Source organism: Cryptomeria japonica, chromosome 8 (genome assembly GCF_030272615.1).
Source record: "Cryptomeria japonica chromosome 8, Sugi_1.0, whole genome shotgun sequence".
NCBI lineage: Eukaryota > Viridiplantae > Streptophyta > Pinopsida > Cupressales > Cupressaceae > Cryptomeria > Cryptomeria japonica.
Window position 1 is genome coordinate 139,453,378 of NC_081412.1, and position 144,179 is coordinate 139,597,556.

At 37.0% G+C, this 144,179-nt stretch overlaps 2 protein-coding genes across 3 annotated transcripts; both read right to left on the reverse strand.

The window, feature by feature from the left end:
* Positions 1 to 2,979: 2,979 nt before the first annotated feature.
* LOC131032306 (thioredoxin-like 4, chloroplastic) lies at positions 2,980 to 114,514 on the reverse strand. Of its 2 annotated transcripts, none has more exons than XM_059209959.1 (4): positions 114,140 to 114,514; positions 108,090 to 108,701; positions 82,167 to 82,220; positions 2,980 to 3,260 (listed from the first exon to the last, which is right to left on the reverse strand). In XM_059209959.1, exons 2-4 carry the CDS (start codon positions 108,621 to 108,623, stop codon positions 3,132 to 3,134), a joined length of 717 nt encoding a protein of 238 aa, XP_059065942.1. In that variant the 5' UTR covers positions 108,624 to 108,701; positions 114,140 to 114,514; the 3' UTR covers positions 2,980 to 3,131. The 2 variants fall into 2 exon arrangements, with proteins under 2 accessions (XP_059065942.1, XP_059065941.1); XM_059209958.1 differs by having other exon boundaries at positions 108,090 to 108,709; positions 114,140 to 114,511.
* LOC131857418 (uncharacterized) lies at positions 36,392 to 37,018 on the reverse strand. The gene is made up of 2 exons (XM_059209960.1): positions 36,919 to 37,018; positions 36,392 to 36,803 (listed from the first exon to the last, which is right to left on the reverse strand). Exons 1-2 carry the CDS (start codon positions 36,997 to 36,999, stop codon positions 36,420 to 36,422), a joined length of 465 nt encoding a protein of 154 aa, XP_059065943.1. The 5' UTR covers positions 37,000 to 37,018; the 3' UTR covers positions 36,392 to 36,419.
* Positions 114,515 to 144,179: the final 29,665 nt, after the last annotated feature.

The following is a 144,179-nucleotide window of genomic DNA, read 5'->3' on the forward strand; positions in this document are numbered from 1 at the left end:
GTTCCCTTTGTATAACTGACTTTGGGGCATAAATACAACATACAAAAATTACTTGGAGCTTAGAACTTCAATTTGTGTTCCCCCTTTTTCTTGCTAACACTACTAAAGGGAGGTGAAGCAAGGTGGAATGAGGTGAGAGCAAGTGCTCTCATAGGGAAAAGGAGAGGGAGCATGTATCTCTTGTCTTATGTGTGATAAATTTGAGGGCACGGATTCAAATTTGTTTTGAAATAGGATGGTAGAGATCAAAAAGTCTAAACTTTTATTCACTGGTGAAGACTTTTAAATGATAAATGTTAAAAAGGAATTAGTTAGCCTAACTAGTTAATTAAGCAAATATAATTAATGGATAAGTTGGGGGAATTAAGAATTTTGTCCTCTAATTCAAGGATTTCAATATATTAAATTGGAGGATTATGTTTAGAGGAAATTAATTAGCCTAATCAATTAATTAAGGAAGTATTAATTAATTGATTAGTTGGGGGAAATGGGAGCCAATGTTAATTAACTCTAGGAGGGTATCGAATACATATTTATCAATTAATTAGTAAATGAAGAATGGCTAATTGTTTTAAATTAGGAAGCAAATTTGGGTGTCTACATCAAATCATCACTCTACCCCAAAAAGAAATAAAAGCATATTAAAAGAAACATTAGAATATTTTTTTTCCCTATCTCACAATATTTTGAAATACTTCACAATTGAGTCTAACACTATGCATATCTAATTAAGCATCAAATTAATTTACCAACGGCATCTCATTAAACAATACTATTACCATGATACAATTTTTCCATACTGACATGAATATTTATACTTGTCAATACACCAACCCAAATGTTGTCCCCTTAGGAAAGCAAGGTGGCAAGGAGCTTCAAGATCAAAAGGACTTGTCTCTTTCTTAGGCTCTAGGCTCGGTTCCATTAGGATGTCGAGAGGAGGTGGTAAACAAGACAAATATAGATGGTGTTATACTTGGGAGAAAATCTTTTTTTGTTGAGGAAAGCTTGGAGATGACATCTAGTCAAGGCTGGCTAGGCATGGTTTCTCCCACATCCCTACTCTTGGGTCCCAAAGTTTGTCCACCAAGTTGACCTTTATTAAAGAAAATTGGAGGATAATTGAGGGTGACAAGCACTCTAGGGACACATTCCTCTCTTATAATTCATGCTTGTATCCTCAAAAAGGGAATTCTACCAAAGAAATTGAATTGAAGGATAAGCACATTGGTTGGACTCAAAATTCCCTTAAAAGATTTGGTTTTTAGCCACCTTGAGGTGTTGGATATGCTATTTTTTGGGGTTCTCTAACTAGCTGGACCTCCTTTGATGATGGGATGTTTCATATTGTTTGCTTCTTGTTGTTCCATGTGGTTGTATCGATCCTAGTGATTTTTCTTTCTCTATCTTTGTAAAAGATGGGTGGGGCCTCCAAAACCCCTCTTTCAAGTTCTAAACTCTAATCAAAAGCGCTTACCCAGTAATCCAAAAACAATAAATCAACACTTTATTTTATTAATGCCACTATAGACATATCAAGGTTCCACACATACTTGAAATCAATGAATATCATGTTTTCTACACTATAGTTTCACTACAAAATATGTTTCCAAAGGATGTCATGTAATACCACTACAACCTTCAAGAATAAACAGTGACTAGAATGTGCAAACCCATAAATGATTTGCACATTGACCAAGAAAATTATAATTTCAAATATTCTTGCGAAACCCACACATTCTTGTGTAAATAGTTTTAGATATTTTTGCCTTGCCCATAAATTTATTATGTAAATAGTTTCAGATATTCTTGCCAAACTATGCAGCCAACATGTCATCTAAGCTAGGTATGAGAAAATTGATTTATAATATAGGGGGCTCCCCTAACACAAAGCAACTCACAAAAACAACAATGAAATTACAAGAAACATGCAAGAATGTGATTCTTGCTTTCAATTATTTTTCTTGAAAAAGGAGTTATAAAGTTGTTTTTGAAGTTACAAGAGATCCATTTTCAAAGTTGTTTTTGAAGTTACAAGAGATTTCAGCCTTATTGGCTTCATACAAAAATCAGCAACATATGATGAAAATCAGCAACCTGCAAGCAAAAAATATCATGGAATTCTTCAAGTCTTACAAGAAAAATGCTCTTCAACCCTCCCACCTACTGAATCTCCATTTGCAAAACTACCACCTCTTCCTGGAAAACTTTGGAAAGAAGGTTAACACTTAAAGTTTCCAAAACCATGGGTGGTTTCAACTCCCAAATTCTCACACCAAGATAAGGAGACTACAAATGAATTTAGAAAATTTCCTCAATTCCTCTCCCTCAACTGCAAATGGCCTCCTCCTCCATAACCAATCAAAGTAGCAATTTTCAGGATTTTCCCAAACCCAAAATAGGCATGCTTGGGCACCCAAATTTGAAAAATGTATTAAATGGCAAATCTCAACATGAGTGATTATGGAAGAAAGGTTTCTTTCCACTCCCATATTGGACGCAAAAATAGAAGATTCCCAAGATAAGCCTTCAATATGCTTTGGACAAGTGTCCATCTCCCTTGCAATTAGAAACTTTAGACTATAGCCAGAATATTTATTAAATATTAGGTCCTTATTACATAATTTATTCTTCAAAACATTTATTCCTAATCATTTACATAAAATAAAATTAAAAAAAATTTAGTGATGCAAGATTGCCCTTACACCATGGATGCTCCTGCATCAATTTATGTATTCCAACTGCACATGCTTCATTTCAATTTCAATGGAATTCAATTTGATCATAGTGAGTTTCATAATAATCATTCAGAAACACATTATATGGACGAACACAATTTAATTAAGGACATAATTAATGGGATAAATAAAAAACGAAAACATCAACTACATTACAGCCATGAGAACATTGAGAAGCATAGAAACTGAGATTATGTTAACATTTGCACCTGAACACAATAGATCAATGAGGCAGGAAGCATAAAGTAAAAGGATGAAACCATAGAACCTTAAATATTAATATTTGTGAATGAACAAAATAGGTCAAAGAGACAAGAAGCACAAAGTCAAGGAGGAAACCAAGAAGCACCCAAAGTATAAAAAATACAAGATATAAAATAGAATAAAATATCTTCATTCTTCTGTGAGTTCTATAGATCTTGAGGCATATTTACGAATGGTGTCGATGAGTTTCTTCTTATCTCTAGTAGGAAAAGCATCTACCAATATCCCATCTTTGTAAAAGTGGAAGAGCGGCACAACCTGTATAATCAAAAAACATTATGTAAGTAGCTAGCATAAACATTAGGAATGCATTCCTGAGCTAAAAATTAATACCTATTACTGTTGTGAAGATGATTGACCTCTTCAGCAAAATCAATCTCTATCAAAAAACCAGAGTATTGATGACTAAACTTTCAGAAAAAATAAGAGAGAAAGAAATCATATTGAATGTTTCCAAATTACCCAAGTAGATTAGTGAAACTCAAATCTAAAGTCACAAGAGCTAATCAAGGATGTAAAAGGAACCATAATAAGCAATAACTAAAACTAAAACTAGAATCAATGAAAACCAAATCAAAGTGTAAAAAGCCATTCATTCAAACATATCAGATGGGAAAAAGCCCTTGTCAAATAGAACCACAAACAAAAGCCAAGAGAAGATGGGTGATGAAGCATAAGGTCAAGTCCACATATGAGTCAGGAGATCCTCATGAAACAACACAAAAGGAATAATACAAAGTCTAACGATGTCTTACAGAGAATAGCCTAGGCCAAGACAACCTGATTGAAGAATCCTTAAGAGAAGCTGGGGGCTCCTAGTAGCTGTCCTCACACCTAGGACTGACAGTGCTCAAGGAATAAGAGAAAATTAGTATGCACATTAGCCCCTATAGTCTGGAAAATGAACATTGGTGGAATACTAACTCTCTATGCCTAATGTAAGAGGTTTATGGTGCATGGTGGCCAATTGCAAGAGGGTACATTATCTCAAGAATCTATATATGTCTGCATGTCTAAGATAAGGGCTTCTAGTAGTTGTCCTCACATCTAGGACTGACAGTGCTCAAGGCATAAGAGAAAATTACTATGCACATTAGCCCCTATAGTTTGGAAAATGAACATTGGTGGATTACTAACTCTCTATGCCTAATGTAAGAGCTTTATGGTGCATGGTGGCCAATTGCAAGAGGGTACATTATCTCAAAAATCTATATATGTGTGCATGTCTAAGATAACAAGCAAGCGCATGATGATGCCAATAGTTGAACGAGGCTGAAATAAGGAAATCATTGATTGGGTAGTGTTGACGTGTTTTCTAGGACAATGTCTAGCACAGAATAAAGTTCCCAATGGTCACTTCACTCTCTCTTGATCAAAGTTAAACCGTATGCTAAGATTGCAATAAGATCAAACGGCTAACTCCATGGTTCCTTCGTGCAACGGACGTGGCTCAGTCGACAAATGCTATATACTGGTAATCCAAGGGGCCTTACGTATTCTCAAAGAAGATTAGACAATTTTGCAATTTCAAGGAATTGACTCGCGAATGATTTAACTTTGAATGGCTCGTTTTTAGGATTTTTTGAGTTTAAAATGCAGAAAGTAAAGAGGAAGGGTTGAGAGATGTTATTCTAATCTAATCTAAACCTAAGAACAAGGAGACAGGGATTGCTTAGGTGAAACCCAAACCACACTCTACTTCGCTGTAAGAACCCTTACTAACTTTGCCCTTAAATCATTGATTTCTACCCTCGAGAATTTTGTCAAACACTTGTCTTGCAAAGTATGTACTTGCTGTTATGAGTTTTCTGTTTGTATTGTTTGGGTCTTGTACACTGCAATTAATGTTTTGAATGCCTCTAACCATGAAAGATTGACTAACAATGTCATCGAAATGATATGCCAATTGATTTTGATGCATATAAGTAACTAAAAATAACAACTACAGCTGCTTGACAAATCATCAAACACTTGGCATGCAAACTAGAAATTATGTGGCAGCAACATAATGAAGTTTTTATTAGTTATTCTCACACCAAATAGTTACAAAGGTATAACATGTAATTTCCAAAACTTATGACAGCAAAATTAGAGAACCTGATATGTAAAATGCTTGCTGCAAATGATGGTCTCCACTCTTCAATGGACTGCCAATTAAACACATTCCTGCTGTAGCTACGAATAATTTGCCAATTAAATGCCTGATTTCTTAGTACTGTAGCACGTCACTATTCACGCCACTGTAGCGTTTCACTATTCACGGATTACTGTAGCTCGAGTACTGTAGCGCGGTTACTGTAGCGTCTACTGTAGCGCGAGTACTGTAGCAGCAATTGTATCTTGAAATGATTGCTTCAATTCTGATTTTTAATGGCTGCCAAATGAAACTGTAGGTCTGCAATTGATATATATTCGAAAATCTACATACCCTAGATGTCTTCCCTTCTTTTTAAAGCCCAAATAGAACTCCAGAATGAAGCTCTCCTAAAATGCCAAATTCAGTGGATATTTCACCACCTCAAATGGTTGCAACACTGAAGAATTGTCGCTCTCCAATGGCTGACTGAATCAGAAACCCTTGGCTTCTTCTCCCAAGTTCATAACAAACAAATATCAATTCTCTGGATGGATGATATAAAATGAGCTCTTAAGTCCCTTTTTATTCTTTCTTATGAGAGCTCGAACACTTTCTTGGCCAATGTGGGATTAAAGACATATTCACACATTATAATATTAAAGTGACTTTATTATTATAAAGTTACTTTATAACTTTATAATAACATTAAAATATTTAAATAAATCACTTAAGTCACTTTTAATTAAATTAATTAAATATAAAGTCACCTTTTTTTTTTTTTTTTATTTAATGACTTAATAAGAAATTAATTTAATCAATTTCTCCTTATTTCTCCACTTAGCCTTCGGAGAATGTAAAGGCTAAGAACTCCACTGAGATGCTAAAAAGGTGGGGACATTACATTCGCCACTAGGAAACAACTACATAGAGGCAGTGCAATCTTCAAAGGCTATGAAATAGTTTTTCATATCACCAATGAAAGCCATCAATTTGAACAACATTCACCAAATGATCGAAGTTAAATTCACACAAAAAAAGGCTCAAACTAACCTTGCAAAGTTAGCAACAATCAGCTACTAACAAAAGGTATGAGCAGGGTTATGCACCCTAAACAATCTCATCAATCCAGTTCATCTAATCACTTGAAAGCAAATCTAATCTAATGAAGAGAGCAAGACCATGCAGATTGCTAAAATAGAACAAGAATACACCATCAAATCGAACAATGTATTAAGTTTGCTACTTCAACAATCTTGTCGCAACAATCTCAGAAAACAATCTCTCCTTCCTTTACAAATGAGGGGGGTCACCCCTTTATATAGGCTTCATGTCTTGGCTACATGCAAAACCCTAATTAGGGTTTCTCCCTAAAAAATTCCCCACACATAATGCAACAAGGTGGGAATCAACAATAAATGCCCATTATGCCCATATACAATTAATTCCATCCCATTACAATTAATTACATTCCTACCAAAAACGACATCCATTGTGCATTAAATGCACCACTTCTTTCAAATTCGCCCAATGTGCATTGGATGCACCATCACTTCCAAATCGATTACATGCAATATGATGCTCCACCACTGCATTAAGTACGACGATTGCCATGCAAAAGGAATCTGCCATAATGCCTTAAATGTGACGGCTACATGCAAAAAAGGTGCTCCATTAATTCAACATGCGCTGACCTGGCTACCACTTGGCGAGAAACCCCTGGAGAGAACATTTCATCAGGAAAGAATTTTCTTTGAAGTTTTGAATTTTCCTTGTCTTAGAGAAGATTTTAAATCAATTTTGTACATTTCCTATTTTTTAGGAGAATTTTCAAATTAGGGTTCCAGGTTCCATGAGAGAAAATTCTCTCACAAATCCAAATCTATCATCATTTTTGAAGATCGGATGATTTTTGATGCCCGAAAATGGATTTTTCAAAAAATTTCCCTCGGGGGGGGGAATTTCTTGTTCAGTTCATCCTTGGTTCCTTCCTTGCCTTAGAAATTTTATCTTCAATTCATCCTTGGGTGTGATTACTTCCTTGCTTGGAATTCCATCTTGAAGGAAGGAATTTCCAACACTTATTTCACCTTTCCTGGAATTCTGTCTTGAAGGAAAGAATTTCCAACACAGCCAAATTTTCACCTTTTCCAAGAATTTTGTCATGAAAGAAGGAATTTCCATCACTTAGCCAAATTTTCACCTTTTCCAAGAATTTTGTCGTGAAGGAAGGAATTTCCCTCACTTAGCCAAATTTTCACCTTTCCTATTTTTGAAGAATTTTTCCATTTTTATCTCTGGGATTCAAGTTAGAGAAAACTTCTCTCACTTGGCCAATTTTTATTCTTGTCTTGGAATTTCTTTATTCTTTGGTGAATTTCCATGCCTGGGAGGGGAATTTTGAATTCTTCCCTGAGGGTTTTTCTTTTTTTTAGTTAATCCTTTCCCTTCAATTTCTTCTTTGTCTTGGAAAATTTTCTTCCTTTTGACTTGGGCACCATTTCCATGATGTGGTGGAATTTAGGAATTTTTTGACTTTCCTTGACACCCCTTATTCAGCGTCCGACTCCCACCTTGGGCGCCATTTCACCTTGGGCAAGGAACTTTCATGTTTTTCACATTTTCCATGGCTCTTTGATTTTAATGCCCTTCTCCTAATTAGGGCGCCATTTTGCTCTGAGGGAGGAATTTTCCACTTTTCAACTTTTTCCACGCCTTAGTCATTTTAGCGCCAGACTCCTGACTAGGGCGTTGTTTCCACTTTGCCAAGGAATTTTCCCTTTTGAGAATTCTCCTTGCCTACCTCAATTTGGCGCTTTCCACCTAACCAAGGCATTGATTCCACTTGATGAAGGAATTTTGGAGATTTTTCACTTTTGCCTAACCTCCTTGTTTTGGCACCATAGCTCCTCCTTGGGCGCTATTTGACTAGGGTGAAGGAATTCATGGTGTGGAGGAAAATTTCTCCACCTAACCGAGGCATTGATTCCACTTGATGAAGGAATTTTGGAGATTTTTCACTTTTGCCTAACCTCCTTGTTTTGGCACCATAGCTCCTCCTTGGGCGCTATTTGACTAGGGTGAAGGAATTCATGGTGTGGACGAAAATTTCTCCACACCCTTGTTTTGGCACCCTCCATCCTCTTTGTGCATTGATTGAGCATGGTCAAGGAAAATGGGGGTGGAGGAAAATTCCTCCACCACCCCTCTTTAGCGCCCTTGCTCTTCTTTGAGCGCCAAACCCACTAAGCCAAGGAATATCATTTGCTCTTGATCATACTTGCTTACTTCCGCCTTGGCAGGGATTTGTGTCTGATTCTTCACCCATACTTAGTCAATTTTCGACCATTTTCCAAATTCAAGATGCCACATTTGGGGTTAAAGTGCTTTGTTGTCGAACTTAGAAGATTTCCAATGCCTTCCCCTTTTGGAATGGATACTCACACAGCCATTTTTTCATCCTTTTAGCCTGCTTTTTCAAACTTTCGGATTTAGAAATGATCATGAATGCTCAGTCTTCAGTGTCTGCCTGCACAAAACTTGCCACAAATAAACTTTCCAAAAATAGAAAGTTTTTCAACTTCTCAACGTCAAGGAAAAACAGGACATAGGAAGACACTAAAAATAGAAATTACTAAAAATAGTAAGTTTGATTTTTGGCAAAATTGGACCAATCCAGGAGGTAATGAAATCCCTAAAAATAGGAACTTTCTAAAAATAGAAAGTTGCTCAGAATTCACTCAAATTTCACGTGCAGGACCCTTAGATGGTCTCAATTCCAATGCAACACTCAATTTTTGTAAAACCCTAAAGGAAAGGCCTCAAATTCAAGTTTGAAGGTGAAAACCCTAAAAAAGACAAAACAAACTCCAGACTTGGATATGAGTCATCAAATGGATAAAATTTGACAAGATTTATTTTGAGGCTAGTGGCATAAAAGGATGAAGGAAATTCCATCATCCCAAACTATCTTCTTACTTTGAAATGGTGTTTTAAAAGAGAAGCAATTTTGGCTTTATTCTTTTGCTTTCCGTTTAGCTTTCCTTTCCAAATTTGCTCAAACGAGCTACAGACTTGATCAAACTGTCCCGCAAACACTTGCAAACTCAGAGAACTGACGAAACGGATGCAAAAAGACCTAAAAACCAAAAGCAAAAGACCAAGAGGGCCTAAAAAGCAGGGGGTCCCCATTTGCAATGGGGCGATGTGTGAAAACATCACAACAGGTAGTCATAAAGGATCCCTTGGAGAACCCAAAGTTTAAAAGACACCACTCTTTGAACATAAAGGACGAAACACCCTTGGTTTAGGTCACAGAAAAAGAAAGCTATAAACCACCTGTTGGTGTGTGTTTTATGACACACCAAACACAGAATAAAGATGCCCAAAAGACACTCTATCCTCTCTTGAATAAAATCACTGCGTATGCTAAGATTGCAAAAAAGATCATATGGCGATTCCAATGTTTTAACTGCGAACTAGCGACTTTAATGTTGGATATAGTTCATTTAGTAATGTATGCTGGTAATCCAAGGGGAACTTGGGAATTTCATTCACAATGAAAACTTTTTAGCTATATTTTGTTAGGATTTTTTATTTTGGACTTCTAAAAAGATAAAAAGGAAAAGGATTTAGAAATTCTATACTATTCCTAAGAATGTAAGAGATGGTAGTGATTAGGTGAATCTAAACCACGCTTTGGTTCACTAACTTAAACACTAGACAAAGTGGGTGCAATCTTCAAGGGTTGTGCTTATAATTTTCATACTATGAATAATACCATCAAAATGAAAAATATCTATTCAAAGTAGAAGTTAAACATCCACAGAATGCGCTCAAGCTAACTTTGCACAATGAACAAAAATCATTTGTTCATCAAAAGTATGAGCAAAGATTTCACCAACCAATACTATCAAATCTTGCATTCATTTAACAAATTATAAAGCAAATTCTATTTTATGTTGAAGAAAATATGAAACCATGCAACCACAAGATAACATAGAAATTCAAAGCAGTGCGAATGAACTTTATTATCTTAGTAATCCTAAGCAACAATTTCACCAATCTCTCTCATACAAATGAGAGTAGTGGGGTTTATAGAGTTTTGAAAATAGATGAAAGGCCCTAATCAAACAAAGATCGATGGTCGAGATTAAAATAAAAATATCCCAACTAGGGCTTGTAGTAGTTATCCAATAAGAGCAAATAAAGGAAAGACAAGTGACACAGAGAGCTTTCTTCTAGAAGAATGCATCCTTATACCCTTTCTGTGGCAACATATTCGATGAACATGGACACAAGAGGATTAACCTCTTCCATCATGACATGTGGCAACATGTTTATCTTGAATTCCATCACGTCCAAGTCATCAACATAGGTGGCAAAAGCATTCTCCCAATCCAATTCCTGTTTCTAAAAGGCATCCCTGATGGAAAAGAAGTTTGATGCCTTAGTCAAATTTTTCTTAAGGATTGGTCCTTTGACGCTGAAGAAAATCTCTTGAACTTTGATCTTCAGATTTTCCACGTGCATTTCAATTTCTCGAATTGTTTCCTTCGCAAGTACATCGGCAGCCACAAGGAAAATCTCATTCTGAATTTCTTGAATCAGCTCCTCAATTTTGACATTGTCAACCTTTACCTTTTCCAAAACTTCATTTCTCGCTATTAATGCCCAATACCATGTGCTGAAATCATATACATCCCCTGCTGCAATTACCTGTCCATCTATTAATTCCCGCTTGGGAATTCCTTTCAACACTTTTAGGCATTGGATTACTTTGTGCTAAATATCTTGAAGATCCTCCCACACTTCTACCATGTCCTGAATTCTAGAGAGTAGTGAAAAAGTTTGCCCATATGCTAACATCATTTTTTCCACGAATGTGACAGCTTCTTTACTATTGTTTGTCATCCTCTCCAGTTGTTACTTTCCCTTCTTCGAAGTCTCCAACTATTTCCTGTGGAAGAGTCAAGAGTGGAGGAGCTAGTGCATCTCCTTGATCAATGGGTTTGATCAAGTGTTGGATATATTTCTTCAATTGCTCGTTTTCTTTCTTGAACTCTTCTTTCTTTCTTATTTCTTTCTCCAATCTTGCCTTGATGGAAGTGATTGAATTATCAAATTCCTCAACTTCTTGCCCTTTGGTGGTCGGTCCCAAGTTGATAGTTGTTATTTCATACTCATCAAGAGTAATATCTGTTTTCGCCTTATCAAATTTTGGCACAGCTATTTGAACTGAACACCAGCCTATTCCGTCCCTTTGAATTGAGGAATACTTTTTGGCTGTTTTCTTTATTGCAGCCTTTTCCAACCTAGCCAGGAAATCTGTTGTATCATCTTCTTGTTGAACTTCCACAAGTGCTTTTAATTTCATTCTCTCATTTAACCAATCAGGAATTATGGGTTGCTCAATGCCTTCGTCTTCTTGATTGCTCTCATTACCTGGATTATCTTGAACTCCCCGAAGAGCGGAAATCATTTCCTCCTGGAATCCTCCATCTAAGATATCCATCTCACCATTTTCTAATACAATTATTTATGTATTTGAAGGAGATGGTTGTTCTTGAACTTCCTGTGGAATTGATTCCACATTTCTTTCTTCATGAATTGGGGAAGGGATTTTCATCTCGCCTAGTGGTTCATCCTCAAGAATTGATGTATTGTTCACATTTCTGGATGTTGCACTAATGGAGGAATGAGATTGTCCTAATTTTTGTTTCTCTTCAGCAGCTCCCTTATTTACAATTTTATTTCCTTTTGACTTCGCAAAACTTTCAGCCGTTTCTTTTCTTTTCCTCGAATTTGTACTTTCCAGTGGCTCAACACTTTGAGATGATTCTTCATGATTAAAAGAATATGACTCCATGGCGCCCATCAAATTGTAAGTAAGAGACATATTTCTTTGTTTCAACACTTGGACTTGTTGATCAACCCACCATTGTGTATATTTGACAACTGGCCTCATCAAGGTGGCCAAATCTGCTAGCTCGGGATCAAACCATCTCATTGTGGAGAGTGGTTTGTTCTCATCATATCTTGGTTGTGCATAGTCTCCATCATTTTCTAGCTGGTCCGACACATGGAAAAGTTCAATTGTCCTAATCAAATTCACCAGCAATCTTGACCACGACCTTTTCCTAATGTCAAATTAGTCTATTGCATTAGCCCAAAAGTCTTCAAGATCCATCAAGTGCTTGTATTTTTCTCCATTCACCAATCCAATATGATTAAGGGGATCGAAGTTTGCTCTAGATCGGTAGAAGATAAAAGAATACCATTGCATCTCCAGCCTTGCACCTTCACCTACTTGTGTTGTCGAACAAGATTCTAGCATTTTTCCAATGAAAAATGGAAAAGGAATTCCAGTCGTGTGCTTTGCTCTCTAGAAGCCTTCATATGTTTCTAACTGCCTCAAAACTCCAAGCAGTATCATTTTGTTGGTGGGATAAATTGGAAGTCTGTAAGGACATCCGATAAATCCCTGCACCCTCAAATATGTGAATCTTGGACACTGAATGAACCAGGATCCAAATATGCCTATCAAGTCTTTAGCCTCTTGAGTCAGTCTCTGGTGGGTTCCTCCCTGTAATATTCTAGAGATATACATTAAAAATGCATCATTTATTCGCTTGAAATGAGACTTTTCATGGAGTTGCCGTTGTGGGTAACAATCATATGCCTTGAATTCATTTTCACCATTTCCCATTATACCTCTACAACTTAATCCTATGTACCTGTAATTTATAGCCAGTAGATAAATAATGTAAGAACTCATGTAGAAAGATTTTGTTCTGTGCAAGTTTCTCAATTGTTCATCCATGGTATTGCTGATTATCTTTGCCCAATTGAACATCTTAACTCCTAAAGTAATTTCAGCAATAAAATAATACATCCAGGATTCAAATGGCGCACCCTGAGGGCTATGCCCATTACTCTATTAAGTAGTAAGACAATATCTCCATAATCTTCTTTGAAATCAGTGCAAAGAAGGTTCTTTGGCATCCTCTTATAGGTAGGCCCGGGCTTTTCCAGCCATAGTTTGTTGATATTTGTCGCACAAGGCCATAGTTTGTTGATATTTGTCGCACAAGGTTCAAGTTGTTCTTCATAAATCCTTGTGGTTTCTTCCTTGGTTCTGAATGTGGTTTTGTTGTAGTTTGGAATCTCAAATGCCTCTTGGATAGCAATTTCTCCAAGATATGCCAACACTATCCCATCAGGTGCAATAATCTGCCTTTTCTGGACATTGTAGTGCATAGCGATTCTACAATTAGCTCACTGCACTCTGCTGCTGGTGGAAATCCAATTGCCTGGACAATTCAATTCATCATTATCCTTCAAGCTACCGCTGTTGGTAAATATCCTTCATGTCCATACATTCTTCTTCTGAAGTCCTTGAAATCAACGTGGCCAAGGTTGGTGTCTCCAACCTTTCTCCATTTTGAAGTGATTTTAGACTCTAGCTAGGTTCCCTTGCTGGCAAACTTCATTTGAACTTTCCTTGAAAGTCCAACCTGAGTGGTCATTTATTGCCTGAAAAAGACTCTTGTGTTCCTGATGTAGTAGCCTTCCCTTTGTCATGTTTAACAAATGGATCCTTAAAGATAGTATGATTCGTGTTTGCTAAATTTTGGAATTAAATTAATATCACTTTCATTGTGTAAATTCTAAGATTTTAATCCTGATTTCGAACTCTTTTGTCTCAGAACTTCACCTTCACCCTGTCAAAAATTAAAAAATTCTGCAAAAAATCAGACTATGAATGGAGAGAATCTGCTCAACACTTAGTAAAATTTGTGAAAAATCAGTGCTTGAGACAGAAAAAAGATGAAGAAATCAGTCAACAACTCAAATTTTGAACTTAAAACTATACTTTTGACTGAATTTTGATGGGAAATCTGCCCTTTACTTCTGAAAGAAGATGAAAACTCTTGACTAATTCTTTCTTTTGCTCAGAAATTTCCTTGTTGCTCTTTGAAAATCTTCTTTCTTCTTGAAATTGGGAGAGAGAGAGCTCTTCAACTTTCGAACTTAGAAGGAATGAAAGTGAAATGACATGTTGAAATGAATATAAGGCTAAGAGGTTCGAACTCTTTTCGCATCTTTATGTTTTTTTTGTAAATTCATTGAACTTAACCTCTTTCTCATCATATCTTCCTTATTTTTCTCTCCTGGAAATGGCGATTCTATCCTTCTAGAAGATTCTCAAAAGAATGTTTCTATTTTTCTTCCTTGGTGAAACTTCATACTTAGCCAATTTCATCTTCATCTTGTCCATGTAGGTGAATGTGTTGGCAAGGAATCTTTCTTAGATTCTCTTTCACCCTAGGCAAACTTGACATGAGTTGAAGAATTCTCTAAGTGTTGGGCGAATTTCTCCATGATTTTTTATAATTGGTCAAACTTTCACCTAGGGAAGACTTCACCATGGGCTAGGACATTCTTCATTTAAGCTTGGCGGACTTCATGTGGTAACATGCCATTTCCAACCTCTTTTGGGTGGACTTTATGTGCTATTAAGTCATTTCTTGCTTTGTGTTGGCGGAGTCCATGTATTGATAAGATATTTTAATGCTTTTCCTAGGCGGACTTGGGCATGTATCAAGACATTGCTTCACAAGGCATGGGTAGAGTTTGGCATGGGTTAAGTCATTGCACTCTTGAGGCTTGGCAGACTTTCTACCTTGGTAAGACATCTTTCTATAATGTCCCCAAGTTATAAGCTATTAATTCCCAAGAGCAACATTTATACTACCTTCTAAATATATTAATTAAGCATAATTAATTATTTTTTACAATTTATGATGCCATTAACCAGCCTAAACCCAAACCTTTCTAACCTCATTCCCAGAAGAGGGCTTGGTTGCCTAGGGCGCTTGACACCGCCTCCTTAATGCAGCCCAGATTACCGGAAACTCAGTCCATTCACCCTTGGGGCCCGCAACCCAGATTACAGGATCATGAGTTTTTTCACCTTTGGGGCTCTCTACTGGAGTGGTTTTACTCTACCCTTCCCTAACAGCACCCATCTCCCTTGGGGAATAGAAGGTATAGAACTGATTGTGATTTAGGATAGTTTAAGAACATATTATTGATGTCTCCGATATTACATAATTATCAATCTGAATTGTCTACATAATTATCAATCTGAATTGTCTTATTTGTTTACCTTATTATTGACACTTCAATGTGAGCATTGTTCATATACCACAAATTTAATATATTTTATATCACGGGTAATATATATATATATGTGTGTGTAGAACAATTACCAGATAATGTTATAATTATAATTATTATATTATTATCTGTATTTATATCATTATTAAATTCTGAATAATAACATTACCGGGCTTCATATATTAGGCTCCCATATTAATCACATTCCTATTATTATTATCTTATGTCAAACCGAACCATATTATATTTGTATCATAAGTCATATCGGACTGTGCTATCAGCATTTTCTCATGTTATATCAGTAACGAAATTTCTCAGGTTCGTACCTATTGCAACTTCATATTCACTACCACCACCAATGTCTTCTTATCTTTTCTCCTCCTTATTCCATTCCTTATATTTCAGACATTATAATTTACAGCAGAATATTCTCAAGAAGAAACATTAATAGTATAACACTGTTGGCAGTGAAATACAATTTGCTGACATCCACCGAAATCAAACTTTCATTTTTCTTATCTTTCCCTCGATTTCTTTCTTATTTTCCTCTGTTTCCCTCCCCACTTCCCAATCCTCCCTCTCGATGCTTTATAGGAGTAAGGGAGGGAGTCACCACTATTCAAAGGGTGCTGACTTTTTTCCAAGGAGTTGCTGCCCTTTAGGATTACGTGGGGTCCCTTTGATATTATTAATTTATTTCATCAAATCATTTTAAGAATATCATCATTTAATAAATATTAATTAATATTTAATAAATATTAATTAATTTATAATAATATCAAACAAACATTAATAAATAAAATATTAATTAATTAATAGTAATTATTATATTTATTTCATTTGTACATAATGAATAAATTAAATATTAAATTAATAAATAAAGAATTAACAATATTTTAATATTTAGGTTATATTTCTTGATTAGAAAAAAATACGATGATCAAGGACAGGGCATGACACTTTCTTTCAATCTTGGCGAACTTGGGCATGTGTTAGGACATCTCCTTGGTGCCTTGGGTAGAACTCGTGTGGTTGAGACATTTTTCTCTTAGTAGAACTCATGTGTTACCAAGTCATTTTGGCTAAGTGTAGGGCAGACTTTATGCCTTGGCAAGTCATATCCTCATGAAACTTGGGCAGAGTTTGCATGGTGCCCTATCAATATCAACTTTTCTTGGGCGGACTTCACTTGTTGGCAAGCCATTTTGGCTATGTGCAAAGCGGAGTTTGTGTGTTGGCAAGCCATTTCTCACCTTGACCTTGGCGGACTTTCCTATGGCTCAAGTCATTTCCCTCTTAGACATAGTGGACTTCATGTGTTGTCATGCCATTGCGGCTAGATGTTGGGCAAAGTTCATGCCTTTGCAAGTCATTTTCATCCATTTCCTTGGGCGGAGTTTGGCATTGCACAAGAAAATGCTTTCTCCATTTAAAAATTCTCTTTGCCATGGACACTTAATGGATTTTCTTGCTCAACACTTCATGTTTGTTTGGAACTTTTGGATCAACGCTCTGTCTGGAGATTTTTCCTTTCTTTTCCACCTTGGAGATACAAACTTTTCATTTCGAAGACAAGAACCTTACTGCCATGACCCGAATGACCCAATCCTAGGTCAACTTTCAAAAAAGCTAAAAAAAAAGCAAGCGAAAAAGCTACTTCTCAAATTGGTCCCAAAGTGCCAAAAATGAAAAAGCAAAAATGCAAAATCCCACAAAAATAGGAAGTTGTCCAAATTGACCCTAAGCAATTCCGTTTTTTGTCCTTTGGCTTACCTTAGCACTTCTGAGATGTCAAAATGCTCATTTGATCATAACTAGTCCATTTGACCTAAGGATTCTTGGAAAACTCTTTGAAAAACCCCTAACTCTAGACTTGCGAGGATTGGCAAAAAAAACCCTAAAAAGCAAAAAATTGGGGGTCCCCATTTGCAATGGGGCGATGTGTGAAAAAGGTCACAACACCACCCTCAGTCTTTCTCGAAACAATTGTATCTCCCCAAGATCTCATAGTAGATAGGACATCCAAAAAATAAGTGATCATGTGTCTACACCTCCTAAGAGAGTAAAGACAACAGAGCCAATTAGCTTGCAGCAAGTAGAATATGGCGATCTGTCTCAATTTGTAACCGGTGGGAATATAACCTCAAATGACCAATGGGTCTCCGAAAATGATGTTGAATATAGTCAGGATGTAGGAAGGTATCATTGCAACCATAGGAAATGCTCATCATTAGAGCAGAGAGGCTACATAGAGATATTTAAGTGACCTAGATATAATTTCAATATATGTCATCACAGCAATTTGAACCCCTCACTTTGTGGGAAGAAGGTGAAAGAGGGAACCTCATTGGTATCTGAAGGAACGAAATCGGTCTATGGAGATGATGATAGATTGAAGAAACAAATTGATATTGAAGTATCACCATTTTACTTGTCTATGGAAAAAAAAAAATGGTAACCCACTCTGAAGAATATATAAGTATGTCTTCCATTATGAAGCTGTAATGTCCCCATTTTGAAATAGGATTTAATAATAAATAATGATAATAAATTAAAACATAAGATAATAAAAATATAATATGATATAATTAACATGTAATTAAGTTGATGAATGGTCAAAAGGCATGGAATGAAAAGTTTTGGCTCTCTCAAAAATGAGATATAAGAGGGAGAAGAGATCATTTGAAATGGGATAAGGAGGAGGGAAGAAATAAAGGAAGCATGTGAATCAAGGAAGGATTAATGGAAGAAGAAAGGAATGGGAAGTAGATAAGGAAGTGACTCTTCCAAAGGGAAAGAATTATGAAGGATTGTACTATTTGAAAGGGTGGAAATTGTGATACGTTGTGTCTCTTGCCAAATGGCAGGCATGATGAAGAGATGTGACCTCTACCTCATATGGGAAGATATAAAGGGAAGAAGGTTCAATTGAGGAAGAGAGGGAAGGGAGACCAATTTGAAGAATAATATATTATTCTCAAAGGCAGCAATGAAAAGTGGTGACTCAATTGTTATTAAAGGTGGTGCCTCAATTCCTATGAAAGGTGGTGACTCTTCCCCCGATAAAGTAAAAAGGAGAGATCATTCCAAGTATTCAAGGATCACTCACTCACTCATCAATCATCTAATCAACAATCACTTAGTCATCACTCACCAATACCTCAAATCATCCAATCAATGGAATTCATTGAATCAATCAATCATACAAATGCCATTGAATCAGACAGATTAGATTGAATATTAATAATTAAATGTACAGCAGTCCGATTCAATACTATAGTTTGGTATGAGATTTTTGTACATGACATAGTAAATACGGTATACAATATATGTATATATGTATGTGTGTGTGTGTGTGTATATATATGTATGTATGTATGTATGTATGTATGTATGTATGTGTATATGTATATGTATATGGAGATACTCTTTTCATTGAAGTCATGGTGAAATGTGTTATTTCAATAAGTCACATGGTTTCTACTTCTCGTATGCTTTAATGTTGATTAGATTGAATGGAGGAATTTGTTAAATGCATTTTTGTGCAATCCATTATATGATTGTAAGTGTGTCTTGCGTGGTCAACTGGAATTATATGAGCTTAACTTCAATTGTTATACATCCATTGTTTATGCATTAACTTGAATGGTAATCAATGTTTGATGATAATAATTTGAACATCTTTGAATTGCACCTTAGAAGATTGCACTGAGCTTGTGTCAAATTGTTCAATTTGATGGTGAGACCTTGCCCAGTAGGATTCCATCGAATCATTCACCCTTCTTTTTTTGCATTCCAAGTCTTAGGATAGAATTCCTCAACCCTTTCTCTTTTGCCCTGTTTTTAATTCTCCACACAAGTAGATAGAATTTAAGTTCCAGCAATTCAAGCATTCAATTATTCGACATAAGGCCCCTTGAAGAAACAGTAATCACAACGGCCCAACTGTGCTTATCCACACGCCGTGACACGACATTGAAGAACCTTGGAGTTATCTCAAGTGATCCTTATGCAAATCTTCAACATTTGAGAGACATTGATCAAGAGAGGATAAGATACTTTTGGGTATTTTATTTTGTGTTTGCATGTGCCTAAAAAACACATCAACAGAATTGGCGCTAGAAGGAGGGCCTGAACGCGATAAATTCCTAAACAGCTGAACTCCAGATCATATCAATTCATATTTGCGAGGAGTAATCTTAAAGCCTTTTTTTCACTCTCCTCCACGCTCAACAGAATTAGCAGGGCATGATAATGAATATATGCTTGAACAATCAGAGAAGGTGATTGTTGGATCTCAATTGGACTTGCAAGGAAAGGAAGCATTTCCCGCAATCAGAACTAGTTGAGCAATCAAGTCAGATTTGAGATTTTCAAGATCTCTTTATTCTAAAAATCCAGAAAAAAGTGAAAATTCAAAAAATTCAAATCAAAAAATCAGAAAATTCAAGAAAGATTTCTCAATGGAGTGGCAGCAACATCATCAAGATGAGCAACAAGTTGATATTCCTCAACTTTGGTGGAGATTCAATGCACAACTTTACCCACAGAGATTGTCTGAGTTTGCATCACCAAGGAAGTGTAGAATCCATGAGACTAATGAACATGATGAAATGCATTGCTTGACATACCTGTCAGCAGTACAAGGATAAATCTTCTTTTGGGATGTCCCCAAGCCAGAACCAGAAGAAGGCAATTTCAGTATTCCAAAAAGCAATGATCCTCTTTCAAGCTTCTTAGGGATGATTGAAAATCAACTTGTCCTAAATGGTGAAATGCATTTAGAAGGCATATTGTTACCATTGTGGTGTAGGATTCATAATGCACTCCACTCTGAATTTACTTGCTCATTGTGTGAAATGGCTATCAACCAAGTCAGCTATCAATTTGGATTGCCAGCCTTATCCGAGGAAGAGCGTATTGCGAATAAATCTTGGAGTGTACACCTTGCAGCTGAATTTAGAAGAACATATGAACAAGGCGTTGCTACATCATCTGACAGTGAAGGAAGCCAATTGCAGGTTGATGATATAAGTTCACCGGATGATCAATGCATGGCAGTGGATATCTCTCCACACCTTGCACCTAAAGAAGAATATACTGGAATACAAATCAAGGAAGAGAATGATTCAACAACCTTTCAAGAAGGAGAGTCCCTTGATGAATTTTCATTCCTCCTACAAAAGGAGATCCTTGAGAATGAATTGCAAAAGATTTCAGGCGTTCTTGGAGAGGAAGACAATCATATTGAGATGTTGAACAATGAATTGCAAGTTATCACAAGTGAGCCCAAGTATGAAGAACAATTTGAGGGGGTGCTCAAGGACATCATCACCATCGTGCTATTTGAAGGGGCGCTAAAAGATCTCATGGAAGAAGTACAAATGGAATCGCTGTCAAAAAATTTCAAGACAAACAAGTTATTGTGAGCGATGTGATTCATCATCAACTCCGGCCTCCCGAGACAATGCTTGAGGATGAAATACCCCCAAATATTGTATTTGATCGACTAGAGGAAATGTTTGAGGCTCAACCTATCAAGGAGTCCCAATTTTTGAAGATATGTTTACAAAGTTTCATAAGAATGCATGGTTTATGCAAGATAGCGAACCTATTGTCACCATGGAAGTGAAGAATGAAGAGCAATTCGAGGTTATGCTAGCTCCAATCCAAAGGATTCAAGAAGAACTTACAATTGAAAACCAACATGTTGTGGATGCTTGTGGAATGATCCACCACCAATGGCGACCTCCTGAAGCGGTTGATGATCTCTCTTCTTATGATGTGAAGGTGGAGAGCACTCAAGAACTTATATGGGAGCCCGAAACATGCCAAGTTGTCTCTTTCCTTAATCCTAGTTGTGAAAGTTATTATGATTTTGATTATGGGGATTTTGGGAAAACAACTTGCATTCGGATAGATCATGTACCTAATGAATTGCCTCAATTGATTATCTTGCGTGAGGTGTTGATTGAATATGAGAAGTGCCTTGTGAGAGCTTGCTTTGCCGTATTTAAGGATGAATTTGCTTGACTATGAACTATCACTTTTGCCATGCTCATGTTGCATACCTTGAGAAATCATGTAAAGTCATTTACATATGTCAATTATTTGAGTCGTGTCAAGTCTAGGAGTCTTGTATATAGCATAGTGTAGGTTTCTTTTCGCATTTTTTAGCTTAAAGGTTTTGTGGAGCCTTCTTGTTAATCTGCCTTGAGTCATTTGACTCATGATCTTCGGTGACTCAAGTAGTTTAGTTTGGTTTGTTGTGTGCTTGTTTTAGTGTAGTTTCCTTTTGTGTGCTTTAGTTTAGTTTGCTTTTAAGTCAGTCAGTTTGCTTAGTTAGGTGTCCTAAGTGGGAGCCTTCAATTGTGAGAAAGGTGTTTGTGTTGTTTGCTCACGCACTGGCATATTTTGGATCTTATGTTCGGTCCATTTCTTAGATATCTATTTATGAAGTGCTTTTGAATCCAAGGTTATTCCTCTCTAGCTTTATCATTTGGTTAGGACTTGTACTTGACTTGGAAGCGAATCACTTTCTGTGTCTTGATACAAACATCATTTCATTACTATATCTTTACACATTAATAAACTCTGAGTCATTATGGCTTTCCAGGTGAAGCAGTTATTAGTGAAAAATCCAAAGTCTTGCTTCAGCACCACTATAATCGTCAAACCCAAGTGAGGTTCATTGCTTACAAGCCAAAGGAATTGACGAAATATGAAAAGAAAAGAAAGCAATATCAAAAGAAAAAAAAATGAGAAGAAAAAGAGAAAAAAAAATAAAGAAAAAATGGATGAAAATGAAATATCAAAATTGGCTATGGCAAAATGCGAGTAAGTCCATCGGGGCTATGGACACCCAGCTGGCAATGGAGCAATATTTGTGAGATTACAGCAATAACCTCGTCGGGGCTATAGACGTTTGACTGGCAACGAGGCTCTATCCAGGATGCTTATGGAGTTTTGACAAACTACGTAGCTAATCACAATGGAACTTGGAAGTTATGATCGTCTTGTTGAGAAGGAATGAACGCAATTGCACACACATGGGTAATCAAAGACAAAGTGCCTTGATCCGGTTTGGGATTCTTCTTCCACCTTGAGTATGTTTCTTAGTCTCTTGATAAGTTGGGTTGAATTTTCCGGAGATTCTAAGTGTGTATTAGGTATTTATCTTTGAAATGTTGAGGAACATTTATTCGAGGTGGTGCTAGATGTTGCGACCTATTCACACATCACCTCATTGTGAATGGGGATCCCCACTTTTTCACTTTCTAGGGTAGTTGCCTTAGCTTAGCCGTTGGTAGTTGTCGAGTCTTTGCTATTAGACCTTTATTTGTAGTTGCTCAGCGATTGATCAAGTCTCTCTCTTTAGGGCGAAGTGAGGTTCAACACTTCCTTTGCCCTCCTAAGCCTTCGACTTGCTTCTCCCAGCACTGTCAGTGAGTGCCCAAACCCGATCACTCCCATTTCCATTCCTCACCATTGCCATCACCATTTTCACCCCTCCATTCTTTCCATCTCTCTCCCTTCATTCCATAGCCCTCCCTTACATCTCCCTTTCCAATTCCATTTATTTACATTCACCCTCACCTTCCCTTCCACCCTTCCATCCCTTATCCCTCCATGCTTCTTCATCTTTCACCCTAACCCTTCCACTTCCATACCATTCACTTCTTTCCTTCCAGCCTCTACATAACCTACCTTATATTTCCTAACTTCCATCCCACATTCTAACTTACCCCTACCACTACCTTACCCTTTACCCCCACTACCACTTGCATCTCCCTTACCTTCCATCCCCTCTACCTTCCTCTACCTTCACCTACTTAACCCTCTACCCATCCTAGCATAGCCATCCACTACCCTTTACCTACCACCCTACCTAACCCTCATCCCACCTTCCTACACCCCCTTTACCCTTCCACTACCCCTTATACCTCCCGTTCCACTTTACTCCCCACCATATCCTAACCATTCACTACCCCTTATACCTCCCACATCCTAAATCTACCTTCTCCCACGTATGTCCTACCCTTCCTACATCCCCCACATCCATATCCCTTATGTCTCCCTTTCCCCAACATCCTCTTCTTCCCTTCCTCGCGTGGCACTTTCCCTACCACTCTTCACTTCCACATCCCACTTCACCTCACATTTCTTCATCCATCCTTGCTACACATTTTAGGCCCCACACACTCCAAAATGAAGAATTAAATAGGTTTTTCTTAAGGACTCTTTGCTGGGACCCACTAACTTCTGGCTTCCACATCCCACTTCACCTCACATTTCTTCATCCATCCTTGCTACACAGTTTAGGCCCCACACACTCTAAAATGAAGAATTAAATAGGTTTTTCTTAAAGACTCTTTGCTGGGACCCACTAGCTTCTGGCTTGGGAATTTATAATGTTTTTTTAAGGTATTGCAATTGCCTTTGACTTTGCATGGGCCCCACCAAAATTTTGGAATGAAAGAAAAAAACATTAAGGCATTTTAAACAAAAGGGAGGGCATCCACCTCACTCTACCCCACGTCCCTTCCATCTTATCCCCTCCATGGCACCTCTTTACCACATCCACCACCTTTCTTGCCGCAATGTTCCCCTTACCATTACACCTTTCCCTTCCCTTTTACACCCGTGGCATCTTCGGGACCCTCCAAAACTCTAGGATGGAGGATATAAAGCAGTTCACTTCAATTTAGTTCAAACTTCCAAGTTCGTACCTGCTCAAAAGGATTCACAGTGGAAGAAGATTTCAATTACTGATTGGCTTCAAAGGAGAGAAGATTTTCAAGCATAAATAAGGTGAATTATAAAGGATAAGCTGTGTAAGAGAGGACTCAAGTAGACTGGTTCCTGATCAAAGAGTTCTATCAAATCTCTGGGAAGTGATCAGACCTCATTCACCCTTCATTTAAATGCAATTTCCAGTGGATTAATTTCTTTGAGTTTAGACCATAATCAGACCTAAGGATATGATTAATATGTATGAGGTTTGAATTCAAATTATGTCTCTTTGCAGGTAAATTGCAAACAAGGTGAAGATGGTACAAATGGAAAGCAAAATCCCTATCAGTCTTGGTGAAGAAGGGCAATCAACATTTGATCAGATAGAAGAGATTAATGCTCAGAATCAGACCTGGAAGATGTAAGATCAGACCTAAAGGAGATTAAAACCAGACTTAGGAAGTGAAAATTAAGTGAGGATTTCAGATCTGAGAAAACAAGTAATTAGGCCTAAGATGTTGAAGATCAAACCCAAATCAGAACATGGGGCAAAGAATGATTTTACAGTTGCAGAAGTAAATAGAAACAACAGGATGCACATTTCAGATTACATCAATGAGCCTAAAAGGACCGATTTAGTTACTTGCAATCAAAACAACCAAAGTTTGATCAAAATCTGAAGGATTCATACAAAAGAAGCTATTGAAACCGATCTGGCCTAGGATACTGTTGATGTGTCTTTTGTACACGACCAAACACAGAATAAAATACCTAAAGGTACCTTATCCTCTCTTGAATAAAGCTTCCCCGAATGCTGAAGATCTCGCAGAAGGATCAATCGGAGTAGCTCCAAGGTTCTGATTGTAGGTTCTCTACGTGTGGATAAGCTCTTGCGGTATGATGTGATTTTGCTGGAATCACAAGGGGACTTACATTCGATGACCTGAGCGTCTGATTTGCTTTGGATATCACTGGAACGTGGGTCTTTACTAATCCTTGATTTTTAAAAAAGGGAAAAGGATAAGGGTTGGAGAAGGATCTAATTCTAACACTAAGAATGTAGGAGCAATGGATGACCTTTGATGAAACTTTAGCTAAGTCTTGCTTTGACATGCTAGGATCATCTCCACAAGGTTAGTGCGATCTTCTAAGGAAAGCTTTGATGTTTAGATCACCGCTACAAGCAAAGACACCGTCAGGTTGATGCATATCAATGAAGAAGCGATAATTGAAGTTAAGCTTAAGCTGAATGATTCCAGTTGACTACGCAAGGCAAGTTTGCAATCAACAAACCGCTAGTAGCATGGATATAGAAATCTCACCATTGATCATACAAATTTCTTCCATTCATCTAATAACATGAAATTAAATTTGTTAAGTATAGAGACCATGCAAATTGTAGAATCGACACATAGAATTCACCATTCCTTCAATGAAGTTTACATGTCTTTTGCAACAATCTCTTGGCAACAATCTTTGCCTTCTCTTTCTACTCTACTCTAAACTACTATCTACTATTGAGCTACTAATTATTGACTATCTCTCTTTTGCTAACTCCTAACTATTCTCTAACTATTCTTTGACTATTCTCCTTTACAAATGAAGAGCCAGGGCTTTATATATAGAGAGCCCTTTACAAATTGATAGCTCTAATTGACTTAGAATCAATGGCTAGGATTAAAGGATAGAAACCCTAATTAGGGTTTGTTATAACAAACTTCCTTAGCCAATGAGAAAATTACATTCCAGGAGTGAGGACCAATAGGAAGCAGGGGTAGGTATACCGAAGTTTGTGCCGTCCCCGATGAGTCAGGTACATTGAATCTGGACATGCTGAGGTGGACCAATCCAACTGGAGGAAAAATAACTGGGATGCCACCTTGTCTGACGTTTGTGCCTGGGTTGATCTCTTTTTTGTCTCAATTTGATGATTGGATGAATGATGTACCTCCTTGACTCCCATGTGCTTGATGAGGCTTCCTTACTGTCAAGTCTTCCTTCTCCGGTAGCATACCTTGCCTTGAAGTGTTGGCGAAGCCTTTCTTTGTCATCTTGTGGTTCCTTAGTGTGGTGAAGTGAAGGTTTTGGGGGTAGCTGGCAACTCCTTGAACACATGTAGTCCTCCAATGCTGCAAAAAACACCTTGAGTCCACCTTTATGCCTTCGGAATGTCCTTGATGATGATGGACTAGAACAGGTTGTCCTTGTCCTAATCTTCTTCCATCTGCAAAACAAACCAAAAGGTGATTAAGGACACAATAAATTCATTCAACATAGCATTTTCTACCTTAAAACATCAACAAGAAGACATCAAAAAGAAGTTTGCTCAAGATCCTTCCCAGAGACGGGCCCTATAAAAATTTCGCTTTGGACCCTTTGGAAGGGTCAGGAGCAAAATTTGCATTTTAGCTCAAATTTCATCATCTCCTTGCCTTGAACTTCTCTTGACCTTTGAATCGCTTTCTCCTGAAGACATCATTGATTTGACCCCCAAAAAGACCAAAAAGAGGATTTCGCTCTGGACCTAGGCCAAGGACAAGACCTATAGGGAATTTTGCTCTGGACCCTTTGGAAGGGTTAGGAGTGAAATTTGCATTCTAGGACAAAATCTATCATTTCTCTACTCCAAAATGCCTTCCAAAGCAAGCATACACTAGTCTTCTCTCCACCAAGGCTTAGGAATTCATACCTTGACCTTCATCATGGGCAAACTAGGTGATTTTGGGAATTTCACTATGGACCCTTTGGAAGGGTCAAGAGCAAAATTCATTCTTTAGCTCAAAATCCTTACTTTTTGAACTCATAACCCATTCAATACATGCCTATGGCAATCTTTATGTCCAATTCACCTTCATCAACGCTTGTCTTAACACAAATTTGGAAGAAAAAGGATATTTTGAGAATTTCGCTCTGGACCCTTTGGAAGGGTCAGGAGTGAAATTCAAGTTTTAGACTTGATCCTTCATTTCCTTCACTTCAATTCATCTTACAAGGCAAAAATACATCACTCCACCTTCAACCACGCCATAGGAATCAATGTTTTGGCTTCACACAAGGAGAAAATAGGTGGTTTGAGGAATTTCGCTCTGGACCCTTTGGAAGGGTCAGGAGCGAAATTCATTCTTTGCTTGTTTTCTCTTACTTAGCCCCATTCTTCTCACTTCGTTCTACCTTGACTCTCCCTTTGGAACCTTCTCCCATGTATGCAACACTTTGTTTGACCTGAAAATGGCTTGCTAGGAGAAATTCGCTAAAAATCATGGCCAGGGACAAGACCTATTTAGGATTTTCCCCTGGACCCTTTGGAAGGATTAGGAGCGAAATCCTTGTCCTAGCTCAAAATCTTCATTTTTGGTGGCCATAATCCATTCAAGGGAATGCCTAGGGGTATCTTCCAACTTATTTCACCTTGATCAAGGTTTGTCTTGACACAAAAGTTGGAAGAAAGAATAGGTTTTGGGATTTTCGCTCTGGACCCTTTGGAAGGGTCAGGAGCGAAATCCATGTTCTTGACCTCATTTCTTCATTTTTCCACTTTAATTCACCTCAAAAGGGCAAGGACATATTACTCCATTCCTATCTAGGCCATAAAAACCAAGAATTTGACTTTCTTTGAAGGGGAAATAGGTGTTCTTAAGAATTTCGCTCTAGACCCTTTGGAAGGGTCAGGGGCGAAATTCTGCTTCTAGGCCAAAATCCTTCACATTTGGTGATCACTAGCAGCTCAAAGCCATGCTTAAGGACATCTCCAATCCTAATTCACCTTGAACCACTCTTGGCTTGGCACAAAATTGAGAGAAAAGGGAGGGTTTGGGGAATTTCGCTCTAGACCCTTTAGAAGGGTCAGGAGCGAAATCCACATTTTAGGCTTCACTCCTCATCTCTTCAACTCCAATCTTCCTTGCAAGGCGAAAATACACCACTCCACTTGCATCCATGCCATAAGAATCAAGGTATTGACCTCATCTAAGAAGAAAATAGGATTTTTCAAGAATTTTGCGCTGGACCCTTTGGAAGGGTCAGGAGCGAAATTCATGATTTAGGACAAAATCCTTCACTCCTCCACTTCTAATCACTTCCTAAGGCAAAAACATGTCAATCCACTTCCAAAAAGTCCAAGGAACAAGGCTTTTGGTCAAAACAAGGAAGAAAATAGTGCTTATGGAGAATTTCGCTCTGGACCCTTCGAAAGGGTCAATAGCAAAATTCTTGTTCTAGGTTGATTTCACACTTCTTCCCTTCAATCCACCTTCAAACTTGATCAAACTCACCTTTCCTCACCACAATCAAGTCTATTTGCCATCCACTGAGCTCAAAATCCTCACTTTTCAATGTCTTAGGCAAAATAGGGGGTCAAATTGAGGATTTCGCTCGGGACCCTTTGGAAGGGTCAGGAGCGAAATTCTCCTTCTAGGTTGATTTGTACCACTTCATCGCCTCAAACCTCCTCTCAAAGGCAAATATGCATCAAAGTCTTCCCAATACGCCTTAGAAGCTAAGGATTTGGTCTAAGCAAGGAAGCAAATGAGGCTTATGAAGAATTTCGCTCTAGACCCTTTGGAAGGGTCAAGAGCGAAATTCAAGATTTTGGACAAAATCCTCACTTTTCAATGCTTTCAATCACTTCCTAAGGCAAGAACATATCAATCTACCCCTACCATGTCCAAGGAACAAGGCTTTTAGTGCAAACAAGGAAGAAAAAAGGTGTCTTCTAAGAATTTTGCTCTGGACCCTTTGGAAGGGTCAGGAGCGAAATTCACTTTTAGGCTCAAATCTTGACTTCATCTCTCACATTTCTTCATCCAAACAAGTGAATTGCCTTCAATGATTCCTGGGAATGAGCTAGTTCCTAGTTTAGGTCAAGGTGAAATGTCCTATAGAGGAATTCACTCTAGACCCTTTGGAAAGGTCAAGAGCTAAATTTGACATTTTAGCCTCTCCGTCAGGATTCATACATGGAATATAACATTTAAGTATAAGGCACTTATACTTTAAGTTATATTCCATATATATTGTCAGAATGTTTGAGAGTGGTTTCGGACCTCCAGGAGTTATAATGCAAAATCTAGTTTTTGGAGGATTCTTCAATTTTCCAAACAGTCAAATTTCAGGATCAGGATGACATTCCAGACAGCCAAATTTCAGGACAATTGAGGATCAGGATGACATTCTAGACTTCTCAAGGTGAATTCGCTCTGCCCTTGATGCATTTCCTTCCCTATCTTTGCCAATTCTCTCAACCACTCACTAACTTAGGTCAAATTTTAGGTCCCTTATGAAATTTCGCTCTGGACCCTTTGGAAGGGTTCGGAGCGAAATTCAAGTTTTGCTCAAATTCCTTGACCTTTTCATCAAATCATCATGTCTAGATTTGTCCAAGGCGTCTGGAAAGGACAGATAGGTCAACTATTCATCAATCAACGCTCAAGACTTCATCACTCACCAATTTGACCTAACTCGGACCTTCAAAGATGATATTCACTCACCAAGCTTCATTGACCTCCTCAAACTCAAACAAGATACAATTAGCAATAAGAGCAAAACTTTGTCCTAAGGAAGACTTTCAAAGATGATCCTAACCCGGAGAATCCACTGACTCACCTTGGCTCAAGCAGAGCCTGCCATCTTAGTGATCCCCCTGGCAACACTTAGCATGCAAAGGCTAATAGACAAAACCCTAAAAGACCTAGAAACAAAACCCTAGAAATCAAAAAGGTAGGGGTCCCCATTTGCAATGGGGCGATGTGTGAATATGTCACAACAGATACACAATTTGATCCCTTAGTGGACTGATATGTTGTTTGAAGGTCAATGGATAGTGATGCTTGAATATTCTTGTAGTAAGGAGAAAAACCTAGGCGAATGGAGCATTGTGCCTTGACACAAGTGCAATCTTCCTTTGCTCATAGACATGAATAATTGACATAAGGGCTGGACTGAAGATTGAATCAAAGGTGTTGATGAAAGCAAGCTGGAGATAGCTATTTAAGGTGACTTCCACTGCCATCCAAATAGTCCAATGCACTTCCATTGCTCCCTCATTGGAGCGAACTTCTTTGATGCATTTCCTTTGCTCCAGTTTTGGAGCGAAGTTTACTTCCATTGCCCAAGCTTTGAAGCGACTTCCTTTGCTCATGCATAGGAGTGAAATTTTTTGAGCAACTTCCTTTGCTCCTTGGGAGGAGTGGTCTCACTTCCGTTGCTCCTTAGAAGGAGCGATCCTTATGCCTCACCTTGGATATTACCTTCCCTTTGCTTATTGACAGAGACATGAATTGGTGGAAGGGATCAAATTGATAGAGGAGTTGATAGAGATGACAAGTATTGATGCACTTCCATTGCTCAAAGCTAGGAGTGATTTCCATTGCTCATGCATTGAAGCGGATTTCCTTTGCTCATCTAGGAGAATACACTTCCTTTGCTCCTCAATTGGAGCGATTTCCATTGCCTCTCAACAGGAGCGAACTTTTGATGCATTTCCTTTGCCTTTCAAAAGGAGCGAAATTCCATTGGTCATGTTTAGGAGCTAACATTTGAAGTCACTTCCTTTGCTCCTCAATTGGAGCGAAATTCACTTCTTGTGCTCATGCCTTGAAGCGAACTTCGTTTGCCACTTTGGAGGAGCGAATTTCCCTTTTGGCTCATTGAAAGAATAAGTATTTTTGGGCACTAAGAATAAAAAATGTTTTAAAATCACCAAGTCGGCCCTATCAACATTTATGATTTTATGTGCAAAACCTTAAGAAGTCGGCCTATCAGGTGAAAGGACGCGCCTATTCCTCTATACGCCTATAAAGAGGCATTCAATTAGACATTTGAATCGTCAATTCAAAACAAATTTCTTCTCCAAAAAGCAGAGCAGCAAATTCAATAACAAGAGCAGCGAATTCAATCATAAGGGAGGCAAATTTGATAACAAGAGCAGCGACTTTAATCAAAGGTGCAGTGAATTGGATCAGGTTATAGAAGCAAGGTAGAAGGAACTTTATCGCTTGAAGAAGATAAAGACTCACACATCAATGCCAGCATGTTTAAATCAAAGACAAATGGGACAAGAGGTCAGCATCAATATCAGCAACATGAGACAAAGTAAATACAACATGAGTATGAAGGCACTCAAGGGAGAAAAAATTTCACAATCTTGAATTTCCTCCGGAAATCCAAGAATCATTGCTAGTACATTGGGTGATTGTTGCAGAAGAGTAAGTCAAAGTTAGAGGATTAGCTTGAACAACATGATATAGTTTGGAAACACGCCTTCGTCATCATCACTGCCAAAGTTTGAAATGTTGAGTATCAAGAGATATTGTTCAATACTCTTTCATGATAATGAATCAAGTTTACAAGTGCAAGTTGAGGTGGCATCCTAATCATCATTCCACCAATCAGAAGAGTTCCACACCAGCATGTCCAGATGCAATGCACTTGACTCACCCATGGGGGCACAAACTCCAATGTACCTACCCTCACTATCTATTGGTCAAATATTCCAGAGAGGACAAATGCCCAAATATTGTAATTATTTCATTGGCTAAGAAGAGTTTGTTCCAACAAACCCTAATTAGGGTTTCTATCATGTAATCTTGGTCGTTGATCTGGATTCGATCCAAGCCATTTATTTGTAAGAGGAGCACTATAAAAGGCTATCTCCCTCATTTGTAAAGGTTAATAGTTAATAGAAAATAGGAGGTTAATAGTAGTTAGAAGTTGGATTAGAATAGGAGGAGGAATTGTTGTTAAGACTTGTAAATGGAGATATTCTTTTCATTGAAGTCGTCGTGAAATGTGTTATTTCAACAAGTCACATGGTTTCTACTTCTCATTTGCTTTCATGTTGATTAGATTGAATGGAGGAATTTGTTGAATGCATTTGTGTGGAATCTATTTAGTCCATACCACTAGCCTCTTGTTGATTATAAGTGTGCCTTCCGTGGTCAACTGGAATTATATGAGCCTAACTTCAATTGTTATACGTCCATTTTTTATGCATTAACTTGAATGGTAATCAATGTTTGATTACCATCAATTGTTATACATCTTTGAATTGCACCTTAGAAGATTGCACTGAGCTTGTGTCAAATTGTTCGGTTTGATGGTGAGACCTTGCGCAGTAGGATTCCATCGAATCATTCACCCATTTTTTTTTGCATTCTAAGTCTTAAGATAGAATTCCTCAACCCTTTCTCTTTTGCCCTTTTTTTAATTCTCCACACAAGTAGATAGAATCTAAGTTCCAACAATTCAAGCATTCAATTATTCGACGTAAGGCCCCTTGAAGAAACAGCAATCACAATGGCCAACTGTGCTTATCCACACGTCGTGACCCAACATTGAAGAACCATGGAGTTATCTCAAGTGATCTTTATGCGAATATTTAGCATTTGAGAGACTTTGATCAAGAGAGGATAAGATACTTTTGGGTATCTTATTTTGTGTTTGCATGTGCCTAAAATACACATCAACAGGCATCAACTTCAGGTTGGACAATGCTCTGAGGGGCAATCCATTTACAACAAATGACATCTTGATGCTTGATAGTCTATGCTATCAACGTATGTCCAGTCAGTAGGCTCTAAACTGCCTTTCCTCTATCCTCATTCTTAGTTTGTGTGCTCTCACCTTGCCCATTCTGGGAACTGGGTGATCAATAAGAGTAGAATTGAGTTAACTGCCAAAAAACTATTGGGATGACCTAACATCCTACAAAGGTTATCACAGATTTAAGAAAACTCAGCTTTTCCCTATAAGCAGGCTTGCCACGAAAACTTTTCAATTAACTTTTTTCTATCCTGATTCCCACTCCATATGCTCTCACCTTGCCCATTCTGGGAACAAGGTGATCAGAAAGAGAAGAATCGAGTTAATTGCAAAAAAACATTGGGGCTTGAGCTAACATCCTACAAGGATATTATAGGTTTAAGAAAACTCAACTTTTCCCCATAAGGAGGATGCCCAAGCATCCAGGTGTGGGTGATTGGAGATGAAATAACATATTGATATAGTCCATTTTTAACTTATTTTAGCATGTTGTGTAGGCCTTTTGAAGGCAGATTTTAATAATTTAATGCAATAAGCATCATTTTTGCTTGCCTGGCATACAAATTTGTTGGTGAGTTTTTAGGTGGGTAAGACAAGGTGATTTAGTTTACCCCTCACCTAGACTCCATCATTGGAGAGATGCTAAACCGAAAGCAAGTATTCCATTCACGGCCATGAATTCTAATCTTCTAGATCAAACACCATAAGTAATTTCTCATCGCTGAACCCATCATCATGGAATAGTTTGAAGCCATGTGAGGGGGAAAACCCTTCTAAGGGAAAGGATGGCGACCAAAGCTATAGACTAAGGCTGAAAATCAGCAATGTCACATATCTATATCAATCTTGGAGAAGAACTGTCAGCACCATCCTTGACCACCATGACAAGGCCAACAACATAGGATCAAGTACCTAATGGAGGATCTCCAGGGCTAAATGGGACAGACTAGACAATCTTGGAAGAAATCACATTACACTCTTCACATTTTTTCTTTCAGTCAAGAAAGGAGAATACTTTGCAAATAGTTATGGCAATCTTTCTCGTTTGTACAAAGGGTAATATGGATTGGTACGATAAAACTGATCTTAGATTATTTTTAGATTAGAAAAAATATAGTAGTAAGCTAGATAATGGGTCAACATGATCTTGTTTTGTTTCTTCCCTATAGTTAATGAGAAATATGTGTTTTGTTCAAACCTACAGGTACTTCTCTTCTTAAAAGTAAATTAATTATGAAGATTTGCTAAGGAAAGCATGTCGCAGAAGCACTTTTAGAAAGTCAAGGTTTTCATTCAGTTTGCAAAGCATTTTATTGGGGAATGCAGATATCATAAATTAGACAAGGAATATATTGAGAGAGAAACCAGAAGTCTAATGAGAAGACTAATTGGACAGATTTTCATTTCCCTACAATTTTTGAACTCTAATATGATTGCAGTAAAAAAAATTCCACATCCAGTTTGTTCACAAACTGTATTCAATATTTATGCATTATCGTTTCCTGCATTTAACAAAGTGGTTTTTTTTTACGTCAAAGAGATATAGAGATCAAAAGAGCAAATAGGCTCTCAGTCAATGCCATTTTTTGTTGGCATGATTTAGGAAAAAAATCAGCAGAAAAAATTAACTCTAGGTAGATAGTACTATTTTTAATATAATATTTGATCATTTACCTTTCCAAACAAAATAACAGAACGGAACCGTGCGAATTTAATATGATAAAAATTTTGAATAATTATGTTTCATAGTTTCAAAGCACATTTTGGGGGATATTATATGCTGCTTTTGCTGAACTGAGTACTCTGGCTATTTTAGGGATACACTACCTATATAAAACAGACTGTTTATAAATGCAATTCGAAGTAATTCCAGGACAGTTCTTCAAGTTTATCTTGTATTAAGTATTTAATGAATCTCATATTATACATAATTGCATGTGTCAAACATTTGAGAGACCTTGACCCCATGAGGAAGGACCATGTTTCCAGATTTATTTATATTGTTTATCACTAGATATTGTTTCTTTTGCTGTAAATTGAAGCTTTTGTTATGTCAAGATTTCAAACTTCTAGGAATTTACATCAAGGTTTATGGAGGAAAAAGAATATTTACCGGAAACATATGTTCTCAAACTCTGCATAAAAATAGTCACAAAGGTAACTTTACTAAAACACTGGACAAACCTTCAAGCTGCAGAAAACAATGCCATAAGAATTGCCGATTCATGAATACAATGGAATATAAATCATCAAAGAACAGTTGAAAGGCAGAAAGAACAATAGGAATATGCAAATATGACCACTCTTTCAAGCAGAGTTTCAGAATACTTCTTCTCCCCTGCCTAGACAAGTATATCCATGTATTGTATACCAGATACTGATATGATACTTTCAGATACAACACAGATACCTTATCTAGATGTACCCTATATGAATGCATGCTTATGTTGTATACAATATGTCCAGATATGGTACCACAACATCTAAAAGATCCCCAATCCAATTTTTACCAGGTCTGGTCCAAAATTTGAGGTTATGTTCAATGTTTATCTGCTGATAAGTCTTTGGCCAGCGTATGTTTGGATGGGTTTGATTGGACTTTGTTTTTCTTTTTGGTTGGTTTTGAAGTATATGCAAGATTTTTGAATATTACATAAAAGAGATTGCTGATTTAACATAACAAATTGCATAACACATAAGGTAGATAATCAAAAAACCTTCTTTTTGCTTAAAAGAGCAATGAACACACCATTAATCTGTGCCCATTGGTCTGATGTAAATTTACAGCCAATAGAAATATAGAAATCAGATCCAAATAATGTTAAAGCCCTAAATGCATTCTAGGGTTTAAAATCCTTCAACCCAAAATGGAGCGGCTGACTAAAATAGAGCTGGAAATAGATAATAATGACCTCTAGTGTTGATATTAATTAGGGAATGGCGGATTCCAATTGCCTTGGGCAACATTGGAATCCGCCCAAAAGGGCTGGCCCCTTTCCTCAAACGTGTAGGGCAGAACCCTATACCTCACGCCAACCTTAAAACCTCGCCTCACAAACTTAAACACTCAATGTGTTGATAAATAGGGCCGACCCTATTCATAAGGCATTTAAGGAAAAATATAATTAAGGTTAATTATAAAGAAAGCCGACCTATCTAAATGGTTTCGCTCCTCATATAAGTAAAGGTAAGAACTCATTGTTATTCATTAAATTCAGTCAGCTTATTCATTCATGCGAAACCTACATGCCTGCCTAAATGTGAACTTCAGGGAGACACATGACATCTACACTTACAACAATCTACATCTGCCATTAGGAAGTGCGAAATCCATCATGAGGAGTCAGCGAATTCCTTGAAGGTCTGCAATCTAGGTTATACTCAGCAAATTCCTTGAAGATCTGCACAGCGAATTCCTTGAAGCTAAGTTACCGGTTCCGGTTCGGTTTCGGGTTCGGATTCGGGTACGGGTTCGCGGATTCGCAAAAAAAAAAAAAAAATTTGGGTACGGGTACGGGTTCATCCGTACATATATATATATATATTTTAATTTTTTTTAATATATATATATATATATATATATATATGTTCAAACTTCAAACATCAAAATTATATATGTTCACAGTTCAAACATACAAATATGAAACATCAAACATACAATGTAACTTTCCCATACAATGATACATAGATGATAACAGATAAATCATAAATCCATAATTGCCAATGCCAATAAATATTCTGATATTGATATATCATAAATCATAAATGTAATATCATATTCATAATTTGCAAAAAAGATAATATTCAAGTTTCAAGTTTCAAAACGTGAAAATGTCATGACACAATAAAGTATAAAGTTAAACATTCAAATTACAAGCCATCTATGGGATTTAAATTCCATATTCATCTTCATCTGAAGCATCCAACCCAAACTCACGGTCATCAAGTGGTTCAAATTCAGCATCAATTGAACCAATATCAAATGGAATGCCACTCCCACTAGCTATGTCTCTCTCAAATTCCATAACCGCCTCGTCTATAGAGACTTGGCAAAGTTGTGCAACTGTAGCATCTAAATCAGCACACTCAGGGGCTAGATCCCAATTCCTTGTTACACCCTCACTATATTCAGGGTCCTTATGTGACAACAAACGAAGGTTGGAGTGTACGTAGACCAAATCCTCAGCTTTCTTTGCACCCAAATGATTACGTTTGACTGAGTGGATGAAGGAGTATGTACTCCAATTCCGCTCAGCTGAAGAAGAACTTGCAACCTGTTAAAAGTTAAAACATAATTAGAAATTTACAAATTAAAATTATAAAATAAAAAAATGATAGCATCAAATGGAATTGGAAAACTATAAAAATAAAAAATAAAAAGATACATACTTGGGAGTTAAGTTTAATTGCAAGAGGCTGCAAGTAAATGGAGCCTTGACCATGTACATACCACCACTCATCAGCATCCATCCCATATCTAGCATTAAGAGCTACAACATTATGATTTTTTGCAGATACAAATTGGCCAAACTCCCTCATGACAATATTTCTTGTCTCCTCATCTTGATATATCTTTTTAAAGGCAGCCCTATAGCCAGAAGCAACCTCTGCATCTCTATATGGTGGCACCCTCCTTGGTGTTGCAAGCATCTCTGCACTATAAAATTTTGGCGTCAAAGCAAATGCTAAGAGATGCAAGGGGGTGGTCATCTTGTTCCAACGGTCAACAACAATTTTCTGCACAACTTTGAAAAATGTTTCCGTTGGGTCATTTTCTTTTCTATTTATTACTTCTTTTATTTTTTCCACCATGCAATCCATGCCATCATAAATCTCGCCCAAACATGGGCGATCAGTATCAGCATACCTGATCATGCTCATGATGGGCTCAGTGAAATTCAAAACATATTCCACATCATCCCACCATTTCTCACTAAGGATCAATGCTCTTACTTTTATAGCTCTTTCTGTGTGGGACTGCTTCCATACACTCCACAAGCTGTTGATGACCATAGAACTCAAGGCGTCTCGCACCTTCAGAAGTCGTCTTAAGACGAGCGTGTGAGATGCAAATCGTGTTTCAGCAACCTAACATGACATAACAAAATACACAACATATATCAAATGCAAGTCTATAAAAAATACAAATTTAAAACTAAAAAATTAAAAAATAAAATTTAAAATTAGTAATTATAAATTACCTTCAACAACTCCAACTTGGAGAAGGTCCTGAAAATGGCTTGTGACATATGATGATTAGTCACAAACATTTGAATCTCCTCGCCCTCCGCATATAGTTTTTTCACCCAATCAATTTGTGTGCCAAGCTTTTGCATGATTAAAAAGATGTGACCATATGTAGCCTCCACTATAGTCCCTGCTGCCCTACAATTTTTAGCATTGTCAGTTACAACTTGGACAACATTTTGAGGCCCCACCATGTCAATGCATTCTATCAAGATATTGGCAATGAAACTTGCATCTTTCACTTGCCCCTCACAATCCACTGCTTTCAAAAACATTGCCCCTTTAGGACACACTGCTATAACATTGATCAATGGCCTATTTTTACAATCTTTCCATCCATCAGAAACAATGGTCACACCTGTTTCCTGCCATGTATCTTTGATGACCTTCAACTGTAACTCTATGGATGCTTTCTCCTTTGCCAATAAGGTGGTTCTCACCTTTTCATACCCTGGACAAACATAATCAGAAGGTGTATTGCAAAGAGTATGCACCATGTCCCGAAAGTAAGGTGATCTAACAAGGTTGAAAGGAAGCCCATTGCCATAAAGGCAACGTGCAATTTTGGAATCTGCAATCTCTCTCAGTTCATTTTTGAAGGCAAAATCCAATGGGCCTCTTTTCCGTGAAGCCACAACATTCTGATTCTCTACTGCATCAACTGGTGGGTTTTGCATGAAAGGATGTGAACCAGCTGGTCTTGTGGAGCCCATGCTACTAGAAGGCCTCTTAGACATTGAGCTTTGATGGACAAGAGGATGATCAGTCTTTGCTTTGCTACTTCTCCTATCAGCTTCCTCTTGTTCTCTAATATATCCCAAAACTAGAGCTTTTGGCAGCCCCTTGCCATCTGATCCCTTACAAAATTTTATTCCACGCCCAGGGATGAAACAAAGGTGGCCTTTCACTCGATAGTATGAGCTGGTATACTCAGTGCCACAATGGTTGCATTGCCAAACAAAACCCCCACCACCAGACACTGGCTTGATCATTGTTGTATAATGCCAAAGTGGTGAATCTTGATCAATTTTAAAGGGGGTATTTTCATTTCGGACATTTGCAACTGAACTAGAGCTTGCACTTGCACTTCCAGTTCCAGCCATTATGTATGATTATATGAATAGTGCACCTAAAATGAAAAGAGAATGCACAACATTATTGAAAAAAATTATTAAAATTTTGGTATTATAACCCCATACTATGCATACAAAGTGTAAAAAAATATACAAGACTTCTTTAAAAAAAATTAAAAAAACTTTAAAAAACTTTAAAAAAAATTTTAAAAATTTGAAAAAAACTTGGAAAAATTCTTGAAAACTTGAAAAAAATTCAGATTCACTTACCTTTAATGGCTAAATCTTTCTTCTCCAGTGATTCCTATGCCTTTGATGCGTGTCTCACACCTTCGTAGTCGTCACCTTCGAAGAAAAATACAAAAACTAAGAACCCTGATTGTAGAGAAAAAATCTTCAAAAATGCAAGTAGAATAGGTTGAATGCATGTTTTGATGCATGAAATGCATTATAGAGGGGCGGATTAGGGTTTAGATGTATTTAGAAAATTAAAAATATTGTTTTTTTATTGTTTTTAAATGCTTTCTAACCCGTGGGCCCCGTTTTTGGGAACCCACGGGCTTGGGTTCACCCGGGTCCTCCTGGGTTCTCCCTGGGTCCCGCCCGGGTCCTGCCCAGGCGGCTGGGTTCCCTGTGGGTCCTGCCATGCAGGACCCACAGGGAACCCAGCCGCCTGGGCAGGACCCGGGGGGGACCCAGGGCGAACCGGACCAGGACCAGGACCGGGCACGGACCAGGACCAGGACCCAGGCAAAAAAGGGGAGAACCGGTATCATAGCCTTGAAGGTCTGCAATCTAGGTTATACTCAGCGAATTCCTTGAAGTTCTGCACAGCAAATTTCTTGAAGGTCTGCAATCTAGGTTAAGGGAGCAGCAGCATCCATCTCTCATATGACAGCAAGCGATTTTGAAGGCAGCCATCTCAATCTGCCATACCTCTTGTGACAGCAACATCTAAAACTACAAATACATGAGATAAGTGTTGTAATGATTGCATAATTATAATCCATAATCAAATCTGAGGATCTTTTCTGGCTGGGTTTTTCCTCCTAGGAAGTTTTCCCAGGGTAACTGTGCCTTGTCTTTATTTCTTTCTCTTTCTTTACTATGCTTAAATCTGAAACTATAAATCTCTAATCTAATTAATCTAATCAGTAAACAAATTCTGATTTTCTGAGTTTTAGTTAATCTGAAAGTGTTAAAATTAACATGGTATCAAAGCTATAGGCTAGATCAACTTTCAGATTTTGGAATTTAGTACTCCTTTATTTCCAGATTGTTGTCGCATTTGCAGGTCAGGTCAATGGGGTTGAAAGTTGAAGATAGGCTTGATGGGAATCTCAATTTTACAACATGGAAGGTTCGAATCAAGTTGGCTCTAGAGGAGAAGATCTTCTCCAATTCATAGAAGCGAAAAAGCTAACTGAACCTACAGTGCAGCTGAGCTAAAACAATTCAAAAAGGATGTTGTCAAGGCCAGGAAGATTCTCATTGATTTAGTCAAAGACCACCTAGTCACCTCTATTGCCTCATTTACTACTGCAAGGGAAATGTTCAGCCATCTACAAGGTACATATGAAGTTACAATCTCAGTAGGGCAATTACTTTAAGACAGCAACTACTTAATATCAAAATGGCAAAAGAAGATTCTGCCATTTCCTACTTTATGAGAATTTCAGAACTACAGAATCAGCTAGGTTTAATTGGTCATAACATGGAAGACAAAGACCTTGTCATGATTACCCTAAATGGTCTACCTCACTCATGGGAGTCATTTATCCAAACAATAAGTGGCAGAACTGAGTTACCTACCCTTGATCGCCTTAAGAATGATTGCATCCAAGAAGAGTCTCACCTCATCACAAGAGGGCAAACCAAAAGTCCCCATGTAGATGATCAACACATGCTTGCAGCCCAATGTAAGAAAGGGGGAAATTGGAAGAAGCCTTATCCAAAAAGAAATAGGGAATTCAGACCATTTAGTTCCCAACACCCTTGGAAGAAACCAAGAGATACCTCGAGTGTCCGATGTTTTAGATGTGACAAATTTGGTCACTATGCTAAAGAATGTCAGAATAACCCTACCCAAAAAGAAGCCAACCTAAATGAAGTCTCAAAACAAAATGATGACTTCTTATTCATCTCCGCTCTGTCTAGCAGTATTCCTACAGACAGTAATACATGGCTGATTGACAGTGGTGCTTCCAGGCACATCACAGGCTATTGTGATCATCTTTCAGACTTAGTAGAAAAGGATACCAGCCTTCACGTGGTAATTGGTGATGACGCTCATTATTCGGTAAGAGGTTCTGGCTCTACTTCTTTAAATTTAGACTCTGGTATTTCTCTGCACCTTAGTGATATCTTGTTTGTTCCTGGAATTAAAAGAAACCTAATTTCCATTTCTGCTCTAGAAGATAAAGGTTATCAAATTGCATTTTTTGAGGGAAAAGTTCTTGCTTGGCCTAAGAAATCCAGTTTTAAATCTGCTCGTATAATCGGTCATAGATATGATAGTCTTTATAAGCTCTCTACTAACCCTATTCAAGCCCTCATTAATGAGGCTCCTGAATCCTGTGAGCTATGGCATAGAAGATTTGGACACTTGCATTATCAAACTCTTCCCTCTCTTGAAAAGTTAGTCAGAGGTATGCCCAAACTCAGTCAAATTCATGATAATACTTGCAAAGGTTGTGCTATAGGTAAAAATGTTAAAAGTCCTTTTCATAAAAGTGAAAATAGAGCTAAAGACAAACTAGAACTTGTTCACTCTGATTTATGTCGTCCTATGTCTATAGCATCTCCTAGTGGATTTCTTTATTACGTAATCTTCATAGATGATTTCTCTAGGAAAACTTGGATCTACTTCTTAAAATCTAAAGAATCTAATGAAGTCATAAGTAAATTTAAAGAGTTTAAGGCATTAACTGAAACTCCTCTGGTAAAAGAATTAAATGTCTAAGATCTGACAATGGAGGTGAGTACACCTCCGGTAGCTTTTATGATTTTTGTGTTGAGTCGAGAATTAAAAGGGAGTTTTGTGTTCCATACAATCCTCAACAAAATGGAGTTGCTGAAAGAAAGAATAGGACTATTGTTTAGGCTGCAAAGGCTATGATTCACGATCAAGATTTGCAGACCTTCCTATGGGCTGAGGCTTCTAGAACAGCAGTGTATATCCAGAATAGATGTCCACACTGTGTCCTAAAGTTCATGACCCCTGAAGAAGCCTTCACAGGATCCAAACCAGACATCAGTCACCTCAGAATCTTTGGAAGTCCCGTTTATGTTCATGTGCCCAAGGAAAAGCGATCCAAGTTGGAACCCTCCGGAAAGAAAGGCATGCTAGTCGGCTACAATAAATCATCTGAGGCATTCAGGATACACATCCCGGGTCAAATGTATGTTGAGGTAAGTAGGGATGTTACATTTGAATAAAACATTGCTTTTAAGAAATCAAAAGGTTCCTGTGTTATTGATGAAGCTAATGACAATCAAGATATGAATGTTGATACTAACCCTGAGATTCAGAGGGAGCTGGTTGAACCTCCGCCTCAAGAAGAACATAACGATCCACCAGAGCCCATGAATCCCACTGATATTCCTAGTGACATTGTCGTTACCAAAAAGAGGCCTCTTTGGGTAAGAAAGACCATTCAAGAAGCCGAAAGATTTGCTGCTCCCAGTGGCACCTTCCATGAAACTAAGAGACCTCAAGTATTCTCCAACTACGTTGCATTGATGTGCAATCTCATTGAAACTGAACCTTGCAATGTTGAAGAAGCCTTGAATCATCATGCCTGGAAGCTTGCTATGGATGAAGAGTATCAGTCAATCATCAAGAATGATGTTTGGGATATTGTGCCCAAACCCAAAGGTAAATCTGTTGTTTCCTCTAAATGGTTATTTAAAATTAAACATAATGCTGATGGTAGTATTGAAAAATATAAGGCTAGATTTGTAGCTCGTGGTTTTTCTCAAAAGGAAGGCATAGACTATGAAGAAACTTTTGCTCCTGTTGCTAGATGTACTTCTATTAGAACGATAATAGCCATTGCTGCTGCTAGAGGTTGGAATCTACATCAGATGGATGTTAAGACTACCTTCCTTAATGGTGTCATTGAGGAAGAAGTCTATATTGAACAAACTAAGGGTTATGAGATTCAGGATAGATTAACTCATGTGTGCAGGTTGAAGAAAGCTTTGTATGGCCTTAAACAAGCTCCTCGTGCTTGGTATGAAAGAATTGATAAATACTTGTTAAGTCTAGGTTTTTGTAAAAATGATGCCGACTCTAACATATACTTTAAGTTAGCCAATGATGAAATGCTAATTCTAGTTCTATATGTGGATGACTTATTTCTTACTGGTAAAGATGAAATTATTAGATGCAAGAAAGAACTAGCTTCAGAATTTGAAATGAAAGACTTAGGTCTAATGCATTATTTTCTAGGTCTAGAAGTATGGCAAAGATCTAACAAAATCTTTCTAAGTCAAGGAAAGTATACTATTGACATTTTGAAAAGATTTAGAATGATGGATTGTAAACCTATGTCTACTCCTATGGAATCTAACTTAAAGAAGTTAAGTGTTTCTGCAGCTAACTCTGATTTTGCAGATCCATCAGAGTACCGGCAGTTGATTGGATCACTGATGTATCTAGTTAACACTAGACCAGACATATGTTTTGTTGTGAATGCTCTCAGCCAGTTTATGAGCATGCCCAAACATGTTCATCTTGTTGCAGCCAAGCACATCCTAAGGTACTTGCGAGGCACAATTGGTTTTGGGCTGAAGTATCCACTTAACACTTCAATAACCTTGGAAGGTTATTCAGATGCAGACTGGGTTGGAAGCGTCAAAGACAGGAAAAGCACCTCTAGTATTTGTTTTAGCTTGGGATCCGCAGTGATCTCTTGGGCTTGCAGAAAACAATCCTCAATGGCATTGAGTACTGCTAAAGCTGAGTATATTGCAGCAAGTGTAGCTTCTAGAGAAGCAGTGCGGCTTCGTAAGCTTCTTGCTGGGTTGTTTGGTTAGCCTTGGGATCCTACAGTTATTCACTGTGGTAATCAAAGTTGTATCAAAATGTCTATCAATCCAATTTTTCATGACAGGTCAAAACATGTGGAAACCCATTATCATTTCATTCGGCATATGGTGCAAAGAGGTGCTATTCAGCTGAAGTATGTTAGCACTGATGAGCAGGTTGTAGATATTCTTACCAAGCCTCTATCCAAAGTGAAGTTTGTGTACTTCAGGGACAGACTTGGTATTGTGGAAAATGAAAGCCTAATTGAGAGGGAGTCTCAATTTCAGTGATACATTGTGTTGTATCAAACCACCCTCTGCGGGCAATGTAAGGTGGTATTGTAATCTTCTCAAGGAGAAGTGTAATTTTTAACCATCCTCTACGAGCAATGTAAGATGGTATTGTAATCTTCTCAGGGAGAAGTGTAATTATTAACCATCCTCTGTGGGCAATGTAAGATGGTATTGTAATCTTCTCAGGGAGAAGTGTAATTGTTGACCATCCTCTGTGGGCAATGTAAGATGGTAGAAAAGATCCTCTCCACCCTCTGCGGGTAATGTAAGGTGGATCCAGTCTATGCTTGTGTGCGAGCTGGAAGATTATATTATGTAATTCCATTCTTTGCTTGTGTGCAAGATGGAAGATTATAGTTATGTTTCTCCTCCCTAATTAAGAGGGAGTGTTGATATTAATTAGGGAATGGCGGATTCCAATTGCCTTGGGCAACATTGGAATCCGCCCAAAAGGGTTGGCCCCTTTCCTCAAACGTGTAGGGCAAAGCCCTATACCTCACGGCAACCTTAAAACCTCGCCTCACAAACTTAAACACTCAACGTGTTGATAAATAGGGCCAACCCTATTCATAAGGCATTTAAGGAAAAATATAATCAAGGTTAATTATAAAGAAAGCCGACCTATCTAAAAGGTTTCGCTCCTCATATAAGTAAAGGTAAGAACTCATTGTTATTCATTCAATTCAGTCAGCTTATTCATTCATGCGAAACCTACATACCTACCTAAATGCGAACTTCAGGGAGACACATGACATCTGCACTTACAGCAATCAACATCTGCCATTAGGAGGTGCGAAATCCATCATGAGGAGTCAGCGAATTCCTTGAAGATCTGCAATCTAGGTTATACTCAGCAAATTCCTTGAAGATCTGCACAACGAATTCCTTGAAGGTCTGCACAGCGAATTTCTTGACGGTCTGCAATCTAGGTTAAGGGAGCAGCAACATCCATCTCTCATATGACAGCAAGTGAATGTTGAAGGCAGCCATCTCAATCTGCCATACCTCTTGTGACAGCAACATCTGAACCTACAAATACATGAGATAAGTGTTGTAATGATTGCATAATTATAATCCATAATCAGATCTGAGGATCTTTTCTGGCTGGGTTTTTCCTCCTAGGAGGTTTTCCCAGGGTAACTGTGCCTTGTCCTTATTTCTTTCTCTGTCTTTACTATGCTTAAATCTGAAACTATAAATCTCTAATCTAATTAATCTAATCAGTAAACAAATACTGATTTTCTGAGTTTTAGTTAATCTGAAAGTCTTAAAATCAACATCTAGAAGGTCTGCCCTGCAACCAATTGTAGAAAATCTACCCTCCAACTGATAGATCTGCTCATAAGTCCCCAAAGAAGGCTGCCATATTGTTGGTAAACGGATTTGTTGCTTTAAGAAACTTTCTTGAAAAACTCTGTTTTGCCCTGTAATTAGCAACAAAGCGTTCACAACAGTTGAAGAATCACAAAAACAAAAGAATGGTAATTCTTCTCTGCGTTTGAGAGGGGCAGCTCCCTCGTATAATGGGGGTATTTGGATTTTTTTAAAATTTAAAGAACGAACAATAAAAAAAGATTGAACGCCAAATAAGGTATGAATCTAGATTAAAATAAATTCCATATAATCAAGTTTGAGATACCACAACTTGAAATAAACTTCTTCACATTCAATGTTAAAGGGAAAGCATTAGGTAATCATCAATTAAACATAAGAACATTGATAATAACCCATGAGAATAAGTTGAACACACATCCAAATTGATCTCTATCGCTTAATTGCTTGAATAACACTATCCAAGTCTCTTATACAAAGCTTGTGAAAAAGTGGAATCCTTACATTGAATAATAATGAGGTATATATAGGTGAAGTGGTAACCACCTGAGGTAACTACCCTAACCACCTTTGTAACTACTTTATAACTTCCTCAACTTCTTGAAATAACTTCCTCAACTTTGGGAAAAATAACTACTTAGAATAACTACCCAAAATGAGAACTTAGGATAACTACCTCATATGAAAAGAGCCAAGATTATCCTTTATTACAATAAAGAAATAGAGATGAAAGAAAGGAAACTCGATCGTGAGAGTTATTTACAAAGAAAGACAAAAACATGATGCAAGTAACACAACAAAAATGAAGACTATACAAAATGCAACTCTGCACTTATTCTAAGCTAACTCCTTGCATTGCCGATGAGGTTGTTGCTTCTATAGGCACATTAGGTTGTCCAGGTCCTTTGTCTCTGAAGATTTTGAAAAGTCGAATGGCCGAAGTGACAGATTTTCCTTTGGGAATTAGGATGTTAGCTATCCTCATTTTCCATGTCTTCAAGTTTCTATGAATGCCACTTAGTTCTGTCACCATGCTGAGTGTCTGAGGCATAGAAGTTCTCAAGGAATAGTAAATATCAATCAACCTTTCGATGGTATTCTCACTGAAATTTGTCCTATTAAAAAGTTGTTGATCTACCACGTTCTGGAAGCTATTCTGTAACACCTGCAAGTCTTCCATCAATGTCACATTTGGGAGAAGAGCAGTGAGTTGTCCTTGGAGTTTGACACACACTTGATCACATGAAAGCATGAGCTTTTCTAACTCTGATGAAACTCGATCTATGATCACTAGTTTCCAGTTAATGCTTTCTATCCATATCTCTGGATAATCTTTTTCATTACTAGGCAAGATTTTCTCGATTGCAAGGGTGTCCATTCCAATTTCTATCATTTGTTCAAAATCATTCACAATTTCTTTCCAAGTTGCCTCCTCTTTCTTGACATTCTTCAAGTCTTGCTCAATAGTATTTTTCTTTATTAAGGCCTCATCATGGATAGATTTTGCTTGGACTAGGAAATCACATGCAAGAGTTTTGACCTTTTCTACCCAACCTTCAATTACCTTTCCATAGGCTTGGTACTTTTGAAGATTATCCATAACATTCCTTTCAATTTCTCCCTCTGGTGTCAATATAATTGGCTGGCAATCTACACTTAGTGGCACAGTGGAGGTATCAACTACGGATTTCAAGTAAGAAGACAAAGTGTGCACTTGTTGTTTCAATTGATCCTTGGATTGCTTATCCTTTTCACTTCTCTCCACCATTCTGGCTGCCATCACATTAAAGCTATGAATATCAGACTCATGAGAAGAAGGTCCCATATCAATCTTTGTCACAACAAAGTCCGCAGAGGTGGCCTCATTTGTATCTTTCTCAGATATGGGTTGAGCAATCTCTAAGCACATATTCTTTGAATTTGGATCAGTTTTTATCTTGAGGATACTTTGAGTTTCTTCGGTTTTTCAGCTCTTCCAAAGAGATCAGATATGCTACTAAATTCAGGTACCACTAGCTTTTCTACCTTCCTCTTCTTCAATAGACTTTGTTCTAACCATGGGAAAGAAGAATTTTCTGTAGACTCTTGGATTATTTCTTGTCTTGCTACCATTGTTGTTGTCACCTCTCTGATTTCTTCAAATTGATCGCTTGGATTGCTTGGAAATGATGAATCCATGACTAAAGTATTTTGTTGTGCTCCTTGTCGTAGGGATTCAATAGGAACTGAGGGAGATATGGAATGCATTCCATCATCAAATCTTGTGTCATCCAAAATTTCCACTGGAACATCAAATCTTGTGTCATCCAAAATTTCCACTGGAACTTGATCCTTTACTTGACTTGCAATAGAATTTTCTTCTATGTCTTTTGCTCTGGATTTCTTCCTCTTTTGTCGGGGTTAATCACCACATGTGTTTTGAAGATTGTTCCTCCTTGAAGGGTCTTCATCTCCATCACTTCCTTGAGTATTCTGGTAAGAAGGAGTATCCCTAGCTGGAGTATGGGAAGAATGCAGTGACATAGAGCTCTCAAGCTGACTTCCTTTCCTTCTTGGAGTTTCCTTTGTTGGTCTGGTAGCAATCATTTGAGTAATCTTCTTCTTAATCCAGGCTTCAAAATTCTTGATTACAAAACTTGTTCTTTCTCTGACATCTCTCATTTCTGGATCTGCCCAATTCAAATTGGGAAGTGGCTGAGACTGGACTTGCTCAAAATAGATAGGATCAATCAAATCAGATCCATCATCTTCAATGCCTTCTATGGTCCAATCCATCTTGAAATCATTCATTTGCTTCAAAGTCAACCTTGTCCAATCTCTTTTTCTAACCTCGAACTCATCTTCACAATCCTCCCAAAAGTCTTCAAGATTAGGAAAATGAAAATAGCCAAGACCTAACTTTAAGCTGTTCTTGACATAATCCTTACTATCAAAAGGAAACCTCATCTGATATGGATACAAGTTGACCTTGGATAAAGCTTTTTCTGTCTCATCTGCTCTTGAACTTGACTCACATCTATAGTGCCCGAGACAAATGGGAAAGGCTACCCCTTTATTCTTTCTATCTCTACATTTCTTTTGAACTGAAACCAATTGCCGACAAAGCTCAACTAAAATGAGCTTATCATCAACATATCTGGGTAACTTGTGTGGATAACCTTCAAATCCTCCTACTCGAAGATAGGTAAATCTCGGGAACTGGATGAAGAAACTTCCATATTTCTTTATCAATTTAGCAGCTTCCTTTGATATTCTGGTGGCAATGTCTCCTTGTAATAACCTTACTGCCCACATTGTGAAAGCATCATTCACCCGCCTGAAATACACAAAGCTTTCCTCAAGTTGCAATTGCTTGTAATAATGGTAAACTTGAGTTTCTTGATTCAAGACACCATTAGTACTTAACCCTGGCCATGACCTCAAATTAGCAATAGCATATATCAAGTAAGAGGTCATATGGAAGCGTTGACTTGTTTTGAAGTGCACTAACTGGTCATGTATGCAGTTGCTGATGAAATGGCCCCAGTCAATGAATTGCTTACCGGCAGAGATGACTGTTATGAAGAGGTACATCCACATTTCGAACTTAGTGGAATCAGGACTTCCTGTCACTCTATGGAGTAAGATAATCAAGTAACAAATTTCTTTGATGAAAAGAGAACGATGGAGTGTTTTTGGAAGCTGAGGCTGTCCTCCTCGTGGTGCGACCATCCATTCTTTAGCCAGATTGTTGAGGCATTTGCTTCTATTATCGCTGAAGTATTTGTAAGCTTTTTGCTTATCGATGTGAGTGAACTTTTCCTTATATGGCAAACGAAGAATAATAGCTATTGAAATTCCATCAAGTTTGGCCATTAAGGATCCGTTTGCAGCTCTTATCTCTCTCGCATCTGGATTATATCTTTTTGAGCATTCTAGTACCAAATCTGTACATTGAATTGATATGGGAAAACATGCTGCTTCAATCAAGCCGCTTCTTGCCACTCTACAAGACAATTTTGATTTGTCACCTTCCATGAAGAACTTTTTGATCTCCTGCAAATTTATGTGCCCAATCTTGGTATCATGAACCTCTGGAATCATGGTGGTGATCATCGGGGCATACTCATGCTCTTGAGCCTTGTATTTCATGATGATGTGTTTTGCAGATTCTTATATTGAAAACTGTTTGTAATATGTGAGTGAAATGCTTTAATAACTGGTTTGAACTTTGAATTTCAAATTTGTATTATCCTGCTTCAACCTTCTAGAGCATCCTCCTTTCAAGACTGCATAGACTCGCTTATCTTTCTACAGCTTGTCGACGTATCTTCTTTGTCAAACACATCAAGTGTTAAGTCTCTGCTCCTTATGTGTGGATATTTGAGGGACGTTGTCAAACAACTCACAGCCTCCCTTTTTTTTTATACACCTCCATATTTTGCATATAAGTTTACTAAATCATTTCGACTCATAACATCTGCTAAAAACATTTTGTGCATATCTTGCAATCACTGCGATATATGCATTTCATTCGCTGAGACGACATCTCCTCAAGGCATGTTGTGGGAGCAAGGAGATTTCTGGCAGAAAATCATGGAATTCGCTTGTAGGCTAGCGGAATACTTAGTTCATTTGCTTTTCTAACATCTTATCAACATACCCAACATCTTCAATACCTGCGAGTGGTCTTCAATACCTGAGACTGGAGTTAGAGAGCACGATAGCATGCATATCTATCGGCATGCAAAGCAAATGTTAATAGGTAGTTATAAAACGACTTCAGCCTTCCTTCCTGGCCACGTGGTAAGTTCCTTCCGCCAACTGCGGTTTCAGGCGAGCTTGGTGGTGCGATTTTCCAGTTAGAAAGGTATCGGCATGTTGATCAACTTTGCCAAGTTGCCGATAACAACCAAAACATGACTTAAAACTGTAAGTTGGTTGCTGATATTTATATTCGGCTTGTTTATCCTTTTGGTCAACTTACCGATATCTTTCATGCATAAGTGAGTTTGATGCAGTTACCGATTTGAATGGAGAGATAACTTCGGGTTTGAATGCAAATTGAATACTTCAGCATACGTATCGGCCAAGGCATTGCAACTACAAAAATTGATAAAAATCTGCAAATGTACATTCCTGAATGAATCGAAGAGGTGTTGAATCATTGGGCAGTCAAGAGTCGATACGTAACATGAATCTGCCGCCCAGTTGGGAAGAATGTTCAACGTAGCGACTCCACTGCTAGCCCGAGAGTAAGAGTCAACAAGCATTGGACTCCAAAGAAGCCGGGTGTCAATGCTCTACATTTTCGATTCGAAGTCTTCCATTTTGACATCAGTGGAAAGAATATTGGAAAAGAATTTGGTTTTACACCCACCAATTGCATCAACTTGAAAATTTCTAAAGACTTCTTAATTTTAACAAATCGATCTGTGCATATTCTACAATCTTTGCTTGTCATGAGACCACATTTCTTTGAGTTATGTCGCCAAACTGTCCAAGAACCATGTCTACATTGTCAAATGATTTCGATGCTTTATCTATGATTCCTCATTTTGCATACACGCCGACTGGAGCAATTCCAACAATAATATATGTGCGCTGCATTTGCTTGATCATTTTTGAAGCATGCACAACGAATCCATTTTGTGTATTTCCCTGCAATCTTTTCTTTTAGGGGATTATGTTTCTTTTTGGTAAGTTGAGAAATAGTTTATGCACCTTAACTGTGCTTCTTCATTACGCATGTAATCACGATGTGCGAGCTATCTTCACAACTTACGTGTGTCGGCTTGTTTATTCATTTCACCAACATGCTGATACATTTAACCAAGCGATGAGATGATTATATTTGCCAACTAGCATCTTTCATATCAAACCACCAAGAAAGTTACCAGTTAAAGTGGATAATGGGATAAATCGAGCTTGCATAGCATTCTTTATTTCATTGGTGGGTTCTTGAAAAACCATTAATGGCCGATAGATAGAACTCATCGAACCACTTACCTTATTCTTTGCGGCTTCCATCATTGGTTTGCATAAACATCTTCGGCAACTTAGAAGTTATTATCAAAATATCAAATTGTTTTGAAATGATACCGGTGACTTTTAAAAGTAGCACAAGCTACCATTAAGTTTTCTTCAAATGTTTTTCGGTGCCTTCGGAAATTAGAGAAAATTTGCTGATGGATAAATGAAACTTTGGAAACATGCCACATGCAAGTATATTGGCCTTTTTTTGAAAGTAAACCAGCTCGCCGATGATGAATTTCTCACTCGAAAGTGTTTTAACAAACCTACAACTTTGCAAACTTAGGTGAACTGTCGATGATGGTGCAAATAGAATGAAATTGCCAACCTACCGCAAATACATATCGGCCCCTTCATCCTCCACTCTAACTCGTCAGTGTATCCTTCTATTGTCGAAGTTTTCCACATAGGCAGTTTCATGTATGCTTGTTAGTTGATTGAATTGGCTTATTTTATTCTTTCTTCAGCTCAACAGTAGGCCGATTGGAGTTAACCTTCTCTTGCTATTGGCATTTGATGAACTTTCCACAACTTGTGCTAGAAACTCAAGTCAATTTGGCAATAAAGATCAATCCAACATATCTTTGTCCATACTTGGAATTGATTCCACAAGTACTTGAAAGGGAACGTTGTCTTTGAACGAGAAATGAATATCATTTATTACTTTTGTTCGCCAACATTTCCTCTACAAACCTAAATTTGGATCACTCTGAAGACTTCGACTAAAATGGAAGATAGCCCTTTTTCAACCGTTGTACCCTCAAAAATAAATTGAAATAACCATGACCATTTGAAGATGCATGAAGACAATGAAACCACATGAAATGCATGCGAGTATCTTCCATCAACTTGTGAAAATTTCAATGGTTAACAATATTTTAACTTTTGTCTCCCAAAGTTAAAAATTTTCACTATTTCACAAATGGGACAAACACATATGCACACTGAAGTTGTATTTTGATGGAAACAAATACCCGAAGAGATGGGTTTTCGTCCAAATCCCCCAAATCTTCTAGAACTTGGCGATCGTGGAAGCCCAAAGCTGCTAAAACCTTCATGCAAGCTACTGATCTGAAAATGGAGAGGTAAGAATGAGAGCAATTGTTATGAAAGTTATTTTATAACTCTCCAAGAAGTTCGATCCATTACACCATTGTTGATGTGTATTTTGTACACGACCTAACACAGAATAAAATACCCAGAGGTATCTTATCCTCTCTTGAATAAAGCCTTTGAATGCTGAAGATGTCGCGAAAAGGATCAATCGGGATGACTTCAAGGTTCTTCGTTGTAGGATCTCTACATGTGGATAAGCACCAGTGGTCGTTGTGTATGCTGTTTCTTCAAGGGGCCTTACATACTTTCAGAGAAAGCTTGTCCGTGTTACTCTCTTTCCAAATGCAAGAACAGGATTTTCCTAACACTAACAGATTTTCAAAAAATGTCAAAAGATAAGGGTTTCAAGGAAGAGATACTTAAACTATTCCTAAGAATGACTCAATGAAGACTAGACTTGATAAGATTCTACCAATTTCAGTTTCGCCAAGAAATTACAACTCTACTAGAATTGATGCGATCTTCTAAGGGGTTTCAATAGTTTTTCAAATCATCAAGGATATAGATACTATCATAGAGATACATATCAATACTTCCAGGAATGATTGAATTCTTAATCAATCTCAAGGTTTCCAGTTGACCACTCAGTAAGAAGCTAGTGGTTTGGAATGTGAATCTTACCAAAGATCAAGCACAACACTTAGTCTTTCAAACTTAAACTTAAATTCTATTTCAACTGAGAGTGATTCAAGAAGATAAACAATCATGAAGATAGCCACAAGTATTGCAATAAAACACTATAACTTCAATATTTTATTGATCTCAAAGCCAAATGGACAACAATTGTTCAAAATTCTTTCTTCACTACTCAATCTTACTACACAATAACTTTCTTCTCTCTAAGCTCTCTCTCTTCTCTAACTTTTTTCTAACTATTCCCTTGAAATGAAATGAGTGAGGGTATATATAGCATCCTCAAATACAATGAGTGGCCCAGATCAAAAGAAGATCAACGGCTGAGATTTTGACACCTAAACCCTAATTAGGGTTTGTTACAAAAAAGTCCCCATTTAGATAAACATTACTAATCCATAGCCAATAAAGAATTGGCACAAAAACCGAGGAGACATAGACCAATAGGAATTAAGCTGCCACATCATCTTATAACAACTTTTCATCTAGAATGTTGTTCCCTTTCCTATGTTGTTTCTTAGCATATTCAATGAATCTGGACACAATTCCCTCAATCTCAGCAATGGGAATCTCATGAAGATTCTTCATTCGTTCTTCTAAGTGAAGGACTTGATCAAAAGCAGTGAGAAGAGTTGTCTCCCATCCAGGTTCAAGTTCTTTGGTCTTCTCAATCAGGAACATAGTAGTGTACATCTGATCTCGTTGCTTATCTGTGATGAGGTTCTCCTCTTTGCAAAAGATGACCTTGACTCTCTCCTCCAACTCTTGGATGTCCACATCTGTCTCAATCTCGATCCGCCTGTCAAGAATGGTACACAATACCTCAAACACCTTATCTTGAATTGGATGAATGATACCTTCAACTCGGCTGCATCTGGTGTTGATGTCTTCAAAAAGGACCTCTTTCATCTGGAGCAGAGCTGACCACTGTAGGAGGTTATGGGTTCCTCCATCCATTATATTTTCTTGTGCCAGAATCCGTCTTGGTGTTTGTCTTATCACTTGCAAGACAGGAATGATAACATCTCTAGTGTGAGTGAATGCAGCTACAGTTATCATTAGATTATGGATAATCTCAAGGACCTGGATAGCTCGATGAACTGTCTTCATCATTCTTGTTGCAAATTCAATGGCTACCGTGTGGGATTTATCAATCCAAGAGCTCATAAGCTGAAAGGGCTGATTAAGATGACTAAAATAGTTCCTCCAAGCACTGACCTGCCTTTCAAGCTTCTTATTCTTTTCCATTTCTTCTTTGAGTTTATCTTTAAGTGCTTCAAATGAATCAATTGCTTCTTCCATCGCTTGTTCAGAGGTAAGTGGACCAAGCTCAAATGTTTCTAGGTCATACTCATCTGCAAGAATCTCATCCTCATATTTGTCCACCACTGGTGTAGCTACCTGTACTTTCCTGGATCCTGTCTCATCTCTAATTACCTTAGACATCTTTGTGGCCTTCTTCTTCTCCATTACCTCATGAGAATTTCCTATAAGGCTTTCCAAGTCAAACACATCTTCTCCCTCTTCAACCACAACTACCCTTGTCAGTCTCTCTTTCAGCCAATCAGGAATGGCAGATCTTGTTTCCCTCACTTGTATTTCTTTAGGTAGTGGCTTGTCTTCCCGGAAAGGAGATGTTGCTTCATCATCGTTCTTTTCTTCGTGTTGCTCATTAGCATCAACTTGGGGAGATTGACTTGATGAATGTTGAGGCGTCTATCCTTTCTCTTGCTTATCATTTTGTACCATGGATTCCATAGACTCATCAACTTCATATACTATCTGCCTCTGATCTTCCCCTTGACTCACCTCCTTTTCATGCCTGGAAGATGTGCTTCGTGGGTGATCAGGGTTTGTTTTTTGCTTCTTCTTGGAAGGTTCTTTCTTCTCAGGTCCTTCTTTCCTCTTTGAGCCTTTGGAATGAGAAGTATTCTCACTCATGCTTGCTTCTCCTTCTTCTAGTCTTGCCTCCAAAGTAAATGTCATTGATACATTCTGCTCCTTCAACTTTTGATGTTGTACATCCACCCATTTGTGAGTGCAGTGCAGGATAAAACGGGAGCCATCAAAGCTCTCAAGTCTAAAACCTCGGGTTCATTCCAATCTATCTTCACTTCTTTGTCCTCTTTCTCATAGGACGACTGGAGGTATCTACCATTATCCTGGGCTTGATCGGCTACTCTATAAACTTTGCATTTCCTAATAAGATATAAGGGTAGCCTGGAATGCATCTTTCTTTTAACCTCTAAATCACCTGGGAGATTCATCCAAAAGTCCTCCACCTGAAACTCATGCTTGTACTTTCTACCGACTGTCTCCTCCATATAACCATGAGGATCAAAATTCTCTCACGAGGCAAAGGATGTGAATGAGTATAAGGATAATTCCTTCTCTGCATCTTTCGTGGCTTGAGTATTAGGACACACCTCAACTGAATTCCCTAGTATGATGGGCACGGGAATTCCATTTCCATGCTTGTGTCTGGATGCCTTCGCATAAGCTACCAACTGTCTAGTCACCTCAAGTAGTACTATCCTGTCTGTTGGGTATCTTGGCAACATGTAAGGTGGTGAAGGACACCCGTGAACTCTAATGTATGTGAACTTTTGAAACTAGATGAACCATGCGCCAAACTTCTTCACAAGCTCTTGTGCATCCAGAGACAGTCGATTGTGGATTCCTCCTTGCAATATCCTAGTAATGTTCATCGTGAAGGTGTCATTGACTAACTTGTAGTCACTTCTAGGCGGATGATGCAGATGAACATAAGAATCACAAGCCCTTATTTCTTCGGGTCCTCTTCCAATCACTCCTCTGTGAGGTAGCCCTGCATATTCGAAACTCCTGATCAAGGCATATATAACATATGAGCTCATGTGGAACAATTTGGTGGGTCTTAGCCTTCTTAACTGTACGTCCAAACAATTGCTAATGATTTTGGCCCAATGAAGTATTCCTTTTCCTTGAACTATCACTTGTATGAAGAAGAACATCCACATTTCGAAGAAGAAGGCTTGAGAAGCACCTGTAACTCGATTGAGCAAAGTTATCAAGTCTCTATATTCCTCCTGAAAGTCGATCCTATGTGGTGTATTGGGAATCTTGTTCAGACGAGGCCGACTTTTGAGCAGCCAATTCTTATTAATGAAGTTCAAACAAGACTCGGGATCATCTTCATAAATCGACCTTGCTCCTTCTAAGCTTTTGTAAATCATGTCTTTATGGTCCGGAAGATGAAGAGCTTCGCCTATAGCTTCCTCTGAAAGGTAGGCTAGGATGTTCCCGTCTTTGGTTACAATCGTCCTTGATTGTGAGTCATAGTGGCGGGCACACTCGATCATCAACTCATGACACTTGACTGCGGGAGGGAAACCTGCCGCCTTGATGATGCCACTCTCAATCATCCTCCTTGCAACAGGTGATGGCTTGCCAATGTAGGGGACCTCTCGAAACTTCTTCACATTGAAGTTTCCTAAGTTGGTGTCTCCAATATTACTCCACTTGGACACGATCCTGGTCTCCAATTCGTCGCTTCTCTGATCTTCCTTGATGAGAGTCTGCTGGCTAGTAGATCCTCCGGCTTTGGGGGTCGTCATTTGATGCCTACACAAAAGATTAAAGTTAGTCTTTGAGCATCATACCTTAAAGCATGGAACTTAAGACCTTTCGAGGGAATAGTTCAAAACATTTATTTGAAAATGACATGATAACTCAAGAATTACGAATTTTCAAATTATGAATGAAAATCAGATTGCACAAAACTTAGATTTTCAAAGGATTGCTATGAGATCAAAACAAGTCTTGAATATAAACTTCAAAAGTTTAATTCTTCATACCTCCTTTGAAAGCTTAACTATCAACATTGGAAAAAATGAAGAAAGAAGATCAGACTTTGCTGGATAAGGATTGAATTGCTGGCCTTCTTGGATGAATTATGTCTTAATTAACCTTCAAAAAGCTTCACCCTCCACTAGCTTTTCAAAATTTGGAAATTATCCTTCAAGCAACTTCAAAATCTGGAAATTTAGCCTCCAATCTGCTGGGATTCGCTCCTTTCATCTGCTCCTCAAATTCGCATAAGAAGGAATGAATGAATGATTTTGAAAATGCTACAACACTCCTCCATTATATAGGGCGCTCACCCTAATTAAGCATAAGGCCGACATAGAAAATAAGGCAAAAATAAAATAAAAACCACTAAAAAGGAGGCCGACTTGCTTGTAAAGGCAAGTAAATATGTTTTGAGCGCTCACCTTTATATTTTAAATTTTAAAATTGATTTTGATGCCTTCAAGGTGGATTTTTCAATTATTTCAAGGCCTAAAAATTAATTAATTAAATTGCAAATGCTTTAATTCATGCGAATTTAATTCAACCTCCCAAATGTCTTGAATTTGGCAAATTTGGAGAAATTTTTAGGAATATGGAGGTTTGATTGAGGTTTAATGAAGCTTCCTAATGACTTCGCCCTGGACCCTCTGGAAGGGTTAGGAGCGATTTTTTCAATTTGGTCCTGAATCTCTCATTTCTTGACTCCAAAATCTCCTGGAAGGTGAGTTCATGCGTGCTTTGGCCTACTCCAAGTCTTGTATTCTGAATTTATATCATTTTTCATGTAGGAATTAGGTGAAAATGTGAATTTCGCCATGGACCGTCTGGAAGGGTCAGGAGCAATTTTTGCTTATTAGGTCAAAATTCACCTTAATTTGATCATTGACCTCTTCCAAGGCAATCTCCAAGGTTTATTTCTCTCCATCACTGGGTTAGCTCATCAAAATTTTGAAGGAAATATTGTATTTTTGGGAATTTCGCCCTAGACCCTTTGGAAGGGTCGGGAGCGAAATTCTCTCCTGAGCTCAAAATCCTCATTTTTGTAAGTCCAAAACCTCACCAAGGCTTTCCAAATGGCATCTTTTACTGAGGTCCAGGCTTAGTCTCACTCAAATCTTGGAGAAAAAGGTGAATTTAGGGTTTTTTGCCCTGGACCCTCTGGAAGGGTCAGGAGCGATTTTTCCTCCTTAAGCTTACTCCTTCATCAGCTTTTGTTGAATTTTTCACTCATGGCTAGGCAATGTTCTTCCTCATTCACTCCAACTAAGTTTGGCTTGTTCTTGCAAGGTAAAATAGGGGTTTTTTAGATTTTCGCCCTGGACCCTCTGGAAGGGTCAGGAGCGACTTTCCCTCTCTGACCTAGAATCGTCAACTTTTGAAACAAACAATTACTCATCAATGGTCTTAAAGGTCATTTCCACCTTGGTGTATCCTTGCCTTAGCACAAACTTAAAAGGAATAAGTTGATTTTATGATTTTCGCCCTGGACCCTCTGGAAGGGTCAGGAGCGAATTTTGAGTTTTAGGCCTATTCCTTCATGCTTTTTAACTTCAAATCACTTCTAAGGCATAGAACATCATGCCTCTCTCCCATCCAAGTCCTGAAAAGCGAAATCTTGTCTTAAATTTGCAAGAAAAAGGGAGAATTTAGAAATTTCGCCCTGGACCCTCTGGAAGGGTCAGGAGCGAATTTCTTCCTTGGCTTCAAAACTTGTATTCATGGCAATCCATTTCCACTCTAAGGCAATCCAAATGCCTTCTCATACCCATGCCTAAGCTTAGCTTTGTCCAAACTTTGGAAGAAAAGACAGGTTTTAGGATTTTCGCCCTGGACCCTCTAGAAGGGTCTGGCTCGAAAATCCTTTTCTAGGCTTGGTTGCTTCCTCTTGACTATCTCAATTATCTTCAAAGGGCAAAACATACCTTCTCACACCCATTCAAGCCATAAAATCTAAAAAGTTGCCTTGTCCTTGCAAGAAAACAGGTGTTTTTTAGGAATTTCGCTCTGGACCCTCTGGAAGGGTCAGGAGCGAAATTCACAATTGTGCTCAATTCCTTCACCTCTTGATAATTTCTTCCAACCTCAACATATTCCTAGGGACAATTCCTTCTATGTTTCACCTTATCCCTTATTTGACTTAGCAAAATTTGATAGTAAAGAGTGTTTTTGAGAAAATTCGCTTTGGACCCTTTGGAAGGGTCAGGAGCGATTTTCACCATTTTGACCAAAATCTTTCATTTTCTACCTCGAAACTTCTTTGCTAAGTGGGATTTCATCTTGCACTATGCTAGGAATAGGATTTCATGTCCAAGAAAGGTTAAAAATGAGTTTATAAGGAATTTCGCTCTGGACCCTTTGAAAGGGTCAAGAGCGAAATTGCCTTTCTTGGCTAAAATCTCCATCACTCAATGCTATCAAACACTTCTCAAAGCAAGATCATGTCCATTCCTCTTTTCAACATGCTTTGGGCACTTCAATTCAACTAAACCAAGCAAGAAATACCTCCTATAAAGTTTTTCGCCCTGGACCCTCTGGAAGGGTCAGGAGCGAATTCCTCAATTTAGGCTCAATTCAATCATCATTTCAAGTTGATTTTACCTCTCAGGAAAAAAAACACTACTCCTTCATCCATGCCAAGCTTGACTAGATTTTTGCAAAAAATAGAAGGATTTGAAAATTTTCGCCCTGGACCCTTTGGAAGGGTCAGGAGCGAATTCCCTCTTTTGGGCAAAATCCTTCATTTCTTCATGACTTCCAAACATATCTAAAGGTTTCATCCTGCTCATTCTTCCTTTCATGATGCCTTAGGCTCCTCAATTTGATCAAACAACGCAATAAATGTCTCCTATAAACATTTTCGCCTTGGACCCTCTGGAAGGGTCAGGAGCGAAAATTAGGTTTTAAGCAAAATCCTTCATTCTTCAAAGTTGAAACTCCTTCAAGAGGCAAAAGGGAGTTGTCCTTGTTTCATTCATGCCCAAAACTTGACCTTTTTCATTGCAAGATGAGAGCTATTCAAAATTTCACTCTGGACCCTCTGGAAGGGTCAGGAGCGAAAATTACCTTCCTTGTCCAAAATTCTTCATTTTGCATGCTTCCAAATCTTCAATTGTATCAAATGATGTCCAATCTTCATTCCAAGAGACCCTGCACATAAAAAAATTAGCCAAAATTAGTGACAAATAAGCTCAAATAAGATTTTCGCTATGGACCCTCTGGAAGGGTCAGGAGCGAAATTTTCATTCCAGGCTAAACTGCTCAGTCTTTAAGTTTCAAACCATTTCACAAGGGAAGGTTAGATCATTTTCAAGGCCAGGAACTGGATTGCAAGTCGACTCAAAGCAAGAAATTGTATTTAGGATGAAATTCGCTCTGGACCCTTTGGAAGGGTCAGGAGCGAAAATCCTCTTTCAGGCATCATCTTGCTCTCCAAAATCGATCAAATCCCTCTCTAGGCAAGAACACATAAATTCATCTTCAAACATGTCAAAACTTAGCCAAAACTGTGAAGGAAATCCAGTTTACAAAGATTTTCGCTCTGGACCCTTTGGAAGGGTCAGGAGCGAAAATCAAGCTTTGAGCTTAATTCTTGACCTTTTAAACTCCAAATTTCCCTAAGAGGTAAGCAAAGACCTTCCTTCATGCATCCCCATCAAAATCCTGTCTTTCATCAAGCGAAAATGAGAGCTTTTCAAAATTTCGCTCTGGACCCTCTGGAAGGGTCAGGAGCAAAAATTAGGTTTCCAGGCTAGATATTACCTTGATTCACTTCATTCTCCCTTTAACTTAACCAAATCAACTCCCTTTCTTCACTGACTATGCTTAGCTGACTCAGACTCAGAAACAAACAGGACCTTACCAAGAAAGACCTTCCTTCAATCTAGACCTGACCTGAGACCTATTCATCTTGTCTCTGACCTAACCAATTTGACTCTCCTGAAAGGCATGTTTCATTCTGGCAATCTTGAATCCTCAGGCAGATGACTAACAATTCCCCAAAATTTGGCTAGACTTAGCTTGAAAAAAAAAAACAAGCTTCCAAGGTTTAGCCCTAATCCAGCGAGCCCAGGCAGACCACTCACTCACTCAAAATCCTAAAAGCAGAGAGAAAAACAAGCAAAGAGAAAGCAAAACCAAAACAAAAGAGGGGGTCCCCATTCTAATGGGGCGATGTGTGAAATGGTCACAACAACCATCCAATGCACTATCTACTTCAAGGTTAAGAATAAATATTAAAAAAATGAAAAAATAAAATAAAAATAAAAACACACACGTCCCTAAAGAGTAAAAACACAAATATAACATAACAAAATAAATATTATAAAAAGAATATATAAAAAAGTCAATATATATAAATAAATATTTTTAGTGTTAATGCTTTATTCTTATACATGTATAAATAATGGAATATGTGTGCATTTTTGTAATTGTTGTATCCAGCACCTGATAATAGGGTTGTGTGGTTACAAACAAATGGTCTTTTCATTATGCCATGGGTTGTACAGCCTGGTGTTGGCGGGTGGTGAAGGTATGCTGAGAGAGTATGACATTGGTGACATGATTTCTCAACAATGGAAAAGAGATACATTATGATCTCTTAACAATTCAATAATTATTTGGGATGGCAATGGTATGTGTGACAGCAGGATTATCCTGATATGAGCTTGCATTCATTATAAATTTATAAAAGAGCCTAAGTAGGATGCCAGTTCTATGTGCTTGCAAAGAGTTTGTACTGGAATCCAATTCAAAGGCTGGTGAGTGTATGGGTAGTGGCGTTAAGCAGCCTCGTGAGAAAGTAGAGGATGCAATGGAAACTATCCTTGGTACATACAGGTTGAGCATTGGCAGGTTGGTTGATTGCTTTGCAAGTTATGTCTCAAGGGAACTGTCAAATCATAAGCTTCAAATATGGATGCTAAGACAGTGGGGTCTGGCCAAGAAGGTTGACAAAGATGACAATGTAGCAATTCAAGAGCCCATGATGAAGATGGTTATAGAGTCTAGACACTAGTCAGTCTATGGGTGTAAGGGAATATCTTTCACATGGCATAATCATTACCCTATGCTACCATGTCATCAGTGGCAATCAGCAACTATCTGTTGCATAAAGATTATGATGGTCAGCAACCAGGCAGAAGTCCATATCAATTGTGATGGAACACTTCCACACAATTAAGAACAACCAGGGTAGACTATTTAGTTGCCTTTCTATGATGGGTGATGCTGTAATGCCTCCTGTGTTTGCATTCTGTCATTTGATTATTTTGATCCAAGCTAGACTCTATATATGTTTTATCCCTTGACGGTGCGTATATTATTCTTTTGTATCGGCATCCATGCAGTGCATTCGATGACTTATATTCTTTTGTTCATATGATGATATCACTGCTGATTTGGATAGTAGGTTATACTTGTAGTTTCAGTGATGATCATATATGCATGATGACTCTACAATGATGTGACATGATGTTATATTATAAGAATATTCTGGTTTTGTTGGTGTTGTGTGATTACTTGATGCTTGGATGATGTAATGTTTTGATGAGATGTAATGCTACTGATCATGGTTTCTATGTGACCCCAATTGGGGAATGAGTAATGATGTTTTAGTTAAATTACATTATATGTGTATGTATGCACGGGTGTTTGTATATTTTGGTTGATGCAAGTACTAGGCATCGACTCCACCAAACTTCACAGGTCTGAGCATGCCCACATTCACCGATGGTGGTTACAAGAGATAGCACAAGGCCAAACATGTTTCCTAGCCTAAACCATCGTTCCTAATTTGGAAGATTCCTTCCCTAACTTATGTGATTACACCTTAGGGTTACCATTGAGGTAATGACCTATTACCCTACAGCATAATGTGAGAAGCTAGTAAAGATTGTATGTGCATTAGTTGTCAGTTTTATGATGTTGTCACTTAAATATTTATACGAGTGATATTTAGCATTATAGTTGCAATATAATATCATAATGTGTAAATGTTATATATGCATTTAAATTAATTTTAATGAGTGATTTTATATTTTGGGGCTTTTGGAAGTTTTGTGGTTTTAAAAGTTTAATTTGGTTTTTAAATTGTTTTATTATTCCCTCTTCCAAAAGAGAGCTTATAATTTATAAATTGAGTTCATTTTTTAGACTTAGATTATTTTTCTTATTTTTGGCTCTCAAAAACCCTCTTCATGGCCATATGGTGATCGTTGAGATTGCATGATTTTGGAAGGGAGATTTTGTGGGAATGGAATTGTTTGATTTGGATTGTGGAAGCTTTGTTGTTGTTCGAATCTCGTAAGCATTGGTGGAGTGTGGTATTGTTGACGTGTATTTTATACACCATCATACACAGAATAAAATACCTAAAGGCATCTTATCCTCTCTTGAGAAAATAGTCTCTAACTGCTGAAGATCTGCAAAAAGGATCAGTTAGATAGACTCCAAGGTTCTTTTAGTGGGGTCTCCACGTGTGGACAAGCTTTTTAGTGGTATGATGTGATTTGCTGTTTCCTCCAAGGGGTCTTACGCATTCTAAAGCTCGAAGATTTTACTAAACTAAAGGAACTTTCAAAAAAAAAAAAAAAGGATAGGGTTTAAGAGGTCTAATCTAGCCTAACCCTACGAATGACTTAGCATGGACGAGATTTGGCAAGACTCAACCAACTTCAATTTTACCATAAGATAACAACTTAATTGAAATTAGTGCGATCTTCTAAGGTAATATAATGGTATTCAATGCATCAAAGACCAAGGACACTACTACGAACGTACATATCCAAGACACAATGATAATTGAAGATTAAGGACTCAAAGTGTTCTCCAGTCGACCACGCAAGGCGTTCCTACAATCAGCAAGAAGCTAGTGGTTTGGATTGCAAATCCTACCAAATATCAAATCTCACACTTAGTCTTTCAAATTAACAAACTACTTCGATTGAGCACGATTCAAGTGTACCAAACAACCATGAAGATAACTCAAGAAATTTGCAACAAAACACCATAACTTTAATATTTTATTGATTTCCAAGTCATCATGTACAACAATTGCTTGGAGTTCTCTCTTCAAGACTCAATCTTGCTATAAAATAAAATTGCTTCTAGCTTTAATCTCTCTTCTCTATTACATCAACTATTACCCTTTTTTTTTAATGAAATGAAAAATGGGGGTATATATAGCATCCCCAGTTACAATGAAAGGTCCAGATTGAAAGTAAATCAACGGACAAGATCATGACACCTAAACCCTAATTAGGGTTTGTTACAAATGACCTCCTTTTTACTGAACAATATTAAATACATAGCCAAATATTAAATTCGGCACAAAAACCTAGGAGGTATCAACCAATGAGAAATAAGATGTCATGTCATCTGTAACAACCTTTCATCTAGAATCTTATCCCCTTTCCAATTCTCTTTCTTAGCATATGCAATGAATTTTGTCACGATTCCTTCGATTTCTGTGATTGGAATCTCGGGAAGATTCTTGATACTCTCTTCTAAGTGGATAACCTGATCGAATGCATCTAGAAGAGCTGCGTCCCAAGTAGATTCAAGTTCCTTCGTTCTATCAATCAGGAGCATGGTGGCATACATCTGATCATACTGCTCATCTGTAACATCTGCGTCCTTGCAAAAGATGATCTTGATTCTATCCTCAAATTCCTGCATATCCACATCTGTCTCAACTTCGATCCTTCTGCCAAGAATGGTACGAAGTACCTCAAATACTCTGTCCTGGATCGGATTGATCACCTCCTCAACTTGACCACATCTAACACTGATGTCCTCGAAGAGAACATTCTTTATATGGAGTAAGGTTGACCACTGAAACAAACTGTGAGAATCACCTTCTAAGATCCTCTCCTGCGCTAAAATTCTTCTGGATGTGTGTCTTATTACTTTCAAGACAGGGATGGTAACGTCCTTGGTATGGGCAAATGCAGCTACTGTTGCCATCAATCTGTGGATAATCTCAAGAACTTGGATAGCCTGATGAATGATCTTCGACATCCTTGTAACAAACCCTATGGCCACTGTATGAGATCTATCCATCCAACTACATGTACGCTGGACCAGGTTCCTGAATCTTTCTGCTTCATTGATCGATTGAAGGGGCAATGCCTGCACTGGTGATCTAACTGGATCCTGACGTCCCAGGGGCTCATTGATGTGACTGAAATATGTCCTCCATGCACCGACCTCTCTCTCAAGCTTTCTATTCTTTTCCACTTCTTCTCTAAGCTTGTCCTTCAATGCCTCAAATGTGTCGGTGGCATCCTCCATTGTCTGCTCTGCAGTGGATGGTCCCAACTCAATAGTCTGTATATGACAGTCCTCTGCTAGGATCTCACCCTCGTATTTATCTGCTGCCGGTGTAGCTATCTGCAGTTTTCTAGATCCAGTCTCATCTCGAATCATCTTGGACATCTTTGTAGCCTTCTTCTTCTCTGTTGTCATATGTGAACGTCCAACAAGGCTCTCTAAATCAATTGCACTGTCCTCGTCCTCTACTACAATCACCTTGGTCAATCTTTCCTTCAACCAATCTGGGATATTCGATCTTGTCTCTTGAACTTGAATTTCTTTATGTACTATTTCTTCTTGTCTGGAAGGAGATGTTATTTCATTATCTTCTTCTAAATCATAGTCTTGGAGAGATCCATCGGATGAAACATGTTGTGCCTGTCCTTCCTCCTGCCTGTCATTCTGTACCATAGACTCCATGGACTCTTCCACTCGAATTGTTCTATTCTCTAGTCTGGAAGAAGTACCTGGTGTTTGATCTTTGTTGGCACCTTGCTTTTTCTTGGAAGGCTCTTTCTTTTCTGATCTTTCCTTTCTCTTCGAACCTCTCGGATGGAGATTGCCCTCACTGGCACATCGAAGGTTACCTTCACCTGAATTCCTAGGATTAGGATTGCCTTCACTCACGCTTGCTCCACCTTCGGCTGGTTTTTCTACCAAAGTAAAAGACATAGCTATGCCTTGTTCTCTCAACTTCTGATGCTGAACGTCTACCCATCTGCGAGTACAAGACAAAACTGGTGCCATCAAATCATCTAAATCCACGGCCTCGGGCTCATTCCAATCCAACCTTATTGTTTTGCTTTCTCTATCATAGGAAGACTGGATGTGCCTGCCATTGTCCTGAGCTTGGTCGGCCACTCTGTAAATCCTACATTTCCTGATGAAATCCAAAGGCAATCTAGAATGTATCTTTCGTTTCACTTCAAGATCATCTAGGAGGTTCATCATAAAATCTTCAATTTGGTGCTCATGTCTAAATCTTCTACCGACCGTCTCCTCTAAATGTCCATGTGGATCAAAGCTCTCTCTCCAAGCAAAAGATGAAAAAGAATACAAGGCTAACTCCTTCTCTGCGTCATCCATGGCTAAGACATTAGGACATACCTCAACTGAATTACCCAAAATAATAGGTACCTGGACTCCATTCTGATGTCTGTGTCTGAATGCCTTCACATATGCTACCAACTGCCTTGTTACTTCAAGTAACACAATTCTGTCTGTCGGGTACCTCGGCAACATGTATGGAGGTAAAGGACATCCATGCACTCTAATGTAAGTGAACTTGGGAAACTGAATGAACCAAGCACCGTACCTCTTGATGAACTCCTGGGCATCCTGAGATAATCTGTTGTGAATTCCACCTTGCAACGTCCTTGTGATGTTCATCGTGAAAGTATCATTGACTAACTTGTAGTTCTTCCCTGGCGGATGATGCAAGTAGGTATAGGATTCACAAGCTCTGACCTCGCCGGGTCCTCTTCCAATCACTCCTCTGTGAGGTAGTCCTGCGTACTCAACGCTCCTGATCAAAGCATAGATGACGTATGAACTCATATGGAAGGACTTAGTAGCCCTGAGTCTCCTCAACTGTACGTCTAAGCAATGGCTAATTATCCTAGCCCAATGTATTGTACCCTTTCCTTGAACAATCACCTGGATGAAGTAAAACATCCACTTCTCAAAATAGAAGGCATGAGGTGCTCCTGTAACTCTGTTGAGCATGGTAATCAAATCTCTGTACTCCTCCTGGAAATCAATCCGGTGCGGTGTGTTCGGTACCTTGCTTAGACGGGGACGACTCTTAAGTAGCCAGTTCTTATTGATTATGCTTAGGCAAGCATCTGGATCATCATCGTACACTGATCTGGCTCCTTCAATGCTCTTGTATATCATGTCCCTGTGCTCTGGAAGATGGAAGGCTTCACTTATGGCTTCCTCTGAAAGGTACGCCAAAGTGTTTCCCTCATTGGACACAATTGTCCTGGACTGTGGATTGTAGTGACGGGCACACTCGATCATCAACTCGTGGCACTGAATAGCTGGAGGAAAACCGGCCGCCTTAATGATGCCACTCTCTATTATTCTCCGGGCGACAGGTGATGGCTTGCCAATGTAAGGGACCTCTCGGAACTTCTTCGTGCTAAAGTTCCCCAAGTTGGTATCTCCAATGTTGCTCCACTTTGACACGATCTTGGTCTCCACTTCTTCGGTCTTCTGATCTTCTTTCATGAGAGCTGAGCGGCTGGTGGATGCTCCCGCCTTTGGGGTCGCCATACCTACACAACATTTCATTATAAGAACTCGATTTTGCAATGAATAATGTAAATAAGAGAGAGAAGTTTTTAGGAAACGTCATGATAAGTCTCTAGAGTTATCATTTCCTAAAAAACAACGATTGAGCTAAGAGATTCAAAATTCAAAACTTCAAAATTTAAAATATGACGACGAAAGAATAAAGCAATAATAATTAAATCGCCATACCTCAAATCGAGAGCTAACTCTAGAATGCAAAATAAGGAAAAGATCGCCTAGGCAAAATTGAGGTAAAAAATAGATCTTCAATGTGGTCTCCTCAAAAAAATCAACCTCGCCACCTTTTGGATTTCAACGTGATCTTCAATTATTGCCTTTGTCAATTTGCTCAAATGGATCTTCAAGTTCGCACAAACAAATCCCCAAGTCTCGCACCTTTGACGTGGTCTTTAATCCATGGCAAATTCGCTCCAATGAAGTCTTCAAGATATCGCACCACCCTTTGATGTTAGCGCCACCTTTGGTTTTCAACTTAATTCGCACTCCACACTTCAAGCACACTTCGCACCACCTTTGCTTTCCTCAATTCGCATGAAGGATAAAAAAAATGATTGTGTGAAAATGAAATCTTTCACTCCCCTTATATAGCGCTTTCACCCTTTCATCCCCTTTGGCCGACTTGAAGATAAAAACACCTTTTTAAATGATTTTTAAATGATTTTTAATAAAATAAGAAGGCCGACTTGGATACATGAGCGCTTGAAATCGATTTTATATTAATTAATTAATTGATTAATTATTAATGCCTTGCGTTTTTTAATTTTCAAATTTCGATTTTTAAAAGCAAAAATAATTAATAAAAGATCAACGCCATATTAAATGCTAATTAAATTAGATTTTCAATTTTATCGAACTTAGCATTTAAGGAAATTTGAATTTGTTTATTTGGCGCCAAAACTATGAAAACAAAGGGGACGTACCTCATCGCTCTGGTCCCTTGGAGAGGGACAGGAGCGATCCATGATTTTGTCTTGATTTTTGCATTTTTTTACGTCCAACTCCTTCATCCCCACGTTCAACATTGATCATTTTGATGGTCCTTCGAATTTGATTGCCTTGTGTGCGTTCATGGGTCCCTTTTTGGATGTCCATCGCCCTGGTCCTTGTCCAAAGGACAGGAGCAATCTTCATTTTTCCACGTTCAATATGCATCTTCTATCTTCGATCTTCATTGTAGGGCGAAAAACACCTATGCTTGTTCCTTTTGCGTTTGTTTCATTTGTTTGCACGAAGTGTTTGGACGCTTTGAGGGATCATCGCCCTTGTCCCTTGGAGAGGGACAGGAGCGATCCATGTTTTTCTCCTTAACCTTGGCAAGTTTGCACTTCGATCTTCATTGTAATGTCTTCTAAACGTCGTCCCTTACCTCGCTTAACCTCGCCTTGCCTCGTTTTTGAAAGAATATGAGCGCTTTTGGTGATATCGCCTTGGTCCTTGTCCAAAGGACAGGAGCGATGTGAGCTTTTACCTTGATTGGCAATGTTTGGACGTTCAACACTCTTGCGAATTATCTTCAAATGATGCCTTGGACCATATGCTATCTTATGACGTCTTGACTTAGCTTGAACTTGAAGCAAAACGAGGAATCCAAAGCAAATCGCCCTGGTCCCTTGGAGAGGGACAGGAGCGATATAGTCTCCATGCTCAAAATGATGATCATTTTACGTTCAAAACCCTTGTATATCATCCTTTTATCATACCATGGACCCTCTAAAACATTGCAACATCTTGTCCTTACGTAAAAACTTGCATGAAATGGCCAATGCATCTAACATCGCCCTGGTCCCTTCCTGAGGGACAGGAGCGAACTAGGTCCTAGGGTGCAAATCTCTTCATTATAACGACCTTTGAATGTTTGTGCTTGCTAAAAACGCCTTGAAATGTCCCTCGCCACCTTGTCTTGACTTGGATCGACCTTGAACTTGCATAGGAAGTAACATCACCATTGTATCGCCCTGGTCCCTTGGAGAGGGACAGGAGCGACCCTCCTTTTGTGGCTCTTATTTCACTTTGTCAGGTTCTAAATTTATATTCAACGGACTCGTCATGCTCCACTCCATTCGTTCATGTCCTGACATCATCTGTAACTTTGCAAGAAAATCATTTATATCAAAAATCGCTCTGGTCCCTTCCTGAGGGACAGGAGCGAACTGGGTCTTAGCACTCTTGTGGACGTCTAAAAAATCTTCAATTTGTATTCAATGCGTTCATCTCATGTTTTCCTTTGCCTTTGTACGTAAACTTGCCTTGATTTTAGCTCGGATCTTGCCTAATGAAGGAAATCGCTCTGGTCCCTGGGAGAGGGACAGGAGCGATATTAGCATTCTAGGTCATTCTCCTTCATTTTTGCATCTCAAATTATATTCATTTGGCAAAGCATCTTCCTTTGGACCCTTTCAAATTGTTAAGTCATCGAAATCTCGCAAGGACAAGGCGAAATTAGATTTGTAGCTCCGGTCCTTCACTGAGGGACAGGAGCGATTTTTCTCCTGGAGACATTTCTGTGCTCATGAAAATCTTCAATTTATATTCAATGGAAAGATCTCGCCGCTCTCCATCACTTCCAATTCGAAATTTGTCCGGACTCTGCAGGAGTAGTGAGATATTTGAAAATGAGCTCCCGTCCTTCACTGAGGGACAGGAGCGATTTAGCTCCTACAGGCCAAAATAACATGATTTTTCACATTTTAACACTTCACGAGGCGAAAACAAATCAATTCCAATGCCCAGGATCAAAATCAAAAAAGGTCAAAATTTGGTCAAAAATATTCAATCGGACAAAAATTCATATTTCAGTTTCAACACTTAGACAAATTAAAGCTCTGCATCAACATTCCAATTGAAAATTAGACCATTTTGGCGAATTCATTGCATTCAAAATTTGCATTCTAGAAAAGGAAGCTCAAAAAGCTCTCAAAAGCGACTGGATTCTGGCCTGAAAGGACAAAATTTAAAAACCCTAAGGCTTGACCCTAAATCCAGACGACTAACTAACTAACAAAATCCTAAAAACGAAAGCGAAAACGAGCGAAAAAAAGCGAAAAGAGGGGGTCCCCATTTGCGATGGGGCGATGTGTGAAATGGTCACAACAGGTATTTGCAGTTTGAGTTTGAGGGATTCTTCCATTTTTGAAAGAGGTTCTCTTTTCTTTTCTCCTTGTTCTTCAATTTAATCTCTCTTTGGATGTGTATGATGCATTAGGAATTGAGTTTTGATCATATTGTGAGTGTAATTTAATTCCATATGTGTCTGATTTGTGAGTTTGTATGAGTGTTGAGATTTGTTGTTAAAATGGGTTGTTATTGGGTAAATGTTGTCCAAATTTATTTGGGAATCTGGTTTGGGTGATTGGTTTATAAATTTTGAGATGTCTTGAGGGAGTTTCCAAATGGATCATGTTCAATTTTGATGTAAACCCTGCCCATTTGGCCAATTTGGAGCTCTCGGGACCCAAACTGGATAGCAAGGCACCTCTGACATGTTGATGTGCATCTGATTAGTAGAGTGGCACATCTGATATGCAAAGTGGCGCATTTGCTATACCGTGGTGCATTTGATGCCTAGAATGGCACAATTGATGCCCAAAATGGCACATCTGATCACCAATGTGGTACCTTTGATCAGTTTTTGTCTATAGTCCCTGCTTGGACCCGTTTGGCCCTTAGGTTGACTTCCAAGGCCCAATTGACCCTGATGTGAGTGATTTATGATTGTTTTAGCATGATTCTATGATGTGGCGCAAAGAATTATACTTGTATGCTTGATTTGGGATCAATTTGGATTCATTTATGTGCTCGAGGCCCTACATTTACTCCTTGATTAGGGCAACCGAAATGCATTGTAAGGCATTGTGAAAATGATATGTGGAAATGCCATTATGATGATAAGAATATGTATCTATACTATTTTACCTCTTTTCATGCATGAGCTTGGGTGTGGATACCTAGAGTCAACAAGGGGAGTGGCTCTCAATGGGGGTCGAGGCCCAAAGTGGCTGCCAGGGTAACTCATTGGAGAGTTGTGTAATGCAAGTGTTAACATTAATAAAAATTGGGGAAAAAACACTAATAAGATAATTATGGATGCCCCTTGTGTGTCTTGAGTGCTTGTATAAGCTAAGGACGTAGTGGGAAGGCCTAGCCGTCTGTGGGGCGTTGATCTGGCATGATCAAGTTTCCTTGCCTTCACGAAAGGACTACTTGGTTCCGCATGAGCCATCTCTTTGAGCTATCCAATGACACTCCTTTTGGTCTCTAGTATCCAACCCCGTGTAGATTTGAGTAGTGACCCATGATGGATTCATAACTTGGTATCATTCCTATCCTTGTTATTGCATTGCATTCTTGTATGCTTGTTCTGTTGTGTATGCTCTTTGTTTAATGTGAGTGTAAACCATTGTAGGCTTGCTTGTTGTTTCATTGTATGGGCCATGTGACTATCTCCACTCCCACAGTGGGGTAGACTTGAGGGTACCACATGGTCGGGTGGCGTTGCACACCACTGTTGGGGACTAGTGGACCTTGTTCATAAATACTTGGAGAGCTTCATCACTTCCTTCCTCTCTTGATCTTTCTCTTTCCTTACCATTATTTATTATTGATTCAAGGATTGTAATTGAGCATTATATATTACGAACACTCCAGATGGAGAGTAATGTAATGATTACAATAATGAGATGAGTAGAATAGATGTTAGTGGATTGATGTTGGAGTCGGCCACCACTCATGAGTATGGATGCATTCTGTTGGTTTCTAAATTATGATGCTATCATAGGAAAACTTCAATTGGTGCTTTAAAACGAACTTAGACAAGTAATGTAATGAGTAGAAGAATAACTGAGTTATCTCTTAATCGGCCATGAGGTCATGAACCATGCTTAGATGCGTTATGAAGGTAATGACGTTAGAGAACCCTTAGAGGAGTTTTTTAGAGTTGTATGTTGAGTCTTCTACAATGCGTAGTTGTAGACGTGTACATAACCTATCTTGAGGTGTGAGCCTAGTTCATATGTATGTTTTCACTTAAAAGTTTTTAAAAAAAAAATATTTCCATGTCTTTTCATGTGCTTTTTCTCATATCCTCTAGGGTTCCTTGGCAGGGCATTACAAGTGTTCTGCACATAATATTCCCAAAAGTGAAAGTGGATGAGGCCATTGTTGTGAGGAGTATCTAGGGCATGTAGGTCCCTTGTTTAGTCTCTATGGAAAAGTAGCAAGTATTATGATATGTAAAGTTTGTGTTGTGCTCAGAAGTATGATTTTGTCTACTAGAGATCACTTTTTTGTCATACCCCACGTTAGTGATCAGACAGATCGCATGTCACCTTCACAGGGGACAGACGCATCATAGATGTTATGAACATTTCTCACAACAGACAACGCAACATGAAGATCGTGAGGCTTAAGTCTTCCCCACGATGATCAAGGTTAACCAACCTTAACTAAAGTGATTAGAGAGAGCAATCGGATTTCGGAAGGGGTGTACGTAATGTCCCCTTCTCAGTTCTAGACTGATGGATGGAAGTCTTAGCCTATTTTGGAAACCCATAGGCTAACCAAAGACTAAATTAGGGTTTTTGTCTTCAGGAAGGTTTTCAGAGAGGTGTTTGCAGGAGTTCTACAGTTTGCTCTCTAGATCCTTTCTAGGCTTTTTGTGAGCTTCAAGATGGAATAACATGCATTCCAATCAGAGAAGATTTCTAAATTTACTATTTTTAGTAAATTGCAACAGGTTGACGGTTGTTTGCTTTATAGGGGTTTTCTAGGTTTTTTGAGAGCTCCAACGTGGTTTGACATGCAAATTCTTCAGAGATGATTTCAGGACTTACTATTTTTAGTAAGTCATGACCGTTGCTCAGAATGTGATGAAAATGACTTTTGACACACTCACTATTTTTAGCAGTATGCTATTTATAGTAAGTACTATTTTTAGCAATGTTATTTTTGGTTGGGATTCTGCAGCTCAGCTCAGTGGCTATGTCTGGCAGTGTTATTTTTGGCAAGATCCTGTGTTCGAACTCAGATGACTATTTTTTGCAATGCAATTCAGTACCTTGGCCTCAGTTCATTTTGGTAGTATTCAGTTTTTGGAAGAAAAAAGTATTTTTTAATACTTTATTATTCCCCATGGCCTAGGCGTAATTTGTGTTTTGACTTCAAGGGGTCGCCATGGTGTTTTTAATTAAATTATAACTCAAGGCAAGTTGGACGATTTTCTAAGTAAGATTGCCTAAGTTATATTATTATTTATAAGTCATTGTTGAGCGCTCACTTTACACATTATTGGCAATTTTAATAAGGTGACTCTGCTATGATCTTGGACTACTTAGGAAGGGGAAAAATATATTTTTGTAATAAGTCACATTATTTTTCTAAGTCATGGTGGCGCCTAAAAACAAGGTTATTCATGTTTTATTATGTTGTTATTTTATTAAATGATGACCATTGAAAAAGGTACAATTTGGAGACATGTTTTGGTATGCCAAGTCTAGAAGATGACATGAAATGTAATGAAATGTAATGAAATGTAATGAAATGTAATGAAATGAAATGAAATGAGGGGAATTTGGGCGCCATGTGAATTTGAATTTGAGCCTCCAGAATCTATAAATATGAGTGTTGGGTTCCTCATTTGTCATCTATGAAGAAAATTATAACGAAGTGCTGCCAAAATTTGGAGTGAAGCTTTGGGGAATGCATACCTCCTAGCTACCGCTTGGTTTCTTGCTTGCAATACAGCAACTAATCGAGTTTGTGACTGCTCTTCATCCAAAGGAGTAGATTTGAGAAACAATGTTGCAGATTTGTGTTTCAATTTCAGATGTTTTGGAGTGTTTTCTGAGTGTTCATGCTGCTGGTTGGTGTGTGCGCTGAAGTAGAAATCTGTTTGTGAGTCTCTGTGTGTTCGCCAAGTCATTTTGGGTATTAACTCTGATTAATTCTCTCCCCTAGGCAATAGAGTCTACCAATTTGCAGATCCTCATTTGCTGATTTGAATTTTATAATGCAAATCATACTTACCAGATGGGTTGTACCATTCCTTGGTTGCCTCGGGTTGCGCGTTGTTTGGTTTTGGTGTCTATGTTGCAGGTTTGGGGTTCTAGTCTTATCGTCTTCGTCTTATCTTCCATTTGCTTCTGTTCTTGTGTCATTCAGAGGTGTTTTGGGCGAGTTATGAGCTTTTCAGTGATTTAGGTAGTGGTTGTTTTCTACGTGTTATGCGTACTGCAAATTACTTTTTCAGAATAGGAGTCAATGGTGTGTTATTTCTCTATGGGTGTGTTTGAGTTTGCTAAGTGTGTTTAGCTTGGAAATATTCATTGTAATGGACAGTATCTTCCCTCCATTCTAAGATTCATACTTCTCATTGTAAGACTGGATATTAGTACTATAAGCCGTTTTTTGGATTGTAAAGCAAATCCCGCTGAAAAAGTGGAAGAGGCTGGCTTGCTGCCTACATTTGGATTTTGTAAAACTGTCCTCCCACTGCACAAGAGATAGAGTGATTGTTGTTTTCATTCCTAGTCCTCCCACTGCATAAGTGGTAGTGATCTGTTTTCCTTGTAATTATCCTCCTCCCGTTGAAAAGTGGTCGAGTGATTGCTGCTTCAGTTTATTGGCTTGTCCTTGGCTGGTTTACCGCCAAGTGATCTTTCAATGTTCTCATTATCCCGCTAAAAAGGGAAAGGGGTTGGCTTGCCGCCCAAGTATTGTATTCAATTTCAGTTTCTTGCATCAACGATCCCCTCTACACTGCATGCTCTCACCCTCCCAGATTGGGCTTTGGGTGATCAAAAGGTGGAAAGGGTTACTTTCAGCATTATTAAGATTTCATTTTCTAACCCTAACGGGTGTTTGTGTTGGTTGTAAGCTGAAATAATTCAAAAAAAAAAAAGTGGGAATATTACAATGCATTAGCCTAAAGCAATTCCACCCCTAGTGAAGAGACGCCACCCTACCTAGAAAGGGGTATAAAGAGAGTACGTGTTAACGTCAAGGAGGGCATCAATGTGGAAAACAAAAAGAAGGCTTCAGCAATAATCATTTCAGTGGTGGGATTGCACATCCTGTTGGTATGGTGTATATATATAATCTACCTATATCTTAACTTTCCAAAATTATATACTGTATGCTAATAAATATCCAGAACATACAATGTTACTACATACATATCTGCATCTATCTCTGCATATACATACGTTGCTCATAATTCCTTCCACATGTACTTTGAGCATGGAGTGAAGATTTCAGACTTGTTACTCATGAAGTAGGGGAGAAAGAAGGACCAAAACGTGGTGATTGCATGTTTGATAACCTATTCCTTGGGTTGAACAATAATAAGGCTCATACCAATCCATTTTGGGAGTTGGATTTGAGGACAACATTTGCTCCATATTCCAATGTTGTTGAAGCTTTCATGGTTAGGCTTCAAGGGTTCACTAGAGTAGACATCAATTTCTTAAGTATGCACTTGTCCTCACTAGCACTTGGCAATGTGTTGAGTTTTCTTTTCAGTGTGTTGAAAATCACTTTCGGTTGGGTATCCAGGCTCGAGATCGTCAACATGGTCTGATGGAGCTTATTACATGTGAAAAGAAGGATCTTTGGATAGATAAGAAACAAATTTTCAGTCTTGATGGTGTTGTTCCCTTCTTTACCAGCCATTTGATGGTTCCTTTTGCTCATCAACTAGTGGATTGGGGAGATATTTTGAGCAAAGGATGTTTCTATGTGGAGTGGAGTCACTAGAGAGGATATTTCCAGCCTTGAACGTAAGCATATGTGTTGTTTTGGATGATGATTTCTTGTATTGCAGCAGCTGTTCATCTTCTTGGATGCTAATTTTCCTAAAATCAGATCTCAAGACAATCATTTCAGACTTGGCGGGCTGCTGGTATACTCTTTTCCAGACTTCACGGTCTCCTGGAAGGACAGGTTTATGGTCTCAGATGAGAGGTATGGCAAATTGGGGCAATCAGTATCTGTGTATGGAAAGTGTTCAAGCTCTAACTAGTGGTCATTCTTATGCCCTCTCTTCTACTTATGATTGGGACAGCGAACCTTTGCTTTCTATGGTTCATCATTCTGAGGTGTTTGGAGTGGGAACTATAAGAGATTTCAGAAGTCTCCATGGTTGTATCAATATAATTCAATTGAGGCCTAGTAGATTCAAGTGGAGTAATGAATATGAGTTTGTTGAGCTCCTGCAAAGCAGGGAGATTTAAAGAAGTCACATTTACAGTCATCGCTCTACTTGACACCTTGGGGAGATATGTTGTGGAGTTTGATTGTGAGTTGAGTAGACTTAATTTCCTATTGCCTAGGCTTGTAATAGACAATGGCATTGTTGATATTGATTACTCAGAGCTTTATGGGCATGAGATGCTGCATGATATTGATTTCAGTCCCTCAAGATTTTTCAGTCTAAGCATCATGCATGGTAACATTTTGGAGTTACAAGGGAGGTTAGTGCAGTTGTGGTGTGATGTTTTCACTAATGTGATCAAAGTGACGCAACATCAGCATGGTGGGTTCATCTTGAGACAGACATGGGACCCTAGGATCGTACTTGCTTTGGTGTGGATCAATCTAAAATTCTCTGGAGTTGTGGTGGCATTGCTTGAGGATAAGCAATTTTGGGAAGGGCAGATTGTAATGTCCCCTTTTTCGCTCTAGTTTGTTTTGGGGACCGTTAGCCTATTCCGGAGACCCGTAGGCTATTCGAAAGCAAAAAGTAGGGTTTCCTACCTCTGGGAGGATCTTTCTGCATTTTTTAAGGCTTGTATTTTGGAATTTGTCAGTTTGGGTTCTGGATTCCTTCTGGGTTTTCAAAAAGCTTTGCAGTGAGGGTACATGCATAAAAAGTTATGGAGTTTCTTTGACTTACTATTTTTAGTAAGTGGAGGCAGAAGCAGTTGAGTTCTTTGGTTTTCTGTGATCTCTACGATGGTATAACATGCAAACCAATCGAAGGACCTTTTCAGGACTTACTATTTTTAGTAAGTTTGGTAGCTGCTCAAAATGTGGTAAAAATCACTTTAGAAACACTTACTATTTTTAGCAGTATGCTATTTATAGTAAGTATTATTTTTGGCAGTGCTATTTTGGGCAGGGGTTCTGCAACTTACTCAGTGGCTATTTCTGGCAGTATTATTTTGGCAAGATCCTGTGTTCACTCAGATGACTATTTTTAGCAGTTCAATTCAGAGCTCCAACTCAATTCAGTTTTGGTGATTTCTAGCATTTCAGTCCCCAGCTCAATTTGGCAATAATCAGTATTTGAGAAGGTATTTTTAATATACTAATACCTTAGGCATAAGGTTTTAATATTTGATTATTTTATGGATGGATGACTTGGGAAAAGGAGAAAATAATATTTTTATCCTAAGTCTATTTGGCGAAATATTTTACCTTCATAATGGGGTGCCAAAATGCAGTTTAATTTTATAACTTATGGTTGGACGCCTTTGGAGGAAATTCTCATTAAAAAAAGGTTTATACTTAGTGTTATTTTAGCATTGGCTAAAGTTGGTGTCCACTTGAGGGAATAATGTATTTGTTGCCGAATAAAATATTACTATTCCTTGGGCGATTTATTGTTGAGGAAAAATACTTTATAAAGTAAAATATTAATAAGGCAAGATGGACGCCTTATGGAGAAATAAGTTCATTTTATAATATATTTCACTTATCTACCTTGGATGTCACATTATGATTTTATTGCCATTTTTATAAAGTATATTTACTTCTATGAGAAGGTCGACTTGGAGAAAGGAGAAATAAAATGCAAATTACAAATTTGAGAGAATTGAATGTGCATTTGGATTTGGTGTCCATTTGGGAGTGAATTTGAATTTGAATTTGGCGCTTCAAAAGCTATAAATAAGAGTGTTGGTCTCTTGTTTTGGGTATCCATGAATATTTGTAACGATGTGTTGCCAAATTGGTGCCAGAGTTGAGCTTCGAAGTTCAAAGCTTCCTAGCAACCATCAGTTTCGTACTTGAAAGACGGTGCCTAGCTGATTATTTGTGACTATCTTTCATCCAGAGAGAGATTGTGCTGATCGAAGTGATTGGGAGATTTTTAGTTTTTGGTGTGTTGGGCGTGTTTCCAGTTTGCTGGTTTTTGGAGTGGCTGAAGGTGATTTTCAGTCATATCTTCTTGCTCGAGTGTCTGTTCGTTCTCGGTATTTTCTCATTCATTTCCTATGTCATGAGCGACTCATCTTGTAAGTTTTCGTTGGTTTTCTTGGAGTATTGAATTTTATTATGCAAGTCGAAGTTTTCTGTTGTAAACGCTTTATGCTAGGAGTGCTTTGGGTTGTATGCCATGGGTTTGGGCATTGTTAGTTGATGTCTTTCATTTCCATCCTTATCGCCATCATTGTATCTCTCATTTGCTTCTGTTTGGAGGTGATTCAGATGAGTGTGGAAAGAGTTATGAGTAAATTAGTGAGTTCTTAGCTTGCTAGTCTGTGTTTTCAGCGTGTTGGGAGTATATCAGATTTAGAGATTTTCCGTTTTGGAGTGTCTTCTTGTGTGGAGTTGGTTATTGGGTGTGTGGGTTCTTTTGTGTGGAGAGAAAGTGATCTTGGTAATTGTTTGCAGCTGTTGGTTCTTCATTCTTATCTTCTATGATTCATATTGTAATGCTAGTAGTAGTACTAAGTTACTAACAGCAATTTCTTTGATCTCTCCTAGTCCCACTGCATAAGTGGAAGAGGCTGGCCTTGCCGCCTAGTTTGGACAGTGATTCTAGTAATTTTGTAACCCATGTTTGCATTGTAAAGTTGATTAGTAGTACTAACAGCTATATACTTGGATTGTTGTTCTTTGGCCCACTGCATAAGTGGAAGAGGTTGGCTTGCCGCCTTCTTATCTATTGTAACTCTGTCCTCCTGCTGAATAAGCGGTTGAGTTGATTGTAATCTCATTTTCAGTCCTCCCGCTGAATAAGTGGTGGAGTTGATTGCTATTTCATTTCTAGTCCTCCCGCTGCATAAGTGGTAGAGTGATTGTTCTTCAATTTCTTGCATCATCCTTGGCTGATTTACCGCCAAGTGATTTTTAATATTCTTCATATCCCGCTGGAAAGTGGAAGGGGCTGGCTTGCCGGCCAAGCATTGTATTATTTCCAGTTATTTGAAGCTAACAATCCCCTCAACATCATATGCTTTCACCTTCCCATATTGGGCACTTGGTGATCAGAAAGTGGAAGAGTTACGATTTCAGTATTATTGTATCTTGATTTCCTAACCTTAACGATTCTTGTTGTGATTGTAACTGGAAGTAAATTGAAAAAAATTGTGGGGATAATACAGAACTCCGTGTTACCAAAAGCTGAGTTTTAATGCTCTTTTTTTACAGTTCCTAGGTGCCTTGGAGGTTTAGTAAGTAAAAAAGTAATAATTGTCATATCCAGCCATATATGTATTAGGGGTCTCAAAAACTTGACATATCCATATCTAATACCATATCCATATTTGTATCTAATACCATATTTTGTCAGTATGCAACTCTAATTTCAAGATGTTGGTCTGTGTTTGTAATATCCCCTGTGGTGATACAAGGAATATTTATGAACACTTGTCTAATCAACCTGCTGTTACCAAGTTTAGGTCTCGCTGATATGTAGTTTCAGAATTTCAGTTTGATAGGAAATCCTTCCAACACATGTTTTGACTGATTTTGACTTCTAAAAAGGACTAGAATTGATTGAATAGTTACCAAGAATGCATAAACAACTTCCTAGTGATGCATCATGTGGAAATAAACTCTCAATCATGAACAATCAACTAACTGACATTATGTAAAACAGTTGTCCAACATCCTCAGAAAAGATTATGTTTTAGATGCAACCAATACTCCTTCAACCTTTATTCATTTGATAACACAATGTGACATTATAATGACAATAATAAAATCAGACACACTGACTGATATCAGTTGACCATTTTCAGACTTCTGAAGACAAATGGCAGTCCTATTTTCATGCACATAAACTAATAATTACAATGAAGCTTAATTAGCAATTGAACAAGGGTTAAGGCGTCTTGAAGGAGTAAACAGAATGATGAGTGTTGAGGGCTCCAATCTTCCAAATCAGCTTGTACTCAGAAATTGCCCCTGCTGCAATGGTGAAGGACTGATAATAAATAATGTGACCCCTGGTAGCCCACAATTGGAACCAAAAACTGATCGCCTAATTCCCTTGAGTGTAGCGCTGTCCTTGCTGATGTATTTGAAAGACAATTTTGAAGAGTTATTATTAAAATCAAAGGTATGCAGCTGGCTGGTGCAAATCTGATTTCAGACTGATGGAAGTCTGATCCCTTCACATTAGCTCCTTGAAATGTTATAAAATGAATCACCTAGGTCCTCCAACAATATCGCTAGATTCAGATTGGATATTTGATGCTTCAAGAATACATAATGAACAAAATTGTGGGATGGAGTTGTGAGTTCGATTTTGTTACAGACCAGGTATAGGAACAGCGAACTCACAAATAATTTCCAAATGCTTCTCCAAGAGATCGATTTGTCCTTCCCTTCCACAATCGATATGCAAAGAACACTAATTTTTGCCAAACTGAAGATTCAACAATTTATCCACCACAAAGTTGAAGTCTTCCACAAAAATCGTACTTCATGAAAATCTGATATCAACTCAATATGCTCAATATGAAGGCCTGAGTGTCCCTCAATCTCAAGGGAACCCTTCGGAGGATCTCTCACCCCCTCAGTTATGCAGATCAAAGGGAGGTTTTGTTCCCTAAGACCAAATCTGCGGACAACCCTTGGCTCCACAACCACAATACAAACAAGATAACAAACAACTGATGCCCAATCATGAATTACCCTCTTCTATTTATTATTTTCATAACCCATCATAAGATTCCTTCTAGAAGATTCAGGGAGGTACACTATTATTTAAGTGACTTTTAATTATTTTTATTTTATAATTAAGTCACTTTATTAATTTAATAAAATATAAAGTCATCTCACGTATGTTTTTTAAATGAATATAATGAGACAACTTATATAATATTAAATTAAATAATTTCCCCTTATTTCTCCAAAAATCTAACACAAACAATTCCAAGACAAAATCCAAAATCGGGGACATTACAGTGTTTATATGTTAAGCCAGTAAGGTACTGAAGAACTTTAGCAAGGATAACTAATATGTCTTTTGGTCTTGAGAAAAATAGCCTGAATAAAATTCTATGATTCAAAACAAGTTTGTAACATTAAAACTCAAATTTACTGGAAAGTCATTAATAACTGCACCTAAAAATTGCGAAGAGAACTGTTGTAAGCTCTATCAATACTAATTATGAGGAAACTTAAGGAAACAAGACATGAGAGAGGTTATAAAAAAATGGTAGATTCTAGAAGCAAGGTATCCATAAATAATATGAAAATATAAATAAAGACAATTACCTTAATTTTTAAGCGTTCAGCCACCTCTGACTGCTCCTCATATTCATCCATGACCTACATAATAAAAAAAATTTAAAAAAATTATTCAAAAAATATTAACCACAACAAATATTTGTAAAATATATTTTCAAAATTAAAAAAAGGAATCTATAAATTTTTGTAAACAAATATATTGGCATAATCTTGACTAAATAATTAAAAATTAATAATTATAAATTCATTAAACAAATTTGGATCAGTGTTACCAAACTCAATAAGTTGTGAGGCAGGCGACCCTAAACAAGTCTAGAGACTTGACAACCAGGTACACACTAGACTCACCAAACTTACTAAACTCAACAAGTCCCATGGGAAAAACCCAGCCATGGTTGGGAAGTAGAAATTAGAAAAAAAAAAGCAATTCACTTAAAAGAAAGTGCCTTATATTTGTCTCCTACACCGTAAAAGCAACTTCATTTCATTTCTCAAAGATAATACAATGATGCAATAAACAATCAGTTTTGCAATGATTCTTAGAGGAAATAAACACCCATATATTGAATATTTAAAATACCCACAAGTTGGATATCGCTTCCAGATTTATTACAGAGTATGGACAGCCGATTAAAAATGAAACTAGCAATACCCAAAAGGTTAAATAGCTCCAAAAGGGTTACAAACATACCCAGAAGCTGTAATCTAAGTTACCAGTTCGGGTTTGGGAGCGGGTTTGGCAACGCAAACCCAGTTCATGGGTTCGGAGGAAAAAAAAATTTGCCTTTTGCAAAAATTTAAAGGAATATACAAAATTACAAATCTAAATACATTTAATAGTATGCTACTTCATCATTCATCAATGCCAAATGCCAATTCAATTGATAGTTCGGAATTTCAATAATATCATATTATGTCATACACTCATATGCCATATAATATATATCAATGTATCATAGATTCATATATGTCCAAGTTCACAATTCATATGAAAATCATTACAATTACAAAATTGACAATCAAAAATAATAATTGTCTTCTATCTTCAATGTTCATCAATCATCAAAAGGATCTAGATCAAGATCATCACCATTTGCTCCAAGTTCAAATTCAAAATCATTTGAACCCAAACAAGTGCCACTCCCACTAGCTCCATCAGTTCTAGGCTAAGTCACCAGGTTCGAATTCGAATTCGAAGTTCGACAGCTTTGAAATTCGAATGAAGTTCGATGCAGAAAAAATTCGAAATGTATAAAATTCGAATTAAATTCGCCATATGTAATTTGTAAAAAAATATAATAAATATATGTAATATATCTATAAAATTGCCTAAATAGTTTAACATTGATAAATAGATTTGAAATCATTACAAAAAGATGACACATTTATAAAATATAAACCATAGGAAACGTATGCTTTCACAATTTCAAAGATGTTCTTTTGTCAAAAAGGTACAATAACAATCAAAAACTTTAGAGCTTTAAAATAACTCTAAGTCATCAAGAGCACTTGGCTGGGACGCCAAATCATCATCATCTGTATCACTACTCAGTTCATCATTTGCAAGGTTAGGCTCATCTGCATCTGGCATTCCTATGCCTTCAAGAGTTTGTTCTAAAGAAGTGTTCTTTGCTGATTTGTTCATCAGCAATTTCAAATTGCTGCGAACATAGACAAGATCTCCCAACTTTCTAGTCAGCAATTTGTTTCTCTTTTTGGAATGGATGTGGTCAAAGCAACTCCAGTTCCTCTCACAAGCTGATGAACTTGCTCCCTGACTCAAAATTCGAATAGCAAACTCTTGCAATTCAGGAGCTGATGATCCATAAGCGATCCACCATCTATATCCAGGCATACGTGGCGAGTCATATTTGGCTTCTGCCCCTCCAAACATCCCTTCTCCTCTCTTGTATTGCCAACTTTGATCTCTAATTAGTGCTGCAATTTCTAAATCTGGTACATACCTGCTAATGGCTTGGTAAAGCCCTGCCATGATTTCATTATCACCCCTTCTATCAATAGAAAACAACTTAGGCTCCAAAAAGCAAGTTGTTGCATGTAAAGGTGTGTGCATCATTTTCCATCTGCAATCACCTGTCTCCCATATCTGCATATATTCTACTTCTTCATTATTTAGTGCTTTTTGAATAGATTCCTTACACCGGTCCATACTTTCATAAAGCATGCCAAGGCAAGGAGTGTCACCATCAACCATACGAAGCAGATCAACAATTGGTTCACATAAAAGAAAAACTTTTGCTGCACTTTCCCAGAAATTGTTGTTTAAGATGATTTGCTCTATGTTCTTCCCCTTAGGGCCTTTAGAAAGCACTGAACTTTCCCACTAATTGGAACAAATAACAGATCTCAAAGCTTCTTTTTCTTCAACCACTCTTTTCAAAGTGATATAATATGAAGCAAATCTTGTTTCACAAGGCCTCAACAATTCCTTTGATGCATGTTGCCTATAAATACTCAATGTGAAACGATGATTCCGTATGAAATTTGCAATTGCTCTCCCTCTATGAATAGCTTCATTTACCCATGGGAATTTAGCCAAGTCATGAAGCAACAAATCAAGACAATGGGCTGCACATGGGCTCCAATATATCTGTGGGTACTTCTCTACAATCAGCCTCCCAGCTCCCACACAATTTGTTGCACTATCAATTACCACTTGAACCACATTTTCTACCCCTACTTCAAGAATGGCTTCCTCTAATATTTTAAAAATATACACTGAAGTTTTCTTGTGGTTCATGGTGTCAATGACTTTCAAAAACACAACACCTTCAGGACAAGACACCAAAACATTAATCAATGGCCTTTAACACATATCTGACCATCCATCACTCAATATAGTGCAACCTGTTTCCTTCCAAGTGGTTTTGACATCAGCTAATTTTTCAGTCACTCTATCTTTTGACCTCTGCAAAAGAGTTGTCCTGATAGCCTCTGAACCTAGGGGTGTGTACCCTTTGCCAAACTCTGCAATTTTTTGAATTGCAATACGGAAATGAGGATTTCTCGCGACATTGAATGGAATAGCACTTGTGTAAAACAAATCAGCAACTGCATCATCCACCTGTTGTTTCTCTACTGGTTTCCAAAAGTTGTTCAATGTTCCACTCTGTTTTGATACACTCACCGGTTTGGATTGCACAGAAGAGGAAGACATGACAAATGTGAATCTAGATATATCCCCTTCAATTCTCTGTTTCTTTTGTGCCTTCTTCATTTTGCCTACCGTTGAAGCAGCCAACTCTTTCTCTAGAATAGCTTTAAGTTCTGGAGTCGCACCTATGCATGCTTGAACACCTCCATTTGGACCCCCTGTTTTAGCAAGGAAGTGGTCCCTAAGCCTTGTTAAAGTTCCAATTATAGTTCCCTAACATAGGTTACATTTGATGTGAGTTCCATTTCGGATCACATGCTTCCATGCCTCAGAAGTTGATTTGGGAGGAGCCATTAAATGAAAATCTGCATGTTTGGAAAGAAAAATTAAAAAACACACTACATTTATTTCAACCTTTCAAAATAGAAATACTTTTATGTTTTAAGTTTTAACAATTTCACAAATGACCTCTTAAAAATATATAATATTAAACAATATAATAAAAAACTATTAATATAAAATTATAAATTATATAATAATAATATTAAACAACATTATAAATTTATAGATAAACATTATAAAGTATAAACATTATAAATTTATAAATAAACATTATAAAATAAACATTATAAAATATAAACATTATAAAATAAACATTATAAAATATAAACATTATAAATAAACATTATAAATTTATAAATAAACATTATAATTATTAAACCTAAAATTTTAAAAAAAAAAAAAAAGATGAGAAGCGGAAGCCTACCTGTGCAGGTCGGGCAATGGTGGCGGACTGGTAGCAACCGTGGGCGACGTCGACCCGCAATGGCAACTGCAACTCCCGTGGGTCGTGACTGCAACTCCCGTGGCGGTCGGCAACGTCAACTCCCGTGACTAGCAACTCCCGTGACTGCAATAGCAATGGAAACCCGTGTGGCCGCCCGTATTTATTAAAACCTCGACGAAACCCTAAAACGCAAGAGAAAAAAAACGCTTTTCGGCTACCCTAAACTTTTATTCGAATTTAATCGATTTTTTTAGGGTTTTTGTAGAATGTTTCAAGTTCGGCGAATTTCAAACTTCAAGGTTGAAATTCAACCGAACCTGGTGACTTAGGTTCTAGGTATCTCATCATCATCATTTAAAGTGACTCTAACCAAATCATCAACAGTTGCATCCAAGTCGGTACACTCAGGGGTTACATCCCAAAGCTTCATTGCCCCTTGTATTGTTGTCCCTTGTGTTAGAAGACACAAATTGGAATGAATATAAACCAAGTTTTCTGCTCTTTTTGAAGCCAACCGGTTACGCTTCACTAAGTCGATAAAGGAGTATGTACTCCAATTACGTTCAGCAATGGAAGAACTTGCAACAAGTTGAAATTGGAGAGAAAACCAACAAAACTTAAAATTAAAAAAAATGCAAAATAAATTAAAGAATGTTAAAAACATAAAAGCTAAAGTCTACAATACAAATGTTAATATTTAAAAGTAAAAAAACTTACTTGTGATAGTATCTTGATTGCAAGAGGTTGGAGGAACATAAAATCTTGACCATGGAGGTACCACCATGTAACTCCATCCATTTTGGATTGGTCATTAATGGCACAAGGACTATGACTTCTTCCTGAGATAAACAAACCAAACTCTCTCCTAACACTATCCACCACTTCAGGATTACTATAGAGTCTAGCAAATGCCCACTTGTACCCAGCAGCAACTTCAGGATATCTATATGGTTTAGTTCTCCCTGGATAAGAAAGTAATTCATTGCTATAGTACATGGGAGGTAAAGCATGTGCAAGGAGGTGCAATGGCATGGTCATCTTGTTCCCCCGATGATGAATGATTTGTTCCACCTTTTCGAAAAATGCTTCTTGGGAGTCCTTGTCTCTTTTTGCTATTATGACTTTGATTTTTTCAATCATGGTGTCCATTCCATCATAAACTTCCCCCAAACATGCTGCATCTATATCAGTATACTTGAGCATACTCATGATAGGCTCAGTGAAATTCAATACATATTCCACATTATCCCACTAATTGAGATTTAAGATCAAATCCCTAACCTTTTGGGCCCTCGCTAAATTTGATTGCTTCCAAATACTCCATTGGTTACTAATAGCCATACATGAAAAAATCGGCTATAAATCGTTTATATCGCGATTTATCAGGAGTGAAATGCCCAGCCAATTTAATCGGCAAAAATATTGCCAACGATTTTTCCCTTAAAAATCGCGTTTTTAGGGTGGCAAAAATCGCAATTAAAATGCAGAATATCGTGTGTTAAATTATGTGCGTCTTCATTCCACACAAACCCTAAAAAGCGAAAAGATTTTAACACAGCTTCATTCCATGCAACTGAGCTCCCCGACGCCCAACGCCATTCATCCACACGACTCCTTGACAGCCGACGCAATTTAATATTTAATATTAAAATATCGCGTGTTAAATTGAAACAGTTATGAATATATGCTATCGCGTGTTAAATTGAAATAGTTATGAATATAGGCTATAAATCGGAATAATATTTAATATTGAATATCGCATGTTAAATTTAATATGCTTGTTTTTTAGAAAATTTTAATGTATATGCAATTTTTAAGAAATTATATATTTAATATTATATATTAAAAATTTAATATGTTATTATGTGTGTTTTTTTAAGTTAAAAAATTTAATGTTAATGTTATAAATTATGTTAATATTATAATTTAATGCTAATGTTATTAATTATGTTAATATATTATTATGTTCTATAAATTTAATGTATATATGTGTTTTTTTAGAATATTTTAAGAAATTATATATTTTCAAATGTTTGATAATTTTGCCGATTTATTGCCCAATTTTTTCCCGATTCTCGATTTTTTTTTAAATTTCGACCAAAAGATTTATTGTCAATTAAGATATTTACATCTTTGCTAATAACCATGGCACTCAATGCCTCTTTCACCTTCAAAAGGTGTCTCAACATTATTGTATGTGATGCAAATCGGGTCTCAACAACCTAGGTTCATTTAAAAAATATGTCAATAACACATTTTAAAAAATATAAAATAAAATTAAACATGGCATAAATAAAATTAAATAGATAAATTAAATTTACCTTCAGCAATTCTAACCTCATGAAGCTCCTGAAAATGGCTTGTGACATAAGGTGGTTTGTCACAAACATTTGGATCTCCTCACCCTCTTGGTAGATATCCTTCGCCCATACTATTTGAGTGCCAATTGCTTGCATCACCAAGTTGAGGGAGTGTACGATGCATGGTGTCCAAAAAATGTGTAAATATCTTTGTTCAATCAAAGCACCTACAGCCTTACAAACCTTTACATTGTATGTGATGACTTAAACAACATTTTCATGTCCCACCATATCTATCCAATCAAAGCGGATTCTAGAAATGAATTATGCATCTTTGAGTGGCCCCTCACAATCAACTGCCCTCAAAAACATTGCCCCTTTGGGGGACACTACAATAACATTTATCAATGGACAGTTTTTGCCATCCTTCCATCCATCATAAACAATAGAAACACCCGATTCAACCCAAGAATCTTTAATCGGTTTCAATGATTGGTCTACAAAATTCTTCTCTCTTGCCAATAAGGTGGCGCGCACCTTTTCATACCCAGGACTTGTGAAACCAGTAGGTGCATTATTGATTGCCCTCACCATCTCCCACCAATATGGTGATCTTACCAAGTTGAAAGGAAGACCATTGGCATAGAGGCAACATGCAATTTTTTGCTCTGCAATATCTCTTGATTCCATTTTGAATGCTTTCTCCAATGGGCCTCTTTTGCGGGAAAGAAGGGAATTTTTTACTTCAACTTCATCTTGCATAGCGGGTATATCCAAGAAAGGGTGATGGGGGGCCTTTTCTGGTAGTGTATGATCATCAGGTAAAGTCATTGGTGTCTTGCTTGCAAATGGATTAGCTCTTAGTTTTTCTCTTGCTATAGCTTAATCCATGTCTTCTTGTTCTCTAATGAATGTTGCTATTTGTGTTGCAAACAACCCTTTCTCATCTGGCCCTACACACATTTTAATCCCTTTCCCAGTAGGGCCACAAAAGTGACATCTCACTTGATAATACGAGCATCTATAATTGGTTTTACAAAAATTACAAGTCAATTGATATCCCCCACCTCCTGGAAGTTGTTGATGCATTGTAGTATAATTCCATAAAGGAAATCCTCTATCAATTTTAAATTTTTGGTTTCGAGTCTTGTAACCCCCACCCACTGAACTCGAACTTGTTGCCATTTTGTTTTTTTGCTATTATAAGAAATTAAACATTTTTAAACTAGAAAAAAAATTTAAATGCAATATTACACAATGTAAAAGCTAATGTAAGTGTTGTCATTTTATGACACCCTTGGTCCATCAGTGAGAACCGATCAAAGATATGTTCCATGGACGAGCGCTGCCCCAGTTGATAAAAGAGAAAAGCAATGGAATTATGAAGTGTGAAGTGTTGTCTTGTCAGAAGCAAGTTCCTAAGTCTTCAACCCCGGAACTCCGGAACCCCCAAGTTCCCAAGTTCCTAGTTCTTCAACCCCGGAACTCCGGAACCCCCAGGTTCCCAAGTTCCTAAGTCTTCAACCCCTCAACTCCGGAACCCCCAGATTCCCAAGTTCCTAGTTCTTCTACCCTGGAACTCCGGAACCCCCAAGTTCCCAAGTTCCTTAGTCTTCAACCCCGGAACCCCGAAACCCCAGAACTCCGGAACCCCAAGGTTCCCAAGTTCCTTATTCCTCAACCCCAGAACTCCGGAACCCCCAGGTTCCCAAGTTCCTTATTCTTCTACCCCGGAACCCCCAGGTTCCCAAGTTCCTAAGTCTTCAACCCCAGAACTCCGGAACCCCCAAGTTCCCAAGTTCCTAGTTCTTCTTCCCCGAAACTCCGGAACCCCCACGTTCCCAAGTTCATAGTCTTCAACCTCGGAACTCCGAAACCCCAAAGTTCACAAGTTGCTAGGTCTTCCCAACTTCGGTGACCCGGGTCTCGGAACTTCCCCCAACTTCAGTGACCCAGGTCTCCAAAGTCTTCCAAACTCCTTCTGGCTTGCAACACTTCCGAATGGCGTGATCCACACTCAAAGATTTAAATGCTCTGACGACTTTTGTGATTTGTGCACCTTCTTTTGTGGAGCCACAGTATTGCAATTAATGTTTTTGGCAGGATTTCCATCAAGGAAGGTACGGGGCCATGCTTGTTGTGGTGACTTATGTCATGTCTGCATACTTTGACTTTGGAAGGTCATTCAATCCACCTTCTCAGGGTATGGCTAGGTTGCTTGCATGTACAGAAGTCAAGTGCATGCACTTCACTGCACTCTCAGACTGACATGCAGGGGTCATGATCACTCTTGTAACCATTTTTCTATATAAAGGTTGTTAAGCCTCATTGTAAAGGGTTCTCTCCTGCTGCCTTGAGCTTTCCTATGCTCTTTCTCTTCTCTTGAAGATTTGTAATTATTTTTGCATTTCTGCAACTGTAAGTTTGGCCTTTGGCCTTTGAATGAATTGAAATTACATTCTTGCCTTCCTTCAACTTATGCATGTTGTGTATGTTTCCTTACCTTCATCATAAGTGTATGTTTTGTGGCTCTTCTCTCCATATATGTTGTGTTAACTTGTTTTTCTGAGTGTGACTTGTGGGAATCCTTCTCCCCTCTTGACACTTAGCAAATTCTAACCTCCATACATGCGTTTGGGTCACTCATGCAACTGAAGTTTGTACATCTCTTGGGTATTTCAGTTGATTCCTCGTGCCATTTCGGGTGGGGAGAGGAACAATCTCTTCTTGGTGCATCACCTCCTTTTATTTCAAGCTTTATCTCTTCCCTTTACCTCTGCAATTTGTTAGGATAGGCCAAGGAGTTAGTTTTGAAGTGTTGAGTTGGTTCAACACCTGCACCTGGATTGAGAAGGAAGTCGGCCTTCTCCAGAGATTCAACCCCCTTGCGCAAGGTCCCACACTTCGGGGTTGTTTCCATGTTTCACAAGGTTGCTGAGTTGATAGCTCAGCAAGGGTGCGAGCTTTTGTGATAACGGTAAGTATGAAAAAACATTATAAAAATAATAGAACTTATTTATCTTTTTTTATAGAAAAAAAATTTTAAAAAAACTTGAAAAAAATCATTAAAAGATAAAGAATAGGAATAAATGCATACCTTAAGTGCTTGAATCTCCTTTGTGCAAGCTCTCCACCTTCGTCAAACACTACACGAACAATCTCCTTCAAAAATAATCACTTGCCCTTCAAAGTGTCAAAATGAAATCAAGAGAGAATAGATGAGCAAATGAAGTTGTTTTTTAGCAAGGGGCGGATTAGGGTTTTTTTCTTTAAAAAGGCAAAGAAAATTAATTTTTTAATGTTTAAAGTCACTTTTTTTGTGATTTAACCTAACTCCGTGTCTGGGTTCGCCCGGGTGCGCACCTGGGTTCGCCTAGGTCCGGCTAGGGTTCACCCCAGGGAACCCAGGGTCACTAGGGTGAACCCTAGCCAGACTAGGCACAGACCTAGCGCGGACCCAGACCCGCACAGACTCAAACCATGTTAGGGGCCTAAAACCCACCAACTCGGCAACTTAGGCTGCAATACATAACAAGTCTGAAAATAACTATGAACCAGTAAGATAGGGTTCTGAGGATGCCTCCAAATCTGCACTTTCTCCGCTAGCAATTGTTTCTCTTGTTTTTACACACCCAGATGCCTCATTTCCAGTAGTAAACCCACTCAAAACCTAGGTGTCTCACTCCCAAAAGCCAACATCCATCTTGCAGTTGTACAGCCTCCCTTTGGAATGGTACGACCAGCATATGGAGTAGAAAATGACTGATTTCGATCCTCTAAATCTACTCTTTCCATCTTCACAAATCTGCTTAATGATTTCTCTTTCATACTTAGAAGAAACAATCCAAAAATCTTCTTAACTGAAACTCTTATGTAGTTCCTATGAGAAACCACCTATAAATCCACTAGGACACATCTTTGTCTTTCAAAATGGATGTCCTTTATGAAGGTTTTCATCCTCACAAAGCCCTTGGAAGAACATTGTTCAACCTGCAATATCTCTTCATAAAATTCTCAAGCACAAGTTGCAATGAGCTCCCAAAAGCTCTTTTATTTCCACTTCTCCAATTCCAACGCCCCTCTTGGGAAAATAAAAACTCTTTATTAAATTTTAAATCCCCCGTATCTCTCCCCATTAGACACCCTTTTAAAATAAAGCATTAATGTACTTTTAGTACTCCTTATGTCCCTTCGATGTCCTTTTAAGTTACTTTTTAATATTTATTAACGTTAAGTTAAATATTTATTCTAACTTTATGGCTTAATGCTATTAAATAAAATAATATCCTTTGATTAAAAAATGTCTTTGACTCAATATTAAATCCATTAATGGGCCATCCCAAGATAAAACCATCGCCAAGTGACCAAGTCGGTGACCAAGTTGACACTCACTAAAAATAGTAAAAACACACCAAGTGCTTGAAAATGCTCTAGAAAGAGTCAATTGGAATCACCTAATGCACTAAAATCACTACAAGACTTAGAAATGCCAAAGAGGCTGAACAACACGGTCTCCAAGATCTGCAAGGTGAAAAAATAAATTGAATGAATGATTCAATAATCGGATAACTTTATTCAATTATAGAGCCATTTAAATAGGCGACTACAAGCAGTGATGTTTCTAAAAAGAAACAACTGCTTCTAAAAATAGAAGCCAAAAATAGAAAACTAAATAAAGCAAAAATTACACTAATGACCATTAAAATAATAATTAAATATTCTAATAACCTCCCTGAATGGTCATTCTATCTACTAACTACCCTACAAAAGACACTGCAGGTCTTTTGATCACAAACGGAAAGAACACTCTACTGTGACGGAGACCCCTCCCTGGATCTGCAACGTGTTAATGACCAAGAATACCAGAATCCATCCAACCTGATGTTGGGTAACCAGACTGAAACTTGAAACCATGATTTTGAGGAAAAATCGACAAACCCTCCAAAACAAAAGATACAAATCATCATTTTTGTGGGAAAAAAATGGTAAAAACCCTTGAAACGATTTTTGTGGAAAAAATCAAACCAAACCCTGAAACTTCGCATGGCAAGGCTCAAAACACCACATGGTAAGACACCAAACATCACGCGGTAAAACATTAAACATCATACGGGAAAACACCAGACAACATCACGTGGTAAAACCCTGATTTTTGAAAAAAACTATCAAGCAAAACCCTCCCATGATTTTTTATGGCGAAAAATCAAAAAACCCACGCAAGCTTTGCAGATGACAGATAATAATTTTTAAGGAAAAAATTCTAAACCTTGTGAACAATTTTTTAGGAAAAAAAATGTGAAAACTTGTTGATGTGTCTTTTGTATACGACCAAACACAGAATAACATACCTAAAGGTACCTTATCCTCTCTTGAATAAAGCTTCCCTGAATGCTGAAGATCTCACAGAAGGATCAATCAGAGTAGCTCCAAGGTTCTGATTGTAGGTTCTCTACGTGTGGATAAGCTCTTGCGGTATGATGTGATTTTGCTGGAATCACAAGGGGACTTACATTCGATGACCTGAGCGTCTGATTTGCTTTGGATATCACTGGAACGTGGGTCTTTACTAATCCTTGATTTTGAAAAAAAGGAAAAAGAATAAGGGTTGGAACGGGATCTATTTCTAACACTAAGAATGTAAGAGCAATGAATGACCTTTGATGAAATTCTAACTAAGTCTTGCTTTGACATCCTAGGATCATCTCCACAAGATTAGTGCGATCTTCTGAGGAAAGCTTTATGATGTTTAGATCCCCGCTACAAGCATGGACACCATCTAGTTGATGCATATCAATGAAGAAGCGATAATTGAAGTTAAGCTTAAACTGAATGATTCCAGTTGACTACGCAAGGCAAGTCTACAATCAACAAACTGCTAGTAGTATGGATATACGAATTTCACCGTTGATCATACAAATTTCTTCCATTGTAATATCCCACTAATTTTTTTTTTGTTTTTTCAGGCCAATAGCAATTCATCCACAACAGTTACCCGTTAAGGTTAGAGTAATAAGCAAAACAACTAAAGGGAACCCTTACACCTTTTGTTCACCGAGAGCCCAGACTGGGAGGGTGAGAGCATACGGTGTTTCGAGGATCGTCAGCATCAATAAACAAACTGAACATTACAACTGCATGGGCGGCAAGCCATCCCCTTCTGCTTATCCAGCAGGATAGAAACTAAACTTCTTGGCGGTAAACCGACCAAGGGAACTATTACAAGAAATAGAAGTTCAATCACTCTACCGCGTATTTCAGCGGGAGGACATTACATTAACAATCACTCTACCACATATTTCAGCGGGAGGACCAAAACATTGAACTTTATCACTCGACCACTTATTCAGCGGGAGGACATTACATTAAAACATCACTCTACCGCATATTTCAGCGGGAGGACTATTTATCAAAGAAAACTGAATTACAAAACTGAGAAGGCGGCAAGCCAGCCTCTTCCACTTATGCAATGGGAATTACAAAATAAGCAGATAGAATGGGATGCTCAGTACTACTGAAACAATCCTTACAATATGGAGATGAGATGAGAAGATTAACTGCAGATTTCTACACAATACTGTAATTTTCTGTTACACTGCTCTGCAGGCTGAAAGTACAGTTCCAGCAGCCCATGAAAGCATGAAAATACTCATAACTCACTCAATCCTTACCCGAATTGACTCAAATCAAGCCCAATCCCACCATACATCCAATACAATGACAACCAATCACAGCCACACCCCAAACAACCCTCTTTTTATTTTGCATGCATCCCAATGCAACCCAAAAAACCCACGCCTAGACTAGGAATTTCGATTTTGCATAATTAAATCAATACTCAAACAAATGTGCTAAAAACTTACAAACTTATTTGCCAGTGCTGGGAAGGAAGATAGGAATAATACCCATAACTATCAGACGCTCCAACAGAGAGATATGAGCAAAAATGTGTTTCAGCCACAGGCATACCCAGCAAGTCCAGAATCGTTGCAACACCAAGATGTCTATGGCAAAGCTCTGAAAGCGATAGGAGAATACAAGGCACAGCTAGGTACTGTATTTCAAGTACGAAACCGGGTAGCACTAGGGAGACGCACTCCGAAGCCTCAAGTTCTGTCGCCAATCCGGCAGCATAACATTACAGATTTTCAAGATGGTGCAAATGGGAACCCAAGCCTCATATTTATAACTTCATTCTTCAAATCCAAATGACATCCCTCCAAATTCCACGCTTGCATTTGAATTTCATTCCACTTTCATGTGGACCCAAGAGTAGCGCCCAACTCCCTAAGTCAAAAGTCACGCCCAAGAGAGGGGAGGACCCACGTTGGACACTTAGGCACAAAATGGCGATGTAAAGTGAAATAATATCCCTTTTTAAAAAAAACATTTCACATCCCATAAAATAATTGAATTTCGCCCAAACTTAGGATTAAACAGGCATTAATCCCAAATTTAATAAACCAGCAGCCAATAAATAGATTAATTAAATATTAACCTTAGGAAAGGAAATAATATTTAATTATGTTGCAAATATCTCCCGCACTGATTATTATCACCTCCAAGATGAAACTGAACCCAAACGACCACAAACTGCCGCAGAATTCAAACCCCTGACTACTGCCAAAAATAGAAATGTGCCACCCAGCCACTTACTAAAAATAGTAAGTCAAGAATTAATGCTCAGAAAAATATGATCATCGCGTCCAGAGGCAAAGCAAGGAGTGTTCGGTCGGACAATGGCACCAGAACGGTCATCCCCTGACTTACTAAAAATAGTAAGTCTTCGTTTCATCGATGCTAGACCCTGATTACTCATTCCACCTAGCCTACGGGTCTCAGGAATAGGCAAATGGACCTCTGAAAGAACATCAGTGAGAAGGGGACATTACATCCATTCACCTAATAACATGAAATCAAATTTGAGAAGTATAGAGACCATGCAAATTGTTGAATCGACCCATAGAATTCACCATTTCTTCAATGAAGTTTACAAGTCTTTTGCAACAATATCTTGGCAACAATCTTTTCCTTCTCTTTCTACTCTACTCTAACTATTTCCTACTCTCTGACTATTCACTATTAGCCAACTATTAACCTTTACAAATGAGGAGCCAAGGCTTTATATAGAGAACCCTTTACAAACAAACGGCTCTGATTGACTTAAAATCAATTGCTAGGATTACAAGATAGAAACCCTAATTAGGGTTTGTTACAACAAACTTCCTTAGCCAATTAGAAAATTACATTCCCGGAGCGAGGACCAATAGTGTAATGTCCCTACTAGTTAGGGATCACTATCCTGCAAAACAGATTGTTAGAATACAACAAATATGCATATATATATAAATAATCTAACTTGCAATTTAACTTTAAAGTACTTAATTAACACTAATCATAATTCTTATCTAATAAAAAGGATATGAATGCCATACGGAGATATGTCCTTAGGCGGCTGTGAAGCTCGCCTTCTTGGAACCCATCTTGGTTCCAAGCCATCCAGGAAATCGAAGGTGAATTCGATTCCTGTCTTGGATGTAATTTATTACACCCAAGCCATCCAAGAAATCAAAGGTTAATTTGATTCCTGTCTTGGATGTAACTACTTACAGCCAAGCCATCCAGGAAATCGAAGGTTAATTCGATTCATGTCTTGGGTGTAATTTCTTACACCCAAGCCATCCAAGGAAGACCATATGTCAATTCCTTGCCTTGGATGAAGCATCTCATCATCCAAGTCTACCAGAGGGGACCGACTAGATCCGTCTCTTCTTGGATGAACTTTGTCAACCAAGCCATACATATATGCATATAGATATTCAGTATATACTGCCTACCAGGGATTATCATAATCCCTCCATTAGGCTAAGGGAGTTTCCTCCCTATAGCCTCCATCATACAATCACATTTATATTACATTTTACAATTTATTACTATTTTCCACTTCATAATCTACATTTACATGTTCCTAACTTAACATGTATTCCATAACGTATATTCAGGAAACATCCATTATCATATATTCACATTTATTTATTAACATATATTCCTAACTATTCATTAATAAGTATTCATTAACATATATTTTCACATATTCATCAACATATGTTTACACATATTCCTTAATATCTAAAAACCATTCATTAATATATATATTAAAATATTCATTAACATATATATTAAATATGCATTAATTACATTCATTAACATATATATTAAATTATTCATTCATTAATATATATATTAAAATATTACTTATATTCATTAATATATACATTAAATAAGCTTTAATTATATTCATTAATGTATATAATAAAATGTTCATTATTTATATTTATTAACAAATATAATGAAGTATTCATTCATTACTTACCTGTCGTAACCTGCAGCTGTAGCTTTCAGACCTCTTCCTCTATCCATGCAGCAGACCTCCTTATCCTTTTCCCCCTTTTACTAAAATGAGTTTCTTCCTTGTATAGTCTTCAATTTGTAGTGGAGGGTTATGTCCCTTCTTATGGTTACAACCCTCTCAAGAGTGGTATCTCCTCATACGGTTCTTTGCCCTTTAACAACTTCTTGTTGTTTGGGTGTAATCGTACCCCCTCAATAATTAATGACACATCTACTAATATAAACATAAACCGTTTATGTACCCTTAATCATATCGCTGCATTGTTATCTTATATAGGGATCGTTGTATATTAGCTTGATGAAATCGGTCCTTAACAAAAACCCGGGCTTTACTTATGATAGATAAACGTTTCTTTATTATTGCTGACAGTCTAAGCCGATTAATACTTAATTCAATCTTTTGATCTAAAACTCAGAAAATTGAGAAGTCTTATAAATAAGACAATTTTCTTAGCATAGTAATATATTTTTGAATGCCTTTATTATGTTACTTCTTCCTTTCGGGAGTGAGAGTGTATGCAGATTCCACGTGGGTTACCTTTGCTGAGGCCTTTGTCCTTCAACCGATAAATCACTAATTTCATGAAGTGATAGCGCGTCATCCATATATTGGCTTTATGGCCCATAGTTAATATAACCGATCATTGTATTCTTGTTTCTAATAATAGTTTAAATTAAATAGTTTAAATCTTTAATTTAAACTAATTCAATTATTCTTCACATCACTTTTGATTCACGCCTTAGCCGAGTATGATCATATTCGTCCTTTGAAATATCGTTACCATTGACGATCCCATCTTAGTTCGGGGACGGGGCATTACACAATTTTCACAAGATAAATCGCTCCTTTAGTTTAGTGCCATTGACTCTAATTAATCCTTACTGTTATTGTGGAGACGTATTAATTTGGATGTCAATCCAATGTTCATTAATCGCTTTTGATTATCTTGGACACTATCTATGTTCAGATTCCTTCCATTTTAGTTGTCTTAATAAATATTATATCTATGGTTACTTATTTATTTATTATTATAGTTTTATTATTTATTTTTATTTGAATATTTTAGGAATATTATTAGTAATAAATATTAATAGATATTAATTAAATAATACATTTAATAAATAAATAAATTTCATTGTTATTATTATATTAATTAATAATAATATTTACTTCATTTAGGATATATATAACGATCAAGGAGGGGACATGACAAATAGGAAGCAAGGGTAGGTACACCGAAGTTTGTGCCGCCTCCGATGAGTCAGGTACAATCCGACTGGAGGAGCAGTGACTGGGATGCCACCTTGTCTGACGTCTGTGTCTTGGTTGATCTCTTTTATGTCTCAATTTGATGAATGATGTACCTCTTTTACTCCCAAGTGCTTGATGAGGCTTTCTTATCGTCAAGTCTTCCGTCTCCAGTAGCATACCTTACCTTGAAGTGTTGGCGAAGCCTTTCTTTGTCATCTTGTGGTTCCTTAGTGTGGCGAAGTGAAGGTTTTGGAGGTAGATGGCAACTCCTAGAACACATGCAGTCCACCTTTATGCCTTTGGAATGTCCTTGATGATGATGGACTAGAACAGGTCGTCCTTGTCTTGGTCTGATCCTCCTCCATCTGCAAAACAAACCAAAAGATGATTAAGGACACATGATATATTTATCTCGATCATAGCATTTCTTACCTTAAATCATCAACAAAAAGGCATTAGAATGAAATTCACTCAAGATCCTCCCCAAGGCCAGGCCCTATAAAAATTTCGCTCTGGACCCTTTGGAAGGGTCAGGAGCGAAATTTGCATTTTAGGATAAAATCTTCACATTTTGTGACCACAACTTGCTCAAATGCATGTCTAAGGATGCCTTTAATCTCAATCAACACTAGGCTTGATGCGAAATTGGAGCAAAACAGAGGTTTTAATAATTTCGCTCTGGACCCTTTGGAAGGGTCGGGAGCGAAATTCAGATTCTAGGACAAATTCTATCATTTCTCTACTCCAAAATGCCTTCCAAGGCAAGCATACACTAGTCTTCTCTCCACCAAGGCCTGGGAATCCATCTCTTGACCTTCATCATGAGCAAATTAGGTGAAATTGAGAATTTCACTCTGGACCCTTTGGAAGGGTCAGGAGCGAAATTCTTGACTTGCTTGTTTTCCTTCACCAAGGTCTATCCTTTTCACTCTCTATACTTGGACTCTCATCTTTGGATCCCTCTCCCATACATGCAACACTTGCTTGACCCTCAAAATAGCTAGAAAGGAGAATTTCGCTAAAAATCATGGCCAGGGACAGGACCTATTTAGGATTTCGCCCTGGACCCTTTGGAAGGGTCAGGAGCGAAATCCTTGTCCTAGCTCAAAATCTTGGCCATTGGTGGCCACAATCCATTCCAAGGCATGCCTAGGGGTCCTTCCAAGCTCAATCTACCTTGATCCACACTTAGCTTGACACAAAAATGAAAGGAAAAGGTGGATTTTAGGAATTTCGCTCTGGACCCTTTGGAAGGGTCAGGAGCGAAATTCACCTTCTTGAGCTTATTTCATCATTTTTCCACTTCAATTCACCTCAAAAGGGCAAGGACATATCAATCTATTCCTATCCAGGCCATAAAAACCAAGAACTTGACTTGTTTTGAAAGGGAAATAGGTGCTCTTAAGAATTTCGCTCTGACCCTTTGGAAGGGTCAGGAGCGAAATTCTCCTTCTAGGCCAAAATCCTTCACATTTGGTGATCACTAGCAACTCAAAACCATGCTTAAGAACATCTCCAATCCTAATTCACCCTAACCCACACTTGGCTTGGCACAAAATTGAGAAAAAAGGGAGGTTTTGGGGAATTTCGCTCTGGACCCTATGGAAGGGTCAGGAGCGAAATCCACATTCTAGGCTTAACTCTTCATCTTTTCAACTCCAATCTTCCTTGCAAGGCAAAAATACACCACTCTACTTGCACCTACGCCATAGGAACCACTGTCTTGACCTCATCCAAGAAGAAAATAGGAGTTTCCAAGAATTTCGCTCTGGACCCTTTGGAACTGTCAGGAACAAAATTTCTATTTTAGGCTAAAATCCTTCACATTTTCACTTTGAATCACTCCCTAAGGCAAAAACATGTCAATCCACCTTCCAACATGCCTTAGAAACGAAGAACGTGGCCAAAACAAGGAAGAAAATGAGGTCTATGGGGATTTTTGCTCTGGACCCTTTGGAAGGGTCAGGAGCGCAATCCACATTCTTGGTTGGTTTTCCACTTCCTTCATCCAATTCTCCTTCAAACTTGATCAAATTCAAGCTCCTTTCTCCACATTTAAGTGATCCATCATCAAACTAGCTCAAGACAAGGTCGTTTTCATCATTTTAGGCAAGATAGGGGGTCAAATTGAGGATTTCGCTCTGGACCTAAGCCAAGGACAGGACCTATAGGGAATTTCGCTTTGGACCCTTTGGAAGGGTCAAGAGAGAAATTCTCCTTTTGGGTTGATTTCTACCACTTCATCGCCTCAAACCTCTTCTCAAAGGCAAATATGCATCAAAGCCTCCTCAACCATGCCTCAAAAATCCAAAACTTGGCCATATCAAAGAGCAAATAGAGGAAAAGTGAATTTCGCTCTGGACCCTTTGGAAGGGTCAGGAGCGAAATTCTCATTTTAGGCTCATTTTCACCTTTTTCCTCCCTTCTTTGGCTTGGATATAACTTATTAGGCCTCTCCTGATCATCCTCCAGTCCGAGTTAGCATTCACTTCAAGGTTTTGTGAAGAAAAAAGGGTCTCATGAATTTCGCTCTGGACCCTTTGGAAGGGTCAGGAGCGAAATTCCTCCTTATGCTCAAATCCTGACTTCATTTTCATATTTCTTCACTCCAAATAAGTATTTTGCCCTCAATAATGCCTAGGAATGAGTTAGTTCTAAGTTTGGATCAAAGTAGAATGTCCTATAGAGGAATTCGCTCTGGACCCTTTGGAAGGGTCAGGAGCAAAATTGGAATTCGCTTTGGACCCTTTGGAAGGGTCAGGAGCGAATTTTGACATTTTGGTCTCTCCATCAGGATTCATATATGGAATATAACATTTAAGTATAAGAAAGAAGAAAGACTTATACTTTAAGTTATATTCCATATATACTGTCAGGATGTTTGAGAGTGGTTTCAGACCTCCAGGAGTTATAATGCAAAATCTAGTTTTTGGAGAATTCTTCAATTTTCCAGACTTAGTCAAATTTCATGATCAGGATGACATTTCAGACAGCCAAATTTCAGGACATTTGAAGATCAGGATGACATTCCAAATAGCCAAATTTCAGGACATTTGAAGATCAGGATGACATTCCAGACTTCATCACTCACCAACTTGACCTAACTCAGACCTTCAAAGAGGATATTCACTCACCAAGCTTCATCGACCTCCTCAAACTCAAACAAGACACAATTAGCAACAAGAGCAAAACTTTGTCCTAAGGAAGACTTTCAAAGATGACCCTAACTCGAAGCATCCACTGACTCACCTTTAGTTAAAACAGAGCCTGCTATCTTAGTGATCCCTCTGGCAAAACTCAGCATGCAAAGGCTAATAGACAAAACCCTAAAAGACCTAGAAACGAACCCTAGAAAGCAAAAAAAGTAGGGGTCCCCATTTGCAATGGGGCGATGTGTGAATACGTCACAACAAAACCCTTGGACCTGTAGGACGAGGTCTGGCCTAAATCAATCTGATCAAGGCAACGATATTCAGATATCGTGAACATGCACTGTTTCCAGGTGTTGTGGCAGTTGTTGAACTTTTGTCTGTGTTCCAATATGATGCTGGTCAAAGATGCCATCATGGAAACGGAATAGATGGAGGAGAACTGACACGAATTCCAAGGTGCAAATTTCGAGGTTTGGAAGAAACCCAAAAATTAAAATTTTCTGCAAACTTAAAACCCTAGGCCGGATGTACAACATAAATGGCGCCCTGAAGACACCAAAATTCCCGACGTCCACAGAATTAGCAGAAATCGCTGACTGTTTTTAAATTCCAAGGCAAATTCGCTGGCACAAAATTTGAGGCATGGAAAACGAAGCACCCAGAAAAATATAAGACCAACCCAGAAAAGTTCTCGAAAAACCCACCAAGAATCTAAAATCGAAATGCAGATCCGAAGACTCAAAAATTGAGGCACAGAAAACGATGCACCCAGAAAAATCTGACGACGACCCTATTAAGGTCTCGAAAAACCCACCAAGAATCTGCAACCAGGATAAAATTTCGATTTGAAATGAAGGGTCAAAACCCTAGTCGAAAATTGCAGAAACCCTAGGAAAATTTTCAATCTACAAAAACAACCTCCTAGTTGCAAGCCCGAAAATCTCGAGAACCCTAAAAAAAACATGAACTGCTGCCCAGAACAAAGAAATTCGCCCACAAACTAGAAACCCTCAAAACCCTCAAAAAGCCTTCAAAAAAGCAAAATCGTTTTTTAATAAAAAAACAATTAAAAAAAATCTAGAAAATATTCCAAAAAGAAGGCCATGAATTTTTATTAAAAAATTCTCCAAACTTTAAAGAATCCCATCGACCCGCTCTGATACCATGAAAAATAAATTGAATGAATGATTCAATAATCGGATAACTTTATTCAGTTATAGAGCCATTTAAATAGGCAATTACAAGCGGTGATGTTTCTAAAAAGAAACAACTACTTCTAAAAATAGAGGCCAAAAATAGAAAACTAAATAAAGAAAAAATTACACTAATGACCATTAAAATACTAATTAAATAATAACTAAATATTCTAATACAAAGTCCCCTAATCAAACCACATTAGCCTACGGGAACCCGAGGTAGGCTGTCTCCACCACTCAACTACTTAGGAAGAGGACATTACACTAATTCTGGTGCAACTAGAGGAGTCTACAAAGAATTGGGAAGATCTCACCATTGATTTGAAGCAAGATATAATAAGTTTGTATTTTGAAAAAAAAATTGTTTTTTTAATAAAAATTTCATCTCTCTTTTACACTTTTTTTTTCTTTTTTTCTATCTTGTTTTAGTGGACCAAAGAACAAACACTAGGTACTTTTGTAAAAAAATTAGTTTTCTAATTGCCAACACCAGATTTTTTATATGAGTTTTAATTATAAACCATAAATGTTAATTTTTTTCTATTTATATGTTATTGCAGCATTCTTTAGATTTATAAATTGTCTTTATCACAATGTCAAATGAAACCCCAATCAAAAGGGACCCTTGTTGGAAACATGCTATCACCGGAGGAAAGACAAAAGAGATAATTTGTTTTCATTGCAAACAAACTTTACATGGGGAGGCATTAACAAATTGAAATACCATCTTGCACATATGCCATGTTGAGATGGTAAACCATGCCCAAAAATGCATGAAGTGTAAGTTCAATTAGAAACCTTTGAGTAGCAAAAAGAAGCAAAGAAAGGAGATGGCAACCATTCGTGGAACTAGAGAATCTTCTTCTTCCATTCCTTCATTTCGTCCATCTTTGGGTAGTGACACTGCTAGTGTCAGTGGCAATATTAGCATTAAGCCTAGAGTTTGTGCATCTAGGTTAAATTCATATGTTTTTCCACACTAATCCATGTTCTCAATCATCACATGAGAGTATGGGTTGGAACAAAGATAAACATGATGCGGCTAAAAATGCAATTGGGTACTTTTGGTTCTATTGCACCATTTGATTCCACGCGACCAAGTAATTCTTTTTTTTTAATATATAGTTTGATTCTTTGTCTCCTGAATTTTTTATTTTAGAGGTATCTCAAATTCAAATTTAACTCTAAATTTTAAATCCTTACTTTATTTTATTTATTTGTGTTATGTTTTCTTATTAAAAAAGCATTGTGGATGCCATTACTGTTTGTGGGGCAGGACTCAAAGCCCCTAATGATGAGGAGATAAAGGGCCCCAATTTGTCTCAAAAGATGGTTGATGTGAAAGCCACAATTGACAAGCAATGAGAGATATGGAGAAAGAAGGGTTGCACCATCATGATTGATGGTTGGATGGATAGAAGAAATAGAACATTGCTAAATTTTCTTGCTTCTTCCTAGAGTAATTGTTCTTCCTAAAATGCATTGATTTAGTGATTAAGAATTTTAATTTATATTTTATTGAATCATTGATTGTGTTTCTTTCTTAAGTGGCACGGTATTCATAAAGTCTATTGATGATTCAAGAAACACAAAAAAATGTTGAATTCCTTTGTGAAAATTTGGAGGGAATTTTGGCTCAGGTGGGTGAGGAGAATGGGTACAAATAGTTAGAGATAATGTAATGCCCCAAGCCGAGACACCTAGGATAAAACAGACAAAACATTTTATTTTGAAAAGATGGCAATGCTAAAAATGTGACATGTCACACTTGCACAACACAAAGATAGTGACAAGAAGAAGGACCTCCCCATTGCACAAGCAAGGTGGCACCAGTGGAAGAATTAACAATTGTAGGATGAATCCACTATGACGAACTTACAAGAGGGGAGACAACACCCCAGCAACAAACAGGTACTAACCCGTGATCGTGTTCTCTCGCATTATGACATAAGAGTAGGATGAGGGAATCATCAACCTCCAATCCACTCGAAGACACATTAAACAATTCAATAGTACACTAAACCTAACAAGGGTTACTAACACAAGGTTTTAGCCCTTACAAGACTTCACAACACTAGGGAAATGAGCTCTCCAAGCCAAGGTGCGACAACAAGAAACCTTCATGTGAAGACATGTATCCCAAGACAAAAGATGTTCTATCTTTTCAATGACAACACTTAAGAGCATGATCCAAAATTTAGGAGACTCATGAGTCCATGCAAAACTACTTTTGTTCAAAAAGTTTTCCCATACAAGGTCTAGAATTACATGTTGTCCGATGTATGAAGGGACAACAGTGCTCCCAGGGGACTACAATGCCCTAGTAGGACTAGCATTGTAGTACTAGCATTGTAGTCCTTCCTAAGAGTTGTAGTCCAATCCTAGCATTGGAGTCTTGGCCAGTAAGCAATCCCAAGGTGGGGATTGGTCCCTAGGACATGCCAAACACTAAGGGAATACCCAAGAGAGACTACAAAATTTGGACCCTAAAATGTCATAAACGACCTCAGTCGATTGGAGATCCTATCTCCGCAAGAATGAGACACCTAAGATGCATGAAGGAAAAGGTACATAACAAAATTGAGATATCCCCAAGGCTCCAACATGCTTCCCTAAGCAAGATCGACAAGGGGAAGGTGGATTCGATTACTAAATGTTAGGTTGAATGAATGTTTTGAAGTTCAGTATATGCATTTAGTAGTTTGAAAATCCATGTTATCCTTTGAAGATTGCACCGGCCTCTGCTAAGTTGTGTCTAAAACTGGCAAAGCAGGGCCTGGTTATTTGAAAGTTCTGTCTATTTATTCAGGATGTTGTTCTAGCTAGAATAGTTTAGTTTCTCTCCCCTTACCCTTTTCTGTTTATTAAAAAAAATTATAACTAGGTATTCAAACAGCATCATATTTAATGAACCTCTGATGGATATGAGACTTGTAGAGTCTTAGAAGCGGCCTATAGAACCTTTCCCGAAGTATATCTTATGCAGCAGGCATAAGTCCCCTTGTGCTTACCAACAAACATATCACTGCTGAGTTATCCCACGTAAGTCAAGACCTAATAGTCAAAACCCGAGGTTGTCTCCTTATGATAGTTCATAGCAGCATTAGGAACTTCCTTACTCAAGAGAGAATGGGATCAGCTTGGTATTCTATTTTGTATCGACCAAAGAGATTAGCAGCACTTTTCCCGCGTCAACGCCGACCACCCAACATCAGACCTTATGAGTACCCATATATACAAAAAAGTCAAATTGAAAAATTGTTCGAGAGATACTAAATGCGGGAATTATTAGGCATAGCCAAAGTGCTTAATCCTCGCCTATGGTGGTGGTGCATAAGAAGGATCAAACTTGGCGTATGTGCCCAGACTATTGAGTGCTCAACATGTACACCATCAAAGATAAGTTTCGTATTCCTATCATTGATGATTTATTAGATGAATTGAATGGAACTATGGCTTTTACAAAGTTAGATCCAAATTCAAATAAAAGAAGAGGATATTCCAAGACAGCATTTAAGAATCATGAAGGTCACTATGAGTTTTTGCTGATGCCATTTCGTCTTACTAATGCACCATCAGCATTTCAAAGTTTGATGAACTCCATCTCTAAGAAATTTTTTAAGTTTGTATTAGTGTTCTTTAATGATATATTGATTTATGGCAAGACATGGCAGGAACATTTGCAACATGTAGATCAAGCATTACAAGTTCTCAAAGATCACCAACTCTATGCTAAGCCTTCCCGATGTGCATTTGGTCTTAAAGACATGGAGTATTTGGGACACATAGTTTCACATGAGGGAGTAAAGGTGGATCCTAACAGAATTAAGACTATCATGGAATGCCCTATTCCCAAAACCATTAAGAAATTAAGGGGCTTCTTGGGATTGACTGGTTACTATTGAAGATTTGTGAAAAATTATGGCTGTATAGTAGCATCCCTCACAACTTTATTGAAGAAGGATTCTTTTCAATGGAATGAGTTAGCTAATGCAACATTTGAGAAATTGAAGGAGGCTATGTGTACTGCTCAGTTCTTGCCACTACAAACTTCACCAAAGATTTTATTATGGAATGTGATGGTTCAGGAAATGGTATAGGAACAGTTCTCAAGCAAGACAATCGGCCCATTGCTTTTGAAAGTCGTATATTAAAAGGTAAGAATCAACTCAAACCTATCTATGAAAAGGGAATGCTATCTATTCTTCATGTAGTAAAACAATGAAGGCATTATCTAATGGGAAGATACTTCAACGTTAAGACAAATCATGATAGCCTAAAGTTTTTTTGGAACAAAGATTATCTTCTAAATGGCAACAAAAATGGATCACTAAGATGTTGGGACATGACTTTGACATTGTATGTTCTGGATCCCACTCTGTGATCCATCATCATGATGAGATAATGATATGAATAACTTTTAATGAATAAACTGTATCTTCTTCATTGACATCCCTGATGAACTTGGATCTGGGATATTACAACGTAATGACGGGGGTACAACAAAAAGGAGTACAGATAAAAAAATAAACTAGGAAGAAAGTATAAATTGCTGATGTCATGATCAAGTAACTGAATGTGGAAGGGTGAAGGAAAAAATGAATTTAAAAAAAACCCATAATATTTAACCATAATAACAATGTTGTCCCACTCCCTCAAGATCAGACCTTTCCTAGCATAAAATTACAACTAAAAAATGTTAAAATTTATGATATGTCATAGAAGGAGACCAACTCTTACATTGTGTTTCAAGAAAATGACTGAAGCTTCCTTATCACCAGCTCCTTTGCATAACTTCATGAAACCCTGCTCGATATACTTGCAACTTCCACAAGCTGTTCTGTAAAAATCCACCACCACTAGAGAGTCTGTTTCCTTGGCTGCCTCAAGAATTTCATTCAATTCTGCATCGTTCCTGAATTCTTTAACACAATCTACGGGGCATAGATCTGTATCATCTTCATTATCAACTAACGTCCCTTGACTTTCACTCTTCATCCTCCTGTACTCCGCGGCATTAAGGGCTGCACATATTTTACTTTTTACCTTGAAAGAGATTTTCTTCTTAGTGCTGACATGATTCTCAATGCATGCAAGTCTGAGTCCTGGCAACACATGAAAGGATCCAAACTGATGATATTTCCGTGTGACTATTGCAGCATTTAAAGGCATCCCATTAAGCGATGGATATTGACTCCTTATGCTAGATAGAAGCATAGGGCTCTGGAAAACGCCAGTACCATTGACATTAAGAAAGGAGAAACATGTGTTCATATTTCTTATACACGGCTGATCCAACAAAGAATGCAGATTGAATGTTTCTTAGGTTTCAGCTAGCAACAGTGGGATATACTGGTTTCCTATCATAGAAGCACCTCTTGTCAATTTACCCTGTACAACTTTGATAAAACAAAGAGCAGACTTACAACCATTAAAAGTAACTAGTGTGAGGAGCAGTGTGAAACTAGCAATATAGATTGTTCAAACTTCAAAGTAAGTAATATCATTAAGCACTTAGTGATTTACATTCATCTCCCATCACCAAAATAAATCAAAAATATAAGCAACTTGTTTTTGGTAAGCAACCCTACTAACAAAGCCAGTAACCTGACATACCGCATACAAAAATCATCCACATATGACTAGAATTAACTTGAAAGAGGAAGCTCAGCGAGTCAAATGATACTAATGAAAATGATAACATCTGATTGTCAAAGCAAACTACAGCCAGCATCTTGAACATGATTTAAAACTTCAAAGATCAACAACAGAGCTCTATTGAAAGTCGGAAAGTTGTAAGATTCAGAGTCAGAAATGAAGATATGATGGAAAGATTATGGAAGTGCAAGTCAACCTAGTACAAATTGAAAACAATTCAGGAATAAATCAGATGAAGATTCCGGAACAAACAATTGATCCTTTGAAAACCTGCATCTGCTTTAGACAACAAAAACTTAATAAGTCATACAAGCAAATTTGATGATCATGAGTGACTGTCAGATGGTGAGTAACTTAACCTTCAAACAATAATGCTTTTCTGGCATGAACTCAAAGTTTTATATAGCAATCTGCATTTACTAGTTACAAAGCATAAATACACACAACAATTAAGAAATAACAAGGAGCTCTGGCCTGTTCATGGGTCTTATATGCCAAAGTTGAATGGGAGTTGCTGCAGCAAGGGTGGATTAAGGCAAATTTCGATGGATCCTCAAAGGGCAATCCAGGTGTCTTAGGTGCAGGGGTTGTCACTAGAGATTGGCATGGCATTCTTGTAATGATGGGAGCTCAAAGACTTGAAAGGGGTACGAATAATGAAGTGGAAGCCCAAGCAGCCCTATTGGCGGTTTAGTGGGGTTTGAAATTCTGAGTTCAAAATTTACACCTTGAGGGGGACTCACAAATCATCATTAATGCAATTATCAAAGGTGAAACAAATGCTTGGTTTTTAAATAAATATATCTCAAAAATCAGAAATGATTTAAATATTTTCAGTAATTACAAGGTCACACGTGAAAAGGACTGGCAATGAGGTGGCAGATGTGAAGGATCCCAAATGGATCCTTTTGCTGTTGCTGCTGTAAATTTTTAATTAAACATACTATATTTTTGTAATTTTCCGATGATCTTATAGAATAGACAGAAGTTGCAGAAAGGGATTGTTTCTTTTTGGGTTTTGATGTTATAAGTAAAGTAATTGATAAATAGCAACAACTGTGAAATAAAACAGTAAACAATGTTCATATGTAAGAACACTTAAGCAATCTAAAAATACTGCAAATCATACCAGGCAAATAACCTAGTTTTGTATTCAGCAAGAATCCATACATTTATTTGGAGCTGTTCTCAATCTGGAGTGATGCCAAATGGAGAAATATTACTAGCAACGAACAAGGAAGACCAAATAAGCTGAATACAACCCTTCAAGCCAACATACAAACAAGGCGTGGTTGCAAAGGAGGCGTGGAAGCTGCTGCAAATCACGTGCCAGCTGAAATAGACCAGCCGCCCTGTTGAAACCCCCAATACGCATGCTGAATCTTCAGGCCAAGAAGATGTGTCTTCTACCTCTGACAATCTCTGTGCAATCCTAGATATATCCACTGTCAACTCCTACTGAGGGCTACGTCCCAGCAAGTTCAGACCTGGGGTTTATGTCCCAAACCAAAATCACTCTTCTAGAGCAATTCCCAAATTCGCAAGTTTCAAAATGATCAAAGATGCTATCAATTAAGTTTTCATCTCCTTATAACTCCTTTCCCTTTGCAAGTCGAACCCTAAAGAATAATAAAGCTTGCACTTTATAATTAAAGTGACACTTTCTCAATTATGGCGTCAAACTATAGAAAAATATCACTTTAATGCGAATAAATAGCTTCCAGCATCCAAAAAGACTCCGGGAGGTGAGAATCATGTAGCAAAGTTCAAGACCTTTCCAACGAGCTATAACACATAGGCATATCAAACCAGATGAAGCCAAAAACCCCTTGTTACTCTGAAATGGCTATATACATAGCCTTATTTTAATTTATTTAATCGCTAACTTAGGAAATATTTAAATATATTAAAATATTTCCATAGATCCAATAATAGCCCAAAATAACCAACCAAACATGAATCTGACTTTGTCACCTGTCTGTGACTGATGCCGGACAAGATGGGCCAACTGGCAGTTCCATCCCTAAAATCTAGGGATGCTCCTAGAAACTAGGAAACACACCCAATCTTCCTAAAACTGAAACCATGGTATGGTCCCGTGGAACCTCAAATATGGAAACTGCCATAACCTCCTAAAAGTAGGGAATCGCCCTAAAAAGTAGGAACCTCTCTCCAAACACCTGTAACTGCTCAAAAGGATCCTGCTCTACTCCTTGGTCCCCCAAGTGGTCATTCAATCAACTGCCAGTTCTCCCTAAAAAATAGGAACTGTCGTCTGAAGGTCCAAAATGGCTCACAAAGCCCCTGCAAAGCTCCATGACCCTCAGAATGAGTCCCCTAACCATGTCATTGACCTACGGGAACTCGAATGGTAGGTCAACCCCTGCTCATCTCATGTCACCTAGAAAAGGGGACATTACAAGATGTGTTGTCCAAATGGGCAACATCATTTGAAGTAGTGCATGAAACCCATTTGGAAGATTTTCGAAATCTACAAGGGGATGATGTGGCGGAGGATGTACAAGGGAATTATTAATCTCACTCATTTGGTGGTAAGGGAAGAATGTGGGCATGGGGCAGGCCTTTATTTATAGGGGCTCGGGCCCATTTTTGGCAGTATTGGATGCAGGTTATTGTGAGGTGGTGACAAATATGGAGGCCACCTTCACTCTGTATACTTCTAGGCAACAGTTGGCATTTGTTGGTGAGGTCTCAGAGAAGCGGATTAGATGCATCTTCAAATTCGACGATGAAGCTTTTGTTCAAATATTGATGATGTTGTTGGGGGAAAGCTTCCTCAAAACCATGCACAAGTATAGGACAAATGTAGATGTGGTGACCATGGTTTTGGCATGGGGTTTAGAACTGGGAGAAGGGAAGGATGTTCTGGTTCATGTTATGTGGCAGTGTGTGGAGGATAATTGGCTTGGTGGCTTGATGGAGCTCTTGGCGATGGCAATGTCGAGGGCTAGATTTGATGCTTGGGAAGGGTTGGACATTGATGGAATTCACGAACTGCATGAATTGGTCCCATACATTCATTGACCGTTTGGTCCGAACCAAGATGAGCGGAGGGCAGAAGCGGCAATTGCCTGGGACTCTCTCAAACTTTTCCTGAGAGAGAAAGAACTGGAAGTTTGAGGCCCTACGGCGAGTGTTTCTGCAAGAGGTGGTGGTGTGAAGCATTCTATGAAAGTGAAGGGCAAGTGAAAGGTATCGGGGAAGAGGAGGACCAAGAAGGGCAAGGTGGTAAATGTCGGCGAAAGTGTAGAGATGGGTGGAGTAGATTTTGGAAATGATGGTGAAGTGCCAAGCGTGTCACTACAAATATGCCCTAGTTTCAGTCTCCATGGCATGGTGGCGGGTGATGGCACTTGTGGTTCCTCTTCAGTTGTTTTTTGTTTATGTGCTTTGTCTTGAATCTCTGTAGGTCGTGTGTATTTTTGGTTTATGTACAAGGTGTAGATAATGAAGCCCTATCTAATGTCTGTCTTTAATGGGCTCGGGGTATATGGGTTGCAGAACTGTAATGACTGCAAGCGTTTCCTTTATGCTCAAATTTTGTTAGTTTTTTGTAATTTTGGCATATTTTGATGGAATGCCAAAGGTATGGCGGGTCTGCAATGAAGTCATGGCAGATGTACGAGGGGTCTTTTTATGGGGCCTGAGTTTATCAGGGTTTTTGTAATACTGAATTGTAAACCTTTATTTCATTACAATATAATAAAATTATTATTACCGATCATAAAAAAAGAAATAACGAGGAGCTCTGCTCCAATAATAATGAAGGATCTAATCTCCATCTCCCATACTCAAAACGACAATAAATAGGATGTAAGGCAATAACCTGTGCAATAGTGATATCCTTCCATTTGTATCTGAGTGTTTCTGGATTTTAACCGCATAAGAAATTTTCATCAACAATGTTTTGGATCACACTCATCAAGATGTAGAGAGCAAGGAGAGAGTATAAAAATAGTAAATTGTGGACCATAACTGACTAAACAGAGGAGAGTAGTGAGGTGACACAGAAACCAATTTAGTCAATTATGGTCTGCAATTTATAATTTTACATTCCCTCCTCTTGCTCTCTACATCCTGATGTTGGATCACAGAGTGTGATCCAAAACATTGATGATGAGAAATTCTTACACAGTTTAATTCAGAAACACTTCGGTATATTGTAGACTGTAGAAATTGGATGTCTTTAATCACTTCATTTGTTTAATCCAAATAAAAATACATTAATTGAGTAGCATCCCAATAAATTTTGTTTTATCAACACATTGCTAGGGAACGTTTTAAACTCCATCCTACAATGCTCTCTCCTTTCTTCACAGCTGGCGCTCGTGCTGTAGACAGTATCATCCCAATAACTTCAGCCCATTCATACTAAACGAGCTAATGAGTAAACCATAAAATCTTTCAAGTGTCGGCAATGGGTATCCCAAGAAACATGTTAAAGAGATGAAACTAAGCATCCGAAAAAGGTGAAAATAGGATAATCCCCAAATTAGATTTCCCACCAAACATGTTAAGTTTTGTAATACAAATGTCTGAATGCAACTGTGTTTAATCCTTTTTTCTTCCAACATCTCGAGTACCACCTAGAATCGTTTTCAGGGATATATGGATCAATATAAAGTATTGAAATTCGGTAAGATACAACATCCAATTCTGGGTCACGGACTCACTACCAAGAAATGCCTACACCATTTGAACTGATTTTATACAATGATTATGATTAATTGGACTCTAATGCAAAGCGTGAGATCTGGAGACACAGATGACAAATACAAATAAACCTAAGTCTAAAAAGCAACCCAAAGCATACTCTCACAGCCCAATTGCATAAAAAACCAACATCTCCAAACAGCCCAAAATGAGAAAAACTAACATTTTCCAAGTCAATTCATAGCTGGAGTTAGGGCATAAAGGGCAGATATGTCCTCAACTGAAAAACCCATCATCCATTTCGGACGAACCCAAATTGAAACAATTGCTAAACATTCTAAATATAAATGTACTCAATTGAATTGATCAGAATTACATGAAGTACGAAAGAAAAAGTTATAGAAAACCAAAGAAAAACAATTCAATGGAGCAAACAGACGAGGGAATTGGGACATTACCAAATCACATTACAATGCAGAAATGCTCGGTACTAAATCGATCCCAATGAAAGATTTTGAAACTTGTTATCATGACAAGACAACTGTTCATGATTCGCGGTGAATGTTTGGACCCGAATAAATTTTATGTCCAATGACCAGTCAAATTTTCCAGAGAGGTTCTGAAAGCGCACGGTCAACAGTAAAGATAATTGCATTGAATACGTCAGATGGTTGCTATACTGAACGTGTTGATTGTGATATTTAGCGATCAGTAAATTCAAAAAATGGAAACTGTCCGTTTATGAGCGCCACCTCCCATGGTATTATGTTATATTTTCTAGCATTATTTTAAATTTTGATAGGAATTGAAATGTGGTCGGAGGGGCTTTGCTCCGATATTTTACCGACGCATGTTACCCGACCATCAAATCAGAAAATTATGAGTTCTGCAATGAGATTGTTAAGCCTTAGAAATTTATTCCAACAAGATTTAAGGATTAAGGGTTATCCATGCTTCAATAAGAATTGATCTTAAGTGTTATCGTTCATAATCAATCAACTTCATTCATTGAGGTACTTCTTGATCTAGGATATAATTTGAAAGAAATGAAAATAATGTACATAAATTCTTTAAACTAATTAATATATGGAAGTTAAACACAAACTAATTTTAAATAATAAAATTGAAATAAATAACTGAAAGAAAAGTTTGAAAAATTAAATGAGTGAATAAGTGTACTTAGTTTTAAAAGTGATGATTGTGATATTTAGCGATCAGTAAATTCAAAAAATGGAAACTGTCCGTTTATGAGCGCCGCCTCCCATGGTATTATGTTATATTTTCTAGCATTATTTTAAATTTTGATAGGAATTGAAATGTGGTCGGAGGGGCTTTGCTCCGATATTTTACCGACGCGTGTTACCCGACCATCAAATCAGAAAATTATGAGTTCTGCAATAAGATTGTTAAGCCTTAGAAATTTATTCCAACAAGATTTAAGGATTAAGGGTTATCCATGCTTCAATAAGAATTGATCTTAAGTGTTATCGTTCATAATCAATCAACTTCATTCATTGAGGTACTTCTTGATCTAGGATATAATTTGAAAGAAATGAAAATAATGTACATAAATTCTTTAAACTAATTAATATATGGAAGTTAAACACAAACTAATTTTAAATAATAAAATTGAAATAAATAACTGAAAGAAAAGTTTGAAAAATTAAATGAGTGAATAAGTGTACTTAGTTTTAAAAGTGATGATTGTTGATGTTGATTTTATATTAGATTATTTGACCACTATTGAAAAATTGTTTATTATACTCTTTAAAATGTGTATTGTCTTGGGAGTTAATGTAAAACAATAAAGTTTGATTTTAATAACTGCAAATCTAATTTGACTAGCGGAATTAATATGATGGAAAGTACACTTGAGAATTTGTTCATCTTCGTTTTCTAGATATATAAAACATGTCAAAGCAATGTCTAGAGACACCTTTGAGGAGTTTGTTGACTCGAAAGATGAATGGGTTATCTTAAGCCAATCACTTGGTGGAGCAAATTAACGACAAAAATAAATAACTAAAGATAGCATTCATAGACGTGTAAACAGCTTATATTGTTAGAGCAATCAAGATCTACTTGAAAACTCAAAACACTCCACAAATGAGCAATATGCAAATATGGCATTAACACTATTATGAAATGTACAAGTGAGTATTGCATATAAAGGCAAGGATGAAGAGGTGAGAAGATAGGAATCAAACTCTAACTACCCCTCCAAGTATGAAACAAGTATATGACTCTATGAACAAGTATTGGGATACTTGGTGAGTTTACACAACTTGAGATAAAAGTCTAAATAACATCTATGTGAGCTTAAGTATAGTGTGAATAGGACTCTACTAAGTATGTTAAAAGCTAACTAGTTTAGTAATAACTCTTTTTCACACTAACATATATGACGATGCATATTTGATTCCTTTATTGCTCTTTGTAACTACAGTATGCTTTAATTATTCATTTATGTTATCCTTGTATTTCTCCTCGTAAAATTAATAACAAATGTCCTAAAATACGTATGACATAAAAAAAATATCACACGAAACATGTGCTACCTATGAACTTATAATGATTAGTGATTAGGGACAAGAAAGTTTAAATTTGAATCCAATTCCTTGGATTTAGGGATCATTCCAACACTTCTCAATATTAACCTAGCCCCCATGCCAATTGGAAATGATCTAAAGGGATAAAGTGATGATTTTGAGGTGGGAAATGAATGTCTATATGAATGCCAATGGGAGGTGAAATTGGGATTAATAGATAATGACTTCATGGGTGTTAGTTCAAAATCAAGGTGAAATGAAGATGGACAAGAATTGAGCCACAAGTCAAACCTATCACGAGACTATGCCACATATTAATATATTGCATTGAGACATTTATGTCAAGTTGATCATAAAACTATACGGGAAATGACACATGTATGCTTATTGCACCATTATATTTCCCCCCCCTTTCATATGTGTGAATCTAACAGAAACATGAATTTTAAAGTATATTCTCGACCAATATTAAAAGTAAATATTTAAACACTCATAAAGTATATATTCTCTAAAAATGACAAAAATGAACTCCTCGATATGAATGCTCTATTAAAACCTATACAATGGCCAAAAGTAGGTAATGAGTAGCGTCTAAACATAATTAGAATAAGAATGAATTACGTTAACTATCTATAAAAATGAAAGAGAAACAAATCAATTGAATATTTTGCCTATTTGTAAAGTGATACAAAAAAAATGCATAATTCAATGATGTGATAAATCTCCACATGATGAGGTGATGTAATAAAATTTCATGCAATGTGATAAAGTGATAAAAATCCACACAATATGGTGATTTAATGTGATTAAACTTTGCATGATATGAGTGTGTCTCTACCGAATGATATGAACCCATCAAAATGTAATGATCTCTTTGTTTGGCAGAATACATTGTATGATATCACAATCATAGAAATTGTAGTGATATTTTAAGCCCCCTACAATTGATTGTCTCCAACTAATTTAAGGAATTAGAGGAGAGGGGGAAAGATACATGATAATGATAAAATGTGAAAGCAATATAAATCATAAAATAAGATATAATCATGTAAGTATGTTTATCATGGGGAAGGAATGATGCCCCGTGGTTACCCCCATTTGGTTAGTCAATAAGATACACTTTACAAGTTATATATGCTCATTTTAGCGTTATTTATGGTGATTTAAAAGACATAAATGATGACAACAAACATGAAAATGTAACCATAAGATAAAATTATGATAATAGCCAAGCATGAAAACACATATGGTAGACATGATTATAAGTGGATAAAATAAGAATAAGTGTGATTTGCATATCATAAGCTGAATGTGTAGTATCAAATGAATCATTTTTTCCTCCTTGGAATTATTTTTCATCTTGATGATGAATCACCACGGAGTGTGATTCGAAACATGGATGATAAAAAATTGCATACACAATCGTATCCAGAAAAAATAAAAGAATTACAACATGGATTGTGGAAATCTCATAGCATTAAATGAATCATTGATAAATATTATAACTTAAACATTAATTAATTTAAGATAAAGCATTCATCTAAATGTGTCATCGTAAGACAATAATTTAAGCCATAACATGAGCATGTCAATGCTATAAGATGCAACATTATACACATATGAAAATAAAGAATAATTAGATGCATGTAATAAACAATTAAAAAGGCACATAACATATATAGAATAGGGCCTAAAGTATCAAGGAGTGTGCAGAAAAATAATGGTGAAATAGAAGAAGTATAATGGTCAATGGAGGAAAGCATGAGGAGTAAAATGCATTACACAAAGGAGATGTTCCCCAAGTGGGGAAAGTCAAAATATATAGAAGGTGAAATGAGGATAAATAGTAGGGAAAACATGGCATAAGAAGCAATGATGAAATATGTCTAAAGAAATATGGAATGTTAAATGGATGAAGAAAAGAGGGGGTCACAAAAATAGTAAAACAAGGGACATGAAGAAGCATAAGTTATAAGCAAGGAACATAAAAATATCCCAGCAAAGGAGGAAACTAGACAAAAAAAAATGGGATAGAGGGTAATATGATCAAAATTGGCCAAAGTCTCTAGGAAACACAAAATATATGAAAGAATAATGAGAATGAGCACAACGTGGAAAAAACAATAAAGAGAAAAAACAAGAAAGGAAAGTGAACATGACAATTGTAGCAAGTGGTAAGAAACATAGGTGGTAATTAACAAAAATAATCTCCCCACAGAGTGTGTTTATAATATACTTAGAAGATGCATGTCACTATCAAAATCAATTCCCCTCATGGGACATTCCACTTTATTATTAAGTGTACCCCCACGAGAAATGGTGAAATTTAGGGATGCCAAGTGTGATACTTACTCTCAAAGAACCTATTTAAATGATGTATTGTGTGATTTTTCTTTTATTTCATATAAAACCTAAACACAGTGTTTGGTATGGTGAACTTGACCAATTTCTCGATGAACATTACAAGAGTTCTTTTGATGCTTCTAGATTCGATTGATGATAAAAAAAAGTTTTGAACACAATCGAATCCAGAAGCATCAAAAGAATTATAGCATGGATTGTGGAAATTTGAGAGCATTATTAGAAGAGTTATTTTCTTATTTCACATGATTAACCTCATTTAAGTGATGAATTTGTGTGATCATGATTATTCTTAGTGTTTATCTTCCCTTATTATAGAAATATAAAATTTAGATATGAATGTACCATGCCTATCTAAGGAATGTCCATGTATGTGACAATAATGAAAAAAGTAATTAGCCTTGTGTGGTGGAAGATTATAGATATCCATTGGGTTAACCAAAGGTAAATTAATAAGAGTATGTTCCCAAATCGATTCCAATAAAACGTGTGTAGGCTCAATTTGATATGTGAATTTTCTAAATTTATTTGGTTTCATAAATGCATGATTATCACTATTAGGTGCATCCTAATTACCCCAATTTTTGGAATGTGACAATAGTGTTAACTCGTGGGAAAAGGGGGAAGAGCTATAAATACATTGATATGAAAGAGCATATTCTAATCTACCACGATCATATATACCTACTCTAGCACATAATTCTAAAAATGAATGATTAGCCTTTAAAAACATGTTTTCTTTGATGAGCGGAAGTAAACCATCAATGAATAGACTTTGAATATTAGCATATTATAATATAAATCTCAAAATAATAATCAAAACTCAAAATCATGTGATAAAACCATGAATTGGTCCATATTCTTATTGATTGCATTGCTTGCCTTGTGAGACAAATGTCTTATGTTCAATATTATAATGAAAGTACTTCACAAAGTAGTAGCTATGTCAAGAAAAGGAAGTGATGGAATCTTGATCTAGGGAATAAAATCATGGAAAAGAATGACTATTCAATTTTATTAGAAATAGTCTTTGGAAAATTAGTGTCACAATTAAAACGCTTTGTTGTTGAAGTGGTCACCAAGGTTCAAATCTTTGTTGGGCCAATGGGCTCACAAGGACTTGTCCCTTCATTGGGTCGTTGTGCTCATGGATTTGAACAAGTGAAGTGTGGGGATGAGGTCCCTCGTTTGTGGCCTTATCAGTTCATAGCTCCAGGTCAAAAGTGTTTCATGTGGAGCCAGACAACGTGTTGTGCCAACATCATCGGTCACGTTAAAAAGTTTACCAGGCATAGTTTTAATATATATATATAAGAAATAATTTGGCAATTAATTGATCCTCATAAAAATGAATAAATCATGTAGTAGTGAGAGTCCTCAAATGAAGTAATGGATCACCTTTACATTTATACATTACAAAACAAGGTGTCATTAATCCATTTGGTGAAAGATAATTCAATATGTCACAAGCCAGTGTATTGTGGATTATTTTATTAGCATTATTCAACCATTTATATCTTTATGCATAAGTATCATCATAATATTCTAGATGGTTAATCCTAGTGATGAGGTAGTTCACATATCCCTATGTGTATGTATCATGTCATGTATTGTAGTGATAGAGGATGTGAAATATGTATCATCAACTAATGGTAGATTATCCTCACATACACCAAGTAAAAATTGTAAGAGACTGTCCACTTGTTCTTCATCCTTAGGTGTATCTAAAACATGTGTGTGTTTAATGAAAGGTTTATAAAAATTGTTGGTATTAACCAGTGACTGAGAGAGGGGGTGAATCAGTAAAAACACTTTATAAACAATAATATTCCAAACTGGTCGGTCTGCAACTACCCTTTTTAAATTAACTTAAAACATTGCATTAATCATGAAGGTAAGAACATTGAAGGAAAGAGATTTGCTTGCATCAAATAAACATCACATAACACCAGCAATTATACGTGGAAACCCTCGATTAGAGGGAGAAAACCATGGTAGGGATAACCCACAATCTCTTTTACTGCAGTAAAAAGAGTGCTTGGTTAAGAGCTTACAATCTTGTTCCTTCTGAGAACATCACCCTGTTAAAGATGATTGGTACCCTGTTAAGAATACCTTAGAATCTGTTAGTATTCACCTTGGAAAAGTATTTTACACTTCCTTCATGGAGCGACCTTGTTAGGGGATTTTACAAACAGAACTAGTTAAGGTTCACCCTATTAAGGGATTTAATCTGTTGTAATGATTAGAGAGCAACAAATCATTGATCTGATGATGACACTTTTATGTCGAATAGATCCGCTATGTATCTACTTCAATCTTTGCTCGATGATGACTTCACTAATTCATTAAGGAACCCTTCTACCCTTAGCTCGTTCTTCACCTTACTCTGATTTTCAATCTCTTCTCACTCACAACTCCCACAACACACACACAAAAAAAAATAAAGATGAAAAACATGTATATAGGTGTATTCAATCTTGGCGCTAACTTTCCCTCCAAAATTCAACTCAAAAATCATTTTATGCGCCAATTCGTTCATTCCACAAATCTTGCTGATTGTATCGGTGAGACTATCCGTTCATGCCACAAGTCTCGTCGGTTCTATAGCAAGCACTCCGACTTCAACTATCTCTTTCTAAATTTGTTGGATCCACATGTTAGCAAGCCAAACATGTTGATGACTACGCGTTTTTATCCTTCTCACTTTGCATGCTTATCAATCATTGTTATGATCTGCTATCGGGTTGCTTCCTTTATATCGGTGAACCTTCTTCACTCAACTCAACTATCGGTTGCTTCCTTTAAACCGGTCTCTGCTCACCGGTGGAAGTCTTCAGTCCCCTGTTTCTTACCATTCCACTATAGCCCTTTTTCAATCGATTGAGATGACATTAGAATCAGAATTTGCCATCAATAACAACCTCTACGTACCTAAAACTTCATCATGCTCACCATGATGCCAACAATCTCCCCCTTTGGCATTGGTGGCAAAACATCTAGCTAGATTGAACTGGAATTCTCCCCCTATTTCGGTTCTCCCCCTGTTCTATGCCTCTACGAGTACTACTCTACCTCTACTGGTGGTTCTCTACCTCTACCGGTACTAGTCTGCCTCTACCGATGGTATTCTGACTATTTACATTCTTTTTCTTTGTACACATAGTCCTTCCTCCTCATATGTACAATCCACATTCATTTATTCTCCACCTTTTTGCAACAATGACAAAGGATAAAATAATCAAAGTATACAAAAGAATTCATAAGGGTGAGAGTAGATCAAAATGTCTTTGAAATTGACCTTAGCAGCCTTTAGAGTAGATTCCCATGAAGGCTTCACCTGTTTCATAGTGTGGATTTGTCCATGCAAATTTGTGACAAAATCTTTCATATCATCTGTTGTCTTACAGTCAGGTGAACTGATGAGGCTTTCCGCTTCTTTCACATTCCCTTGTATTAAATCAATGATGGGTGCAAGGTAACACTGTAGCTCTAACAGATTGAGAGCTCGTTTGTCCTGTTCCTGTTTCAGAAAGTTGATTTCATGAGTCATTTGTTTGACTTTTCCACTGAAATTCACTGCAAAGCTTGTAAGAGGATAAAAAGTACCTATCAGATCTTGGATTTCCTTTTGAGTCTGTACTCTTTTATCTTCAAGATATTTGATAAAATTTGTGAAGTTTGATAATTTGACCAATAATTGGCCAACTTCCTTTAAGATGGATTTCACCTCTTCAGTGATGTTAGAGAGAGCAAATTTGTCAACTGATATTTGTTCCATTAATTTGTCACCTGGCCTAGTTTCATATTGCCTAGCTACAACCTTCTCCAGATCGGTTGCCTCTGAACCGATTGCTTTGACAAGAGTACCCAATTGATCAATGATGGATGCATTCTCATCAACAACAATGCCAAGAATGAGATCAAATAGAATTGTCTTTGCAAGTATTAATAATTCTTGCCTTCTTTTTCTTTGCTCTAACTTTGGCCTTTTCAGCTTGAATTCTCAATTTTCCGGAAACTTTCATTAACTGTTTAGGGGTCATCTTCTTGGTATCTATTACTAAGTCTTCGTCTTCTTCCTCCTCTTTTTCTTCTTTTTCTTCTTCAGCCTCTACCTGAGAGCTAGTTGAGATGGTGAGTTTAGATTTCTTCCTCTCACTTTCCTTTTCTAAATCTAACTTTCTTTTCATTGGAGGAGTGTATGTTTTCTTACTGCCTTCAGGTTGACTAGATGGGGAATCCTCTTTCTTCTTGTCATGTTCTGGTTCCTTGGTCTCCTCTGGACCAGTATCGGTTGTTTCTCTTTCCTTTTTTATATTTTATTTTCCTCTGTTTCCTTCTTCTCTTCTTCCTTCTTTTTTGCTTCCTTATTTTCTCCTTCATCAATAGATAGTATTGATGAATCTATCACCTTTGGGGTTTCTTCCTCTGCACCTTTTTCTGGCAAATGAGGTTCATTATCAGTAGGATTTTCTATGGGAGTATTTATTGTCATTGGATTCCTTTGAGGTCTTTCCTCATAAGGGATCTCCTCAATTATGACTTCATCTTCTTTGGGATGCTTAGTTTGATCAGTTTCTTTTGTCGGTGTAACATCAATATAAATAGTTTCAACAATTAATTTTTGTTCAACCGGTGGCTTTGCATCCTTTGTCAGATTAGGAACATCTGACACAACATTACCTATGATATCTTCAACTGTAAATACATCAAACTCATCGGTGGTGTCCTTGTCTTTTCTTTTTCCCTTTTCTTGAGCGGTTACATCTTGTCCTTGTTTTACTTCTTTTTCTATTTCCTCCCCAGCTTCCTTTTGTTGGCTCAAATTATTTTCCATGTGGCAACACCCTCATCATGCACACCTTTAATATCTCCTATGGCCACTCTCCCTGTTATGTTCCTTATTTTGAAATGTTTTATGCAAGCTTCGGCCACTACAGATGCTTGATCATAATCTAATTCATATTGCACTTCCATGAGTTCCTTCATTCGGTGTTCCTTCTCAATTGCTAGGGCAGTTTTCCATCTCCCTTCAATGAGATTTTGTAGATCTGATGGAATAATTTCATGTAGTTCATTGGGAGTTCTGCAGAAATTATGTAAGTTTCAGATAAGTGCATCTTTAATTTTCTTTTGTCTTCCTCATTGCAGAGGGGATACTTTCTCCCAACACCAGCTAAACCTCCATACTCTTTGATCCCATGGACCAATTCATCAATAGTTGGAGCTACATTCCTACCACTTCTTCTGACTTCTTTTACTATAATATCAGATTGGGTGTCAGAGTTATCACCCTCTTTTTCATCCTTCTTGGGAATATTTTTGGTCTTTGTGTCAACTATCATTTCATTCCTTTTCTTTCTTACATATGTGACTCCTATCGATCTACCTTTACCTTGGGAAGATGTAGGAGTATCTGAGTCCTTTTCTTTCATGTATGTTGTTGGTTTGCTAGATGCAGCACCGTTGGGTTTTGTCTTGGACATTTTCTTATTTTCTTTTGTTTGTTATCCATCTTTTCTTGATTTAGCTCCTATTTGTTCACTTGTACCAGTGGAAGTAGTGGCACCGGATGTTTCACCTCCATACTTCTTATCTAATGTGTCCGTCATTTTTCTTACTTTCTTTTTTATGATAGGCTCCTTGAGTTCCCTCTTTATTTTGGAGCTTGCCTCTTGATAAGTTCCAAATCTCATAACCCATAGCGGGTGCCCAGAAGGTTCTAGGTTGAACCGCTTGAATAATGCAACAATCAGTATCAACAAGAAAACAAATGGCGTCCTTGAACTTTTGGACTATATTGGTTTGTATTCTCTCTCGCCAATGCATTCTAGTTTGGTAATCTTTAAAATAACCCCACATTGTCTCTCCAAAATTATCACCTAAGTCTCTAATCATTTCACCTATCTGAACTGTGAGAGGTTTATCTGCAAAACACACTACATTGCCCTTACTAGGAAATAAATTTTGCAAATAGAAGAAGATACATACCAGTATTGAACCATACTTGAATGATTGCCTTTTTTCCTTCTTGATTCGGCTCATGTTCACCAAGAATTGACTTCTTATCATCTCACAAACGTCGTATGTTGCATCCTCCTTAATGATCTGGTACGATGCATGGATAGCACCGCTTGGCACACTGTTCATGTGGCTTGATTGATAAACCCTATAGGCTATCACTGCAAATCCAAACCTCACTTTTGCATCCTCAATGTGAGTGATTGTCATTGATCTTTTGTCAAATTGGGATTGAGTCAATCGAGTGACATCACCAGATGATATTGTTGTTGGCCATTTGGTGGAATTGATTATGTGTTGCATTGATGTTTTGTCATTGATGTCAACACTAGTTGTTTGTATGCTTTACCGACACCCTTCTAGTCCCAGTAGTTTGAGTGGTTGACGGAGTTTCAGGATGTTGTTGGTGATCATGTTCGAGATTTGGTGTTTGGAGATCATTGCTGAAGCATGTGGACCTATACTTGGTCCTGGTTGATCTAGGTTATGGACCAGCATTAATGTAACGTGTGGATAGGACCTATTGATGTATTTTCAGGATGTCTTATGTGTTGATATTATTTGTTTGGTATAAGGCCGACGTGGTTTGTAATTATGTAATTGCTTTATTGTCACGTGGCCGACTTGATTGTTTATGGTTGACGGTTTCTATAAATAAGATGTAAGATCTCATTGTAGATCATCATGGTTAATGTAAGAGGTCATGGTCAAGGAATGTAATGTACAAATAATGTGATATCCTTCAGGTAGTGGAGTTGGTCGATCATTGGAGATCGAATTGGATTTATGTAAGAGGATTTAGTCCTCTGGTATTGAGCTTAACCGGAACTATACTCAGGCATAGGAGATGCTATCTTTTGTAGTTCAACACTTCTCTAGATTGTAGTCTAGATTTATATGTAGTCAGTGAGGCTCCTTTTGTGATGAGTAGTGTGCTCTAGGTTGTTTGCCTTCCTGCAAGTGTAGGCCCCTTCATTGTAATTCACATACTTACTACAGAAGTATTATCTAACTATGGGTAGGCTTCCCACCGTTGTTTTTCCCTTTATTGGGTTTTCCACATACAATTCTTGGTATTGTGTGGATGGATTTTATTCTGTGATTATTGCTTATGCTTAATTGATTAGCTGCTATTCCAGTATTATTGCTTTTGGTTTTGGTATTAAAGTTTAAATTGCTAATGCTTCCGGTAATCTATGACAACTGATTCACACCCCCCCTCTCATTTGTCTTCTGGTTATCTGAACTATCTAACAATTGGTATCCAATCTTTGGTCCTCTTTGCAGAAAGCTTAACCACTTGAGGAAGATCCGGATTATGGTGACTAACAATTCAAGTTCATCCAGTTCTTCTGGAGCTAGCTTTTGAAGGGAGATATCGAGGCTTGAAGGAACAAACTATACAATATGGAAGATTCAAATGGAGACTCATCTAAGATGTCTTGGCAAGGAGATTTGGGAGATCACACAGAATGGTGTCACACCCTATAATTCAGGATATGAAAATCCTCCTCTGGAAAACCTGGGCAAGGAGCTTGAGAATGATTGTAGAGAAAGAGAAGCCCTCTTGTGTGGATTTTTTGATCAGCAAATAATGGGATTAACAAACAAATCATTTGGAAAGGCTATATGGGATAAGTTGTAGACTCTTAATGAAGGTGACCCTATATATTGCTAAACCTTATGGTTACCGGGTGAGATATGAAAACCTGAAGATGGAAGAAGATGAAAGGATTACTGCATTCATAGAAAGGGTAAATGAGATTGTTATGGGATTTCAATGTTGTGGTGGAACTCTGAGTGAAGATGAAATTGTTTCTAAAGTTCTGAGAGCCCTACCACCTGCTTACAAAATGAAAGCTACTGCTATTAATGAGTTAAGAACAATGGCTAATACATCTGTCAACTGAGATACTTTGGTTGGGAAACTATCTGCTTTTGAGCTTGAGGAATTTGGACCTTCTGGAGCTGTGAAGACTGAACCTGCTTTTCATGCATCTACATCTACAACCGGAAAGCAAGATTGGAAAGCTTTATATGCAAAAGAATTAGAAGATATGAAGAGAGAAGATGATGAGTTTGAGCAACTTGAAGCACTATTTGCTAGAAGAGTACCGAAAAGACCGGTAGGAAGTAAGTATGAAGGAAAAGTGCCTTTTAAATGTTTTGCATGTAATAAAATTGGTCATTTTGCATCTAGATGTCCTAAAAGAAATTCAAGATTTGAAGAAAGAGTTAAAATATCATTTAAGCCTAACCGTGGATATTAGAACAAGTATAGATTCAAGAAATATAGAGACCAATCATGCTACATAGCGAATGAGGAAGGCATTACTGATTCAGATGATGAGCCGAGAAAAGACTTTGCTAGTGGATCTGACAATGGAAAGGAATGGGTATTCTTGGCTATCAAGGAAGATGATCCAGCACTAGAAGAGAATGTACCTGAGGAGAAGGCACTTGCTGCTAAAATTGATGACAAGGATGAATGGGTAATTGACAGTGGTTGTTCACATCATATGACTGGAGATAAAGGGAAGTTTTTGTCTTTGCAATAATTTGATGGTGGACTAGTTAGATTTGGAGATGACAAGGCATGTATGATTAAAGGAAAAGGAACTATATCATTGAATGGTAAGAACAATACTGACAATGTTTATTATGTTGAAGTTTTGAAGCATAATCTTTTGAGCGTAGGACAATTGGTACATAAGGGCTTTCAATTATAGTTTAAGGATGGAAAATGCACAATCATTAACAGATCTGGCTTGGAGATTGCAATCGGTACACAGACAAAAGGTAACATATTTCATTTGAACTCCAGTGAGAAGACATGTTTGATTACACAGATTGATGAGAGTTGGTTATGGCATAAAAAGTTGTGTCCTACGAATTTTGATTGTGTTGTGAAGATCAATTCAACTAAGGCTGTTAGAGATATACCTAAGATTATGAAGCCCTATAATCCAGTATGTAAAGAATGTCAAATGGGTAAACAGGTCAGAACCTCTTTTAGGAGTATACAAGATAAATCAAATGATGTTCTTGATGTTATTCATACTGATTTGTGTGGCCCTGCTAGAGATAAAAGTTTTCATGGTGATAGATATTTCATGCTAATCATTGATGATTATTCTACAATGATGTGGGTTACTTTTTTTAGAGAGAAATCTGAAGCATTTGAAAAGTTTAAAATCTTTAAGGCTAAGGTGGAAACTAAGACAGGATTGAAGATTAAATGTTTTAGATCAGATCATGGTGGAGAATTCATATCCGGTGAATTTAATAACTTTTGTGACAAGCATGGTATAAGAAGACAATTTTTTGCTCCCCAAACACCTCAGCAGAATGGAGTTATGGAAAGGAAAAATAGAACTATCTTGGATGCTACTAGAATAATGATGATGGAAGCGAATCTACCTCATATCTACTGGAGAGAAGCAGTGAGTACATCGGTTTATACATTCAACAGAGTACATATCAAAGGAGAAATTGGTAAGAAACCTTATGAATTATGGTTTGGCAATACACCTACAGTTAAGTATTTCAGAATTTTTGGTAGTAAATGTTATATCAGCAGAGATGATACCATTGGGAAATTTGATCCTAGAAGTGATGAAAGCATATTTATTGGTTATTCTAATGAAAGCAAAGCATATAGATGTTATAACAAGAGATTGCAGAGAATTGTGTAGAGTGCTAATGTCAAAGTAGATGAGCTAAACAAAAGTCAAATCAGAGTTTATGAGAAGGAACTGATAGTGGAAATGATTATATCTGAACCAGTAGCACCTTTACCAGAATAGAGAGTTGAACCAGTTACTCTGGAAACATCAGAGAATTCTATAGTAACTAAAGAACAAGGAAGAGGAACAGAGAGTCAGAAGACTCCTATGTATGTGAGACTGAATCATTCTGAAGATCAAATCATTGGGGATAAGAGAAATGCAGTGATGACAAGAAGAAGACTGGCAACTAATGAGGTATGTTTAATTTCACAAGTTGAATCGGTATCAATAATTGAGGCATGTAAAGATGAATTTTGATTAAAAGCTATGGAAGAAGAATTAGATCAGATTAGAAAAATAACACATGGACTTTGGTTCCTCGACCTAAAAATAAAAAATGTTATTAGAACTAAATGGGTTTTTAGGAATAAGTTGAATGAGGATGATCAAGTTATAAGGAATAAGGCTAGATTGGTTTTTAAAGGATATTCTCAAAAGGAAGGAATTGATTATGGAGAGACTTTTGCACCGGTAGCTAGGATTAAAGTTGTAAGATTATTTCTTGCCTATGATGCTTATAAAAACTACAAGGTTTATCAGATGGATGTTAAATGTGCATTTCTAAATGGGGATCTTGATGAGGAAGTTTATATTGAGAAAACTGATGGTTTTTTACTATCAGATGATACAGATATGATTTGCAAGTTAAGGAAAGCTTTATATGGATTGAAACAAGCACCTAGAGCTTGGTATGCAAGGTTGGATAAATATCTTTTGAAGCTTGACTTTACTAAGGGCAGTGCTGACAGTAATTTATATTATAAAATCACTGATGATGATATACTGATTATTGAAGTATTTTTTGATGACATTATTTTTGGAGGTGAAGACAAATTGTGCATAGAATTTTCTAAGAATATGGAGAAATAATTTGAGATGTCTATGATTGGTGAGATGAAATTTTTCTTAGGTTTGCAGATTACTCAGATTGACAAAGGCATTTTATTTGTCAAACTAAATATGCTAAGGAATTTTTGAAGAAATTTGGTATGGGAGATTCTAAACCGGTAAGTACACCCATGGTTACAAGTGAGAAATTGACAAGAAAAGATGTTTCTACACTGGTAAATCCTACAAGATACAAATCTATGATTGGAGGTCTGCTTTATTTGAATCAGACTAGGCCTGACATTATGAATGTTGTTTGTATTGTTTCAAGATTTCAGAGTGATCCTAGAGAAAATCATGAAATGGCAGTGAAAAGGATTTTTAGATACTTGCAAGATACATCAGAATATGGCTTATGATATCCTAAGGATGATAACTTTACTTTATGTGCTTATACAGATGTTGATTGGGCTGGAGATGTTGATGACCGGAAAAGTACTTCCTGTGGAGCTTTCTTTCTTGGAAAGAAGTTGGTTTCATGGATCAACAAGAAACAGTCATGTACTTCTTTATCTAATGTTGAAGCTGAGTATGTTGTTGCTACTAACTGTACACAATTTTTATGGATGAAGCAAATGTTGAAGGATATAAAGGTGGATTATGATGCACTAGTAGTTATTCACTGTGATAACTCTGCTGCTATTGATATATCAAAGAATCCGGTATTTCATTTTAAGACAAATATCATATCTATCAAGTATAACTTTTTGAAGGAGAAGGTGGAAGCAAATTAAGTTAGATTGGTTTATGTGAGCACTAAAGAACAGATTGCAAATATTTTCACTAAACCTTTATCCAAAGAATCATTTGAGTACTTGAGAGACAGATTGGGGGTTTTTGCCCCTCTGGTAGAGACTTGATTGATGTGGTTTGGCATCAATCCGACATACATTATCAGAGATACTATTCATTCTGGCATTGATGTGGGATGCTACTACTCAGGGGGAGTAGTCACCTTTGAGATTCAAAGGCTTATGTTTTTGCTTTGATATTTTTGTCAGATTTCTGGCATTGATGTCAAAGGGGGAGAGATAGTGATGTGAAAAAGTAAATGTCAAAGGAAGAGATATTATTCACAAGGGGAGAAATATTGATATTCAGAGCTATATGCAGGTGATTGTTGGTTGTCTTCCACAAGGGGAGACTTGTTTGGCATTTCTTGGTACTTAGATGTTTTTCACCACTAGTGTTGCCATCAATGCCAAAGGGGGAGATTGTTGGCCATTTGGTTGGAATTGATTATGTGTTGCATTGATGTTTTGTCATTGATGTCAACACTAGCTGTTTGGATGCTTTACCGACACCCTTTTGGTCACGGTAGGTTGAGTGGTCTCTAGTTAACTTGGATTCGGCATGATCCGGTAGACTCCGTTATAATCTCGTGATGGAATTGGCTTGTTCATGATACTTATACTCTTATTTGGTCAGTTGGTTTTGGTCTGGTAATTGGATGATATCTTGCTTGCTTAGAAGATTGGTTTCTAGTTCCAGTGAGGGTTTCACCGGCAGAGCTTTTTGGTGGAGATCTTTGATGAATTGCATAAGTGGTGTTGGTGCATCTTCTGATGGAGTTTCTGGATGTTGTTGGTGATCATGTTCGAGACTTGGCATTTAGAGATCATTGCTAAAGTGTGTGGACCTATACTTGGTCCCGGTTGATATAGGTTATGGACTGTCATTAATGTAATGTGTGGATAGGACCTATTGATGTATTTCTGGGATGTCTTATGTGTTGATATTATTTGTTTGGTCTAAGGTCGACGTGGTTTGTAATTATGTAATTGGTTTATTGTCTTGTGGCCGACCTGATTGTTTATGGTCGAGGGTTTCTATAAATAAGATGTAAGATCTCATTGTAGATCATCATGGTTAATGTAAGAGGTCATGGTCAAGGAATGTAATGTGCTAATAATGTAATATCATTCAAGTAGAGGAGTTGGTCGATCATTGGAGATCAAATTGGGTTTATGTAAGAGGATTTAGTCTTCCAGTATTAAGCTTAACCGAAACTATACTCAAGCATAGGAGATGCTATCTTTTGCAGTTCAACACTTCTCTAGATTGTAGTCTAGATTTATATGTAGTCAGTGAGGCTCCTTTTGTGATGAGCAGTGTGCTCTAGGTTGTTGGCCTTCCTGCAAGTGTAAGCCCCTTCATTGTAATTCACATACTTACTGCAAAAGTATTATCTGACTGTGGGTAGGCTTCCCACCGTGGTTTTTCCCTTCATCGATTTTTCCACGTACAATTCTTGGTGTTGTGTGGATGACTTTTATTCTGTGATTATTGCTTATGCTTAATTGATTAACTGCTATTTCGGTATTATTGTTTTGGGTTTCGATATTAACGTTTAAATTTCTAATGCTTCCGGTAATCTATGACAACTAATTCACCCCCCCCCCCCTTTCAGTTGTCTTTCAGTTATTTGAACTATCTAACAGTTGTCCTTAGGGTTAGTGCTTCACCTGTTGCGTTGAACCCTGTTACTCTTTTGATCACCTCCTTTGTGATTTTGATTGGTGCTTCATTTCCCAACCATAGAAACTGGTCATGCACTCTACTTAGCACATACATGATCCAATCGACATGGAATTACTTAGGAATATCAACACCATACGACAAACCCTTGGTCTTCAGATGAATATGTTATGTCTTCAACAAATCATTGTCACATAACCTTTTGAATTCATCTTGAATGAATTTGACTCCAAGTTCTTCAATCTTACAGTGGATGAAAGAACAGATATCTTCAACCAGTAACACATCAGAGGGCACAGATGATAGGGCACCAGTCATATCGATCTCTTTGGCATTCATAAGATGCAGCTTGAACTCAGGTTGTGGTTCCTTAACTACCTCAACCAACATAGGAGTCAACACAGAAGCTACCATGATGAATTAGAATATAATTCACAGATTGACTTCTTCTACTGTTTCTGCTAGGGTTTTGATCACCAAAACTTCACCGCTTGATCTCCAAACTAACTATGCATGTAATGCACTTAACAGATTTAGAAAGCCTTTGATTGCACTAGGAGCTCACGAATACACAAATGAAAGTAAGGTAAACAAAATGAGCTTTCATTTCCTTATTTATTTGTTAAATTGTTCAGTGTGCTTTTACAACGGTTAAGTTGTACGACCTCAAACGATAATATTTTATAATTTACCGATGTTACTTCCCTACCGGTAACAATACAACCTTTAACACCTATACTCTTAATAATTCACCGATGAAGAATTACAAACAATATGCCAACTTTTTTGCATCTAAATAAGAGTTACCTCACTTTTGTTTTGGGGAATCAACCATGATTCCTTTTTGTTTTAAAAGGCTCCCCTTGAGCATCGGTATGCTTAGTTTGAAGAAGAACTGTCATCATAGGTGGATGATGACTTAGTTTCAGAATGCTTCTCTCCTTCTTTGCTTGATTCCTTCTTAGTCCACGTCTTTTTCATTCTATTCTTCACTTCTTCAACTTTCTTCTTTCCTTTCAAATCATTTGGCCCTTTCTTCTTGCCAAACTGATTCCTATCTTCAGACCAGTTATAGGATCGTTTCCTGCACTCTTTGGCTAAATGATTGATCTTATGGCAAATGAAACATGTCATACTAGTTGTTTTCCATGGTCCTGCATTGTTTCTCTGACCCATTCTCATCTTGCAATTCGCTGCAACATGACCAAAATTTCAACAAGTGGAACAAGTGACATTGAGCTAATTACTCCTATTAGGGCTAATCGGTTTGGGTGGAGATCTTGATGCATTTGTTTTTAACATGCATTCTTCATCTTTGTGTCCATATTTATTGCATGTAAAGCAATATTCTATTGGACATGCTACTTGATCAAAATTTATACTCATAAGCAGTGTGTCCATACTTGTGATAGTTATAGCAATAACCATCAAAGGTGAATGACTTCTTGTGACTGACCGGTCGATATTTATAGACATCAGACTTATGACTCGGTTTACTACAATAATTGCAAGAAGATTTAGAAAACTTCATACTTTTTATTCCTGATTTGTCCCTTTTATCATCCTTTATCTTCTTGGGATTAGATGATTCTCCTATTTCCTGTGGACCTATACCGAAGTAGCCAAGATCAGTTGTCACCTTTGTTCTCCTCTGAGCTTTTAATTGTTCATCTATCTTCTCAGAGATTTCAATAAATTTTCTCAGCTTTTCATTTCTCTCATTTGTATATTTCAACTCATTTTGAGTTGTTCAATCTCCTTCATCATCTCCTCCTTTTCCTATGCTTTGTCATGCAGATGCTCTTGCATGATTGTGTTCTCTTGAGTAAGAATATGGATTTCTTCATCCTTTTCAATGATGATTGCATCATTCTCTCTTAGGGATTCTTTAGTAAGCCTTTTGGCTCTTTCAGCTTTTGATTGTTCTTCTTATGCATTTCTCTTTCTTTCCTCTACTATCTTGCTGGCCTATAATATTTCAGTCATTCTCAGGGCCTAACTTTCATGCTCTCTTTTTACATTTGTGATTTCTTCAGTCTACTTCTTGTTCTTTTCCATCAACTTTGAGACTGCCTCTTCTGCTTCCTTAGATCCACTCTATTCAGAGAGTTGATCTATGATATCCCGACTCTCATTAAGTTGTAGAGTGAGTTCTTTCATTTTAGCAAGTGATTTTTTCAGTCTATCCTTCAGCCGAGCAATCATCTCATTAGCTTCATCAAGTTGCTTCTAATACCGGTATTCTTCCATGATCTTTTCCTCAAGTTGTTAAACTTTTCTTTAGGTCACTTTGATATCAATTGTTGGTATTAACCGGTGACTGAAGGGGGGGGGGTGAATCAGTAAAAACAGTTTATAAACAATAATATTCCAAACTGACCGGTCTGCAACTACCCTTTTTAAATTAACTTAAAACATTGCATTAATCGTGAAGGTAAGAATATTGAAGGAAAGAGAATTGCATGCATCAAATAAACATCACATAACACCAACAATTATACGTGGAAACCCTTGGTTAGAGGGAGAAAACCACGGTGGGGATAACCCACAATCTCTTTTACTACAGTAAAAAGAGTGTTCGGTTAAGAGCTTACAATCTTGTTCCTTCTGAGAACATCACCCTGTTAAAGACGATTGGTGTCATGTTAAGAATACCTTAGAATCTGTTAGGATTCACCTTGTAAAAAGATTTTACACTTCCTTCATGGAGCGATATTGTTAGGGGATTTTACAAACAAAACCGGTAAAGGTTCACCCTGTTAAGGGATTTAATCTGTTGCAGTGATTAGAGAGCAACAAATCATTGATCTGATGATGACACTTTTATGTCGAATAGATCTGCTCTGTATCTGCTTTTATCTCTGCTTGGTGATGACTTCACCAATTCATTAAGGAACCCTTCTGCCCTTAGCTCGTTCTTCACCTTACTCTGATTTTTAATCTCTACTCACTCACAACTCTCACGACACACACACAAAAAAAATCAATATGAAAAACATGTATATAGTTGTATTCAAACTTGGCGCTAACTTTCCCTCCAAAATTGGAACTCAAAAATCATTTAATGCACCAATATTTTTGTTCCACAAATCTCGTCGATTGTATCGGTGAGACTATTTGTTCATGCCACAAGTCTCGTTGGTTCTCTAGCAAGCACTCCGGCTTCAACTAGCTTTTTCTAAATTTGTTGGATCCACATGTTAGCAAGCCAAACATGTTGATGACTACACGTGCTTATCCTTTTCACTTCACATACTTATCAATCACCGTTATGATTTTCTACCGATTGCTTCCTTTATATTGGTGAACCTGCTTCACTCAGCTCAACTATCGGTTGCTTCCTGTAAACCGGTCTTTGCTCACCGATAGAAGTCTTATGTCCCCTGTTTCTTACCAATCCCCTATAGCCCTTTTCTGATCAGTTGTGATGATATTAGAGCCGGTATTTGCCATCAGTGACAACCTCTAAGTACCTCAAACTTCATCATGCTCACCATGATGCCAACAATATATTCCATAATCACTTAGAGATAAAATATAAGAAAATACGAAAGGATCAAAAGGTGTGTTTCCATCAAAAAGTGGTATATCATGATACATAGAAAATGCATGGGATCCACTAAAGAAGGGTCACTAAAAGGGGAAGACTGGGGGTCATATTAAAAACATGGTCTAAAAAATGAATTTATCTATTAAACACCATGACAAATCATGGAAGGATGTATAATAATAATGGCATGAACAAAGACATTCTATAGCTTTATCGACCAAGGTATCACCAATTATAAATGCTAATCAACATAAACTCATTATGTTGTGCATCCTCATTACCACTCGATGACTCTATCATAGTTGTATTAAAAAAATATTCATTGTAACTTGGGAAATAATTTATAAACAAAGAATCTGCTTATCACTAAACATGTCTTCAATATTCCACAAGCCACGAGACATAAAAGAAGTGATAACAACCTCATGCAAAGCTAAAATATGCATATTAATATCACAAGGTTCTTCAAGGCAATGCAATGCAGAGAGTAATAAGTATGGGAATTTGTAGGTGAACCAAAAATATATCATGAGATGTATAATATGCACACTAAGTATAGCATCATCACACTTGTGCACATCACTATCCATGGGAATAGTAGGAGCATCATGAATCTTATGAAAAATTAACCTTAAATGTCTCTAAGGGAGAGGGAAAAGTAATAACAAGATATTTGGAGGAAAAATCACACACTCGATGAAACAATACCCTCATAAAAGGTGCATCTCCTTCCATATGATAAAAAACATAAGAGATCCATAAAAGGAAGAATTGCCACAAATCATAAAAACACATATAAATTGATAATATATGTATATAGAGTGTAATTCCTCAAATATAACTAAGGACATTAACAAGTCAAAACTATTTGGATGTCACAACCCCCTCCTTGACAAAATTAGAATTATTTCATTAAGGTGAAAAAAGAATTATTTGATGATAATTAAATAAAAAAAGTATTTATTAACTTAATAAGAAAGTAATTAAATAATAATAGTGGTATATAAAAGATAACATAAAATAATGATTAAATATTAGATAATAATATTTATAATAATAAATAAAAATTGTTCGTAAAAAATAAATATATAAAATATAATTATAGTATATTTAAATTATAAAAAAATAGTTAACTAGATAGCTAAGTGAATTATTATTTTATATTTTAATAATAACATCAAATTAAGCAAAAATTACTACTAAGTTAGGATGAGTTGGACAATAGTTAATCTACTTAATTTTTTTGTTAGTTTAGGTCAAAAAGGTGTTTACATATGAAAAATACTTTGTCAATAAGTTGTATGAAGAAGATAACTTCCTTCTATGAATAATTATATTTTCAAATTAAAATAAATTTTTTTAAAAAATATATAAATAAAAAGGAGAAAGAAGAAAAGTGGGAGAAGGAAGAGAGAATAGGAATAGGAGTTGAAATATTTATATTTATGTAGATATATTGTCACTATTTTTTATACCTTTGATTTGCTTTTAAAGAATTTAAAACCTCAAGAAAACTTTGATTAAAATTTTGAAAAATAAAAGCACTATGCTTTCTTTTACCTTTGAAATGTGTTCTAAGCATGTTCTTTATGGACCATATTGTATATGGTTTGGAAAAAAAAAAAAAAAAAAGCTTTGAGAATTTCCAACATTCTTTTGCTAAATTTTGTCACGATATAATAAGAAAACTATTTGGCTAATAGTAATACAAAATGAATATTCTTTCTAGTTTTATCAATGAGTTTTAACATCTTATTAAAATTAGTTTGTTAAAGTGGCCATTTCTTGTCATTAGAAATATCTTTCAAAGAGTTGGGTTAAAAATTAAATATAATTGTTGAAGTCATATAAAGAGTAGATATTATAAATAGGAATAAAGAGTTACACATAAATTCAAAAGACAAACAATCCTCTTATTGAAATAACAATTGGATTTGTATAAGTGTTAATAAATGTATGTCTATATGTTTGCACATCATGATTGTATGACCTTAGACCCCTTCTTGGTTCAGAGCTAGACTTTTTGTTTTACTATGCCATAACTCAATGTAGGGAATTCTATCAATAGTGTTTTGGTCCTTATGATATAAATAATTTAATTTATATTTTGTTACGCATTTTGTAAAACAATTCCTAGATATCAAATTAAAGAGTTTCAACCTTCACCTCATAAACTGTTAGGAAAATGGTGTCTCAACCTTGCATATACAAAACGTTACTATTTTTAGTAAGTTTTCATCTGAGCACATGGTCTGGAATTTTCCCCAAAGCTTTGAATTGGCTAGATAAGCATGGTAGTCAATTTTCATTGCAAGATCGTGTCTAGATTTGAAGATATTAAAGTTTCCATTTTTTGAAAGTTGCAAATGAACGTTTCAAAGTTGATTTTGAGAGCCTTAAAGAATCTGAAATAGCCTGAAAGTATCTATAATTGGTGTAGCAAGTTTTAGCTTGATAGAACATGTCGCAATATTTTCAACACCTCAAACAATTCATTAATCGAACACTCGGTTCAAAAGTTATGGCCTCTAGAAATTGGGTCTCATATGATAGGAAATATAAAAATGTGTTGGACACATAAATGAACTATAAAAGGGATTTATATGTGTTGGTGTATGTATTGACACATCACTGGTCATCGTGTATTGGAGATAAGATGGGAACCACTCTTAAGTGGTTTTAACCCATGGTTTTGTAATGTTGTCTGACAATTTCATGCATTGCATTTCCTATATATTAGGTATGTGAGATGGAGGTTGTATGTAAGAATGTTTAGTTGTTGAGTTACCTCTAGATCTTTGTGGGTGATACTCCTATGAGAAGCTTGCTCTGCAAGTATATTGCAATCTATTAATTTCTAAATAATATATTCAACAACTTTTGGACTATGGGGTTTTTCTCCTAAAAGAGTTTTCCCCACATAAATCACTATGTTGTGGTATGCATGCTATTTATGTTTATTTTTGTTAAGTTTTTGTAACTGTTGTAAATATTTGTAAAATTTTTGCATTACCCTCCTCTCAAGGTTAGTGTAGGAATTTATTCTACTACTTAACTTCCTTACATAAACTAATAAAAATTGTTGATTTGTTTCACATGAGTTGGATTCAATATAGACTAGCAGGTTAGGTAAGTAGAAATATCATTTTTTTTGTGTTCCACTATACCAACTAAAATTGATCAAGAACTGTATTCATATGAGATAAGTCGTGACTTTTTTACTCTCGTCAAATATCATGCCCACATTTACACTCATGGAACACGACACAAACACAACATACCTATAATTTTTTAGAAAAAAACATAATATTAATTCACAAAGTATGCTCAATCTCAATCTAATAAATTGTAACAATTTCTAATTTCTAATTTGTGTACATAGTGACAAAATTTTCATGTCACCAATAGCATGCATCCCAAAAGGCTGGGATAGGAATTCTTGAACGGGTATAAGATTTCTCGATATCTTACCCTAATGAAGGTAGGTAAACCTATAGGGTTAGGTAACATTAATCGCATTTAAGGGAATAATTAAATTTTTTATTTCTAAGTGAAGACCATATGATATGAATTTCGATCATCTTGATTAGATTTATTATATAATTAAATAAATACACTAGAAACTCCCTCTTGGTCAATTCACTAATTAACCATGTTAATTTAGTTAGATCCATTGTAGTTTAAAAGATTCAAAGGTATGCATTTTTGTAAGGTTATTCACTACAATGATTTAATAAATAATTATTATCATTTATTAAATAAATATCAGTAGTATTACAATTTCAATAATTTTATAAAAACTATAAATTGACATTCACAATATTTAATTTGTTAATGTCTAACTATCATAACAAGTAGTAAATCTTATTTATTAATAATAATAATAACACCACACCCCCCCCCAACTAAAAATAATAAAATGGAACATAAAATATTATAGATAATTAATTTAATATAAAATTTATTTATCAAAGAAAGATATCTAATTAAATTATTTTACTAAGGTCATTCATAAGTTTAAATAATTTCACAAACATGTGATAAACTACTAGTTATTGATACTATAGTAATAACAAAATAAATAATTTTCTTGAACTTGTAACAAATAAAGACACCCAATAAAATAAGAAAGATAACTTACTAGTTCTATTTTTTGGATAATTTATTAAATATCTAAAAGATAATCTACAAAGGCAACCTTCACCTTTAATTCTTCAATTAACTAATTAGAATATATCTTAATTTAAGTAATTCAAGGGAATAGAAATTTATTTGAAATCAATATCTATAATAATTATTTATCCTATTTTTTGTGATTAATTATTTGTTCAAATGTTGTGACCATTTTATTGTGCTTTGTTTCAGTAAATCACCCCTTACCATTAGAAAGTAACCCTTGACCATGTAGGTAAGAGTTGGGGGTGTTTTGAGAGCCCAATATTTGAAAAATAGAGACTTTTGACACTTTAATTTTTTTATTTTATAATTATGTATAGTTAGAGGTGATTGGGATGGATAAGATTCCATCCCAGTTCCCTCCCTCCCAAGAGGTGGGAGAAAAGACATAATTTCCTCAATGGGGATGAGTTGGAAGGACGTTTGGCAATGTTGCATTAAGAGTTTAGGCTAGGTGGAAGTTATGGAGGGGGGAGAGATGGCAACATCCCAAACTCTCCATCTTGGTTAATGGGTAGGAGGAGGATGTGACATGTGTCACCTCCTCTCCCCATGAGAATTCCCTACCCTGTTTCTATTTAGGAGTGCTTGTGAGGATGCGAGAGACGTTTTGACAACAAATTTTTTGAGAAGGAGACGGAAGAAAGAAGAGTGGAGATGAAAAGAGTTGCTCAGGTTGAAGATAGAGTTGCAAGTAGGTATTCTCAACTCTTAATTATTTGTGATTTAGATTGCACTATGTTTTGTTATTGTGTAGCAAACAGTTCTTATATTTTTGTTGTGTATTTGGGTTGGGTTGTAAACAAGTATTTAGTGATTTATTTTGTGTTGTTTTGGGGAGTAGATCTTATTTCCATTGAAAATGGTGATAATTCTTGTGTGAGGGAGAGTGGGAGAGGCACTCATGTATGTTATATAGGACATGAGTACCTAATTCATTTCTGCATTTAGGATAAAAGTGTCACTTCCTAGGATTTTTGGGGTAGAGGTTGTAGCTTGTGTTGTGGAGTTGTTGATTATAGTCAAATGGAGTAATATTGATTACTTATGTTAGGTGATATTTGAATCTCATCAAGAAGTCCTCCTACTCCCCCCTTCTCAAGAAATTATGAGTGGGTATTCTTCATGCTTGTAACGTAAGTTGGTATGCATTGTAATAACCCTCATTGTTGTAGTTTGTTATCGATTTATGTGCATTTCCTTGTTGTAACATTGTATAAGATGACCTTGGATTGTCATGTATCCCCTAGCTTGACGGTGAACTATGTAATAGTACTACGGTTGGGAGGTGAATTCCAATGAATATGAGATTTCTAATGAAGTTTGCATGCCTATTATGTTATCATATTCAGGGTGATTCTATATATTAACTTTTAAGTAGATAGAGTTAGTCATTTTGTGATTATATACTCCATCTCATGATTATCCTATTCCTAGCAAAAAAAAATATTGTTTATTATTGGTATATGTCAACTTTTAACTATATTATTGTCAAAGTAAGATGGATTTAGATATTAAAATTTAGTGACTTGCGGGATGAAGTCTAAACCAAGCGAAGGGGAGTGTAAGGTCTAGCCATGTCTGTATTTATTATAACTCCTTAAGGATTCATTTTTATTATTAAAATCTAAGGCTTTTGCTTTGGTGTGTTGTGTATTAGATTTTGTGGATGTATCATATGGTAACATATTCGATTACTAAGGATTATTGTTCAAGAATTGGTACGTACATTGTATAGATGATTAAATTAAATTATTATCTTTAGAATTAATAGAGTGGTAAAATACAATTAGTTAAGTTTTAGACTTATTGGATGTTATTGGATTCCTAAACTAGACATTGATATGTGGTTTATTAGATGATCTTGAATTTTAGTTGGATTAAAAATTGGATGTAATATTTGGTGATTGAGAATCAATAGCAAATGACCTTGTATAACAAGTAAAGTAAGTGAATACAAAAGGGTGTTGGACCTATTACTAATTAATTAATTCTGATAATACATTTATTTGGTACTGAAAAGGAGACAATAGAATGGAGGATGAGCTTTATGAAATCTTCAAACAGTACAAGTAGACCTAACAAAAACTAGACTAGAGGATGAATTTTAGGTATGTATAAGTTGTAAGTTACACAACTAATTGTTATTTTTGGTGATTAGAAATGATTGAAAATAGTTTAGGTAAGTCGACAATGACTAAATTTAATTTGAGTGATCGTAAGTTCCTTATGATTATGTGTTTTAATTTTGTTAATACATCAAGGAAATTTTATTAACTAGTTTATGGAATAACCATGGTTAGGTTAGTGATTCTCATGATGTCCTAATGATCCACTTAAATTGGAGGTATAATAATGACCTAACCAATATACAAGGTATAGTGTCAATGGGAGGCAAGACAAATCCACCAGAACCTTATAAATACTTCATTTGTTGAAGTGCTAGTTGAGGTGTGATGTCTTAAAAATATGTTCAAGCATTGTGTTTATTTACCTTTTTATATTTTTGAAGTTAAGTTAATTGATTTTGCTATTCTTTTAATTTGTGAAAACTTTTTGTGCTTGGTAGGGAGATTCTTAGTCTTGTTGATTTTGGTGCTTGTTTTTAATTGAGTAAAAAGTGTTTTAAATTAAATATTTTTGTTATTATTTATCATGTATTTAAGGACCTTAACAGTATACCTAAGAGTTAGGCATCTTGTGGAACCTTTATTTTAATTTTTAATTGAATTTTGGACACTTTTTAATGGCCTTTTTAGTTGATGATAAAATTTGAGGGTTGGGAGATCGAATGGGTGATGTGTCATCATTTCAGTCTGTCCTCCAAGGTTTGTTGAGGAGTGGGTTCAGATGGATAACTCCCTTACATGATTCACCCATATTGATGGGCACATGGAGCCCCTTGGGAGGAATAATATCCCTTCATGACTCAATTTGAAGATAAGATTTGTTTGTAAGATGGAAAATGAAGGTAACAAATGTCACCTTCACATTAATGGATGTCAGGTTTTATTTTTCTACTTCTTTGTGTAGATAGGAAAAGGGCTTCTTCTTGCATTTTGGGAATGATTTCTCTTTTGGGGATTTTCACTTTAGGGGATCTATTTCTTGTTGGAAGAGGATGTAAAAAAAATTGTTGGTGAGACTTGAAGATTATCTCAATGGGAGAAGATGAAGGGGAAATGAAGCAACGAGCCTTTCACATAGAAAAGGAAGAAAGCTCACCTCTACCATTATCTTTTGAAGGGTTAACTTTTTTATCTCTTTATGTTTGAGAATGTTATGCTTAAGTTTTTTTAACAGAAAAGTTTTCCTATCGATCATGTAGTTTGGAAGATAGTTGCAAAATCATTTTTCTATTTTGATCTTATTGTTTCCATTCTTCGATGGTATTTGAGCCTCGAGAATTAAAGTTTCTTTTTCTTATGTATTCAAATATTAAGAGTTTTTTTTTTATGTGATGTTGTTATCTTACAAATTTTAAGATTGTATGTTTTTTGAAATTGAGGGGCTTTGGGTGTGTCTCCCTGCTTGGGGGCTAGCTAGATCCTAGAAATGGCTTGATGATGCCATATTGGATGGGTGGAGATCTTGTGTTTTTCCATTAGCATATGATTTCACTTTGAAGATGGTTGTTCAAGTCCTCATAATTGCATATATATGGTTTTGAAGACCTTTTTGGTGTAACAAAGTCAATAGGAGATTAAGTACTTCTCTTGTGGAATGTTTTGATGCTCCCATATATTGTTCTTGATAATTTTCTGCAACAAGGAATAAGGGTAGATGAGATGGATGGGAGATCTTTTTATCAAATTAATGTTGTAATGTAGGAAGCAATTTATGATATGAAAGTATTCTTGTTATTTAATTATATAATTCTTATGTTGTGGAAATAGTTTAAAGAAAGATGGAAATAAAATTTTAGCCAATTTTTTAAAATTCTCACAATTATGTTTGTGGTATATTTACATACATTTAAGAACATTATAGAAATTGTCTCTTTATTCTTTGTTGAATGTGATTGTGATCTACACAAAGAGAAAAACATAAGTGAAACTATATAGCCAAAATAAAAAATGCACATTCACTTTTTGTGTAATAATTCTTATTTAATGAAGAAAGTATAAATATAACTATTAGTGTATTGTATTTCAAAATGAAGGTTGTCTAGTAAGTTCCCAATTGGATGGCATATGTCCATGAGCCTCATTATTATTTATTCATTAAATCTATTATTGTTGATATTATATCAATGTTGTGCTATTATAGGAGACAAAACTCTCAAAAGAGGAGGCAAAAAGATTTGTAAAATATTGTAATGGTTGAGAGGGTATTATCACATAAGCAATTGATGCATCTAGAGGATTGTGCATTTTATGAAAACCAAATAAAGTCAGGACAGAAGAATGTGGTGGTGATCAAAATTGGTTGAAAGCCGAATTCACAACTTTATCTTCAAATTTGTATTTTATCATGCATAATATTTATGGGTCAATCAAAACAAAGGAAAAGGAAGAACTATGGGCTAAGATTCAAGTGGATATGCAAGGTCAATAAGACAAGGTAATTTTGGGTGGTGACTTATGCAGTTTTATATCCAACAGATAAAAGTGGGGGCTTAGGGAGAATGGGTCAAGTTCAAAACTTTGTAGATTTTGTTAGACATTGTGGCCTGTTAGATGTT

Coding starts and splice junctions, on each gene's coding strand:
- LOC131857418 (XM_059209960.1), bottom strand. CDS start 36,999: ATGGATGCTGATGAGTGGTGGTATGTACATGGTCAAGGCTCCATTTAC. Junction 36,804..36,918: donor CAATTAAACTTAACTCCCAA/GTATGTATCTTT, acceptor AACTTTTAACAG/GTTGCAAGTTCTTCTTCAGC.
- LOC131032306 (XM_059209959.1), bottom strand. CDS start 108,623: ATGAACACATGTTTCTCCTTTCTTAATGTCAATGGTACTGGCGTTTTC. Junction 82,221..108,089: donor TCATTTTCTTGAAACACAAT/GTAAGAGTTGGT, acceptor TTTATTATGTAG/GTCATGGATGAATATGAGGA. Junction 3,261..82,166: donor CTGAACGCTTAAAAATTAAG/GTAATTGTCTTT, acceptor TTGATTATACAG/GTTGTGCCGCTCTTCCACTT.